At 38.0% G+C, this 144,179-nt stretch overlaps 1 protein-coding gene across 3 annotated transcripts; it reads left to right on the top strand.

Moving 5' to 3' along the window:
• Positions 1-31,245: 31,245 nt before the first annotated feature.
• Positions 31,246-138,078, top strand: PTPN4 (protein tyrosine phosphatase non-receptor type 4). 3 transcript variants are annotated; one of them, XM_032190172.1, is made up of 28 exons: positions 31,246-31,296; positions 70,597-70,751; positions 77,293-77,400; positions 82,080-82,122; positions 82,219-82,297; positions 85,852-85,896; positions 86,140-86,192; positions 88,436-88,556; positions 89,608-89,695; positions 90,670-90,711; positions 91,096-91,184; positions 95,709-95,772; positions 101,802-101,974; positions 106,013-106,081; positions 113,458-113,592; positions 114,853-115,011; positions 120,154-120,313; positions 123,291-123,374; positions 123,457-123,513; positions 124,835-124,991; positions 126,410-126,576; positions 128,312-128,402; positions 128,485-128,546; positions 128,974-129,120; positions 131,063-131,191; positions 132,676-132,824; positions 135,537-135,672; positions 137,354-138,078. In XM_032190172.1, exons 2-28 carry the CDS (start codon positions 70,614-70,616, stop codon positions 137,438-137,440), a joined length of 2,832 nt encoding a protein of 943 aa, XP_032046063.1. In that variant the 5' UTR covers positions 31,246-31,296; positions 70,597-70,613; the 3' UTR covers positions 137,441-138,078. The 3 variants fall into 3 exon arrangements, with proteins under 3 accessions (XP_032046063.1, XP_032046066.1, XP_032046064.1); XM_032190173.1 differs by lacking the exon at positions 31,246-31,296 and adding an exon at positions 59,196-59,216; XM_032190175.1 differs by lacking the exon at positions 90,670-90,711.
• Positions 138,079-144,179: the final 6,101 nt, after the last annotated feature.

Genomic DNA, 144,179 nt, shown 5'->3' with positions numbered 1-144,179 from the left:
TTTCTGCTCTTGTTCGTTAAAAGCTTCATGTAGCAGGTGTGATTGCATTAATATAAAAATGATTGCAGACAACCTGCCATCCCTGCATGCACCAGCTCCTCCTTGATTTCATTCATCTCAGCTGGAAATGTATCTGAGAAAGGCAGAATGCACTGGAAAGTAGAGGAACGCTAATGTAGGAAGACATAATTAAGCTTTCAGAATAAAGATAACACAGGGAGAGGGAGAAGCTGAATTTGGTTGTAATCAAAACTATATTTAAGAACAGAAAAACAATGCACTAATTCTCTAGGAACTGACGTGTTAGACAAATTAAATCTGAAGGACATGAAAAATGGATGTTTATGGATGTTTTGCTGGACTTCTTTTTCATTGAGAATATATCAGTTTGTTTAGCTAAAGTGAATATATTCAAGCTGCTCAGTCTGCCAGATCTGAAAATTGGAAAATGATTAAAGTTTGGCTAGAAATTAGTCTCTGTTTCCCATCTGGGAAGAAAAAAAAAAAAAAAAAAAAAAAAAACATGAAAAAAAAAAAAAAACACGATTTTTTTGGACAAGGTAGAATCTAAGTTTCATAGCCAGAAATCGAAATAGTCCAACACTTTAACCATCCCTGCAGCTGGGTGCTCTCAATTCCCCTAGTCAGATAGTTTGCTGTGATGTATACTGATCTCCAATACTGGGAGAAAGAACGCTCTTTAAAACTCATTTTGTGTCCAAAAATGCTCTTTAAAAAACAACCATCTCAGCTGTATCTTTATTTCCCTCTGCTTTAGTCTGCATGCTTCTTCCTGCAGGAACTGTTTATGATGCGTTTATGATGCCATGTGCTGGTGCAGGACTTGCCCCTTCTAAGGCCTAACAGAATAGCCACGTGTTTTCTACATACCACAATAAATACACGGGGGGACATAAGTTTTGAAAAGAGAATCATTCCCCAAATCATGCTTCTAGTGAACAAGGCCATTGCATCTTCTGGAAGCTGGGCCCCTCTCCAGGCCAGACCTGGTTGCTCAGTCACCGGCCGCTTTGGCCTTCAGGAACATCACTGCTCTCACAGTGTCAAGGTGTTAACAACGTCTTTGAATGTAATCAGGTGAAATCGTGTCCTCCCCCATGTGTGGCCAAGCTGCTTCAGCTGGGTAGGTGTTCTGCATAACCTCAGGTATCAGCTAGTTCTGTTCTTGGCTGCTATAGGCCAAGTCTCACCAGCAGGACAAGGGATGTGATCCTTCCCCTCAGCTCAGCCTTGGTGAGGCCACACCTGGAGTGCTGTGTCCAGTGCAAGAGGGACATGGGCACACCAGAGTCCAACAAAGGGCCACCGAGTTGACCAAGGAGAGCACCTCTCCTGTGAGGAGAGGCTGAGAGAGCCGGGATTTTCAGCATGGAAAAGGGGAGACTCAGAGCGATCTGGTCAGTGTCTCCAAACACCTGAAGGGAGGGTGCACAGAGGATGGAGCCAGGCTCTTTTCAGTGGTGCCCAGTGCCAGGACAAGAGGCAAGGGGTACAAACTGGCACACAGGAGGCTCCATCTGAACACCAGGAGGCACTTCTGTGCTGTGTGGGTGGCTGAGCACTGGCACAGGCTGCCCAGAGAGGTGGTGGAGTCTCCTCCTTGGAGAGCTCCAGAAGGTGCCTGGCCGTGGTGCTGGGCACCCTGCTCGGGGTGGCCCTGCAGGAGCGCAGTCCCAGGTTCACAGCTGCAGCAGGTGTTACAGAGGGAGCAATAGAAGAGGCCCTGCAGCAGGCAATCAGCTTCTCCCTAGTAACTGTCTGGTGGCATGGGGCAGACCGGCTGTCTTCTGGTAGGTTTGCTTCTGTCATTTGCTGAAATAATTTTCCGGTGGGAATGTTGTTTCTTTATTCCCCGTTCTTTTGCGTTTCCCCTTGCTCTGCTACTCTAATTACTTCTGCCTGCTGACTCATCTTGAAAGCTGCTGAAGCTCATTCAAAGGAAATTTGGGAACATTTTAAGCTCACTTGCTACTTGCATTTTGAAGTGTGCTACCTACTTGCTCCTACAGTGCTTACTAGCTGAAGACCACAGCAGCTTGAACTTATCTTTTGTTTTATTGGGTTTAAACTACATGGTTTTTGCAATGAAAAAAGCCTTCAACTAACTGAAAAATAAGCACCGTGATTAGAAAACATGTTTTAGCCATGAAAAAAGATACATTGCTTTTGAATTTTCCATTTAGCATTACTTTTTGAAATATGCATTTCTTACTTGCAGTTTCTGGCACCTACTATGCTTTTGATCTTAATGCCATTTGCCTCTGCAAATTTTAAGTTGCTGCTGTCCCCTCAGAGCCCTTAGAAAATGCTTCCTGTTCCCAAGAACTGCAGGGAACTTCATGTACCTTTTGTGGTTGGGTGATGTATTGTGACTTGAGAAATAATAACTAGTGTTCTACCATTATGTGCTCGTACTGATGTTGACCTTGCTCAGGTGTGTTAGTGTTGCACTTGAGTGCAGGCGTTGAGTTTACAAATGTTTTAATTACCTGCCACTGAGCAGAAGCAGAGGGATCTGTTGATTTTGGTCTAAAGAAAAAGAATGCTTACTTGCTTTTGACAAAATAAATAAATAAATAAAAAGTGACTTTGAATGACACTTGCAGTGGCAAGGAGTTTAGAATGCAGACGATATGCCTAGGCAAAAACAAGGAAAATAATCCCATGTTCCTTAAATTTCCTGGTAAGAATTGCAGTAGACTTCTGTTGCCCGATTTCCCTTTATTAAGTTGTCTTTGCAGCCGTGGCAGCAAGCACAGATACTTAGCTGCTCTTGAGCAGTTTCTTCATGACCATCAAATACAGTAACACTCCCTCTGCTCAGTACACCCTCAGGTAGCCCACCTTTTCCATCATTTCCCAGTTCTGTGCATGCAGCAGCTTTTTGGGTGCTCTAGGTAATAGGCATGCACCTCCAGCTTTAGTTCTCCTGCCCTCACTGACCCCTTGTCCAGGCTCTGTCAGGCTGGAGGCAGACGTTGCATAGCCACCAGAGGCAGCTGTGGAGGAGCCTCTGATTTAGAGGAATGAAGAATTCAACCTGATGGTTCCCTCTTCCACTAGACTTCCACTAAACAACATGTGACAGTTCAATACCATGCTGTCTTTACTAGGTCTGCCGATCTAAAAACCCATGCTGCTACGTACTTCAGCCTGAGAAAAATGGAGTTTTGCCAGGTTCTTTTGCCACAAATAAAATTTTCAGTATCACACTGTATATCATCTGAGACCAAAGCCATAATTTGTGATATAAAAACTAGAACTGGATGATGTTCCCAGAAGTGAAAACTAGTAAATGACTCCACTTCTAAAGAAATTTAATGAATATGGAACTAAAGATAAAGCTATGATCCATTTTACTATTGTAAAGCTGTATTCATTCTTAAATAACAAATAAATTACAATGAAACACTGGTTTTGTTTTTCAGGGGATATTGAAAATTAAGATCAAGCTATGTTGTAAATACTGATGCCAGTTTTGAAACTTTCTTTTTCTCTTCCGTTTTCTGACTAGACCAGAGTCACATATAAATATTTTAGAAAACAGAGCAGGGGAAGAGTTACTCTGCAGAAAGTTATCCTTGTAAGATCTTTTCTCAGATGGGGTGAGTTCCACTGCCTCAGTGACTGTGTTATAAAAGCATGTTATATAATTCTCTGTAGATACCAATAGGCAGATGTATTTGTGGTTTTAGGAAACTTCATGTAATTTAGGCATAAATCTTGAAGTGTGTTTTATAGTTCCTCATTAATAATAGTTGAGAATTATGCTCATCTAAGGCAGCACACATAAATTCTTAATGTTCAGACATTCATTATATGCCTGTGATGGTTAGAAGTCACCATAGGAAAATAAAAGCCAGTGCTCCCCAAAGTTTATATATATATATATATATATATATTCTTTTTAGCAATTTGGAAAACTGCTAAATCCCCTAACACTTCTTTACCCTCCAGTTCCACATTTTTCCACTTAATTTAAAGATACAGTAGCAAATGTTGAAAAAAATCAAATAAGGAATGAGAAAAACTTTTTATCAATAAAGTTTTCAGTGAGCATGCCAACACCTTATACTAGGAAATGCTGAAGCCATCATTTTATGGAGGCTATAAATCCAGATAATTTTTTGCAATATCAATTTGTTGATCCTAACAGTGAACACACTTGCATCATATGTGAAGATGGCTGTGGCATAGTTGCAGGTGGCTCGTTGAACACACAGTGTTTGCATGTGGACTTTAAACCTTTGAAGCAGGTGAAAAGGTAAAAGGTTTTTTTTTTTTTTTTCTTGCCTTCCTGTACAGAACATCATTTGTGTTGCAAATTAAAGTCATGCTTTCAAAATAGCAAGTTGAAGTATAAAAACATTGTTACAGATTTTTTCCTAAATTTCCAGCAGCTTAACTGGATATGTAGAGCCATAAAAATGCAAGAACTTCAGTACAAGAATAGAACTCAATAAAAATGAGAGTAATATTTTATGGGATTTTCTGTGGATCTGGGATTTCTTTAAGTGAGTATTAAAGGAAAAAATCTGGGCTAAAACTTCAGAAGAGATGGATCAGGAAAGGCAAAATTTTCTTCTAGAGTCATGGGATGATCAGGGCTTTTTTTCTGCTTATGCAGTGAGTGGGAAACAAAAGCACAAATGTGGTGCCACATTTGGAAAAGCACTTCAGTGGCACGCGTACTTACTGCTTTCTTGACCCAGATACAAAAGTGCTTGTGCTGTAGAAGTGGTACATGGTGAACACAGACCTAAGTTTTCCTGAAGCGTGAATTTCCCAAGTTACATCATGGCTGTCTCTGAAATCTCTTTTATTCTGAGACTGGAAACGGGGCCAATGCAGTTTTGAACTCTGCAGGATGCTCTGTGCGTGTGTGTGTTGCGGGAATAGATGTGTCAAAGTTCTTTCCCCTTTCACTCAGCGTTTTCATCCTGATTTTTCAAAGCTGACATCTGGTATGAAAGAATTGGCTCTTACCTGGCCTTTCATCATGGGTATCAGATGTAGGTTGGCTTCAGTTAAAACTAGGGGAGTGAAAAGCCTCTGAGGAAAAACCAGACCTACAGCACTCTGGTTTTGTTTCATGGTGTCTCTCTGGTTCTGATCTTGCAGAGCTTTGCCTCAGATGGCATAAATAGAGCTGATATTGATGGCCAAATCCAACAAAGGTGCTTGCCTAAAACCGGCAGCAGGCGTAACTATGTAGTAACACAAATTTGTAACTACAAATCAGTACGCATCACCCAAACCCGAGCACCTCTGTTACCTGCTGGTCAGACCTCAGCAAGGGTCTGGGTGGCTGTGACCCTGCTGATGGATCCCAGGAGGGGATCGGTCGGTTGGTCTGCTCTGAGCAGCCCAAAGCTGCACAGCTAGAATCAAAGGCACCCCACAGGGCAGCTGTGATGTCCTTCTAACACACGGCTGGAGGAGGCCACACCGTGCTCACTGTGCTGCATAACATGCTTGTGTGTTGAGGAGGCTGAAGACCTATGTTAAATGATCTCTTCAGGTTTATGATTTGTAGGTTTAAGCCACAATCTCTTTGAGATTAGTGTAAGGATGGTGTTGTAGGCAAGGATGCATGAGGGGAATCCCCACATCTGCGGAGTTGTGTCATGGTGTCAAAGGAAATGCAGGAATCGTGGGGCCAGAAGGGGAAGGTGCAAGGAGTATACCAGTGAATTACTAAACAGGAGGGAGCCTCAGCTGGCTATGTCACACAATCCAAGGAACATTTATATCATATTCTCATTATATCTAATGTGGAAAATGTTTAAGTCCTTGAGAAGTAAGAGACTGAAACCAAGTAATCCCCCAAAGTAGACGACAACCACAAAGCAGTAACTGCCTTCTCTTTGGATGGATTGTTTTCTCAGTGTGGAATTGCCCCCTCTGCCTACTTCTCAAGTCTTATTTCATCTTTGATTGTTATTATTATTTTAATATTGGTTTCCTAGAAAAGAAAAAAAGACACTTTTATTCTTGGAAGAGTTTAACACTACAAGAGGTTAAGGAGAGCAAAGAGACTGCTGCACCTTTCATTACGATCCAAAAAAAACTTTCCAAGGACTATAGCAAAGACGTATTATCACCTCATCTGTCTTTTACAATTTTCCATCTTTACAAGTTGATTTATTAGCACTTTGTAACTTCCTTTAAGTTAGGCTCTATCCAGGCTACCAAAGAGCATGCAATACAAATTTCCTACTGCAAAAGTAGGTTTCTTGAAAACTCATGTGTAAAATAAAGATTGTGTTGTAGCTGTTTTATCTGCTGTCATTTAATGTGTGCATCCATCATGCCATCATAAACTCATCTGAGTTTTCTAACTCAGCTGTTAAAAGGTCTCCTTTCCTGCAGCTGGTGAATGGGTTCACAGGCTGTCGGCTATAAAGTGGAGATTCCCCAGTTTAAAACCCAGCCTGTTCTGTTCAATGTCCCTGTAAGTAATTTAAGGAAAATCACACATGCTGAGGTTTCTCCTTGCCCCTTTTCTGCTGCTAATAAATGATTTTACGGGCCAAAGAGCAGCGATCTGTCAGGCAGAGAACATCCTAGATAAGAGTGAGCGTCAGATGTGAACTTGGTGTGCCTCTTGGCAGGCAGTCACTCACATGAGCTTTGGCAGCGAGTCAGTGAGCATATGTGCTTGAGAAACTCCTGCCCAGTGGGGATACCACTTGACATTATCTCTGAAAGATAACTTTTTTTTTTCAGGAATTCAGCAAAGCACATAGATTTGGATGGCATGATTGCTTTTTGTGGAATTAGTGGGCTGTGTTGAGTTGCAGTCTGAGATTCTTTGGTTCAGCTGATGTTACATCGCTGTTCGTAATCCTTTCTGGCTTTTTGAGTGCCAAGACCGTGCTGGAAGGAAAACCAGTGGCTAGCCGAAGGGCTTGATTAATGGGAGCCTAACCAACTGAGGAAAGGGGAGACTGGCCCAAGATTGCTGACAGCTCTTAATAAGACCAGAATGAGTCTCCACGCTGCGGCAACTATGAATTATTTAGTTACCACAGATGGACAGCATACCATTTGAGTCAATGGGATTTGGCCAGATCAGAGACCTGGCTTTGCTTACAGCCTGGTGTAAGGCATATGCAGCAGGTGTCTTACCAACTGAGATGTTTTCTTTTGCCCAGTGAGCTTTGGCCCTTGAGCAGCATTTCAATTCTGGAAAGAATTGAACGACACTTTGGTGATAAGCAAGATTTTTATTTGTGCCAAGTTTGCCACTCAAGGAAGTAGTGGCAGAAAGCTGACCATAGATCCAAGGTTTCTACCATGGTCTGTCCCTGGCTGAGACAAAAATCATGAAAAATGCTGTGATTTGTGCCACATGGCATCCATTCCCAGAGAATCCTCTCTGATCTAAGTACAGTTTCTTCACAGCATCCCTTCATCCTTCTGCATGGCTCCAACTGCATGGCTGAGGCCGACCAGGGTACAAGGAGCCAGCTCCGACAGCTTTGCACTATTGGAGACATAGGGCTAGGATCCTGTTGGTGCAGCAGGAGTTTATAAAGGAGAGGCTGGGATGAGAAGTACCCTTTGAACTGAGTCTAAAATTTGTATTTGGTCGATAATGAAAATAACCGATCAGCCTCGTATTGCTGTTGCTTTGCGGTATCTGTTGGCCAAACAATGGTATTGTAGGCTTGATGATTGTATTATTGTCAGGTAGCTCTGAGTTTGCGCTTACTCTGTATCATTTTGGAAAAATACGGTTTTATCACTTGTCATAGGAATGACCTCCATGTAACACAGGAAATTTCAGTGGCTTATGGCTTTGATGAGAATGATGTAAGGAACAGATGGGAGCACGGGAGCAACCTGACATCCCAGCCAGCGTGGTCATTTTTGGGCTAACCCAGCCCCGTGGGCCAGGCCATGGGTGCGACTGCAGGTCCCGGAGAGCAGGACTGCGGCCTGGGCTGGTGCCTGCCCCACTGGCTTCCCCAGCACAGGGCCCTGCTTGGCTCAGGGGGCTGACTCAATGCTACAATATAAAATTCAGTCCCTCAAACTCCAGAGTCTCCTTCACTTCAGGTCTTCCTTATTCCCCTTCAGCCTTCTATATACAGGGACAGAATAAACGCCATGATTGTAACTTGCATGGATGTGGCCCTGGGACCTCACAGGCACAACATGGCTCACTGATTTCAGTGCTTAATAAAAGCTCTGTGATAGCTTTTCATATTTTGTTAGAGGTGCCAGGAAGAGGCTTAAATCGTTAGAGAAAATAAGACATGATCTGAAAAGTTTTCAACTACTGTTGAAACAGATCTGTTATGTCATTGCTGAAGGTGTTGTCTGCAGAAGTTAAAAGTGTTTGTAACTTCTTTGCCCTTTCAGCATCACTTTGGGTGATTCTTGTCTGGACTCCTCTTTTTAATCTAAATAGGCATGGTCTCTCCTGGTATTCTCAGCTGGAGATGCTATTTGTCACTTCTTCGGCTCGCCTGTTATGAAGTGGCCATTAGGAATTGCCTGATGTTGCTATAGAGGTATCTCATTTTTAAGGATAACAAAGTGACTTCTGTCCTTTGCAGGGCGTAGGCTCCTGTCCTTGTCACTGATAGAATAATGAGAGGTTAGCAAACGAAGGGGACCAGACTGACTGGTTTTGTCAAGTGTAACTGCTACTGAAGTTACACAAGAGATGACATATATTTTGCCAGAACTCCTTTTGAGCCGTGTGTTTACCAGAGAATCCTCATTATATTTAGGATGATTTTTTTTTCCATGTGTTGGGTATTTCCTCCCTCAGCCCATCCTAATACTCAGAGGGATGAAGTTTAAAATCTGTCATTATTCATTGATGTAAAGTTCTGTAATTTTTCACTTTCTTTCTGCTGTTGGATGGAGATCGGAGGTAGTTACATGACAGCTGCCCATGCGTTTTGGGAGGTTGTCCATCAACAGAGAATACCCAAAAACATGCATGTGATTTGGGACCTCTCTGTCAAGAGGGATGATGAGAACTTGGAAGGGTCCAGCAGGAACTGGATCCAGTTAAGGATTCGGGGTTGGATCCCACTTAGGACAATTATGTCAGACCAAGAATAATTGTCAAATTATACTGTTCATAATCAAAATTGGATGACATAAAAGCAATCCTATAGTAATTTCTAAATCTATTATCGTGGATGAATTCCACCTTTCAATTCTGCAGTGTATTTTCATATATTTCTTTATGGCGATTCTCATCAGCAGACCTGCCCTCTAGTTTTGTTGAATTCCTCTAAGGTGTTTTTTCTGTTACACTGGCCGTCCCAGCTACAGAACTTTGCCTTTCACTTCTCTCTGATTACTCATTCATGAATTAATTTAGCAAAGCAGATTGGTCTCAGTATGATATATAGGGGTGTTACACAATCAACATCAGGTGAAGTTGAAAAATGACCGAAAATATTTCTATTTGTTGTTTTCTGTCTCTGAGCCAGCTTCTCATTGATTGGTATTCCCTGACCACTTACACCTCAAAAGCAGCTTTTTGCCAGGAGAATATCAATTTCCATTACAATCATGTTGTTCATTTTCTGTTCACTGTTTTGTTGTTGCAACTCAAGGAATCATGGAAGAGTACGCAAACATCGTCTTCTTGTCATGTAATCCCAGCCATAAACTTAATCTTTTTCATATCTTTACGTAATGAAAACTAGCATAACTGCCCTATTTTTGGTGGGATAATGCTGACTTGTGTCCAGTGAGAATCTGATTTTTTATTGGCAATGACCATAAATGGGTAAAAGGAATCCAAGAGGTGAGACGGGCATCAGAAAGGACAAGTGGATCAAGTACCTAATTCTTGTCCTGTTTTGTGCCACTTAAAGAAAAGATGCATGTACTTTTTCTGAAAGTTTTTCTTATTCTAACATGTTCTGTTTCTTATTGATGTTCTGAGAACACCATCTTTGCACTGGGAAAATAAAATGTGCTCATGGCTTCCCACAGCCAATTAATTATTCAATATTTGAGAACTTTGAGATTTCTTAAGTAAAAGTGATAGGAATGAAGAAAAGTCACAATATGTGGTAACACAACTCATGTAAACACAGGCATGAGGAGAAAAAAATATTTATTTGAGAACACAATATTCATCCTTTTATTTTATGTTTTGCACATTTATTGGGATGTAGGATTATCTGTAACTTTTATTTTCTATTAAAATACAGAAATTACAACCATGTTTCTGCTTTTGTGTGTGTTAGAAACAAGTCATGGATTTTAAACATGGACTAGAAACTCTATTGATATCTGTGAAATCAGCAAAGTTAAATGAATTTATACCATCCCAAGTTTTGGACATGTGTATTTTAACAGATCACAAAGTGGTAGTCAGTTTGACTGTCCTGAAATCAAAAGTAATCTAAACAGAATGGTCTACAAGCTGACAAGGAACAAATAATGAATATTTTATACGTATATCACTGTTTCTTGGGCATGTTCAAGTCATTACACAAGGTGGCTGGCAGGTTTATATTCAATACAATAACACTTCCAGTAGATGTCCTTTTTTTCTTTCCAGAGCAGCAGAACAGAGGCGGTGGCTGTCACTGCAGGATAGCACAGGGAGCAGTTACCGCATCCTGATCTTGGCTGCTGCCTGAGGAATTTCGGAGTGCTGTACATGGCTGCCTCGCATGGGATGGGCAGAATGACAGTCACCAGTATTGCCCCTGACCTCAGGGCACCGTAGTTTTTGTTTATCATCAGCCTAAAGATAGCACATTTGATCCGTTTTGTTTGGTGATTTGTGTTAACAAAAATAAATCTTACAGGAAAAGCATTTTGCCTAGTTAAGAGAAGTGTTCATCACCAAGCAGGCTGCCACCAGTTTCAATGTATAACTTCACTTCTGCATGAGGATGAGGATGTCTTCTGTGTGGGAATGCGTCTCTAATGGCTGCCCAGCTTCTTTCATCTTTATAATTTCACAGAGGGCTATTAACAAGGTGTAGTTTTGTAGATGGACATAGTCCACTTTCTTTATGTAAGTCTTTTTTTTCTGAGTCACTTTAAAAAGAAGCAGAATGGTTGTGCTGGGAAAGGGTTAGCTCGAGAGCTTGCTTACAGAAGGTTTTTGCTGCAGAACAGTGAGAGAGCTTGAGACTGTCTAAAACTATAATCTTTTAATGTGCTAAATCTCTGTTCCCTAAATTCACAGTCTTTTTATATTATGGTAAGGTTGTCATAACTTGCTGATGTAGGCTGGTAAATAGTGCATCTTATGTTAGTAAATAGGAAAAAAAATAAAAAATTAAATCTTCCCTGTAGAATTTTTCCAGTATGGTACTTAAATTTGCTGGAAAAATCCAAGATGGCATAAAGTATGAAGTGCCAACACACAGCTAATGCAGTGCAGGTTTTTCCCGTGGATGAACATTCAAGGACATTCTAGCCTTTTTGCTGAAATTCTGAAAAAGATGTAGACAAAGTAAATATCAGGGCTGTGCTCTGTTCTTTTCTTTGCACATCAGGTATCGAGGCCGCTGCCAGTTTTTATTTTGGCAAGCCTGATTACCAGGTTCGCTTGCCAAGGCTGTAGAGAAACATCCTTTGTTGGCAAGATGGTCTAGATGACCTAATGCAGCTAGTTGTTCCGTTCTACAGCTTTGCTGGTTCTACCAAAGATTGCAGCATTGTGGCACTCTAGTTTTGACTTACTAAAATCCTGTCGTTGCTCTTACTTGATTACTAAAGCTCAGTATATATGCCCATAACCATGTATGTTGTATTTGAAGGATACAAGGCATGATTCAGTGGCTATCAAAGCTCTGTCGCAGGGTTTTAGTGCCTGTTGGCCAGATTTTCAGAGGTATCTAAGGGTGTAATGAACACCTACTGAAACTTGTGCAGTGTCCGAGAAGCTACATGATAGGCTGCTCCTTGAACACAATCTCACAGTAATGAGCACTTCTCTGTTGAGCGAAAGGACTCGGAGGGACAGATTTCCCCTTCTATTTTACTAGGTGAGAAAAATCTATTAGTCTCTCTTTCCTCTGCAGGAGAGCTATAAACGCAGCAAACTGTGAAGTTAAATGTTTTTTGTACCTTGTAATGACAAATTGTCCATGTCACAGTCCTTCCTTTAAAAGCAGGAACTATGTAAGGCACTTCTTCAAGAAATTGGCTTTCTCCTCATTAAGCTAATCTCTTTCCCCAGAACACAGAATGTTCCACACGTCCACGATTGCTGAAACATGCTCACCATCAAGTCATTAATGAAGGCGGCTAAGTAAGAGATACCATTTGACTCATTACCTAGTGACAAGACATAAAATTATTCTGACATCTTATCTTGTAGGCTCAATTCTGTTCTCATTTGGTATTTCATTATCAAGATAAGAATTAAAATAATAAAGCCAGGGCTTAGAAAATTTGTTTCTGATTATGAAGCCATGCAGTCCCACTGCATGATGATAACTGTTGCAGTCTTCACGTGAGTAAGGCAAATAGCAGAAGAATGGCAGTAAATAAAAATGTGAGCGAATTCTTATGGTTATTACCCTAGGCTAGAAGGCAAGTAGGTGAATGCAAAATTGCTCAAACTAGAAGTGGATGAGCATCATCTGCCTTGGGCGTCACTGGGCCACAGTATCATCCTGAATCCACTCTCTCTGTGACAACAGCCATGGGGAACAGACCAGGCCAGGAGCTCTGCTGTCATTATCTTTTCCTTCTCAATGTACTAAAATTTTCTCTTAAAAGTAGTTACAAATTAGATTTTTATATGTACAAAAATGGCAAAGTCATAAATATCTGACTTTGTATCTGATCAGAGACCAAGACAGAGACACTTTATGTAGCTGGCAGAGTAGACAGATCCTGTTTTATGACTTTGGTTTCTTGTTACTTTTTACTTTCAGGACAAAGGAGAGGTATGCAATGGGTTATAATCTGCATTATTTTTTAAGCAATGTGTGCATGTGTTTGATGTGTTTATTTTGTCTTACTTCAGCATCAGTAACCAGCAAACACAAGTGCAAAGCGAATTGAAAATCTGCAGAGACAGGTATGTTGTAACATTAGTAAAGGGTTTGCTGAAGCCTCATCACTTGGATCGAGCTATAATGCCAGTTTTCAGCTAGAATCACTTTTACAAACAGCATTTCATTCTAGCAGGAGGGAGCTGGATATGCTGCAGGAGAGTAATGCTGAGGGTGCCTCTGCACCAGCATTTTGGTTTGGTTCGGTTTACAAGTGCACTTTTGGAATGAATCTCCCAACTCTGCCACCGTCCCCCATTTTAGGATGCATTGCAGTGAGGTCTCCGACCACACCAGCTGCTTTCCTGTAGGATGTGCTGTGAGAGGCAGGTTTGGCTCCTGTTACCTGCTTGTCCCATGCCACCTACAGAGTCCCCACGTACCCACACACCACGCGCCAGCCCAACAGCGAATTCATGGTGTAAAGCTGCTCTGGGGAGCTGCAGCACAGCCATCCTGTCATTTCACACAATTAATTGGAAAAACAAAAAAAAAACAAAAAAAAACAAACAAACAAACAAAAAAAGGTTCTTAATATGTTGTTATTATTACCATTATATATAATAGTATCTCACCACAACAGAAGTCATCATGCAGTGTAGACCTGTCTAACAAGGAGCTAGCCCGATCATTAGGAGCACAAGCCAGCCTGTGCCTCCAAGAGCTGGGAAGCACTTTCTGGCTACATTTTATTTCACAACATATGCACCTATTCTGTAATTTGGAAGAGGATATACTTTCTTTGAAATTTATAAATTGTAAGCTATCCATAAGGTCAGGCACCACAAAATACCGTGATGGTCTTGTTTGGACTGTGGGTGATAAAGGTGAATTTTGTTCAGAGTGGCTGTGTGTTGATACTTGAAAATTAAAGGAAGTAAGACAAAAGCAACACGTGCAGCCTTTAAGTTTGGGTCTTGAAGAATATTTGCATGGCTGTAGATTTACTTGTGCATTTAGAGTCCTGCAAGCATAACATTTGTTCAGAAATTGAAGACTAATTGCAAGCAAATATAAGTTATTCAATGTTTAACAAATAGACTGGGAAAATAATGAGGGTGAATGCTTTCAGGAATTAAAAGAAGAAAAGGGCACAGAAAGATCAAAAACCATGTAAAGAATGGCAGTCAATGGAATAAGGGCATACTAGCTAATATATAATGCTATTTCATATTTGTTATTCTTGACTATTTTTTTTATTCCTTTTTCCTATGTTGTCTCCATTTTAATCCCAGAAGTACTGTGGTAGCATAGAAATCCACTTGCATGCAGGAGCTTACATGTCTGAAGCTAAGATTATGGAAATCTGGGAGCTAACACTGTATCTTTTTATTAGCCTAGACAGAATCTAGCTCAGTAAATAAACACCAATGGCTTATCCTAGAGAAATTGATGTGGAAATAATTATTCAGTGGAGGAAAGTACCAACATTTCAGTGCAATATTTGCATGAAATATTATTTTCAGAGTATTACTCAAAAAGCTTTTGAGGTACTGCATAAGGAGAATATTTATCTGTAATAAGTGTTTAATAAAAAAATATTTCCCAGCTTTGCAATGAATAATTCAGTCCGCATTAGTATCATGGGCATGACTGCGCACATTATACGTATCTTTATAGATGTTATGGTAAATTGCTACAGGTTAATACATACTTAAATCCTTTTCTGTGTAGAATGCTACCAGGTACAATTTTTCAGAGGAGCTGAGCCACCCAGAAGTTTAAATATGGTAATGAGTTGCAGAGACTAAGTGTGTCTGGAAATCAGGCCACAGAAGTGCTGGTAACAGGGAGCCTATTTGGAGCTGGCATGAAGGGATAAGGTAGTGAGCTGAACTTGGAGCATATTCTTTAGGTCTGTGGGTACAAAATTCACCCTAAAAACTCTTTCTTCCTCCATACAAAATACATATTTAAAATGGATACAACCAAGTGTTTAGAAGCTGATTAGAAACAGAACAGATTGCTGATGGAAATAGCAAAAGATGGATTAAGACTGATTGCAGGACACTGTGATGAAAGATGACAAACCCATGGAAAAAAACAAGACGTGGCAATCTAGAAAGCTCACTGCATAAAGATCTCTCTGCCATGTTTCTACTTCTGTCTCATTATAATTGACATTTAGGCAGGCAGTGGGAGTCAACTAATGTAAATAGCTATGAATCTGGCATCCCGTTGTTAAGCTCTGGACAGGCATTGAAAAAAACCATGCTCCAAGCCACAGAGATGTGTATGAGGCGTGTGCAAGAGGAAGAGAGAAAAACAGAGTATGAACCAGTAATAACATTTTCTTTAGATTTAACTTTTTGCACTGATCCAAAAAGCTCGTCATTCTAAAGCAAACTGGAGCTGTTTGATACCATAAAATGTGTGGTTTCTGAGAGGATTTAAAGCTAAGCTGGTTCAATTATTCACCCTTTGACTTCAAAAAGCTCTCTAGACTGTATCAGCCCATATGTCTGCTTAAAACTTCGCATATGTTGTAAAGCAATTTTGATAACACAGCAGTAATATTGCCATAAACAACAGATATTAATAACAGGTATTACCAAAGCATTATATCTATTTATATCACTCCCTCTGTCTCTGTTTTATCTGTGTATACATCCTACTAGACCATTATTTCTGTACAGCAAACTGGCCAATGGCCCTAGGACAGGGATGTATGCATGGCTAGATTGTGCCAATAAAATGTTAACCACATCCTGAAGTCTGCTGAAGAAAAGCAGGGGATGTAGCACAGGCACCAAGAGTACAAGCAGAAGATGACAGCAGAGGCCTTGAAGGGACAGGCAAAGGACATTATTGGAAGCCTCAAGCACAAATCACAAGTAGTAAATTACTGATCAGAGGAGAAATGCAGTCTTGAGAGCTGGGTAGAACCAGTTTTAGGGCCTAACTGGGACATGTGTTGTGTAACCACCTGCAATAGCCAACTGGCAGCACAGGTGGAGACACCTTTAGATTGTACGCAAGATTGCAACAAAACCGACTAGTTGCACAGGAACCTTATTTCAGAATTGGGTACGTGAATTGATCACTCTGATATCCTGTATTGATACATAATATAAATACTATGTCATCATTGTATTTGCTCTATCCTGTATAGCTTGTACTTGGTTTGAGGCTTTGGTTGCAATTTGGATGCAACATGAAGAAAAGGACTTCTGGTTTTCTTGTAAAAGAAACATCAACACTAACTGCTGCGTTTCTTAAAACACTATTATTTAACTCTTATACAAAGCTTGTGGACCTTCATCATGCCATATGATGCCATTCTGTGTGTTCAATTCTAGCATGATCTGACATTGTATATCTGGAAAAAAATTCAAGTAGCAGATCCGTTTAGATAGAAAATATGGGCTTAGAGCCTATACTGTCTTTGCAGAAAGAAGATTATGATCTTGAAGTTAAAGAAAACTGATTTGCCATATAGGTCTGCTATTGTTTTGTGCTGACGTAGGCTGGTAGAGCAAATAAATAAATTATGTTTACACAGAGCTGTACTAGAATCATGTAGGTTTTATAACATGGTCACACCTGAACAGATTGGCAACATACATTATGTAAATCAAAGACGTTCCTGGCACACAAAAAGAGGCTGTATGCTGTAAGTGACAAAGCTGAATTAGCTGTATGATCCTGCGAGTTTGTTAAACAGCATCCCTACAGAAAACAGTGGTAAATGTCAATCATCAGCCACAAATGACACTTAGTGGATATACTGTAAGAATAGACTTTGGGCACAGGTATTTTTTTTTATATGCAGATAATTCTGAAAAACAGGACCCGTGAAAAGATTCCTTAGCGCAGGCATTTGGTACAGGGCTGGTATGGCAGCTTTTGGATTTGAAAGTTTGAGTAGGAAGGAATGTGAGTGGCGTCCTCACGCACCATATACAGATGACATATGACATCCAGGGGGTCTCAGGCAGCCAGCCACGCCTGGGGTCATGCAGAGCTCTGGAGATTACGATAAATGTGCTCTCCTCCACCTCCTCTTCCTCAGGGACAGAAATTTCAACCAACATAACTTCATTCTTAATCTCTCATTCACACCTCTCTGCTAGAGGCATTACTCTTTCCTTTTCAAACTTTCCTACTGCTTTTCCAGATTTGACCTGCTTTCCTTTTTTTTTTTTTTTTTTTTTTTTCTTCTCCCAATACACTCACGAAGAGAGGACTTCTCAGGTTGTTCTTTTCCTGTGTTATGCCTGGTGTTGTCCACAAGCGCTCTGCATTTTTGGAAAGCCGTTGATTGTTGCTGTATCAAATCCTAGCATCTCACTTAAGGGCCAAGAGTTTCAAGCAGACAGAATCCTCTCCGCTTTCCTGTTTTCTTTGATATCCTTGCTATGTGGCCTCAGGCTAATGTGTTTTGGCTCCCTGTGCTGCCTCCCTTTCCTCAACACACTTCATTCTGGAAAGCTTTACTTCAGCAGTACATGGCTTCCTCTCAGGAACGGCAGCGCTTTGCCTTTCCTCTCACTCTAGGAAAAAGTGAGGTGCAATTGGCAGCTCTCAGGAATAAATAGCTGCAGCTTTCGTGTGGAGGCAGGGGGACAGAGTGCCTTTAGGCCAAGGTTTGTGGTAGCTCACGCTGTGGGTCTGAGCAGGTTGAACTCTGACGTGGGATTGTGGGGTTACCTGGGCCAAGTCACGTTTCTGCATGTGGTTTTACAATTAACACTTCAGTAAGTGATGGTTTAGTTGGCTTAGTCAGAAGTTAGTAACTTCAGATGTAGCAGCTGTAGGTTGCACGATGTAAATCCACAAATGCATCTATTTTGCCGAATGTCTGAGTGGTTGTATTTTATATATATATATTCCATTTATATTTTCTTTTGAGGTGATATTCATGCAAAAATTACCTGGATCAGTTAGTGCTGGAAAGACCTAACTTAGTGCCCTTTTTCATCTTCAGAAAATATGTTTAAACTTTATTCTAGCAGGATCTAATTCTTTCTTTCACTAAAGCAAACCCACAATGTTCAGGCTGTTAAAAACAAAAAGAGCCTGGCAGTTTCAGCAAAAACAGTATTGAATGATATGTTAGCCAAGACTTCATTACTTTTAACAGATACAGCATAGTGCATTTTAAGTGTTATCCAGACTGACCTTCAGCTGTCTAATTAGTTAATAGATTTTTTGAGACATTTGGCCAAAACTTTGTCTGTCAGGGCAGACCCTGGGCTGCCGTGGTAGAGCTCAGCCCAGAGCGGGGAGAGCACATCCTGCTCCCAAGAAGGATTGGGGGAGCTAGAGAAGATAACGAGGTAAGTTGTAACAAAGGCAGTGCAGTGTTTCTTTAATGTGCTATATAGTAAAGGAAAGATAGTGAAAGCCTGTTGAGTTTTTGTATCATGGGGTCAGGCTTTATGAGAGCATGCATTTTCCCTTTGCTCGTTACCTGAAAGTGATATCCCTTATCCAGACTTCTCTGGGATTAGTTTTACTCTAAGATGACAGGCAGGCATTCTGCGGTTGGGATTTGAGGGTTAGTGAGATTTCTTCAGTGTCAGCAGGATACTGCTGTGTGACCGGGGGCAGCACGACCCATCGCCTGCAAGAATGTCCTGCAGGAACGGTGACTGATTTCATAGGATTCTAGAACGTGCTAAAGGGATTAGCTCCCAAAAGATGATTTCCTTGCTTTCAGTAATTCCTACTGATATTTTTTCCAGTGAAGCACATTTTTTAATGTGAGGTGTAATTTTTTAATGTGCTTCACTGGAAAATGTGACACGTTTTTGTTGCAGTTTCTTGTTTAGCACTTCTACCTGCTGGTTAAGTGGTGATAACGTTTGGCATTTCTCCTGACAAGTGACAGGAATGAGCTCCAACCCAGAGACCTGGGAAAGCTAACTGCTTCCTCCCTGCTTTTCCTTAGCGAGCAAAATTTCTCCACCCACAAATGCTCAGATGCTGTCCAAAGAAGGAAGTTGTCTGTAGAGGAAAGGTAACATGGAAATATTGTTTTGTTTCCCTGTACATGCAGACAAAGAGCAGTACTTTTCTGCACCCTCAAGCTTCTTTTAACGTTTGCAGTACTCCATCCAACCCTTACTCCTCCCACCTCCACCACTGGTAGGAGCGTGCCACAAAAAAGTTTCAGCAGCACAGGCCTGCTGCTGGCCACCTCTCACTGTGGAGAGCTCTGCTGGAGCTGCCCGCTTGCTGGGACTCATGTCTCACAGGGAGACCCCAGAGCAGTTTCCATACTTGCAAACGTCACTGCTCCACCAGCATCCAGAGGGCTGAAGCTCTCTGTCTGACCACAGAGCATGTGTATTTTGAAAAGCAGTACTGCAAACCACCTGCCGTGCTGCCACGTTCTCCTTTCCCTGTTTTCTGTGCCCACAGTAAACCCCCGGCTTGGCCTGGATGTGTCCTGGTCCTTACGGTTACTTCTTGGCCTGACCTCTCTGTTGGAAGTCTGCCGGCAAAAATTAATTTGAGGTGTAATGGTGTTTTCATGAGATGCAGCTGCTTGTTGTCTGGGAACGTGATTCGATCCCCAGCTTCAGTCACACAAGAGCAGTTTTCAGTCAATACCGAGCTGCACTGGAGATGAGGAGCAGTCGCGCAGAGATGAGGAGCTCGGCAGAGCTCCTGTATGCGGTTCCCTTTGGTGTGCAGGATCCCTACCAGTGACAGATCCCTGATTTCCGAGGATCGGTATGAAGCAAGCTCCATTTCATGCAGGTCGCAACCCCTTGTTTGATTGCTCGGAGAATTGTGACCTACTTCATGACTGGGCTTTTTGTTTGCTTTTAGCTCCTTGGATGGAGAAACCAGTAAGTAAGCTAAGTGAGTACCAGAGGACAAATGTTTACTTTTCATGCTAGCCTCCCAGCTTAACCAACCATAAAATATTTAGGGTTCTTTTTTTTTACAAGTTTAACTGTTATTAATTCTGAATCTTCATCTTTTTCTCCCGATCCTGATGAAGTCTCTATATTTCACTGTAAAGTTTTAAGTGAACTGCTGCCAGAATTAAATCTCTGGCCTGAAACACAGGAAAAAGTCCATTGCTTAGAATAACATTGTGTCTTCTCACTGGCTAAACTGATTTAAGCTTTACCATATCTACCAGGAAGAAAAGAGAAAAAAAAAAAAAAAAAAAAAGAGATATCCTCTCCCCTGCCTCCTTAATCCACCTTTCTCTGTACTAATCTGAAGATGAGCTTCAGATCAATAAGAAGGCCAGGGCTCAGTGACAGTCTGCTGAGCATCTGGTCTAGATCCCCAGCTGATGTATATCACATATATTTTGAAGCTCATCACAGCAGCAGCAGGTTGGGTTCCCAAACAGTAAATATTTACTTCAATAAGGCCCTGTGTAGTGTTAACAAAGCATCATTTTCTGTTCCAGCTCTTGTCCCAGAGTAAGCCCAGAGAGGCAAATTTAAACATGTTACAGCAAGACAGGCAGACAGAGCAGTGTTTTGAAGCCATATTTTGCTGTTTGTTTGCTTGTTTTTGGAAAGGAAGCATAGCACTGATGTTGTACCTTAACCAGATCACATTGAAGTTTCCCCAGATTTTACTCTTCCTAAAATAATAATAATGCTAGTAATTGTGCTGTAGCACACATTGTGTTTCCAAAAACTGCAGCTCATGGCAAGGTAAGTCTTACATAGTAAGCAGACCTTGAGGAATGTGGGGCAAACCAGGACCTGATAGAAACACAGCCCTGATACCTTATTTCACTAAAGCAGTGTCTGAACCTCAGTTTGCTTCATCTAAGTAACTCCTCCAAGACAGGCCCTAACGCATTTGTCCGATAAACTTGTCACACAAGCAGGGCTGTGCAGAAGTGCCTGGTCTGTCCCGCCTGCACTGAAAGGTAAGAGGATGGCAGTTTGTTTACTAGCAGGTATTGCACAACTCACAACACGGGTTAGGAAACAGGCTGGCAGGCTCTGTGGGAGCCACGCTGCTCAGTACTTCCCCAGCTGGCTGGGTCAAAGACTTGCATAACGTCAGGAGAAACAATATTTATCTGCGATATTATTTGAACTGTAAATGTCATTAAAAATATCATCTACTGTGATTTTTTTCCAGTTAAGTATACAGTTTTTGATTCCTAAGATAAAGCATCAAGGGGTGAAAAAAAAAGACTATCTAATTGCACTGGCATACATTGTTCACTAAATTTGAGATTTTGTGGCATGCTCTTGGTATACCATTTCATACCTTAGGTAATTCCCTGGTACAGGTGCACATGAGTAATAACAGCAGTTGGAGCAGACTTGCCTTATCCCTCTGCCACGCAGCTCCAAGTAAGATGCTGGATGAAGCCAGTGCAGTTACTCCAGTGGGAGACACATTAGTCTCATCTTCACACCATGCAGATACACAGAGCAATGCTATCACTGCTTTGTTTTAAACACTTTATTCTGTGCCGAGTCGTCAAATTTATGTTATTTGACTCAATAAATGTTTGATGGTCTCAGTGTAGCATCTAGTGGAGAAAGGGTAAATAACAGAAAAAACGAAAGCAGACACATGCTGTTAACCCTTGCACAGTGCAGGGAGGAAAATGTGAACCACTGCTGAGCAAGGAGCAAACAGTCACTGCCCGAAATCACCCAGAAAAACACCTCAAGGGTTACTCTGAAGTGGCTGCAGTTCATGGGGTAAAATGAGGGGCTTGTACTCCAGCGGAGCAGGATGGTACCCTGGCGGGGATTCAGCACGAGAGGGTCTCTGTGTGTGAATGAAGCAGGGCTTGCTTGGTCTCGCTGCCTTTCCAGAGGATTGGATTTTTTTCCCAATAGGCTTTTGAGACATACCAAATCTCATCAGGTGCTGAAAATTGGGGTCCTACATGTAATTATTCACACAAAGTTTATAGCTCAGAGATATTCTTCTAACATTTTACTTTATTATTATTATTATTATTATGAATATCATGATTGTATCCTGTTTACAAACAAATTAAGAGTAGAAGGTTTGTGGCAAAGAAAAGAAGAAAGATTCATTTTCAATAGCTGGGAACTTAGAGTAAATAAGAGGAGGTTTGTTTTTAATTATTTTCTTCAGATTTTATTGGGACTTTTTCATGTGCATAATGTCTGTGCTGTTGCATGGGGAGGTGAACAAAGGGAGCACAAATCCATACACCAGGATCTGCCTCTAGGCACAGCTGATGGTGGAGAGTCCTCCAGAAGCACCACTGCTGCAGAAGGGATACGGCTCTGAAATTAATGACGGGGTTGCGGAGCCAGTTCCTTACGATATGGCATGGAAATATGCTGCCTTGGGCAGAAATACAAAGTGGATGGTAAATATGTGCCTCATTAAGGGTAGCTCCAGAGTATGCTGTGATTATTCCAAAATGATCAGAGATGCAATTTCCTTGCAGTTCACCAGGACTCGGTATGCTGCCACTGAGTCACAGAAGCATCTGTACCAGCCTGGTGGCACCACCTATATGTAGCAGGAGGTTTGAGGGTTACCCATTCTGTATTTCCCTTGCTAAATCTTCTACGCAAGATGGTGAAGATGATGGGAGGACTCTCATTGACCTGTCTTGGTGCAAAGAGTGTGGCTGCGGCTGCTGCCCTTGCTTGAGCCAGGCTCATCTCTCAAAGTGCCTTTCAGCTCGATCCCAGTCACATATCAGCCCCTATTTACTTGATATTTTCTGCTTTCTCTGAACTGCTATGGTATCCCTGTTCCTGTTTTCTGAGAGCATAGGAAAGAGCAGCAGACACCACCATGCAAAATTTATCCACAGTCCAGCCAGTGATGGTGGCTGGATATGGAGAAACAAGCCCCAGATTTTTACTTTGTGTATGGAGACAAATTTCTTGTGTGCTTTCAGCTATCCTAAAGGCGGCTTGGGAGGACCAGCCAAAGCCAAGCATTCAAAGAGGAGTTTGTTCCCAAATTTTCAAGTACAAAATATATTTGCATTTTAATCTGCATTCTGTTTTTTTTTTCTGAGTTTTTCAACTTTCTTATTTCCAAGTCCTCACTACTATTATGACTAGAAATGTCATAATTATTCTTATCATCTCTACTATGACTGCTCAAAACAATAACACATGAAAGCTAAGATTCGTAGATAATAAGCAAATTTCATGAGCTGTGGGCAACATTAGAGAGCTGCTGTAAGAATGGAGAGTTCAGATCAGATAAAAGCCACATTAAAATTGGAACTAATTGGAAGCCTCAATGCTGGTGTCACTGAAGAGATGAAGGAATGAGCCACCGTGTCCTCAGTGTGTGGTCCCTTTGTGGTTGAGCGAGATAGGTGCAGGTAGAATAGCAGTGTAAATGCGCTGCAGTGCTGTTATCATTTTTAATTTGGCTATAGTCAACAGGGCTGACATGTCACTGCTGGCTCCTCCATGCCTCTGCTTCCCAACTAAGAAGCCGTCACTGTGCCTGTGCTGAAGCATCTTTTCGTGGCTTTACCCAGTTAACAGCAGTCAAATTGTTTGAAAATTTCCATCGGCTCTCTGGTCCCATCATGTTTGCTGGCTGTTTCTGAGGGGCGATGTCATCTGTGCTATTTTTAGTTTACACGTATTTTTAAATCAAAAGGAACACACACAACCTTTTTGCAGTCTTGATCTGAAAATAATTTTTTTCACTCAATTAGAAAATGCAGAAAGCTGAATTTTGTGTAAGTGATGATGCTTTTTATTATAATTAGCCTGGCTAATTCCTATACCATCAGTCCAAGCCTTCTAATAATTTTTGCTATTTATAATGTGAACTTTGGGACTACTTCAGTAAGCCAGAAAGTGAATGTTCTATGAATCGAGAATTCAGAACGAGCTGTACAGTTCCTGGAAGAACTTAACCGGTCAAAATCTCTCTTGACAATTTTAATTACTTTGTAGTGGGGCCAGAATGTGGGTGTACCAGGAAGCAGTTTGCACATACGCTTTGTTTAGCTGAATTGCTGCTGTGCTGTCTTTTGTGTCTTAGGAAAGGTCAAATTTGGCTGTTTTCTGTACTGTACATGGAAGTAGATCATTAATGCAAGGTAAAAGCAAACCACAACCGTCAATAAACACTCTTTTATTTTTCTCTTTAGAGACATTAACTTGTAGAAAACATTTACTTTTGAAATATGTCACGTTACACTGCAGCAAAGAAAAACGCTTTTAGGACTGGAGTTGCATTTCTGGCTATGGTTTACCATCAGCCTTTCACTGGTGCTCGCTGTTGGCAGACAATGTAGACCTCAAAACCTCAACTGTGAAACTGCCGAGCAGCGAGAGGTGACATATGGTCTCCTCTGTGCTTCAGATGAGTGAGTACTTCTGTGCAAACTTTCGTAAAGGCGCCTGCAAAAGGCCAAAGAAACCGAACACTGCAGTGTTTTTTCTAACAATAAAACGTGAAGGGATGACCCAGAAGCCATTTTCCCTGCCCCTCTTTTAGATGTATTTCTGTTTTTCAAGAGATTTCCCGATGTCTTACTTGCGACTGAGCTGAAATGTGAAAACTGCCCATCTGGAAGCCTGAGCTCATTCCAGTGCTTTCCTTTCAGAGTAAGGACATAAAACCAACAAAAGCAGCTTCTTTACAAAGGTACAATGTGTATTCCTTATCTACCCGGGCTGCATCAACTTACAGGGTAAAATCCTGTGGCCTTTGCTCGGAAGTGGAAATCTTAGCGACAGAAATGCAAATAGCATTGAGCACCCAGTGCAGCACCCTGGGCTTGCACACCATCCTTACAGGAGTCGCTGCCCTGTAATGTTTAGTTCTGAAAGAAAACCATCTCAAATTCCTGAAAGTTACCTAGAGTTCAGCCAGATCCAGGTCTGGAATTTCTCAATAAAGAACTCAGAGAAAGAAAAAGGAAAAAACTAAAACCTGTGGACCTGGAATCAGCATGTCTGAGTTGCTCATTTCAGAATACTCTTTTTTTTTTTTTTTTTTTTTTTTTTTGGTCACTATGCAAAGAAATCAATAGCAGAATTGAGCTAATTCCTTACAAATTGAGCCCATAATCCTTTGCTTTCTGAACGTTTCTTTCTCTCCTCTCCAATATTCCAGAAATTTTCTGACAAGTTGCAAAGCCGGGAGGCTTTGGTGGCAATCTGCAGCTAGATGGTTTACTGATGGACCTAGAAAAGGCAAAAGCTATTTTAAAACACAGCATAGCTCAAACCAAAGTTATAGGCTTGCTGCTGAAATTACTGGGTGAGGTTCTTTGGGCTAAATCAAACTGGTGGTCTAACAAAATGGTCATTTTTGGCTTTAACTCTGTTAAAGTAGTTTGCCTAAAATAAGATTGTTATGGATCTCATCTCAAAACTTTGATCAAATGCCTTTGAAGGTTCTAAAAGTGTTCATTAGACGTTTCTTTCACTACAATGTTTTATCAGGCTTTCTCATGTTCAATACCCACATTCAGGGATATGCTAGGAAGCAAAAGGTCTGAGACAGATGTCGTTCTGTCCCAGCTGTAATACGAGAAAGGCTGAACTGAGTCACTTCAAAGAACCAGATGACCTGGCACCCTGTATTTGGTAAAGAGCACGAGCATACACCTTGCAGCAGAAATATAAGGACACAGCAGTTACAGCTTCATTTTTCTTCCTATTTATCATCTCAATTTCTGGTGATCTAAGAACAGTATTGAAGGCTAAGTCCACCTCTCTGCAAAGCAGCCTTTTCTCCCATTAATTTGTCTAGTTACTTCTCGCAGCCCTTAATATTTTTGGCACCTTAAATATCTCATTGCAATGCATTAGCAAAATTAAGCAGATGTTGTTTAAATAGTACTTCGTTCTGTTTGTTTTACACCTCCATCTGAAAAAAAGTATTATGAGATTAATCTGAATTCTTGTAAGAAAAGAGTAATTGTTCCCTGTTCACCTCTCCTGTGTCAGTCACGATTTCCGATATCTGTGTTATATCTCCCAGTTGTCATCTATTTTCTAGGTAATCCTGTGGTACCTGATCTGCCTTACTCAGGAGGTGCTCAGTCTTTCTGATAACCCGGTCACTCTTTTATCTGTCTTTTCTTATGTTTTTCTAATGCTTAAGAGGCTTCTGCATGTTGAGGTGCAGAACTTTGAGTAGTATGTAAGGGAAGAATGTACTTCCTGAGGGTTTATGGAGTAGCATTATGTTTTATGTTTGCTTTTTAATTCTCTTCTTTCTCTATCAGTCTGAACTGCCTCTTTGACCACCACTGAGATAACATTTTCAGAAAACTAACCACAGTGACTCCAAAATACCTTGCTAACTGATGCAAACTAATTTAGTGACTGCCGTGTTGCAGTCTTGGTTTTAGTTATCCTGAATAATCGTGAATCACCAGAAAATGTTATCTCACTGTTCAATCCTATTACATTTACCCTTTGTGAACATGTTTTAAAGCATGGGTCCCCTGGGAATCACACTGGTTGCTCCCCTTTGTGATCATTTACCCTTCTCTTTCAACACAGTTACTAATCACAAAAGGAGTTCCTCTCTTACGCTTTATAAAAATGCTTTGGGCAACCTATATACATTATTGCTTAATCTGGGCTGCATGTTAAATGTTCTTCATGTCATGTGTAGAGTCCCCTTATTGCTTGGGCAGGGAAGATCCCTGGAACACACTGTGCCTCCCCTCTGTCCCATACATTTGGATTTCCTTTCTGTGGAAATCAGACTGAGGGCAAAGGCAATCTGGGAAGAGAAGGAGCGGAGGCAGGAGACGACAGAGGATGATATGTACTTGGTCCTCTTCCAACCGGGAGTTGGACTGTGGCTGAGAAGGACTCCGAGGTCCCAATGTTTATACAAAGCCTGTATAAACCAGCCCCCTTTATCAAAGTTTGCTGACGTTTTCAAAGCACTCTAACAAAGCCGCAGTTTCCAGCTCTTCCCATTATATGGTAATGAACCATGTGTTAGCCTGACTGGTCTGTCGTTTCTAGCTTTTCCCTAAAGCCTTTCCCAAAAGCTGGTATGGGTATGTCAGTGCTCCTTTCCTCCAGCACAGACTTCACTCTGAACTGCCAATTACAAAACACAACTAATAATACAGTGTGCTGGGGGTGGCTCTGAAATCTCTTACGAGGATACCAGAGTTTGGGAACTTTTTTTCTGACTTCACCCTTTCAAAAGTTTTGTTGTAGTAATTACCTCAGACTCCACCATAACGAACAATGGCAGAAAAATCCTACTTTGATTTTATCCTGTGGGTTTCTTGAATGCTCCTGTTATACCTGATGCTTGCTGGTTCCTCATGTTCCCTGGCAGTTCTCCTGTTCTTGATGTATTTGGAAAAGTTTTTATGCTTCAAAATATTTTTTGGCCTGCTTTATTATGGTTTTATATTTAACTCGCCAGAGTGTATGCTATTCGTCTTTTGGACAGAAGCAGAAATACAGAAAACAGTATTCCACAAGCGAGTGCACAGACGACATTCACAAAAGGCTCAGGTATTTGCAGTGGGTATCTAAAAATGCAGTCTTGGGGTACTTCAATGCATGGTGAAGGCAGGGGAGTTTGGTGAGGGCTGGAAGGAGGAAAAAGGACTTGGCAAAATGTGGCCCAGGGACTGTATCTATTTACATTTCCTCCAGCTTTCATTCTCAGTCTGCGTATTCCTAGAGGGTTATCTTTTAAATATATTTTAAGGAGAAATTCAGACAGCTCCCAAACTGCACAACAGCTGTAGCAAGCTTATTAGCACAAATTATTATTACGCAGTATTGTAGCAGCTCACGTTGTGGAGCCGTATTGCGCCAGGTATTGCACAAATGTGAAGTGAAAGTTGGTCCCTGCCCCAAACAACGAACGGGTTCTGTCCCCACAGCTTACATAGCACATTGCTGAACAAGCACTCTCAGTATTTATGACCCTACCACATTTTAAGAGTGATCCCAAGGCCATGTTCAAGCACCAGCTTGCCTGCTGTTCACACGTCAATGGCACGCTCCACGTGCGATTTGGCCAATCTGGATTTAGGGCTGTGCCCGCGCCCCTTAAGTTCCAGTAAGCAAGGCACCTAAGTGTTTTGCTGAATCAGGATCCCTCCTTGTAGAAAATGTATCTGCTATTAAACATACATTATGCTTGCTCTTAGTGTTAAGTGCCTTGTGTCCTGCCCCTTTCCCCGCTAACCTCCACCTGTGGTGAGAGCCATTCATCTTGAATTGCTTTAATGCAGTGTTTAAGTATGTCAGCTTGGCAACAAAGCAGTTTGCACGGTATTTCAGTGAGAGGTTTAAAATCCCATTCACATTTTTAATATATGTTTCTCTCACATAAATTATCCCAGCTTGGTTGGCAGGTCCTGCATGAGTAATAAGGTTGTTGGCACAAACACATATCACAGATCTATTAGGAAAACAGAATCTTTTGTTTGTTCCTACACTTATACCAGAGCTGTGAGATTTAACTTCTACAAAACAGTTTAGATACTAGTTTAAAACACAGATACTTGTGTTTTCCTAGCAGTACATTACTACTCATGAAGATAACATATCCCCTCCGAAAGGTATCAGCGACAATAGAGATAAATCCCCATGCACAAGTGTGAATATTAAGCTCATGCTATGTGACCTAGCTATGCAAAAGGCAGCTTTCATGGCTTCTGCAGGCAGGCAGACTGTAGCCGAAAACTTGCTCTTACATAAAAGAGCTGCTACTGAAAGAGAAGTGAGCTGAATGCAGTTTTTACATATGAAAGGAACGTGTTCCCTTTCTGGTAAATAATGACAGAGTCACATTTCAGTTTGCTTTCTCTCTTTCATTCATAATTCTGAGAGGTGGTCGCTCTGTGTTTAACCTACAAAAAATCACAACTCTGCAAAGTTAAGTTCTCTGCTGCTTATGCTGAAGTCCACGATATAAGGCCAGAGCAATGTCTGTACACAAGTATCCTGCAGTGCAATTTTGCTCCATTTGTGTTGTAAGATCACGAGCTGGAGAACTTTGTCTCAATATCTATTTTTAAAGCATTCAGAACTCTTGCAATGTAGGCCTGACCTGAGCACACAGTGGGAATCTTCCACTGTGTGGTATTTAGGGCTTTGAATCAAGCCTTCTGTAAACAATGAATTATGGGGCTAATAAGGTATTGTGAGGAAACAGCTTTGAAGTGTCTAGCCTTTAATATCTGTATGTCTCACCAATTTTGTGTCAGATTAGGAAAACATATCCTTTCATAACAGCTTACGGTTACAGTTGCTAAATAAACGTTGTGAGGTTCTACAGTCACATTGAGTGGTTTGGATTGTTTCTTTATTACACTGTATAAAATATTAATTGTTGTTATTTTCAAACTGAAGGTAACAGTATGTTTGACATAATCCAGGCACAAGTAAAGAAAATTATGCGAAAACGTGAGAGGCACACTTTGAAGCTTATGTGCAAACGGATTAAAATGTATCTATGCAACTTGTGAATAAATTCATCATGATCTGAAAGTGAATTATCAGGAAACCAAGGCAACTCTGCAGCTACGGCTCTCTGTAATGCACAGAAGAACGTATTTCATCCACTGCTGGAGAGGCTGGCAGCATTTCAGAAATGCAGAACTCAGTTATTGGATGTCTCTGGATACAAGCACAATGAGTTTGTCAATATAACTACGGAAATGTTCAAGCGGAGCTGGAGCAAGACACAATAAGGAATGGCATTACTGATGCTGTGTGTGTCATTCCACGGCCTTTATGACGTCTGCCTGGGAATTCGTTCAGTCCAGGACAACTGTTTACACTTCAAACTTGGTAATTTTATTTATGGACTTTCATTAACAAAGTTTAAACAAGAGCAATTTCTAAGTGTTTTCCAGTAACAGTTTGAAAAGTCTGTCAGTTAAACGTACTTCGCAGATTGTGCATTGTCTAGCATTCCTGCTTGACTGCCTTTCCCAAACTCTCTTCCACCCTGATTCATTCAACGTGGTCCTGAGAGAGGAGCTCAGCGAGGCGATGCTGTGAGGTGATGCTGTGTGCCCCGACACTCACACAGATGGAGGAGGCCAAGAGGCTGGGTGGGTTATTCAGCCTAGCAGAACGAAGCTGTATGGCCTGTGAAAGCAAACCGGGGGTAACCACCACCCAGAGGCTATTTAAGCAGAGGAGCAAGGCTGGCACAAATGGCTGTCATATGGCCGTGAACAAATTTAGGCTGGAAGCAGGTTTCCAAACATCAGCGGAGTGACACTTCAGAAAGCCTCCGAGTAAGGAGCTGTGCGAGCTGCCTCAGCGTCATCCTGCATCTGCTGCATGGGGGGTTGTGAGAGCCCAGAACTCCTTCCCGGCCGCGTTATTCTGCGTGTCGAGGGCTGATTATGAACGGCTGTACTTTAATAATTCGGGATTCCGAATAATAACTCGGGATTATGTAAGGGCAGCGGCTGTCACCCGCCGCCGCGCAGCCAACCCTCCCCTCACAGCCCCTGCCACAGCCGCCCCGAGCCCGCTGAGCGCTGCGGCCCGACCCGCTCCGCTCGGCGTGACTGACAGCTCGGTCAGCCAATCCACCGCCCCCATCCTTTGATTGACAGCACACCCACCCAATCAGGCTACGAGCCGCACTCCCTGCCTCCCACCTCAACGGGGGGGCGGTGCCAAGCGTCCCTCTCGCGACGTTTTCCGCGCTCCCCCCCGCCCCTCCAGCCCGCCGCCGGGTGCCGGCGCGGCCGCCATGTTGGTTGCTAGGCTGCTGCTGCCGCCCGCGTGAGGCGGGCGCAGGCGGGGAGGCGGCGCCGTTCCTCCCCCTGCTCCCCCCCGGGCCGCCGGGCGTCAGGCGGCGCCGTGCCCCGTGTGAGGGCTGCGAGGGGGCAGCCGCGGCCCCGCCGGCTGCTCAGCTGTGAGGAGAACGGGGAGGGAGGGGCGGGAGAGGAGCCGGAGGGGGCTCCGCCGCCTTCCTCCCCCCTCCTCCTCCTCCTCTTCCAGCCCTTTTCCCCTCGGCCCAGCCGCCGCAGTACGATGCGGGCCCCGCTGCCGCCGAGGCCGCGGCCGGGCCGGGCGCTGCGGGGGGACTGAGGGGCGGTGTCGAGGGGGAAAAAAAAGGGGGGGGGGGGAGGCGGGCGCGGCGAGGAGAGGAGAGGCGAGGCGAGGAGGGGCGGGGCCGGCCCCGAGCGCGGCCCCGGGCGCGCCCCCGCCTGCTGCGCGCGCGGGCACGGGCACGGGCGCGCGCGCGCGCGGGGGGTCGCGGGGCGGCAGCGGCGAGCGCAGCCCCCGCGCCTCTCCCCTCCGCGCTCCCGCGGCCGCCCCCCCCCCCCGCCCCCCCACCGCGTCTTCCCCCGCTCCATCGGCAAGGACGTGGCTGTTATATGAAGGTAAGGGGGCGGGGAGGGGTTGGGGGGGCCGTCACCCCCCTCGGAGGGGGGTTTTGGGGCGAAACCCGGCTGTGGGGGGGGTCCCGGGGGGGCGTAGGGTTGGTTTGCGGCAGGTCGGAGGGGAAAGTTGGCGGCCGTGCGCTTCTCCCCAGGCACCCGCACGTTGCCCTGGCTGTGGCCGGGGAGAAGGGGCTGGAGCGGCGCTGGGCAGGCGGCGGGTGCCCCCCCGGGGGGCTCTCGGTGCTCTCCTGCCCGCTTGTGTAACCGCCTGGGGCTCCCCGGCCACCGCGCACCTGGGGCTGGTGCCTCGCCTCGGCTGCTGCCGTGCGAGGTTTGGGGAGGGAGAGCCGGCCCCTTCCCAAAAAAAGAAAAACCCTCCCGGAGCTCAGCTCAGCTCAGCTCGCTCTGCCGGCGTGGGTGAAGCGCGCCCACCGGCGCCGAGAGCGTGCGGATCGGATGGGGAGAGCACATGCGGGTGAACTTTGTGCTGAGCCTCCCCGATTCCAGCGTGCGATTTATTTATTTATTTATTTTTATTTAAACCGTGACACGGAAAATATTCGTGTCGCTGGTGTATTACAGAAGTGCTAATGGCTCGCAGCTGAACCGTCGTTTGTTAGCCGGTAGCCTGCACATGCATTTTCCCAGCTGCGGGTATCGCTCGCCCCTGAGCTCAACTCGGCTGGATGGCACCGGGGGCTTGTGGCCGCCCGGCTGCTGCCGGCATCGCTGGGAGCCCCCCGGGTGTGCTCGCACACATGCAGGCATTTATGAGCTCGTTACGTTATAAATATGGGCTGCAGGAGCACACCGGGGAGATTAAAACCGGTAAAAACGTCATCTTAATAGACGGCTATATCGAGGGAGAGCTTTCCAGTTCGTTGCCTAAATATAAAATATTCAGTATCGTAATCTTATGGATGCCATTTTCTTGACAATGGATTTCTTGCTTCGCTGACCTAAAAAGTTATTTTTACATATTGGCATATAACTCAGGTTTGCACCATGTTGATAAAATATTATTCTGAGTGATAAGCTTACAAATACCTACGTGTGTTTCTACACATTTCCCAGGCACGTTTTTGCTTTATAAGCTCAGAAATGTAACTGTGGGTCTGATTTTTTGAAGATAACTTTGTTGTCATTACAGCGTCTATGTATTTTTAGATTTTTGTTCCTTTTTTTTTAAACTAAAGCAAACATTGAAATATGAACATGTTTCCATCAAAAGCAGAAATGTTGTAATATTTTACCTTTTAGTGCGTTTTCTTTTTGTCTGCTGTTAAGTTTGTTTGAAATCAGATTCACCTCCTTAGGGTTTAGTTTGGTGTTGTTTTTTTTTTCTTGTTAATTACAGTTCTCCATGAAATGTCTTATTTGCTGCCATGCTTTATAATTCTGTTGTCCTGCTGAAGCCCTGTTGAGGTTGTACATAGCAGTATTGATTGAACACCCTTGCTAAAAATACTGTCAGGGTTGGGTGTGCTTACAGTGTCGTCGCAGGAAAGTTAAGTCTGCCCTGTTTTTCTGCGAGCAGAACGAGTGGCTGATTATTAGCAGCTACGTTTGTCAAAGCCCCGAATAAAAGCAAAATCCTGTGATCTTAGGAGTAATGCTAGTTGCTCCGTTGAGTGGCCGAACTCTCTATTAGCGGACAGAGTTCATTAAGTGCTATTTACATGTCAGTGCCATTAGCATATTTTGAATATATGGTAAGCCAATACCCAGGGCACATCGTTTTGGCTCTGTTCCTGCAGTGCCCCCTGTTTGGGCAGAAGGATCCACCTACCCCCAGCTCGCGGCAGGAACTGAAGCTTAACCAGTGGCTCTGGAGGCACGAGGCCGATGTTTATCGAGAACATTTGCTGCGTGTGAATGTTTTGTGTGTTTTGTTGTTAACCTCCGTGTTTGTGTGGCACGTCGTACAGGCTTCAGTGCTTGCAAAGAGCTACATGGTTGGCACCCCGAATAACAGCTGAATGTGAGTGCGTGGCAGGGTGATTTTGTGAAAATGAAATATTTTCCTTGAACTTGCTTGCCTGTTTTATCTGATCAGGAAGATCCTGATCAGTATTTGGGGGCTGTGTCCCTCTGGGGCCTTGTTATCCTTGGCGGGTTGTTTTATGAAAGTGTTGCTGAATGTACGTGGAAATTTTTTGTGCATCGTTTTGTGCTTACGTGTAAAAAGTGGACGGTTTGTTGTACAAGCATGTTCTGGAAAACTGAGTGGAGGTTGCAACTTTGAAAATAGTGGAAGGGAGGATACCAGGATGGTGTGCTTGGTCCTGAAAGCTAACCTGTGCCTAGGAAAGAAAGCTAGAATGGCTTGCTGGTGGCATTTCAGACGGTTGGATGAGGTAAAGGGATTGCGTTAAGGGTCTTTTGACAATTATGATGGACTAAAAATTCTGTGCTAACTCTTTAGTTTATCTAAGCAATCAAAACAAATAGTCACATGCCACGTTTCGTTTGGCACTGAAGTCACCATTAGATTATTTTTTTGAAACTGCTAAACAGTGAGTTTCTGTGGCCTGTTTTCCTAGGTCTTTATACTGCCATTAGCTAGATCCTCTGGTACATCGGGATTCTGCCTTGTCCCTCCTCTGCTCCCCCGCCCCCTGGCCAGTCTGGGTTTAAATTTGGTACGAGATCACATGAATCCCATGCCTTCACATCCTGTTTTTGTGTCACCTCACTTCCATTCTCACCAATTATAAAAATGGTCAAACAAGAGAATCTTTCAGCAGATGGTTGACTGTGCGTCTTTTTTTTTTTTTTTTTTTTTTTTTTAATACCTCGCTTTCACTCTGGTGCTGTCACTTTCCATAAAATGGCCAGGCAAAATTCTCGTGAGTTTCATTGTGATCCAGCCTAAACAACTGTAAACATGGTTTGCGTGCATGTATACTGCGGGCCTGTTTGTAGTGGGAAGAAGGAACTGTGAAGGTAGGAGAAAAAGGGAAGGGGAGGATGGTTTGGGCAGAAGGCAGACCCAGGAGGAGAGCGGCGTGGTAACGTAACAGCAGCTCTTGCTGTCTGGGCCAGCTGTTCATATATGCTCATTTGGGAACAGAAGCTGTTTTTCCTCGAGGACTTGTAATCCATTGAAATAGCACAAAATAGTTCTGTGTAGGCTTCTGAAAGCCTTTTTAATTTCCAAGATTTTAAAATTTTCTGGAAGTAATCTCTGCTATGTTTTGTCACAGAATTACATAGCAGAATCTCCTTTCCCAGTTTGGAGAATTTCACAATTATTAGGAAACTCTTGCTGCTTATCAATTATACCATGATTTCTTCAGGCACATGGTAGTTACTGTACTCACAGAAGTCTCACTGACGTGTCGCCATACAAGGCTGAGATGCCCAGATGCAGCTCACAGGAACGTGGCCGTTTTGCAGTGGTCTGCGTTACTCAGCTCAAGTCTGTGCTGATTGTGTGTGCTGTGGCCCAGCGTGTCCTACAGAGCATTACAGCTTGTAGGCAAATAGTTACTCAGGTAAATCAGACAGGCATAACTAAATGGATTTTTGTTTGAAATGTGGGAGTTCAACCAGCTTTTACTTTCCTCAGCTTTTGCACCTTGGAAGAAGAAATAGGTGATGCAATTAGACCTCTGTTTGCACGCTCCTTTGTCTTGCACTGCAATTATTTTTTGGACAAGTTAAAGGCAACTGTTGAATGATAAATGCAAGTCTCTGTGAGTGGCTTATGAGATACAGCCATCTCTGCAGTTCCACGAGGAAGGGAGAAATAGCTAATATCCATTTATAAATAAACTGTCACTTAATTATAAGTACTTACGCTCTTTAATGAAGAGTGCTTTAGGAAATATTTTCACCAATTGGAGATTGAAATGCAGTTGCTGGTTAAGAGTTCTCAGGCCATCCGTGAGAGATAAGAGATAAATAAAATTGATAACACCCTTAGAGCATGTGTGTTCTCACGTTTCCTTTCAGGCTTCCCTTAACTTCCCTGGGGTTAACTGCCCGAGAGAACGACTGAATTACTCTGCGTGACCAAAGCCCAGACCTTCACATGAAAACAAAATGTGTTGCTACCAGGGATTCATGTTTTCATACATATAGTTTTGAAATTTAGAATTGTGTTTATTAGAATGAAGGAGGATATTCCAGTATCTTCAGTATCTTAACTTTTTTATTTTTTATTTTTTTGGATACCAAATACTTAGTGATTTTGATTTTAATGCGGAAATCTTTCTTCTAATGTGCTGCTTTTGGGATGTTGCTCCAGTCTGGAGGCCTTACTTACATGTAATTTTGCTATTTTGTGGTAGTTTTCATAAGCTATTTTAAAATTCATTTAAAAGTAAGCTCTTAGCATTACTTTTGTGGAGAAAAATTTATTAGGAGTAACAATGTCAATTGATTCGGGTTTTTGTCCATTAACTGTGTATGGGTTAAACATACGTTCCTTACTTACTTGGCTCTAAAGGAATATTAACATCTAAGGAAGCTGAATGACATTTAAGCACTTTGAGTGCTTTGGCCATTTCATTGCACTTGCGTACCACCATCTCCCTGCCCTACAAGCAAAACAGTAACTAATCCCCCAAACAATGTTGTGTTTCTCTTGCAAAGGACAGGCGTGGAAAAAGGCCTCTGTCAGTGCAGCCCTGAAACTGAGTAATGAAAGTTACAATTTTTTTCTCAGATCAGAAAAATATTCTCAGATAAGTCTTATCTTTTTTTTTTTTTTTTTTTTTTTTTTTTTTTTCAGTTTGTGGTTGTGTTGCTGTTATTATTTTTAAAATGGCATCAGTCATTAAAACCAGAAATTGAAACTGTATCTGCAGCAGATAGCTCTCCATGTAAACCAAAGCAGCAGCTGGTAAAAGATAAGGGCCTGCTGGGGCTTCTTTTTCTGGGAGAGATGTGCTAACATACTTGGTCTTAGAAGAAGGTTAACAAGCAAGATTCCTCTGTTTTCTTTTTGCAGCAGAAGGTGGTATTTGCAAAACAGTTAAGCAAAGTCAATAGTCAGGATTTGATGCACTGGAAAGATGCTTCCCAGATCTCACACCAGTGACTTGATGCTTTTGCTTTAAGAAACAGAATGATGTCACTTCTGAGGAAAATCCCCATAGCAAAACTGATTTTTTCACTAACCTTGTAGTGAATTCATATTTTTTTTTTTGTGGGTGGGGAGGGTTGAGGGGTAGGTAGAGGGGGACCTGCAGTTTTTCCTTGACAGCTTGGCTTTGAAGAGAGTTAAAGTGAACATCTGTCACTTTGTGCTTGTCTGCGGTGATGCTTGCAACAAGCTCTTAGTGCCATCTGAAATAGTACCATGACATTTTTCATCTTCCAAAGCAGGAGTGGGGGCAGATGACCGGTGCTGCTGGTGGCCCACAGCCTTGCCTTCGAGGTCATTTTCTACCATGCAGGTTGTGCATTGGCCACTTCTGTGTCGTGTCTGTAAGCTGCGTGCAGCCTCAGTGCTGTTCTTAATATGTGTTACTGAGTTTGTGTGGTGCTCTTATTTAGAGAAGATGTTCTTCAGGAAAAGGGAAGTTTATTATTTAGTTTGACTTCTCAAAAATTAAGTTTTAACACTTGGCATATGAATTTCAAATCACTGTGGCCTGTAACTTCCAAGCTGTGAGCTTCTATTAAAGCTTTCCTTGGAAGAGGTTTTCAGGTTTTTGGGGGAGGCAGGTTGCTGTTATGATTGATGCCGCAGTCTGTTTTACTACTTGTGTGCAAATGAGAGTGTAGGTTAGTCTCGGGAATCCTAATCTGCAAATAATTCCCCACTTAGTACGATTTAGGTTTGTGGGTTGGCTCTGCAGGAAGATATTGCAGGCATCCTGCTAGCTCGTCTGGATGCATGTGCTTTAGGTGGAGTGCATCTCTTCTAATCTAATGTTTCGAAGGACCTTCCAGATGTAATGTGTGTTAAGAAGAGCTGCTTGGAAGCTGAAACTGTGGCTGCGTCCTTAAAGCTGAAGAGAGGTATCACCTTGTCTGAGCCTGGATGAAGAACAGGGGAGAGGAGAAACTGGGAAGGACGGCTTTCCTGCAGCGCTTATGGAAGCTATAAGGTTTAGGAAAACACAATTAAAAAGGAAAAGGGAATATATTTTTTGTTTAATATCAACAAATCTCATTACCTCATGGGAGGCTTCTGCTGAAGTAACTGCGGTTTGCACAACCACAGGAGGTGGAAACTGAAACCCAGAAGTGGTATTACAGTGGAACAGATCAATCTGCTGCACGATTGGCTCCTACTTCCAAAATTTTTTTGAGCATTTTGTTGCTTCTTTTGTTCCTGTGATCTTGGTTAGACGTCAGTGATTTGGGTGTTTCTGTGTACGGCAAATACAATGACTTCTGGTTGTGCTGCTAGAGTTTCTTCTCAAGTTCGCAATATGCAACTGGGTAAGGAGGGATAGAGCATTAATGGTGGTAAGAGTAAAAATAACCTTTCACTATTAATCTTTTACTCTTATTTTTCATTATATGAATTGAAATATACCGTACTAGCTATACAAACCATCCACTTAGGAAGTAGCTTGAACTTTTTAAACTTCCTGTCTTCCTATCAAGAAATAATTTAATATTGGTGATTTTCTCAGAAAAACTTACCTGGCTTTTGCTGTGCTTTTCTGCATGTCCTGACCTGCTTACAATGTTTCTGGCATTTTCCCTTAACAGATCTACTCTTACCTTAGAGATGTAAGGCACTGGTGATACTGTCATCTGTTCCCCCGGCACCTACTATGGATTTGAGTCATTTATTCGCCAGCTCTTAGATCAGCTGGGGGGAGCACGTTTGGTGACTGTGTGAGAGGCAGGAGGCTGCGGATGCTCACTGTGGTCGTTTTTCAAACAGTTTCTGGCTTCTTGCAGTCCCTGTGCTTGCACGGGCTGGATTCTCTTCTAATTTCTCAACAGCTACGTAAAACTTACTGGATTGAATAATAGATGCATTAAATACATTAATTAAAATATCTCTGCTTTTCAAAACCATGCCACACTAAAGGCTAAAATAGATACAATAAGAAAACGAGGCCTGGGTAACCACTGCGGTATATACAGTTACACTTGGAACAGGGTTCCTCTGGAGAAGACTAAAAAAAATAGGCTGAAAATTAACATCTGACAAAAAACCCTCTAAGAGGAAATTCCTACAGGAGAACTTCATTCTTGAGATTAATTAAATGAAAGATTAGAAATTCTCTAGATGGCTGTAAGCTATTTAATAAAACCGAAGCAAGCAATTAAAATACTCAGTTTTAGTTACCAGCAGAGGCATTGCTCCTTTTTATGATCCTGGTGTTGTGTCGCTGTCCCCCCATTGCATATGTTCTGCCTTTTACAGGAAAGCTATATGTGCAGCTCATTAATGCTAGACATTTTCCGCAGAAGGATTTTCATTAAGAAAAAACACAAAACATGATGTAGGAAAAAAAAAAGGTGATCTAGATAATAACTTCTTTGGCTTTGAGAACACACACGCGGCCTTGAGAAAACAGAAATAAAAGTGCTTTGTAGGAATTATACTAATGAAATGTATGTGAGACTAGCTTGAAAGAGAAACTTGATTAGCTGAAGTTTCAGATGTTAACATTTAGCCACCTCTTGGTAGCACTTCCACTGCCAATAAAACTGCTCCTGCTTTCTCAAACCTCTGGTTTCTTCCATTTCTAAATTATAACAATTCAAGCATCTTTCAGTTCACCTCTTTACAATATTTTTTCCTATGTCTTCCAGACAAACTGATTATTTCTAACTGTTCTGATTGTAGTTCCCCTAGTATCTGCAGAAGTCATTTTCCACTTCAGCCTTTCATATTCGCTCAGAATACATTCTGCATTCTGCTGCACCTGGCGTGCCCTGACAACTGCGTGTGCTCCAGCAGTTGTCTGTAACAAACTGCAGGTCGGGGCTGTGCTGTATCACCACAGATCCATCCCTCGTCTGAGGGCACTGTGTGACAGCAAATCGCATCGTCATGGGAGGGAGAAAATGCCTAACTGCAAGTTGCCAATGGATTCTGGAAAATTGAAGTAGTTGCCATAGTTCAGCAGAGTTACGATGCCACAAGGAAAATGGGAAAGACAGAAAAACTGCATCTCTTGTATGCCAAGTAGTGCTATTATACTAAGTTGCTCCAAATTAAGTTCCTGGCTGTATAAGTTGTTAGAGTGTTCTGTGATGAGATTTCTTCAGAAGTCCTTACTACTTTCTGCTGGCAGTTCATGAGCAAACAGATGTGATCTTCGGTGAAAATAATGATAGATTAGTACAGAAGTTTCTGAAGATGACCTTCTTAGCGCTATTGTATTTTTCAGTTGGAAACAGAAAACCACGTTCTAAAAATCTGCTTTCCAAACTTAAATGACTATAATTAGTGTTCCAAAGAAGCAACAGTCAACCTTTTTCTTTTGGCAATGCATAAATATATTCATTTTTATAACATTTAACATAAAACACATAATCCATTGTCAGACTTTAATGCGGAATGTTAAAAAGGAAGAGCATGGCTGTTTATTCTATTAATAATGATTGTGTGTCTAAGTTAAAATGAAAAAAGTGTTGACTAACTATTCCTGAAACGAATCAGCTTTATTTTTATTGTAGCTCCCAAAGTATGGAAGTGGGTTTGAAGCCCACTTTGCTGTGTACAATTAATAGAAAACAAATTATGCTTTGAAGGCCTAACGTTTCTGTAGATGGGGTTTCTTTTCAAATAACCCATGTCCTTCCAGTTGCCGGCATACCCAGCTGCCCTGAAAATGCTTCAAGGTGTCTTAAGAATGACATAGAAGTAATGAGTGCTTATGAATGAAGGCATTAGGGATGCCAGGCCCAAGCCTTTGGTGCATTTCCAGTACTTGCAGATAATATCATTGTTATGAACACATATTATAAAACATTAACTAATGTGTCCTAAAATCAGTAGGGGATTATAGTTAAGAAGTGTATTGGTTCAGGGTCTATGACCTAACTAATGCATATTGTATACTTCAGATACATCTGTACACGTGCTAAATAAAATACCTTCATGTTGGTGCATAGCGGACAGCAGGCTGGAGTGATAATGCTTGAAAATTCCTTAATAACAAATACACGTTTTACTGCAGAATATATTTCAAGAGTATGCCGAGAATTTTTGAAATAATAGTTGAGAAGCAAATCCTGACATTCGTGCTTCCCCTTCAGGAGTGACGGAAATATATTTCATATATTGTTTTTGTGTTAGACTTAATCATTTCCGCCAAAGCGTCTTACATGCACTTCAAAAAAAAAAAGTTGAAATGTTCTGTTGACTTTTTGAAACTTTTTTTGGCAATGTTAGGCTCTCCATTTATTTTGTCCCTTGTTTAACAGTTTTTTGTGTGTGTTTTCAAAAGCACTTCCATTCACCATTCAAGGAATTCAATAGAATTCTAATAGGAACCGCACATAAATAACTACAGAAATCAATGCTCCAATTCAGCCAAGAGTTTTTTGTGACTTCAAAAGCCACAAGAGCATTTACTATTAGAAATATACAATTGACTTTTCTTGTATTATCATTTTGCATAGTGATTTGGTTTTTACCACCACAACAAGATGTTTGACAGTTTCATTTGAAAATGATGTATTTACATCCTGTGTTCCACAACAGTTTAATTTTTATCAATTCTGTGAAACCACATCCATGGCAATTTGCATGTTCAGCGCTGGGCAAAGGTTCGGTGAAATACTCACTCGGAAATTTTTCCTCAAAGGTCAACCGAATACTAAGCCCAGTCTCTCGTTCCCGTATTGTAATGAAAATATAAAAAATCTTTTGATGTGTAGGGTTATTGGATTAATTTTCATATATACAAAACTCAAAGTGAAGCATCTCCCGTCCCTTGGAAATGTTTCTGAGGTGTCCTGGCTGCAGAGGTGAGCTGCTATAGCCCAGGGCTGTCCTGCATGTCCCTGCAGCGTGCAGTGGTCTCACTGCCCCCTGGCCGCATCTCCACTAGGAATCCTGGTCCCCAAGCTCTTGGCCGGGCTGGAGTGAGGGAGCTGGTCTCCAAGGAAGTAGCATCAGCACTCTACGAGCCTTGGCAAGTCGGTGCTTTTTTTTGGTAGAAAGAACCAGAACTTGATAACAGGATGGTATGACCTGAAATCCAGCACCCTGACTGCCTTAGTAATGGGCTGCTGGAGGCTTTGGGGCAGCTCTTGTGTGCACTTTCGGGTAGCTTTTAGTGTAGCCTTACCACATAGGGTGGAAAGCACACCCAGGAGGAAACAGAGGTTTGACAGGAGAGCATTTAAACACGTGTCCATTTTTTTGTGTTTATGTTTTGCTTTTCACAGTTCAATTTATTTTCCAAACCATCTGCAAGTTACTGGCAGGGGCTTCTAGGTGACAATAGCCTTCCCCCAGCCTCCTAATTCCTGCTCACTAGGCAGTCTGATGCTGCTGCTCTGAGGAACTGCCTCCTGGCATTTCATTCTGGGAGAGACCTGGTGCTGAGACTTCCCTGCATGGCCACCCAGTTCCCTCCAGATGCAGACCAGCCGTGCCATCCTCCTGCACCTCGCTGCGTGAGCAGGTGCTGCAGTGCTGCATGCCTCTCTTGGTGCTCGGGAGCATTTCTGTCAGCGGGGTGGAGAGGAGAAGAAGCAAAGCCTGTCTCTAGTCCTCTCTCCTAACAGTTGTTGGAGTGGAAAGGATACGCAGGTGAAACTTCTACTGCACCTTGAGAAAGGTTTTGATTGTGATCAGGGGGAAGAGAAGCAAGAGTGGAGCATGATGAAGAGCAAGACTCCTAACACAGTGTGGTAACTGCAGCTACGTTAATGTTCAGTGGTTCCGCTATCCCTTGGAGTTACGTGAATTTAAGATTAAGTGTTAAGATTAAGTGTTGTCATGGTGTTATCTTAAATAACAAAGGAAGTGAAGTCAGACCTTCTTTTGGTTCTTCAAAGTTCTTCCCCATTTCCTTTGACCACTTCTGTCTAATTCTGGTTGTATTTGAGTCAGCTGCTTTCAGCTTGACACTTAGGTCCCTTAGGCATCCGCGAAGTTAGTATATGCTAATGTCTGCGTTTCTGCTGACTGACAGGTACATGAAAACCTACCTTACTTCTGTCACTGGAACACAAAGCTTCTTTTAATTTACCTGGCCATTCAGCATTTACAGAAACAAGATACTAGAATGTCACTGGCCTAATTTGTTCACTAATTCGTTAGCTTAATGTCTGAGATCCGCTAAGCAGGGTTTACTTCCTGAAACATTCTCTGACCATTCCTGGGTTCTCATAGATAGGTGGTGTTTAACTGGTATCTGAGCTGGGGTAGAGAAAATAAAAATGGGATACTAAAAATATAACAAAAAAAATAACGATATTTATATATTTAGGGGCGCTTGGTTCTATTAAGGGGCAAAAGAGGCTCTTTAGATTTATCTGAAATCAAGCATTCCTTTTTTTTAATGTTTGTGTGGATCTGCTTTTTTGTGAAACCCAATTTTATGACAGTAAGCGAGACACAAACCATGCAATTCATGCTGTTCTTGAAGCAATTCTGAGTGTTACCCATCCCCTCTTGCATTGCTTCTCTTCTCTAGCTAGTCCCAAATGTATGGAGGAAAGGCAAAAAACCAGCTGGAATTTGTTTTGAATGCAAGAGAAATGGAAGAGAAAAAGAAACAGATAAAACATGAGGAACACTGGGAAAGAAACAGTATTCCCAGCCCTTGTAGGTAATTCCCAGAAAACCTGAAGCGGAGTTATTAAAATGTTATTTGTATGAAGCAACAAAGACTTTATTGCTTGATGCCAGACACTGCTCCATAGCTCCACTCTATCGTGTAATCCATTTTATTGAACATCGTTTCAAACTGACTGAGGTTCCTTAACCAGCCTGTTTATAGAACAGGTGGTTAGAAATTTACTTCAGAGACAAAAATATAGTCCTAAATTTAGACTAAATTCTTCCCTGACCACTTCATTTACTCTATTTTGTACTTACCATTCCTATTCCAGAAGTGCTTTCCTCTGCCTGCACAGTTTGTCTGAGTGCTGCTGTCCCCTGTATCGTTTATAAAAATTGGTGTTATGTTTTGAGCTTCTTAATAGGCATTCCACCAGCTAAATGTGGAGAAAAAAATAAATTATGTTTCAAAATAATTACAAACTATTACAGCTTCACTCCCAATTTTACAATGTCAGATAAAGCAGTCTGTTTTTTTTTTTTTTTTTCTGTATTTCATCATTATTGGGCTTTTTTCATTTTGGTACTGCTTGGTGCTGGAACACATCTGTGTATTTTTTGAGGCTCTAATAGCTAATCCACGTGAGCTTTTGCAATACTGAGCAGCATCAGAGGGGACCTTCATCTATGCCCGACTAAGCATCTTCTTATGAGGAATTCCCTCTTACAACAGCATGACATAGCTGGCTTGTTTGCATCTTATGGTCTGCTAAAAATATTTTCTTTCCTTCCCACTTACCTTCTACAATCCTCCTCAGCAGAAATGGTGTCTGACCAGTTTGTGTGCTGGTCGGTGTTTTTGTAGTTGGTTATGCCTGCTTGGCAAAGTACAGATGTTGTCCGAACTTAGTCTAAATTTCAGTAAATCACTGAATTAGGTGCCTATAAGGGGTTATTTAAAAGTGCAAGCTATTGGGATTAGTAGAGAAAACAAATTGGATCAGCAGCTGACCATATAGGTGACTGCAAATGGCTATACTGTAAGAGCAGCTAACAGGATGGAGGGAGATTATTAGTCATGCTCTTCAAAAATCAGTCTTGAAATTAATTCTGTCTCATTACATTTGTTAATAACCTTGGTGCAAGAATTATGTCTCTTCTTATTAAAAGCTGTAGATAACAAACTTCAGAAAATAGAGTATTTCAGACAACGGGATTATTCTGTAAGGAAAATAAGGAACTCATAGATCTGAGCACTAAAAAACTAATATGATTTAATAATACAAAATCAAGTCTTTAAGGCATCAGAGCTTTTCTTTGCTTTTAGGAAAAGCACTGGTAGCAATTTCAGTAACCGTTCTCAATATGAAGAACGAGCAAGGCTAATCTAGCACCAGGTATCAGTGGCTCGATGTGAGGGCAGAGTGTGCCTGTTACTTCTCTGCCCTGCCAGGGCTGCCCAGTAGTTTTGGTGGTGACTTGGTGACAGAAGAGAACTGGGGACACGCATCCAAAGTTTCACCAGCAGCACCGAGTTGGGATAACTGCAAGTATGTTGGGGACCATTTCAACATAGAATTTGTACGTGTTGTTTTTCAAACTTGTCAAGATAAGTTAGGGTGGAATTCGTTAGCGCTTGCAGAAGATAGAATTAGGGTATTTTTTTAATGCACTCAGAAAATTATCTTCTAAAAAATACACTATTTCTTTTTTAAAAGTTTAGAGAGGTTCTCTTGAACGGTTGTTTTCCAGACTTTGTTTAGTTTTGTATGAGAACACACCTGGAAACAAATATCATTCTTTGAGAGTTCTGAAATACTAGTTTCTAAGGGGAATTATATAAATGGGACTCCAATTTATTAGACACGTTTACAAGTTAAATATGAATATTAGAAACTTCCATTAGCAGCAATGCATGCACTATAAGCAGATCGACTGGTTTACTGAGATTATGCCAACGAGCTGAAATAATGGCCTCTTACTTCAGGAGATTTGTGCTGAAATCAGCTGAGGTCATAAGAGAAATTCTGGTTCTGTCCCCGTTTCTCGCAGAAAGAATGCTGCCAGTCAGCGCCGCAGCGGGCCAGACAAAAGGCTGATCAGCGGGAACATCTGGATCTCGCTGTCAAATGGCCCAGTGTAGTAACACAGCTAATTGCAGCTTGCTCTTAACCTTTATGTCCTAATTCACGTTTGCAGTGCTTGCAATAGCATTATCAGACTGATAGTTTTTTTTTTTTTTCAATGTTTGTTTAAAAAAAGGAAAATTTTACTTACTTTTGAGCAATTGATGTGATTTTAGTGATTGTGAGACAAGCTATGTCCTTTAGAGACTTAATGCATCTACTTTGTGGACTGGTCTGGCTGTTCTGAAACACTTTTTTCAGTGCTGACAGTGCGGCAAGGTGGGCTGGCCATGTGTTTCAAACCCTAAGGAAGTGCCGAATGCTTTTCATGCTTTGTATGTCTTATGAATGTTGTGTACACCAACAGGATCTCTCACAGATACTGCACGTTTTAGTTCAATGCTGAACTGTCTTTTCTGTACAATCTCTGTTCCTGCTTGTTTTTCATCTCATCAGAGCTTACTTGGGTCAAAAAAAAAAAAAAAAAGCTAAGAATAAACAGTACAGGATTTGTCTACATAGAAAATAGTTGTAAAACAAAATTCTGCTAACAAGCAAAATCATTATTTCAAACTTATTTTACTCATGGGCTTTCTTATTCAGTATTGAGTGTCCAATTGACCTTTGGTTGAATCCTTTCCTGTAGAGTAATAAAGGCAGCCTTACTGTTCAATAAATGGGTTATGTTAGGGAGAGATACAAAGGGAGAGAGAAAAAAAAAAAGAGAAAGATGTGCTGGATTTTCAGTGAACTGGACTGAAATCTGAGCATCTGAAGCTTGAGCTTTTGGGGAAGGCTCCTTTTATTTGTCATTCCCCCAGGAAAAAGGTTTTGTGGAATGTTTCCTGGATCTTAAACATCTTAATGATCAAAATATATTTTGACCATTAAATTAGAATGGACATGAAGTTCATATTTCATGCGATTGTTCAAAATTTTTTCTTGATGAGCTCCGAAGCACTTACAGCAGCTCGGGAAAGTAAGCCCCAAAACATTACTTGAATCTTTGAATTCAGAGATTACATAGATTTAGGATGAATCTAAAAAATACTTGTCTTAATAGTATCCCCAGTTACACACTGGCTGTGACGTACACGTTTTTGTGCTGTAGCATTTATTGTTCCAGTACCTATACCGATGCCTTGTGTAGACGTTTTCCCAAATGTTTTAACAGCCAGAGGGAATTAAGCCTCTGTCCCCTCCACACTTGCCTTGAGCGTAGCAGTAATACATCCCTCCCTTGAGCACAGTAAACCCTCTGTAGCACATTTCTCTGTGGTTATACAGATTTCTAAACATAAATTATAAAGGAATTGGTCTAAACTGTATTAACATGCTGCCTTTCCAGAGGAGCGTATGGATTTGTGGGCATTGTAGGTTCTGATGGATTAGCAGAACTCTTTTCTCAACAAGAATATCAACATGTGAAGGCTTTCACTTACAAAAGTCTGCCCCTTACTGTTGAGATGCTTATGGCTGATGCAGCTCCCCAAACCTGCACAGAGCCTGCCATAGTTTCTAGAAGCAGGTTTTCATGCCCTTGAATTGCCTTTTCCCTTCTGATTGCAGTGCCCCATCTCAGCACCGCAGTGATCTCGCGGTGGGCGGGCAGTGTTGGTGTCGGGCAGCAACTTGCTGAGTAGCGTGGTGCAAGAGAAGGGGCTGCGTGGAGGGGTCGAGATCTGGGATGTTACGTTCAGGTAGTTGTAAGCAGCAGCTGCTCCTTGTATAACAGGAGTTTGGAGGGGAAGGAGCAGATCCCGCTTCCTTCTGCTGTTTCCTCTTTTCTCTTGCAACTGGGCTTTGGTGCATGTCTTTAGAGTCCATCTCTCTTCGCCCATGTGGGATTTTCAGGTAGGTGAAGATGTTTCTGTATCTGCTTGATGGGGCAGCGTGGCCTTGCCTACCTCAGCCCGCTGCTGCTTGAGTTGAAAGTTTTGTTGCAATCATATTCCATGCGCTGATGTGAAACTTCTCAGTGGAACATCTTTCATCTTTCCTGTATCATCATACAGCAGAATGCCATGTTTTGTCTTTTCTTGGCAAAAGTGCTGTTGATCATTTCCAATACGCATTGATTTATTAGGGCTTGGGCATCTGGAGGATAAGAAGAGTACTTGTGGACTTCAGAAATACTCTCACAAATAGTAAAGCTGAACACACTGTAAGAAAGCAAAGAGAAGGTTTCTGCTAGAGGCTAACTGCAGGCACACTTACAGGCTCTGGTTACAGCAGGAAGGTCTTTGTGGGAAGGTCTGCCAAAGTCATTGATGAAGATAAAATCCAGTCTTTCCCAGGGTGTGTTGTGTGATTGTGTGCCAAAGATGATATGCTAAAGGGATCATTATGCCAAGTTCTGTGGGATTTAAGGAGTGCTTGTTAACTAAAGGAAATTTTTTTTGAGTTGCATAAATTAACCTTTCTTCTAACAATTTATCTTTTGTTTATATATTACTGTTCCTTGTTCATTTGTACTGTCATCATCGTTTTTTTCTTTTTCCTCTCATGTACTAGTCCGTTTTCATACCATGGAGAAAAAAAATTCTGCATCAGAGCGACTGGCACAACATGCCCTGCAGATAAAGAAGTCCAGTGTCGTGTTGGATCAGGTTAAAGGTTCAGAGCTCAGTGATGCTGACAGTGGTTAACAGCACGGAAAGTATTAAGAAGCAGGCCCTGGATGATGTGAGCCTTCCCTGATGTAGCTACATAATAACCAGTTATAAATCAGTTTCCTGGTTTTGTTTGGTTTTGACATTGTAGCTACTGTTGCCCATAACTTTTATTTTGTATAGTACACAGTTGTTTCTCAACATTCATGGGAAACCTGATGCATTATCTCTGTCTTTGAAACAGTGATGTGCTGGACTGAAAAAGGAGGCAGCCAGTATGTTAAATAGCGCGTTGTATAAACTCCAGCAGTCATTATCACAGCAAAAGTAAGAACGAGCATAAATTTGAAATTGTGTGAGGATTCTGTTGTTAATACATATGGCATGTAACTATTCTAAAAGCCCTTATTCTAATGGCAGTACCTGATAAGAACAGCGAGATGTATGACCAGTGTGGGCTGCTGCCACTGACTCACTGTGTAATGACAGGCAAATTACTCAGTTTTCAGCATCTCATTCTCCTCCTTTATAAATGAGAAATATTGTTTCCCAGTAAAACTCTTTGAGATCCTTGGATAAAAGATTTTCTTTTTGTACGCCTACTGAGGATATAAATTTGAAGTGAGAAAGTGCAGCAAATACCAGGTTCTGTGCAAGAAGTCTCTTACCAATACAGACACAAAACAGTGGAGTCTTGTTGATTGTAATGGATTGTACTAAAGCACCTCATGCTTAAGAAATCTTGGTGTAGAGCACAAGCAAAGAGGTGTTTAGGTCCAGCTTATTACTCGAGTCGGTGTTCTGCTCAAGCCTTTTTATTATCTGCATAGCTCAGAACAGCTTCACTAAAACTTGTGATGTGTGCATTGGTATCTACTGTCCAGTTTTCTTTGATATGCCAGGCACTGTGCCACCTTCAGATGAAATGGTGCAGGGAATTAAATTAGAGAAGTTTTCTGACAGTCTCCATCATCTCTTTCATGTTGTCTTTGGCTGTGTTTTATCACTAAATTTAGATGATATTTTGGGAAACTTGACCTTTCCAGAATGATCTACATTAGCACTATAGTCTTAATCTTTCCCCTGGCACCTCCTGAAACAAAATACAAATTAATGATTCAGACACCACAAAGCAAATCACATGCCACTTGTTTCTTCCCAACTATTCTTCATTGTCATTGTTTGCTGTATTGTATGCATGTCCTTGTGTATTCTGTGGTGAAAGGGACCTAAATGTTGCAGGGGCTTTTAAGGGGGTTGGTAGCAGATGAGTAAAGAAATGATGCAACCGTTTCAGGTATATACAGAAGAAGGTTTAGTTAAGCATAAAAAGAACACCGTTATTTCAGCACTGACAAGCGGATGTTAATTTTGGCTTTGATGTATGGTTTGGCTTTTAATGAATTCAGACTTATTTTGTGATAGTCCATAAATAGCTGTGGAAGTGGTGGAGGATACATGAAATGTCTGGTCTCTGGTGCTGCAGGGAAGAATATGCTGTTCTCTCTCTCTGTAGATGATTGCCCCTCTGTTTCTGCATCTTTATCTCCTCCAATTCCATTTATCATCATTCTTCATCCCATTTAAATTTGCTGACGTTCTTAGACTTCCTTTGCAAGAAGCATTTCTCTTACTTCATAATTAAAAATAAATAAATAGAGATAATCCCATCGATTACTCTGGTTATAACCCTATTTTATCCAGCTGTGTTCTGTCCCAAATTCAGTTAATGCACAATCTAAAATTTCTATTGTAGATTTTTGTCCTTTTACATTTTTCCGCAGCTTGTCACCGTTGTCTGCTCTTTTATTTTTCTTTTGAAATTGCTTTTACCAAAAGGACTCGGCTGTGTGCAATACGTTCTTTGCTCTGTTTTACTTTTCTGACTGTGGCTCTGCCCGAAGCAGCTCCACCTTCCCTTCGTGGCCTCCTCCTGCCTTCCTGTTGCTGCCATGGTGCTTATGCAGCCCCAGAGAGAACCATGTTGCAAAGTGGTGTGAGCGAGGAATAATTTTGCCAAAATGTTGTTGTTACTTAATTCTCCACTCTGGTTTACCATATGGCTGTACAAATGGCTATGTCAGCAGCGGGGAGAGGATGATGCAAGGCTGGAAACAAGAGGCCAGACACAGGAGTAGGTCAGGAATGCTGCTTTAGCAGTGCTGGGCTATGGCAAAATAACGAGTTCATCAGAGTAAAGCCTAACAGTTGCTGTCATGATCACGTCTTCTTGAAATCCTAATCTCTGTTGCCTATTTCCCTAACCTTCTTCCCTCTTCCTCACATTTAGTGCATTTTCCACAGTTGCTTGTTCATCTCTTCTCATTAAAAGTGATCAATAAGGACATCAGCAGAAGCCTGTATTTCTCAGCATGCACAGGTGGAGCATCCTCAGGGCAGGGTTGAAACAAACACGGTTAAATCTTTTGGGTGCGCATCGTAAGTCAAACCTGTACCATCATTTGGAAATACGTGTTAAATAATTAAGATAAGGTTTAGACTGATAAGCTGTTGGGAATGGATAAAGTTAAGTTGCAAAAGAATATTTAAATCAGTAGTTTTCCAAAGCAGCACAGTGTGATGCTCATTTAGTATGAAATTTTAAAGACCTAAGCCATTTTGATTGGCAACAAAAGATATCCTATAACCTCATCTGCTTTCAGTGTCTTTCCAGCAGGGACCAGGTACCTTCCCAAGCAATAATTTTGTTTTTCGTGTCCCTGAAATCACAAGATGTCTGTAAACAAGTACACTAAAATTCCACCCCTTTCCTTGGTCTGCAGAGTTGCTTTTACATTCGTCTACAGTTATTAATAACTAAGTTATTCATAGCAGCATAAAAGTGTTTCTTTTTGTGGGGTTGGGGTGTGCTCTACAAAAAATGATTCTGAAATGTTGAAATACACATTTGAATTTAAATTAATTAACAAAGCTGGACATTTTCAAATCTGAGCCTAGGTCGAGGCACACAAACAACATGAAATTACATCTAAGTCTAGCTCTGCACGGGCAGTGTCAGGTAAATGTTCTGGCTGGATCTAAGACCACATGTAATAGTGCATCTGCATGTGTTTAAGTATTAAAATGTTTCAGCTAAAATAAAAATATCTTTTGTTCTTCAAAATTCATAAGTTGCATTTCTTCTGTGTCTTTATTTACTTTTAACCTGGCAAAACAAACCAGGAAAGTCAGTGTTCTTCAACAGTGCGATATGCTCCAGTAATACAGAATTTCTGCAGCTTGGCTTTGGTATTCAGCTGTGTACACTCTTTCAGGAAGAGATGATATTAATTACCCTCTGGTCAATCATATGAGCTATAGTTTATCATGGTGTCCTTGCCTTCTTTCTGGCAATCATAATCCTGTTTATTGACCTTCAGAATTTCCTTTTGTTCTAGGACAGAAGCATCAATCTGCTTCTTTCAAAGATCAAACGCTGAAGTAAAACAGAAATCTAAGCTTAACACAGAATGCTCACTCAGACCATAGGCTTCAGTATTATTTTTTTTCAGTAAATAGGTAATTTTCCAAACTTTAATACCAGCATTTGATGCACTGCCTTGATGAAAATGAATTGCTTTGTACTGATCTCTTTACGTATATCCCCAAAACAGAAATGGAAAACTCTTCTGTGGGAGGTAAAATATAAATAAAGATGACTTTTTTGTGGCTTTATGTCCTATCGTCTCTACACCTTCTCCCAAAAGATTTCTCCACACCTTCTTTACACCTTCTGCTGTGCTGCTGGTACCTCCCAATAATGTGGATCCTACTGTGAGATCTTTTCCATGAGCCCCTGAACACTGTTGTCTTTCCCCTGCTGAAAAGAAGCCATGGTCTTCATTCAGGAGCTGCTCTCTGCTGGTTCCTGAGGTAATATTTTTCTTGACTAGAGATGGTCATTGTGTTTTCTTCACGTAAACATTACTGTCAAATAGTTGTATGGTTCTTCCTTCCTGCCCTGTCTAGATTTTGTGTACTTTCCACAGATGTCACGTTTTTATCTGCAGCTATTCTGAAAATTGGCATTTAAGTAAAGGCTCTCTATCCCCCTTAAATCCGATCCCTAAACCTGATATAGGTATATCGGAGAGCATTTTTGTATTCTCTTAAATTTCCTGACCATATTCAATAGCAAACTGAAAGGAACTTCTTAGAGAAGCCAAAAAAAATGAAAAAAAACGGAGTACAAAAGTGAATTTCAGATAAATGTTCGAACAAGTATAATTTTAAGACCTTTCTCATCACTTGTGGCTCCGATTAAAAATTCAACATGCTGTGGAATTTCAAGATGAGATGTAAAACACAGATTTGTGATATTATTGAAACTTGCAATGTAAGGATGGCATGGCTACTCCTACTCCATCTTCCCATACCATGTTTCAGAGGAGAGTTACAGCAAGCTTACAAAATGGCTTATGTGGTGTAAAGTGGCAAAATCATTTCTGGCTGTTCACAGATGCCAGTTACTTTGCTGGAGTGACCACCGTGTGCCAGAGATGCGCATGGAGCATAACCTACATATTTGTTAAAAAACAAAGCCTACCACAAAGAATGTGTAAACTGTGGGCTTGGATGTCTGTGCTCTTCAGTTACTTATTTTGGGTTTCTTGAGAGCTAGATGAGATTTTTCTGCACTTCCATGAGCTCTGTCAGCACTTGTTCAGTCTAGTTGGCACCTCTTCATTTCTCTCTGTTTTTTCAGCAGATTTTCTTAGGGAAAGGCAGATGATCTAACACTGTGAAGAAATTCTAATTTGTGCTTCTCTTTATATACTTTCATAGGACAGATGGACATGTCTGTTATTTAATAATGTTAATGTTACTTTCTTCTTAAAGAACCAGAATAGCTTCTAGCAGTCTGCCTGCCTGTCACTAGCAGACACGAGCTTCTTGCTGGTCTTGCACTAAATAACAGGGATTTTTGCTCTCTGGGTTCCAGCTTCCAGAGTTTGAGAACAGTGCATTTTTGGTTGGGTATTGCCAATTCCTCATACTCCTGGCTGGTGAGAAATTCTTTCTCTGAGCTTCTGGTAGATAAATGTCCTGTGCTGGCCCTTGAAGAGTGGGAGCTACTTTTCAAAGGAATAAGGCGGTGGTGGTGTTAAACTTCTTACCATTACCGTTGTCTCTGACTGAGACACTTAACAACATGCTTGTTATTAAGAAATTGCCAGAGCTTCCTGACATCATCGACTGAATTTGGAAAGGACAAGCTTTTTCATTTCTTTCCTCTCAGTTACCAAAATTGAAGAACACTCAAAGATTCCTCTCCTCCCTTCTGGGCTGCCCCACTGCTATCAAAGGAGCGGCACTGCCTGACCGTGTTTCACTTGGGGTGGGTGGATAGTGCCCACGGCAGCCCCTTCACTGTGCTCAGAGGCTGAGAGATCTCTGGAGTCACATCTCTTCTGTTCTCTGCCTTCCCAGACTCCAGTTTATGGACCTGCAGAGGATCCTTTCTGGCCCTGGACAAATTGGGACTTCTCAAACGTTTCCTGGGCTGTGAGAGGACCCACGGATCTGTGTGGTTTTGCTCTTCTTGTTGTTTCTGGAGCCACAAAACCCCTTCTAGTAATGGGATGCCTTCCCTGTTGTGGTACAGGGAATCTACATGCTGTTGTCACACATTTCCACAGAAAACATCAACAATTTCACAGCGGGCCAGGACATTATCAGTATTTACTCAGTTTCTTGACAGTTCGGAGGCTGTGGGAGAGCTCTGTGATGTTGGCAGCCCATTCCAACCACCTTTCTGAGTAGTCTTGTCTAGATGACTAGTCAGTGTTTAGCACACCACAGCCAGAGAGACTTGCCAGAGTGTACTTGCCCCATGGACAGTGCGGCTGGTGCCAGGACAGTGCTGCGTTTCACAAGGGACAATCTGGACATCGTCAGCTCGAGTGCTCCCCAGAGTCTTAGCACACACAGTTTGTATTCAGCTCTCCTTTGTGTGCTATTAATCCTATTTCTATATCTGCTGGCAGGTTTACTCCTCTGTAATGGGAAAATGACCCTCCCTAGCTCGTGGGTTGAAGCTATTTGCCTCTGTGATACACTAAGCTCGTTCATCCCTACCAGGGATCCTCTAATTGTGTCAGGAAGGACTTCACTGGGCTAACAGAACTGAGGGCTAGTGGTTTGGTTTTGGCTTAGCTCTCTTTGAATCTTTGTGACTTGAATTTTGGGCTGCCTCCTACATCTTTGGTAAGGTGGAACTTGCTGCTAACTCAGGTTACCAGCATATTTTTGGAAATGCCGACATTTTTAAGGGTAAAAATAAAGCACTTAAAGCACTTCTTGTAGTTAGAGAATTGATGCCCCAGTAGAGCTGAGTCTGATCGGTGATACTCTTGCTATTTAGAAGGAGAGTAATTGCATCTTGTCAGCAAAGCTGGTCATTGCTTGTGTGATGCTTGTGTCTCTGTTCTGAGAAAATGCTGCTTCTGAACATCTGCAGCACAATGTGCATGTGAATAGAGACGGGGGAGCAGAAGAACCCAGTTACTTGATTCCTTTCTCAATATGCGCATTCCATATCCTGCCATATGGCCCTTTTTTAGCCTTTTAATTCTGGGATGATAGAGTTGATGCCTTCAAGAGTGCTTCAGCAGTGTTAGACTGCATGCATATTGTAATACTCAATTATAGCAAAGACCAAATTTGTAGAGCTGAGGTACTGGTACAGGATGTACATAGGAAGGCGCAACTTAAGGAATTCAAATAACTCCTATGTTCAAAATTCAGAAATATATTTTGGGTTAATGTTGGTATTAATTCAGCATGGAAAATTTAATTAAAATTGACCAAAATCAATAAGACATTTTGGTTTTATACCCTATGGCGGTATTAGATAAGAAAAATTCAGTTTTATTTAAAGCCTGAGAACCTATTTTTACAGCAGCTGGGAGAAATAATATTTTCCATAGGTAGTATAAACAAACTGTGCTTCTGAGATAATACAGCTTAGCTATTAGTGAAAAAGCTTTTATTTTATTTTTTTAAGGATATGAATTCCAGATAATGAAAAAAACTTTGTAATAAGCAGCCTGAGATGATTACTGATGCGTTAAAATAAAAAGTCACATAATAGCTTTTTTTTTTTTTTTCATGTTGTGTCTTTGCCTTTAAGTGCAAAAAATAGTGGTTCTCTGTAAGAAGCAGAAGTTTCACTTTCTGTCACGTAATGCAGAAGGTGGCAAATAGATTGGGGAAGCTGAGAGGATTGTTAGTTTAATTATAAGAGTGCCCAGAGAAGGGGGTGTAAGACAAATTGGACCTGACTGTAGAGGCACATGAATGAAGAGCATTTTTAAACGTAGTGCCCGACCGGAGTGGTGGCAGAGTGCCGGCTCAGAGCTCGTGTCCTCTCAGTGCCATATTCCTAGATGCATCTGTATGTGGTTACGCTGGTCCTTCTCAATGTGCTTTGTGCAGTAGGCCCACTTTAAAATAAAAACGAATGTTATCTTTTATCTTCTGAGTTGATATTGTACTAGTATGTTCTTGATGCTGGTACAGGCTGTAAGTTTCTTTTTTTTTAGGTATCAGAAAATTGTAGCTGCTGGAAAGCTACTGGAATCTCTCCGTACCTCAGCTTTAAATTCTGTGAAACAAAAGGCATTTAAAGATTTTATAATGCTGTGTAGGCAAAGGTGTTGTATCTATCCTTACCATTTGTGATCACGTGGAAAGCATTTCAGTAGTGTCCATCAGGCAGTGTTACTCTAAATCTAGGTGAATGTGGCAGTACCCTTGGATGTTTGGAGCAGATTTGGGCATGGTTTTTGTCTGGCTACAGTTTCCCTTCTTGCCTCCAGGTGGTATGCTTGTTTTTCTGTGGTCCTGGGGGATGTTCTGATAATTTCTGTGGCTATTCCATCTTCCGTGCCCACCCCAAAGGAGTAGGGAGTGGTAAAGACAAAGATGGAGTAGGCCAGAGAAGAAAAGTTGAGAGGTGATTGGAGAAATGGGTATGAGGTAGAGAAGGATTTGAGTTGTGAAGGGAATATAACAATCTAAAAGGGGTTCATTACAGCCTTGAGAAGTAAAGGAAGGACATGGAGAAGATCTGGAATACTTGAAGGAAGAAAAGAAATGGTACAGAGCTGATGGTTTCAATAATAATTATCCTTGTCGTTCTAGCATGACTGCTGCATCAGCTTGTGAATCTGTAACCTATAGGACCTGTATTTGTACCTGCCTTTCTGGGTAAACAACACTGAGCAATAGACAGGGTACTTTAGGATCACTTATTTAGTATATTATTTAAATTGCCTAATGATGCCATAACAACTTTTAAAGTGTGATTAGTAGCCACATTTAAATATCTGAAAACCAGAATATATAAACTTATGTGTGCGGTCCACTGTTGGTTATTATTTCTCTCATATGATAACATGCATTTGTCCAGATAAAAATTTTGCGCTTGCTGTCAAATATTCACAGAACGGTACTCTCAGGAGACACCATATCTGTACTTATAGAATGAGAGGTATATCAAGAAATTATTCATTATATTATCAACCTGACAGGATTTTTGTCATCTGCAATAGCATTCATAAAGTAATTTAAGTATTTGTTGTTGTAATTTATCTTCGTTCTCTGCAAGCCTGTTCTGATATGTTTGACTATAAGAGCCATAGCCTTTTTCTGGTGACTTTATAAAACAGAAGTAAGAATTTTAGTGTGAAATTTTAGAACTGTGTTTTCCTTTAAATAAAACAAAATATCTAAAAGAACTTACTCTAGGCATTTGGAAAACTAAACAAGGTTCTTAACAAAATTTGCTTCATTTTCATTGCTTTTGAGTTTTGCTTATTGAGTTGATCTCACAGGTAGAGTTTGTTGTTCGTTAGGGTGTTACTTGTGTCAACGCTTTCTTCTATTGGTCTTTTACCTGTTGTAGTAGTTGATTGACTTCCTTGTTTGTTTATTTTGTTAATCTTTTTATGTACTGTAGTTTTTGGTTGACACAGTTGGTCACCTCCATGTCATGCTATGGAAACTTCATACGGGAGGAGGACTTCTGCCAGTGACTATCAGCGTGCTCAGAGAATTTCTTAGAACACCCCACACATTAGAGAAGGGATTAATTACTGAGAAAGTGCAACTTAATGTGTTTTTTTTCTGTGTAATTGCTGTGTAAGTTAATACTGCTGGATCTAATTGAATCACACCTGATCTGGCGGTGAATTTTTCTCTAAGGACTGCCTGTGATTTTGGGATGGCCAACACCAGGACAAGTTCTGGATGCACCGTTCCCCTACCATCAACAGTCTGTTGCACATGGCATTATTCAGAGGCACGAACTCTAATTTGTGCTTTGTGTTTTGAGAGTTTGTTTTTTCACGGTAGCTTCTGTTCCCTTTTAGAAAAAGGAAATGAATCTGTCCCAAAATGTTGACTGTTTGGCCCTTGAGCAGAAAGAAAATACTTGCTGGTAGCCTCAAAGGAAAGGTATTTAAGGAAGTGATGACTTCACTTGCTGGCAGCTTCCCTTCTACTAGTTCTGTAGAAAATAGCGAAGACTTTCATTCTCACCTTTACAAAAGGGACAAGATGCCGAGAAACTTGGGTTCATTCTGCCCATTTTTCTTCATTAGGGACACTTGCATTTATTGTTTCTGTCAAAGACTCAAATTATTTTGCTCCACACTGTTGGAGAAATTTCAGTTTGTCAGAGATTAGCATCTCCCTGTACCAATGCATGCTGAAAGTATGGTCATTTAGTAAATTTAGTCATCAACACCTAAAACATTTACTGTAGTCCTACTAACACTGGCATCCTACTCTGAAAAGAGAGCATTATGTTTGTCCAGGGTGCTGAGGAGGATTTTTTTTATTTAAAAATGTTTGTCAATTGTTGTACCAATGCAAGTACTTGTGCAACTTAAAAGTTAACTGTTCTCCTCTCTAAAATAATCTGAACTGCCAGTCAGAAAGCCTGCTGTCCTTTACTGGTTTGGCAAGGACCACAGGTGTGCCTGAGGGTGTATTTATCTCCTGGGTGTAAACACAGCAGCATCATTTTCTTCCTTCATTTGTGTGGTGCAGAGTTATCTCCTTGCCTTTGACTGGGGCTTTAGCTAAATGTCAGCTCTCTACGTACTGGTTTGTACTGAATTTCCATATATTAAAGGTTTGGGATCATATTTGTTGTCCTGTGGAGAAGCTCATCAGATGGCTTCAGAGGTGGAATTTCTCCACTTGCGCATGAGCAGTGAGTCCAGTGGCAGGGAGGTTTTACACAGGCCATGTTACAGTTTAGCAGGGTGAAAAGTGAGTTCATTATAAGTATTTGGAAATAGTTTGTGTTATGAATAAGTATTGATTTATTTATTCCCTTGCAGATCTGTGTTACCCTTTTAATTTTGACTATGAATTCCCTTTCTGGCATTAGTAGCACAGCCACCATGCTGTAAGCACACTCACTGAGGCTGGCGCTGGGGCTCTGCTCTCAGTTTTTCATAGCCTGCCACGCGCTTCACGTGCTTGGCACTTCTGCTATGGGCTTGGAACACAGGTAGGCATTTGGGGAGCCTGGCTAAGGGTAGGGCTGTGCTTTGTGGAGGAGATCTGGCCACAGCAGAGCTGCAGCAGCCCTCCAAGTGCCTGTTCTCCAGCAGCCCGGGCACTGCACAGCATCTGTTGGCTGTGGTGCGCTGGAAGGGGCCGTCCAAATGGTTTTATTGCTGAGCGTTTTGTGAGGCTTCTGTATGTTGGAAGGCGAATTAGTTGGGACTGAAGGCTCCTAAACCAGGCTGCTGCTTCAGTCCTTTGGCTTCAAAGAGGAATGCAATGCTACATCCTTATTCTTTAAAACAGTGGAAAAAAAATAAGGAAAGGCTACGATGTCACATTCTCAGATGAACATTAAAATAGCATATATTCATTCTTTAACAGCAAATTTTTGGACATGAGTAGAGTGAACTTCACTGCGGCACATAAAGCTAAATTAATCACTTAAGACTTCTTCTGAGGTAAACTTATGGTTAGGTTATTTTATTATCTGTGTTTCACTTAATGGAAATGTAGTGACTAGGTATCTAACTACCTCTGACAACGTGGTTTTCTTAGAGTTAGGCTTGGTTTAAAAAATAAAAACAACAACAAAAATTTGGTCTGTTCTTTCCTACCACGAATTTGAACAAGTTTGCTGTCTTGATGTGTGGGCTTACCTCCTGGGCTGTGGCCATGATCCGGCTGGCATTGCTGGTGCTGGTCAGGGAAATGACAGAAAACCTCGCCCCTGCCTCAGGGCTGAGCAGCACGGGGAAGGGACTCGGGTTGGGATTTGAACCACCGTATGGTTTTAGAGGGAGAGGATAGGTTTTAGCAGTGGAGTTGCAGACTGCTGGCTGTTTTATGAAGAAGATTAAGAGGTAATTTAATTACAGTCAAGGTATCGTCAGAGGTGATGAGCTCTTCCCTTGCTGGTTTGTTGCAGGAGTTGTCTGCTACCTTTTATCAGGAAATCGATTTGGCCAGATGAAACTTCCCAGGCGCAGTGTAGAAGTAAGTAAATGAAATTGAAGACCCTGTGTTATGCAGGCGATTAAACTGCATTCAGGGTGGTGTTCTTGCTTAAAAGCGGTAAATACATGAGAGAAACCATAAATAGTGGTGTGATAAATAGTAGTGGGGCATAAGGCTTATAATAGCCTTTTATAATTTTGTAGAACTTTCTCCTTTTAATAGCCTATTGCTTTTTAGCTTCATCACATGCTCACTCTGCATGTGTGTTCACTTGCCCTTCTCGACTGTTTTATTCCAGTTGGAGCTGTGATCAGTTTCTTTTATTGCTTAATTTTAAGGTTAACTGGCTTGTAACTTTGTTCTGTTCCTGCTTCTTTTCAGCGGGCATGAAACTTCATACTGAACAGAGCCAATGTGACAAGCATTAAAGTCTGTTGTGTTGCTGAATGTGAGCGCTTCTGAGGAGCAGCTGTTTTCCTACTGGAAATTCTGTAAATCATAGAATAGCTGAATTATTTCATCTCAAACCAACAGTATCTTGCTCGCTGGTTTTGTGCCGATTTTAGAACTTTTCCGTTCCAAGCAGAATGTTTAGATAATTTTTCTCAATCAGATGTTTTATGAAATGCAATGGTAATAAATATTTCTACATAGAAAACATGTGCCCCTCATCTGGGAACTAATTCACTGTTATATTTAGTTGGAGGTCAGATACTTTTTATTAATGTCTGAGATTTAATTGTCTGGGCTGAGATGAATAGTATGTAAGTACAGATTTTATCACTGAATTTTATTTTCACTTGGGTAACATGGCGTGACTTCATTTGGTGGGTTTGTATTAAAAATTCTTTCTAGGTTTTGTGGCTGTTTGTTGTATGCATGCAACTTTGGCCTTTACTTTTAGGATGTGGGATTCTAGTGTTGTTTTTTTTTTGTGTTTTTTTTTTTTTTGGTTTTGTTTTGTTTTTGTTTTGTTGTTTTCAGTGTCTTCAGAGTTAGCCTTGACAGTGTGCTGTTGCTTTCCACTCCATTAGTAACTACAGTAGTTTTTGTTAATTTTGCGGAAACTTCAAACTAATACTATGCAATTCTGTAAAGAACGAAGTTATAAGGTACAAAACAGTGATATTCAGAAACAAACAAACAAAACCAACTTGATTTTTTTCCAGAAGCCTACTTTGATAAAGCCTAGCAAGAATTATTTAAGTTTTACATAAATTTGGGTCTTTGCCATCCTCTTGTGTTATCTTTTCTTCTAGTACCCTTTTTTTTTTTTTTTTTTTTTTTTTTTTCCTAACAGAAGCTTTTCATGCTTCTGTAAATTTGTCTGTTTGAGGTGGATTTCCATCTTTTGAAGTTAATGTAAAAGCATTTTTAGATAACTGTTAGAAATGCTTGTGAGTGTAGTTTTTCTTCATGCTCATTAAATCACAATCAATTTTGTACATAAATAATGTATGAAACTTCAAATGTATGAGGAAGAATATATGGAGCCCACAGTCTGAGTCTAGCTTTTAATAATGTCATAATCCCTGGCAGCACGCTGTGGCTGAGGTCTGTATGCCACAGCTTTGGGACATTGTTGGTTTGTACTTCATAACTGCAACTGTTGGTTATACTTCGTAAGAAATACAGATGCAATTGTGCTTTTTTCTGGATGAGATCTATAAAATTATCCTTTTACAGAGTAGGCTTGTAATCCTTACAAATTTGGGGAGCGTAGACCTCTTTGAGATACTTTGCTTATGAAACAAAGCCACCCCAAATTGTGATTTTTTTTTTTCCCCATTTCATTTCAGGTGAATGATTTTTCAGATTTAGCTGCTTAGTCACTTGAACTTGAGTGATATTTTCATTGCCAGATTCACTCAAATCATTGTGAACTTGTAGTCCTTTTGAGCTGGCTTGAAAATGGAAATTGTTTCCTATAAAGAAAATCTTTGAGAGGAGGCAGAGGTGAGTCAGAAAAATACTTATCTAAGACTGGGTTGAAGTTGAAGTAGCAAAAATGTGAAAGGGGCGGGAGGGAGTAAAAGGAAAACTTCAGATTTGGGATGCTATGAATAGTATGATTCTTTTGCTACTGGGCAGGTCTGTCAGCAAACCTGCTGTCCCCCTGGGCAGGGAGCTTTTTAGCTCTGGTTCAGAGCTCGGGCTCTGCCAAGAGCAGCCAAAGGGGGAACTGCTGCAGTCTTGCACCCCGGGGCCCACAGCTGGGGAGCGGCTGAGTGTCCGGTGCTCCGGGCAGGAGCGCGAGACGGAGCTGAGAGCCAGGGGCATGGATGGAGTGAGGTCACTTCTCTGGGCAGCGCTGCTCGAAGACTTTCCTTGGCGTGTTGCTTGTTGGAGGAAGAAGTGAAGTTGACAAGAGTTTTCCAGGCAGGTAGCCAGACAGCCATTATTTTAATGTTCCCAGCGGAAAATCGGTGTTTTTTGGCAAAACTGAAATTTTCCATGTGAAAATTTCTATTTTGTGGAAGCGGCATTTCTGATTAAAAACTAATTTTGATGGAGAGTGTCCAATTAGTTATATTCAGCCTTAGAATTAGCATCTGCTATGTTTAAGTCTATTGAAGATAATTTGGCTTAGGTTTAGTTACTCCGAACAGAATATACACAGACAACTTTCCTCCCTCTGTCTAATACTTCAGTTCCAGTGCCAGCCAAAATTCAACTTGAAGTTGGCTATGAGTAGAATAAAAGCTTTTTCTGAATTTTGCCAGTTTGTTTTCAATTCAGACTGCCTTAGGCTTCAAAGACTTCACAAGACACATGCCATGGCTAGAACTAGAGCTGCTCTGGACTTGCAGATCCTACTGCATGCAGCAGTATTGATCCATGGATGGTTAATAACCAGCCCACAGTTTTTTCCCATTCGTTTGTTTTCTGTTAATGTTACCTTCAAATAATTGTGGGTGAGGCTTGTAGGGTATATGGAATGTGTGATTTGTGTTGCTTTACGGTCACATGCATAACACATACAAATTATAACATGCAACTGTACTGCATTTGGTGTTTTTCCTCTGTTTTATCTACTTAGCTGTATTCTGCTGTTGAAAATGAACAGTTTTTATTTTATTTCTCTTGGCTTCTTAATGTTAAAAATGCAGCTTCTTGTTTTAGTCTATCTGAACTTCCACTGATTTCAGCCCTCTCTCTTTTGGTTAGTAAAGAGTTTAGGCTTCCTGATTTTAGAGTTGCATGGGAACCAAAACTTCTTTTTAATGACAAAAACTATTTAAAACTATTTAACCTAGTTTAGGGAACACATTTAAAAAATTACTGCAAGTTTATTTTGAGAAGTTTCTATCGGAAGGTATTTTGGTAACGTTTCGTTATAATCTCCATGTATTAAATCTTATTATAGGATTGAGTCATGAAACCAAAATAAGAGGTCCAGCTCCAGGAATGGGAAGAGTTGCATTAGTAATCATCTGTGTTAGGATCATGGATTTCCATTTTTAAGGCTATTTTCAAATAAGGGCAGGTTCTGATCTAATCTACTTTAAATCATTGGAGAGGGAAGTCACTTTTGAAAGTTCTTCTGTTCATTCCTGATAAAATTATGCAAATGATAAAAGCCTTCAAGTATCATGAGCTGACAGATGCATAGTAGGAAACAAGTTCCAATCAACGATCAATGCATTAAAGTATTTATTTTGTAATATTTTTACAACAGAGGGGTAGTTAAATACAATACTCCTCTTCCTAGTTCTCTGTGCAGGCAGCTTTATCCTCTTCTGCCCTTACACAAGGTTTGGTCTGCTATGGGGTTTCTTGTTTTGTTTTTTTACATAGGTAGTTTCATTTATTTTTCCCTACTAGATTTGCCGTTTTCCATCCTAAATTGCTTTTTCCAGCAGAAGTGTGGGCTGCTGCTCACTCCACGTGTGCTTCTTTGTTAGTTTAAGTGGCCGTGGAGCTGTGCAGTGACCGCAGCCAAGCGCTGCCCCCTCCGTGTGGCTCCAGCTGGCTCCCAGGCTGGGCATAGCTGTAGCTGGTGCTTGCCGTGAGCTTACAGCAGGAACATTGTATGGGAAGGTGGGGTGGGCAGGGCCTCTCCCTGCTCTGAAATTGGCTTTTGTCAGCTGTGAAATATGGTCATTTTAGTATTCTGGCCTCCCTGATGTCTCTAATGTCCACAGGGGGCCCATCCAATAACATCTGGTAATGATCTGTTACTTATTCTGACCTTTTGTCTTCCCTCCCCTGACTTCCTGCAAATTCACAGCAGCTGTTTTCATATTACAGGCTTTAAACTACACCAATATGCTTAAAGGTGGTTCTAGCTTCAGCAGCGTGCTCTCTTCCCTCTCACCATGTTATGTCTTTCCAAAACTGTTCTGTAAAGCTGTTGCACTGTGATCCAAGTGACTCCCGGAGATAATTATAGGTGCTGGTTGTTTACAGAAAGCTGTGAATGCAAAATGCCTTAATACAGGGAAAAGTGGTCTTTTCTGGTTTGTTAGGGTACCTATGGGTATATTGTGTTTAGCAGGTTGTCAGTTGTAATATGGTGTGGACAAAATAAATTTAAAAGTAAAAATGGGTTTAAAATGAACCACGTTGAGCTATTCAGTGTAAATAATAGTATTCTGTTTACTTACAAATAGTATTCTATTTGTACATCTATTTGTATTTTTTTCTACACAGACTTCTAATGTCTCCTAAGGCCAAGACTGATCTTGAGTCCTGGATAGCAAGGGTGGAAGAGTTGCTTTCTTCATGTGAATAAATGGCATAGAATGTGAGGACATAATGTTTTAGTTCCAAAATAATTGATGGGGTTGATGGCACAGTTTCTAAGAAGTACTGTTTTATTAGTATTACTTATACACTGTGCCAATAAGTATTGTAAGCTCAGCTTAATGAAGGTTATCTTCCTGTCTTTGTGTTTCCTGAAATGTTACTTGTAGGAGTGAAGATAAAGCAGCTTCCAGACTTCCCCTACTGTCGTATTTCAGACCCAAAGCAGAGAAAGTGAGCAATTGAACTTGAGAGGACTTTTTCATTGGGTATACAGCAGTTCCAGCATAATGAGTATTGACATTTAATTAGTCAGAAGCATCATTTATAATAGGCTTTTCTGTTAGCTGCGCTCTTGTTCTTCGGGGAAGGGAGGAGAAAGGAAGGGAATGGTCAGATTGTAGAAATGGTTTATTTTTCAGATGAAATAGTAGATGGCTGCAGTACTACTGAATTGATTTGTGTTCTGGTAAGTGTCCTCCAGCTTTATCTAACAGATTGACTGTATAGGATGACCAAATACTAGTTTATATAAAATTGACATATATGTATAAATACCTAAATAAGTATATATATTGGAAGGAATACAGTTTGTGTAGTAATGGAGCAAGATGCTGTGCATTTAATCTTTTGTCAGTATTAGTAATTATGTGATTACAACTGTGAAAATGCTGCTTGATATCTCACAGCAGTTGCTCAAGATTTGAAACCTCTGTCCAAAGGAGACTAAATCATTATCCACATGCTCATAAAAAGGTGAACTAACAATTTTAGAAACTTACCTGAATAAATGGGTGGTAAAATACTAATTGTCTGTTAGCTCACGTATAGGAGAATGAGCTCTCTTGGAAGCTGATGGTGGAGGAGAGCAGCGAAATTCAGTTTTCTCTCGGGTGTTAAACTTTGGGCCCAAAGCTGTCAGAAACTGTTAGATGAATTTTAAGGATTAATGCTTTCTGTGTTAGATCTGGCTGTGTGTGTGTGAGGCTCAAGGATGTGGAAGAGGTAAATATAAGAGGAGCTTTCTTGTTGAGATGCAGGTGGGGCTATGGACATTTTGGGGCCATGTAGGTCAGTTGTTCTTTATTGCTCTCAAGAGTGGAAGACTTGCAGCTCTTTGGGAATGTTGAAACACTGAGTGAAGCATGCTTGGGCTTCATTTACCTAGTCACTGCAACTGTCAGAGTTCATTGGAAAATGACCTCTCTCTTTTCCAGTGTATGTTTTAGGAAGTTTTTTTTATCAGTGGCCATATGATATACTCATGTAAAGCTACCATTATCCTTAAGCAGAATGGATTTGATTGATGTATCTGTTTTACAGATAATTAATTAATTTACAAAATAAACAGAAGATTTTTATAGAGCTCAGAATCATTATTGATGCTGGTGACTGACCAGAAGTCTAGATTGGACCTCGTGACACCAAAGTGAAATAAACCAAAGATTAAGTATCAGCTTTCAAAATCTGGAATACTTTCCATTGTTTGGTCAGCAGAATGCAGGAATAAATGAATAAAATATTAAAAAGTTAGGAGGAGTTCAGGACTGTAGTATATGGCTTGGTTCATTTGAATTGAAAATGCATTTCTGCTCCAATTTTGCTTACAAGGACTGCCCTGTAGCTGTATGCTACATCAGAATTGTTGATAGCTTTCAAAGTGAATTTTTGAAAGATAAATTTGAACTTTTACTCCTTGGGCTAATGTGGACTTTCTTCAAAATAATGGTCTATCAACTAATGTTTTGTGTTTTCAAACCATTTTTGTCTAAAACATTTTAATATAGTTCACTAACCATATTCTTGGTAAATGTATATGAAAGGGAGTACAAAAGAGTTACAGATACAGCCTGGTGTTTGAAATGCCACGTGTTATAATACGTTTTAGAAACCTTCAAGATTTTCTTTGTGCTTTTAATATTTTTTTTCTGTTAATTGGATTATCTGGGTGATGCTAGTAGCCACAGGGTCTGCAGTCTATTTAATACAATCGAACTACATCATATTATGAAGATATGGGCCTAGTCTTCCAACTATTGTAGCCGATTCATGTAATGTGTTGGACCCAAATCAACAGGTGGGCTATAGAGTGGGAATAGGTGTCTTCTAGGTTGCTAAAATACCGGCTTCTAAACAATCTGGAAAACATTCCAAAAGCTGTGTTCTTAATCTGTCAATGTAATAGGTTCTTTAGATTAGCCATGAAAATTTCTCATGTCCTTGCAAGCTCACATGCCTACTGTACCTGACTAGGGTAGCTCTTTGTGTACAGTACATGATGTTAAGTCTCATTAAAATAACTTTTTACTTTGAGTCAGCAAATAGTTGTACTTTTGGGTAGACTGAATTTCAGTTAATTATCATCTTAACCAACTGTTTAATTGTTAAGCTGCTTAGAATTGGTTAGTTTATTGTAAGCCCAAGCAAATAGTCATTTTACATTATTATATATTTTATATAAAAGAATAGAGGATGCTGAAAATTCACTTTTGAAGCTTCTGTATGTTCTTTAATGCCCTAACCAAGCAAGTATCGCAGGAATGTTCTGCCCTTTGATAGGGAACACTCCCTAGAATTGCTTCATCGCTTGAAACCTGAGCTCAGGCAGGAAATGTGCAACTTACTCCCTCCATAGACCTGAGAGGTAAGAGGAGTTTCATTGCACAAGTTCTGTCCTTCTCCAGTTGCTGTAGCAGCACATGCTTTGGATTATTAATTCAAGTGTCTAAATGCTACGTGCTTAGCAGAAGGCTGAGAAACTCTAACCAGAAACCTTTTTCATATGCAAAGATTAACCCAATTGAAATCCAATTTAATGAATCCACTTGCATATATATAAAAAAGATTTTACTTAGTGTGAGAGGCCATGATAGTGACCATGACGTGCACGTGCATACGCAGTAGTACCTTGCTCAGGTTAGGCTGCTGTGTAAACCAGATATTCTGAGACTGTTCCGGGTTGACTCTGACCTTTTGCCTGAACTCTTCTCTTAGGTCTGTGGATTTCACTTTGCAGCTTCTTTACCTGTTGCATGCTAACTTCGGCTGTAATGTATCTTTGCTTCAGAAGGCTACAACCAGTGCAGTTGAGCTTTTAACCAGTTTTCTCATTTTATATATCATTTTTTGCTGGGAAATCAGATAGTTATGATGTCTAGCCTCATAAGTGATTGAGTAATTGCCAGTCATCTTACTGTTTTTCTAGTGTGCTTTCAAAATGTGTAGCAAGAATGATGCTCAGGAAAAATATTAGTGTTTCTGGTGTATATTTCTGGAAGAAAAGAGAAGTAAAGATGATATGGAAAAGGTTAGGAGCAAGCTATGTTGTAAAACAAGTGTCACAGTAAGACTGGTAGGTGCAAGGTCTGCCCGTGCTTAGCAGCTGCATCATTTTTGTATGTACATATGCTGGCAGAGGTTTAAACAAGGTTTGTGTTCACGTGATGGGCCACAAAGCAGTTGCGTGATAGCCCTGACAGAAATTAGAAGGAAGAATATTTCCAAGTGCATGTGATAGTGAAGGCATTTTAAAGTAATTCCTGCACATTTGCATAGTTTCTTTGCTGACATGTGGAGAAAGAGTACATTTGAATGTCATTTGCAGAAAATAGTCTGTATTTTGTCACCTTCCTCTCTATTACTTTCATGGCTGTTATATTTCCCTTTTGTCGAAGTATTTCAGGATTTCTGTTCTTATACTTAGCCTTAAAACTGTGTCCTGTAGCTGTAGAAGCCTCTGAGTTTGATGGCAGAAATCTGTAATGCAAGATGGGTGGCTCTTTAGGCTGCTATGTGTTGTGCATTGGACTTGCTTCACTGCTTAACTTTGAAAGCTCAATACCAAGATGAAAATGTTTGCAAATAACTGGTGTCCGCTATGGTGTGAGCATGAGCTCCACACCAGGAAGATGTTAAACTCCAGGCTGTTGAGGAGCAATACGTGTGTCCTGTACTTTTCTTCCTTCCTTAGAGAGAATGAGGAGGCCCTGCCATCTAGGTCTTCAAGCCAGGTGAACTTTCCTGATCCAGTTTCTGTTTCCCTAGAGAACTCAATGGAGTTCTTCAACCATTTCATTTCTGTACATTGGAGGAAGGCTTGAGTCACCGTCTGCAACTGGTCGATGGTTTTGGTTGGTTGGAGTGAAAATCATCAGTGTTACAGCAACATCCGTGCTGGGTCGGTGGGTTGTGTCCATTGAAGGACACAATGTTTGCTTGGTCTTAAAGGGTTTTGAGGGCAGATTTTCTGCTTGTTCGCTGTGGTGAATTGCTGCTTTCTGGCTGGTTTAAGGCAGTAATGAGGAAGGAAGAAACTGTTGATGTTGATCAGCAAAGAGAACAAAAAGAGGGAGAGACTAGCAGGCTTCATAGGAACAGCTCTTTGTTCCTGTAAATCGTGGTGGTTTCTGGTGCTAAACTGTGGGTTGTTGAGTTCAGAGTCTCCTAACACACTATTAAATCATTTCTTGTGGACTGGAATACATATTTGTAAGCTGAACAGTCTTATTTTGTGCACTGGTGTTGGTATCCTTAGGAAAGGAGTCTGCTAACCTTCACTGTGTCTTGTTTGATTTATGGTTTGTTGAAATCCTGGTAAAAGTAAGTGTGTCAAAGTGTTATTTCTGTGGTGTAGATAAACTGTATAAAAAAAATAATTCAGCTCACAAGTGAATAACCACTGTAAAGTCTCAGCTGGAGTTACTGGTTTTGTAGCTGCACTGTTAAAGATTTCTTAGATGCTGATTTTCACATTGTTGCAGCTACTAAGGTGATGGACTTTTAGATGGTGTCAACAGGGCATAACATATTATTCATGAAATATTATGTTGTTGGTTCAGATCACTGATACGGAGGCTCAGCTACCTGGTCGCATCTGTTCAGGGTTTCTTCTGCCTTTTAGATATGAGAAGTTAGATGGTAGAGTGGAAGCAGCTTCTTCATGAGTTGTCAGACATGTATGTTCTTGCTGGGCTTTTTGCTTTGGAGTTCGAATGCTTGCAACACCATTTTTCATGATTTTATCATTGCAAGTCATGAGTTCAGCTTGTAGCTGGTGTGTTTACCTAGTGTCTCTATCCATCCTTGGTTTGTTGAATTGGTTTATCAAAACTAAGAGAAGTTTGCTGTAATTAAGCATGAAAATGACATTGTTGCAGTTGTGAAGTCATAGTAACTGGAATTAAGTCAAAATGGATACTTTTTGCAAGGACGGATTTCATCAAAAAAAAATAAAATATATTTTTGTCTGAGATATGTGGCCTTTTTGAAAGAGATATAGACCTACTCTAGAAAAGCAAAATATCCCAGTAAGTTTCGGGGCAGTCACTCAGGATTGTTGACTGCAGGCAGTGGGAAGAAGGCTGAACGACAAATTCCCAGCCCTTCCCAATTCACTGGCTTGAATCTTGGTCTTCCACTTCCCCACAAGAGCCTAAGTAACTAAGCTGTTAACTTTAGGAAGGGATTTATCATTTATTTGTGACACCTTTTCATTTGTGTATACAGGGCCACAGATTCTGTTGTGACCCAGGCAAGTTCTCTACTCTATTTGCAGATGGGATAATTGTCCTCTCCTAAATTCTCCTTTATTCATTGGTAAACACCTACACGTGTCACCAAAATTAGGAAGCAAACCCGTGAACATTTTTGAAGTTATTTTAGTAATCAGTTTTGAGAATATTTTACTAACTTTTAAGGTATTATAATTTATTGTTTCTTTATATTTTCTACTTCAGTTATGAAACTTTGCTTACACCTTTATCAAAGGATGTAGAAATAGTTGTCTGAGTGTGTAATTAAGTGAATTGCAGGCAGTGATTCTGCAAAGTTTTAAGAATATAACTGCTACTGTTGGAGAGGACTAACAGCATACTGAAAGCATGCACATAAGCTCTTTGCTGGACAACAGTTGCAGGGCAGCAATGAGAATCTCGGTTTTGAAAAGTGACAGTAGCATCTCAACTCACGCATTTTGTTTATCAGTACTTAGTCCAAGATACAGACTTGTGTTGATCCCAATTCTTTACTTGGAAAATAAGAACTGTTTGTCTCTTCAAACTAAATACATAAATACAATTAAATGGACCTAGATGGAAGGTTCAGTATTTCGACAAACCTTTACCTATTCATACTGTAATACAAAGCAATGCTAGTATTTTTATCACTGCATTCTCTTGTCTAATACTTATACACTGAACACACATGCCTTGCAGAATAATGTTTCAAAGTCTTTGTGTGTTTGCTGTTTTTGTGTTTGTCTACATTTTTGGAGTAAGTTTTTTTTTTTTTGCTGTTTTGCACTGAAATTAATTACGTAATTACCTCTGATATTGGGAGTGTAGTAGCTATGATGCACATCAATTATAATACTTCTTGAAGTGAAAATGCTGTTCTGAGTCTCTTTTAAAAAGAGAAAAACAATAAAAAGGAGACAACTTAGGGAGTGGACAATGGACAATAAGTAAAGGACTGACTTTCTTGGGATAAGGTGGTGTTGTAATTTGTAAGGCAGTATTGGATTCCATGAATTTAGTGCCTTTTTTTTCTATGTAACGGAAATGTTAACAATGAATTCATTGTGTGTTGACTTTCTTCAGAGTACTGTTCTTGCCTTTGATTTTTTTGATTTTTTTTTTAATTGTGTGTGTGTGGTTTTTTTTTGTTTTTCCTAAAGACTCTGTGTGGACAGTAATGACCGCACGTTTCCGATTGCCTGCTGGCAGAACCTACAATGTACGAGCATCTGAGCTGGCACGAGACAGGCAGCATACGGAGGTGGTCTGCAACATTCTTCTCCTGGATAACACTGTACAAGCTTTCAGAGTTAATGTAAGTAATTTGATTATTGCAATGTCACTGAGCTGGCTTCCCTTTGCTCCACTTGTGTTGCTAGAGTTTGACTTCCAAAGCAGCGTTAAGCGTGGAATAGAAGTGGAAGCTATGTTCAGGTGGGCATGCTTGTACTTGTACATACTGAGTCACTGTGGACTTAGTCATTCTGGCATCCTCTGTGGTACTAACATCTTAATTTCAAAATTCAATATATAAAGAATAGTTTATTTCTAGTAATTTTCTTCACGGACCGAGTGCTGTGTAGTGAAAATGGAGGGCAACTTTGCCAATCAGTTGAATGAGAAGCAAGCTTTCCTTTTAGCCGGTTCTGTTTTTTCATTTTGGGCATGAGTATAAAAGTAACTCTTGTTTTGACTATGTAACTAAATATGTTCAATCATGTGGATGGTTATTATTGGGTTACAGTTACCATGTTAAAGTATCCCTTTGCTTTTTGCTTTTCTGGCATTGTGTTCTCTCTTGTTCTGTGATTTCCCTTGCTTAAACACACTACCTCGTAATGGCAGGAAGGAAAATAGGGAAATTCATGTTGAGGGCTGTTACTAGGAAAAGTTACTTCTATAAATGAGCCTGGAATTTCACAGGAAAGCATTAGAGCATTTAAAATGATCATTTTCTGAGAAGAATCAGAACTCAACAGGAAAGAAGCAGTGGGGTCTCCTGGGGGTAAAAGCACAACCCAGCTTTTACTTTATAGCTGTAGAACTGATAACTTCTGTGGAGAAAAATGGTAAACAACACTGTGGTAAAAGTTACAGGTGGCATGATTCAGTGAATGAAGTGACGGAGTAGCATGATACAGATAAGGCTGTGGGACTTCATCAACAAGGTGAGGGAGAAACTGAAGCAGTTTTCAAATCTATGTGAGCAAGTTTAATTTGGACCATCTGAAAAAGTTCCAATGCTCAATAATTCTATTGAATTTTGATGTCCACTCTTCAGGTAGGATGATAAATTTGCATGTTTTGGGGAAGATTTGTGAGAGTGATTGCATTCCTTTGTAATCAGGTTATTTGAGCTTGTGCAGCCTCCAGGTCTCTGAGTAACAGAATCTGTTACCTAGCAGAAATGCCCAAGGATCCAGTGCCTAGTGGATTAAGATTTAGAATGTAGACTTGGTGGTTATTTTGCATAGTAGTGTAGAGGATCCTTCCAACTATAATAGTAAATTGTTCAATCGGAATAAAAGGTTTTGGGATGTTCTCTTAAGATATTTTTATAGTTGATTTGGGAGCTATTTCAGAAGAGTTACTTCATTTCATTTCATTTTCAGAAGAGCTATTTCATTATTCTGAACTCCTGAAAAGTTAAAGGTGGGAATCTTACATGATGGGGTAGGCAGAGGTATGACTGATGAAGGTTTTAATGTATCATTCTCAAGCCTCATCTCCTTTCTGGGGTAACCTCTCCTATATCCTTTTTTCCTACAATATTTCATTGCTCTTCTGTATCTCTCACCTTCTCATTCTTGCTAGTGGTTTCCTGGTCTATACTGCCTGCTGAAAAATAGCATGCTCAGGATGTGGTTGAAGAGAAAGCAATAAAGGTGCATGAGAAATTGTAAATATGTTCTTTGCTTTCGGGTGTTTTTTCGGGTGTCTTTTGCAAGATTAGTGTCTGAATGGAAGTTTGTTGTTTTTTTTTTTTTTTTTTTTTTTTTTTAAATAGAAGTTTGTTAAAATAAGGAATAATTATTGTACAACAGTTATGGGCAGCGATGATTCATTTTAATGCAGATATACAAAAACTTTGTCTCTTAAGAGAATGCTAGTGCCTTTGTAGAGGAGAACAAGCAGTCATGAATCCCCAAATATCTATTCTGGCTCTGCTGAGAAGTGTGTAATATATTCTTCCTACCACCCTAGTGTACTAAATATTTTAGTTGCCCAGATCACTATTTATTGCTTATACAGAACAGCCTGAAAGTTTTGTCTATTAAAACTGAGATTAGGGAATAAAAAGTTCCTTGGTGCTCAACCTTTTGACCCAATGTTTTAGCCTTAATCTGTTTTTTTTTTTTTTTTATTATTTTGTTTTGTTTTGTTTTGTTTTGTTTTTTTTTCCCCCTGTTTTTCAAATATGTGGAGTTATGACAATTCTTAAGTAACCTATCATAGGAAATGTATGCAAACCAACATGGTATACAGGTTTTCAGGGTTTATAGCTGTGTTTTACTTTATTGTGGTTGACACAATACTTGGCAATAAATATTAATGGAATTATTTTCAGAATAGGAAGAACAAAGATAACATCAAGTAAATTAGCAAGGTTTCTTTCTCCTGGGGATTGCCATAGGTATTCTGTATGCTAATGGTTGTAAAGCTTAATCATCTGAAGTGAGCAGTGTTGTATTAATAAAAATGTATTCAAATGATATTTCTCCTCCAACAGCAAAATACTGATCACAGGCAATGTCTCCTGATAATTTATACGACATGTTTTATGTTCACGTTTCAACCAGCCTCTTCCACTGATCTGCAAAATTTCTTTGTGTTCAACATTATGTTGTATAGAGCATAACAAATCAAATAAAATAATCCCTGCGGCCTGTAGCTAGCCATAGGTTATTTTGGTTGCAGGCAAAATAATCAGTTGGAACTAACCTGTACATATGTCTGAGGAGCAGAAATTTTCTGTGTAAAATGCTCTGCTTACCAAATGCAGAAGTCCTGCTTCCACATTGGAAAGCATGTCGTGTAAAAGGCAGAGCAGGAAGAATTGAGAATAACTTGAGTTAATGATTTGCATAAACCTGCTTCAAGATCAAATTATTTTGACTTATGTAATTGTTTAAATACCTTGTTGTCTCTTTTCTGTGCAAGCTGACTTTGCAGTATTTCCTGAAAGCCAGTACAAAGAGATCACCTTAGAAAACTAAGGCAATATAGATGGGATGAGTTGTTCTGTGAGCAAGGCTAGTGGGTTAGCTGTCACCAACAAATGCTTTGCTTCGTCTCAGAGTCCTTTTCATGCAAGTAAAAACTCCAATAACCTATTGGAGAGGTGACATACTCTAATAAGTTAATATTTGCAATTGTCTTCTTTTGAAAGAAAGAAAAAGGAAAAAGTAAATCTCCCACTGGGAAACATTTATTTTTTTAAAATGCTTTAAAAGTTCATTTAAGCTATAGAATAAAAGGAGGCAGCAGTGCAGTTCTGGCTCTTCGTCGAATGGGTTTGCTTGTTGGAACAGAATTACACCAGTGCGCTGAGAGGAAGGGTTTCAGTGCTGTCCTTAGCAAAGTAAGAGCACGAGCACTCTCAATCTGTGTGCAGCAGGACTTGTCTGACCCCCTCATGGTTCTGCTGCAGTCCTGGGAAGGCCAAGTACCTGCCATTCAAGCCTGTGCCACGAGAAATCCAAATCTGGCATTGCAGTGATAGTATCTCCTGGCGTTTGTTGTAAATGCATCCTGGTGTGTTGGCCAGCTACAAAACCAGAATGTCGGTTACATAAATTGGGAAGGTGGTGATTATAATTGGTAAGGAGGCATTAAAGCTAGGTAAGTGTAGATGTTTTGATAATTTTTCAAAGAAGGGTGTTTGTAACCAGGTAACAATCCTTTTGTGATCAAAATTGTCATGTCGGTATCGTGTACTGGATGTTAGCCACTGGGTGGTAAATTGCAGTTTATACACTGATGTCTAGTGTTGATTTTTTCTGAAATGCCAAAATACAAGACGTTTGACTTTAATGATTATTAATATGATTATTAATAATGTGTATGCATAAAATTCTAATATTCTTAGCAAAAATGTTGCTATGTTTTGTATCCATCTACGAAGTAATGAAGTTCTTTCTAGCTGACTTCACCACTCAGTTGAGAAATAGCTAATTGCAGTGGGTAGTTTTATATTAGATGGTTTTTATTGTCTGCTTATTTTTCCATTATTCTCTCTTTTAAGAAGAAATAATAATGTTTACCTTTAGGAATAAACCACATTTCTTTTTATGCTAGATCACATACATTGGTTTTGATTTTTTTTTATTAAAAAAAGACAAAAATAGATACTTGTCATGCCTTTTTTTTTTTTTTTTTAATTTATAGCAGCTATTCAGTGACTGTGGTAGTATTACAAATATTTTGGACCTTACACAACAAACAGGATTGTGACCTTCACCTGCTCTGGCAGGCTGCAACATCATTATATAAATATCGAAGATGGGTTAAACTGAGGTCTGGTTTTACTAGATGCTTATCTTTATTTTGCACTGAGAGTAAAACATTGTGATCAAAACAAATGCTTCATGTTGAAACTCGTCTCCTCTTACCAAACTTGCTGCTCTGTTTCAGGAGAAATACCTTTCATTCATTCTGCCTTCTAGCAGGACCTCTAGTAATGGTCCAGCTTCCTTGCTGTCATGAAATGACATTTCATACTTGTAAATTAAAGTTGATCAGCACGTTCTAAGCTTACAGTATTTTTTGTACATTCATTTATTTATATATTTAAGAAACTATAAATTCTTGGTTTTAAATGTTAAATAAAAAAAAAGTACAGAACTGATAACCTGCATGCTAGCTGTACTAAATGTAAGTCTGAACTGGGGTTCCAAACCTCTCCCTTGTTTTGATCATTACTCTCATAACTTAGTTTGAGTTCTGATTTAAATCTACATAGGGAAAAATGCCAAGAAGCAATTAGTGTTGCTATGTAATTTTAAAATTAGTTTAATTTGTTGAAAAAATTATACTGATTACTGGTTTATTTCAAAATATATCAGAAACTCCTAATTTAGTAAAATGGAAGTAACTATTTTTGGAATTGTACATTAAAAATGCCTTATACACTTACGCTGTCATGTACTTATTATGTTAACATCTGTGGGTTTTCGCTTGTTCTTGTTTATTGGAGATGAATTTTCTTTAGTAGTGAACCTTTTAATAACGTTGAAACCTACTCACTGTTAGATTTTCTTAAACATTAAGAAATCTCTTTTCCCTGATTGTGTTTTAAAATAAGATCATTTCTCATAGTAAATATAGCAACTCACAGGTCACTTTTACTTAGCCAGATAAATGAATATATGTGTCTTATACGTGAATATATGTGAATACATATCTTATGTAACTGCAACTTAAATAGGCAGAGCTACAGTTACGATTATCCTGCTGGCAAAATTTCAGACATAATTGGTCGATAACTATTCTCTGTTTTTTTTTATAATTATTCTGAAATAAATTATCAGATTTCTTGGAACTTTTAGCCCCCAAATAAAAGATTTAGACTGATTTTACTCAGCTTCAGCATAACTTCAGCTGAACAACAACAAAAAATAATTGATAGTATTCTGTTTGATGTAAACAAATTGTCAGAATATGATTTGTAGAGTTTCTCTTGTTTATAGATATTAAGTAAAACCTTCTGACCTTTTAGCTATATATTTCAGATATAGCTGCTGTGAAAGTAACCTATTTTATAATATCTTATGAGGAGCAAGGTCATTTGCGAGCAGGAGTCTTCTATTTCTGTTATTCTTTCAAAATATCGCCTACAGTAAACAAGGCAAGATGTATCTGAAATCCACTGCAGCATCAATAATACTTGGCACCTAGAACATCATTAGAAGCTTGCTTGGTGCCAAAGAAGTAGAAAATCTGTGTGGAAAATGTATTAATCATATCTTTCAGCATGTTTCTCGTTTGACAGCTTTGCTTGCAGAATTTTTCGTCATCTTTTGTGCTTCAAGAAGCTACTGATACTTCATAACTTCTTTGGGAAAATCCTTCAGATTTCACCAAATGTATTTATGGAGTCTAGTCAGAATGTCACACTTTGCCTTTAAATTATGTGTTGGCAATGTTTTCAGGTTAGGCAAAAAATTGCTAGGTACCCGCAACCACACAGATTCTTTTTATATCGTGTTGTGGGTAAGAGTTGCCTCTGCATTAAAAATCAAGTTTGTCCACTTGTCTATGGAAAGAAATGTTACTGTTCAGTTTATTTGAATTAGTTAAAGTATCTTTAAGAGAACATACTTAAATGACACTGCTTCTCAGCTGTGTATTTGTCTGCTTCAGCTGTCTGTGCCATTTAACTGTGGAAGCATTTTCAATATGCTGGTTCATTTAGATTCAGGAGAAGATTTTCAGATCAAGAAGTAAGAATATCCTGTGCAGGCCTGAAAAACTTTCTATATTCAGTGACCCAAATGACACTAGAAAGTCCTTTGTCAAATCCTAGCCCTCTTTTCTCCTTTCTTTTTGCTTTCCAGTAATCCTTTTAAATATCAAATTTGGTTAATGAACAGCTTTCAGAAATAATCATGTAGCTAGCTGAGAAGTGAGAAGTTCTTACTGTCAGAACATGACAGAGGAAAAATAATTCCTTACATATGTTTCAGAAGAGAGATAGAGCTTGTTTAAAAATAGTGCTGCTAGGATGGTCTTTGTGACGTTTATAATTTAGACTGCTAGATCACATCTGAAAGTATGTGCTTTACCTGCATGAACTTTATGTGTCCAATTATATATTTGTTCATTAAACAGTGTATACGTGTATTTGTTCTCTGCAGAAACATGATCAGGGACAAGTTCTATTGGATATAGTCTTCAAGCATCTCGATTTGACAGAGAGAGATTACTTTGGTTTACAGTTGGCTGATGAATCCACTGATAACCCTGTAAGTTGGATCTGTTTTATAAATCATAGTTTTAATTCATTTAATATATATATATATATATAAGGATCATGTTTTATTGTTTAGAGGATACTTAATTGTTAAAATTTTAATTTGTTTCTTTTGGTAGATCAGATTTTCTACAGGAATGCTGTAGGTTTTTGATTTGATAGATTTAATGCACATTGCAGTGCATTGAAAAGTACTACATGTCTTTTCTTTCTATTTTTCTCCAGGGAAAAAAAAAATGTTTCTTAGCTTTTTGAAATACAGTTTTGATTTGCTCACCTGGACAACTGTATTCTAATATGTGGAACAAAATTAAAATCTTGAGAGTGGAGAAAGGATTATATATTATTTCTCACCTGCTTGAACCAGGAATTGAAGTTCTTCTTTTACAACATTGCAATAATGATAGCAAAATATTTAACATTAATATTTATTTAAATAATATAACATTTTAATAGTTTTACTTTTTTTCTATTGCTGAATTTACCTGTACAAGAACACAAATGATACCATGAAGTGTGCTGTCTTCTCACATGGGAGATGCTCTTCAATCTTGTTGGTTGGGCTTGTTTTCAGAATGTTCTCAAAAGAGTGATTTCATGAATAAAGAACACATGAATATTTTATTTGCTCCTTAAGCCATTTTTTTTAATGCACCAATTTGAATACATGGTTATTTGATGTACTTGAGAATGGTATTTTCATTGATCAATTTGGTAGATGAGAGGCATAGAATTAGAATAGCATTTCTACTAGAAGGTGGAGCAGAATTAAGAAACAGAATTAGGGAGAAACACTGGTAGGGGAGAACAATGACAGAAGTAGGGAAATAGTAATATATGTGTGGTAGAAACACTGGAGGCTGGCATAATGAACAAATCAGATCAAGTGAATTAATTAAATGGCAGTTGAGAAAACTATCCAAGTTAATTATATGGTAATAATCAGCATTCAGGCAGCATGTTAAAGTAGATGAAGGTTGAAACGGGAAGAAAGATGGGTGATGTTTGGGTCGTGAGAAATGGAGAGCTTAATCAGTGTTTAAGCAAAAGTAATGCATTTGGTGGTGCTCTTCGAGTATTGCATCTTTTTGCAGGGTTAGATGAAGTTACCTGAGTCTAACTCAACCGTGAATTTTTGTCATTGCTACAGTGGGAGATGTTTTTGTTTTTTAAACTGGTCTGTTTCAATCTCTGCCGTGAGAAAAAAAAAATTAACCTATGCATCCATGGGAAATGCTGCTTGTAGACCTTTTGAGCAGCGCTCCATGAAGAGTTACTAGCTGTTTTTAAACAAGTAGAAGTACAAAGTGTACTACTTAGATTTATTTGTGAGAAAGGAATATTTGGAATTAAGTCTGTTTTTAAGTGGTTAAACCTTCCAGAGATTTGCATTCAGCCCCCTGCACTCATCCAAACCACAGGGTCTTCTGTTTTAAACATCAGTCTTCTGCTGTTAGAATCCTTTCTTTGTACTTTGTAGACATACCTGTTATTCTGAATTCAAGAGGCATTTCTGTAGCTTATGATGTATTGCTTGTGTAGATTTAGTAAGGTATTAAATAGGATTTGAGGAGTTTACTTTGATCAAAGTGATTGCATGATTGAAATGGAAATGTAGCTCTTGAAGTACAGCTCTGCTTCAGCTCGCATTATTTCAGTTAAATTTGAATTGGCTATTACATTTCCATGCCCTATAACCAGTATTATGCGTGGCTGCAAAACTTAAATAAATAAATACAACTGATCCCAGGTATCAGTAGCATTGTATTCCCTCCCCCCAAACGGGGGGTTCTAATGAATGTTCTCTCTTGAAGTGGAAATAGGGGACTCCAGAAGTGATGGAGTTTAGATGAGCATCACTGTGATCTAGGGCACTGTAAAGAGTCAGTATCGCCTTGTAGTTACAAGTGAAATGATGAGACTTGTGCTCATGAAATCATACGTTAAAGGGACATTGTCTGTTTTGTTTTATCTAGTTATTGGGTGGCATGATCATCATCAGCTGGGATAACAAGTAACATTTTGGGTGTGTTTTCATTATCTTGTAAGGTGATTTCTTTTCTAGCCAAGGCACTTGCAGGGCTTTAAGTCACATTTCGTGTTGTTCACGATGTAAAAGCAGCTGTTGACTCATGACCATAAGAGATAAAGAAAGGGACTCTTCTGAAACTAAGTTTTGTTAGTAGTTGATGTGCTTTAATTGAAAGGAAATTCCATAGCATTGAAACTTTAAAAATCAGCAACGTAACACGCTGCAGATATTTAATGGAGTTTTCTTTTGTAACTTCATATATGGTTCTATTATGACATTGGCAGGATGGCCATAATCTAATTTTATAAATCTAAACTTTGTTCCAAGGCTGAAAAGCCAAAGTCACGCTGTAGAAAAACCTAAATTATTTTTCAGCTTTGATTAAAATACCTTTAATTTAACACCATTGAATATTTTATTCAACATTTAGAAACTTAGTGTTTCTTATTCACACTTACCTGGCATTACAAGGCTTAGAACTCTAAACATTTTTTTTAGTTTATCTGTCTGGAAGTAGTTGAACACAACACTAATAGATACTAATAGTTATTCCAAAAGAAGAGTGACTTCACAGATAGTTGATACAAGCACATGCTTTAACAACTTAATATTCCTTCTAAAATATTTGGCTTTTCAGCAACTATCTACTTACCATCAAAATATGTCAGAGCTAAATAAAATTTTTACAACTACTAGTAGTCTAAGCTGAAGATTTATGGGTTTGATTAATTCTGGGTTTTGATATCAGCTTACTTTTACACTTTGCTCATTTGTGCAAAGGAAACAGATTGGATTGTCAAATACTGCGGTTACATGTGTAATAACACACTGGAATATTACTAGGATACTGAAATGCTGCAGGACGCAAAACTGACGGGGAAAAAAGAGAATTCTGCCAATTGAGTGTGAAACCTCTATCACTGTGTCTAAATGCGAATTGCATAAACTGCCCAAGCTTTATGTATTTGTATAAAGCTCATGTCCTAGCACAAATCAACACAGGAAGCATTGATGCTTCCTACAGCGGAGTGCTGTGACTGGTTGTGGGGGCCTGGAGCAGCCTGGGGAAGAGGGAATCCCAGATATTCCTACCCCTCAGACGTGCTAGCAAGTCTGAACCACATCGGATAACGCTTCTTGCTACCAGCACCTTGACTCATAAACTTCTGTTAGTTTTGCCTGAACCATGTCAGCTTCAGCTTCTTATCCTGTTAAGCGATTTAATGCTCTGCAGTCTCTCACGTTTTATGTTTGGATCCAGTTATATCATGTGAAGCATGGATATTGCTTGTTAAATACAGTTTAAAAAAAAAAAAAAAGTTCTGTGGTTTAAGCTATATTAGTACATTCCAAATTGATTTTTGCAACCAGAAGGAAGTGAACGCAAGCTTTTCTGCTAAGCATTTAAATTCCAGGTTTTCTGGATTAACTATAATCTCAAGCAGTATTTCTTGGAGAAAAAAAAAAGTCAGAGGATTATCAGTCAGATCTATGTATTTATCTATGTATATTGAATCAAAACCCCTGTTTAAAGATACTCAAGTGTTTTTAATCATGTTCTTCTCAAGCCATCTGCTAGAAGGATACCACATTTGGATCTGGTCAGCATTATTTTGTATTCCCAACAAATGAAATGACTGAACTAACTTTAGATCTGTAGTGTGTATCAAATATTTCAAGTCTGTTTGCTTCCTCCAAAGGGGGGTGGTAAGTTTGAGGTAGTTGTGTGCCATACATGACTTGGACTCTATGGTTCACATGAGGGATCTGTGGCCATGCAGCTGGTTCCTGGGGCTTGTGGGCTTGCATTCCAAGGCAGGATGAAGAACGAAATGGTATTTATCAGAAGTGAAGGTATAAGTTAGCTAAAGTACGTTGGTACAGGGTCTGCTGGGGTGGTAGAGGGAGCTGTTTAAATATCTTGTAGGGCTTTCCTAAGAACCACACTTCTTTCTGAAAGTTGCAGCGTTGATTTTATAAAGATCTGCATATACTATGGGTGAATATACCAAAGCAATATGCTCCCATAGAGACGATCAAGGTTGGTAAAAATGTTCTGTAGTCCTTAATCCAGTAGTCCAGTAGGCTGAGTCTTTGATTTACAAGATCATAATTAGGGATGTAGCAGAGTTGACTGACAATTGGAGGAGAATCTGTGAGCCAGTGGGATCACTCTGGATGTGTCAGACCTGCGAACTGCAGAGTTAGAAGGAACCTGAACTGGTTTAAGCAAATTAACTTCCGAGGACAGTAAATTAGCCTTTGCTTTTCACTGCCACAGTTAGTTTACCTGAGATAATCAGTTTAAAGAATTGCTAAAGATGGTTAAACACACCCTGAGTTCTAACCTCTGTCAGGTACAGGTGACAATAACCATGTTGTAGTTGTCCTAATACTATAACAGACAGATACCTGGACAGCAGAGATCAATCTCAGGTAGAGAAGACCAGCAACTGCTCGTGATAATGTTGGTGTCCTTCCAGAGTCTATGGTAATACTTTGTATGCCAATAGGATGTTTTGGTAAAGGATCAAATAAAAAGTAACAAAATTACAATGGTTCTTGATATACATGTACACGGCTATAATTCGTGCTTTTTTGTTTCTCTAAAATTAGTGTTATAATTTATCTCTTTCCAGAGGTGGTTGGATCCAAACAAACCTATCAGGAAACAATTAAAAAGTGAGTACGTATATGTATTTGGACAATTCATACATCATTATAATGATGTTTTTCCAAGGTGCCTTGATTAATTAGAAATACTTTCCTTGACCATAGGAGGATCTCCTCACAGTTTGAACTTGAGAGTTAAGTTTTTTGTAAGTGATCCAAACAAGCTCCAAGAAGAATATACAAGGTAGGTCTAGTTAATTCATCAATGACATATTTTTCTAGAAGGTTTATGTCTAAGGGGAAAACTTTTTTTTTTAAAGGTATAACACGTAAATTTTCTTGTAGCATTTTTTGTGTGTAGTATATGCAGGCTTCTATTTTTTGCCTGATAATTACAGGCAGGAACTATGCAGTTGCACCAAATCAACATAACAAAAAACCTCTATGAATAAATTTACAAATATATATGCAAAATTAAGTAACTGCATAAAGAAAATACTATAAAGTAGGAACAGGAAAGAGAAAATAAAAGAAGGGAAAAACTTAATCCTGCAATTTATCAGTGAGCAAAATTTAATTTTATCCTTAATTATGTTCTCCTTTATGATTAAAAAAATCCTGAGCTTTCTGCATTTTTTTTTCCAGTTTTCTGCCTGGCACTAATAAGTTCATCTGTGTTCATATATTTGTAGTCTTAGCTTGAATGATGTGAGCTCATTTTGCTAGCAATGTGTTGAAGTTTGCTGAAGAAAATGCTCAGTGTGAATCCAGTTAGGAGGTTTTTGAGTTGCAGATAGCTCCTGAAGAAATGCCTCATGTTTTCAGTATTAGTTCTACTCTTCTACATAAGTGGTGTGATTTGACAGATTGCAATTTTTGGATGTCAGCCATTCTGAAAACAGGTCAGCCCTGTTCAATATCTAAATTATTAAAGATAGCTTTAGAAACCTAAGCACTGAAACTGTGAAAATTTGGCTCCATATTTGTTTATAACGTTGGATTTGTCAAATTTTTAACAAAAATTTGTACACATCTATGTAGTCAGAATTTACAAAAATGAGCCCCAGATTAGTCTTCGTTTTACTGAAATATTTACTCAGAGAATTTTGCAATATACTATATTAGAGTAATGAAAAATATGTAATTTGGATTGAAGGGCAATATAAAATATTACTAAGGAAATGAAAAAACAGCAAATGCTTATCTATATCAAGCAAACAGTAAAGAAAAAACACAACTGTTTACATAAATGTTATGCTGTAAATACAGTGCTGCTATAAATACAGCAGCCATTTAGGTAAGAAGTAATGTAGGATTGCCGTATCTGGGTCAGCTCTGCCTTTTTAGCTAATAGGCCTAATTGCCCCTGAGAAAACTCATTTATATTTGGAATTATTATAAAGAGAATGCCATTATCCATGGGGTTTTTGTAGTGAAATTAGGATGCCTTGTCACTGACATGTGGTCCTTTCATGTAATCAGCATTTCCCCTCTTAAAACAAAACCAACCAACAAAAACAAAACAAATGAAAAAAAGCCACCAGAAAAGGAAAGAAACAAAGTGTGTGCTTTTGAGTTTCCATTCACGATGAGACTTTTCAAAAAGTACTCAGTTTTTATAAATTTCATGGAAAAAAATAAGAAGAAGAATGAGCTAACGTGAGGCAATACAAATAGATTGGAAAGGTTCAGTGCAGGCTCATATCTTTAAATTAGACCTCTGAGAATTTGTGAGGGGGAGGCAGGTTATGAATGCCTCAGGTCAGAAAAGGGTCAGTGGGAGCTCAGCTTGTGTTGGAGGGTTTAGCTTTAAGAACTTACATTGGTAGGAGATGAAGCTTCGTTAGTTCTGCTCATCACAGGACAGCCTCTTTATTAACAATGACTCCAGTTAACAATAATTCTGTCTTATCCTTTTCCCTATATTTAAGGAAGATGAAAACATTGTAATGCAATCAAAGCCTTCTTAATTGGTTTAGCTGAATTTGTTGTACAGATTTTCAGATCTACATTAATACAGCTTCTATTGATTTCCCATTTTGCTTAATACTATGCAAGACACCAGTGTTTGAACTGGGGTGGTTAGCTAACAAGCAATTAATTTCACTGTTCACTGAAAACAGTGGATGGAAAATGAACTCTGATTAGTATTCGTTAATCATCAGGTCCATTAAGTACCATGGCATATTTCTAATAATGCCTTTTACAAAAAGTAAAGAATAAAAAATACATCTGCACGTGCAGAATTTTTCCATGTTTTTACAGCCATGAATGTTAACAGTGGGAAGTATTGATTTACATTTCTTTAATAGGTGAATAAATTTGCTTCATCTGTTTCTTTTTTTTTTTTTTTTTAATCAATGTGCATTCTAAGATGCAAAGTGAGAAAGTATTTTGAGTTCTCTAAAGCCTGTTTAGTGTCTCAGTTTTAACTTCTTAGGATTAATACCAGAAACAAAGCTTGTTGCCATTCCTTGAGGTCCAGGATCCTCTAGAAGGTTTTGTAGGAGTTGAGCATACAGGAGCTAACATCTTTGCTTATCAGTTTGCAAGTATTTTCCTGATACTATTTCAAATGTGAAATGTTTTACCTTTCACTAAATTTAGCTTGTAAATGACTTGATTTCTGTATGTATTTGTAAATGTTTGTGAAAGTTTTCGAAGTGGTAACCAGTTTCTGAAGACTACGCTGAATCTTAGTCTAAACAATTATGAGAAATCATATGATATATAATAGTTATATATATTGTTTTGAACTTCTTAGTGCAAGTTAATATTGGAAAATATTTAATGTTTGGTTTTAGTCAGACTTAAAGCGAGTATTTTTGATACATAATTGTTGAATGTTTATGATGAACAAGTGTGGCTGACAGTACTTCCAAAGCAGAACTACAAAAGGAAAATGGCTAGTTTATGTAATAATGATGTAGGATGTTCCAAAACTTAACAAATTTATAAGAAGACAGGAACGATGTTAAAATTTTCCACTCACTGGGAAGGTTCAGGTTTCTTATTTTTTTGTTTTGTTTTTATGTTACAGAGTTTCTGCTGCTAACATTTGGTTGAAAGTAGTCCTTAGTTTAAAGTGTTAGTCTGCTCCTTTTGCTGTTCCCATCTCCTTCCTTACTTGAAAGAGTGTGCATGTGAAGAGTAGAACAACTTCTAAAACGAGCTTTTCTCACATCATAATTAAAAAACAAAAAAAACCTTCAGAACAGAAGTTCAAGGGAAGTCAAAAGACTTTTAGAAGGCTTTTAACATAATAAAATCCACAACTGTTATTTAAGAATGTGATGCCAAAATACTGAGACTAATTAGTTTAGTCTAAATGAAAACCAAGTAATGTCAAATATTTGATGAGAATAAGCTAACTCTTTTTATCCACCTGGAGTATAAATCATTCTTATTAAGTTAGCAGTGTATATAGATGCCATCTTTGACTTTTGGCTTGCATGCTGAATTGTTCTATTGTTACACTTAGTCATCATGAAGGCTCTTTTTTCTTTTTTTTATTTTAAACTGAACCGAGGTACCATCAAATAAAATGGGTAAAACGTGAATTTGTCAATATACTGGTGAAATACACGTAATATCATTATACAGTAACTACTAGCCTGTAAAGAGTTTAATTTACAAAGTTGTAGTATATTACTAATCACAGTTTAATTTCTTTCCTGTAAGAGTTTAAGAAATAGCCTGCAAAGTGTAAAGGTTTAGCTTTGTGGTAACTGGAAACAAAATGCACTAAACTAATGAAAAACTAAATGATTTTTAATTTCTGTTCTGTTTTTTAATAAGGTACCAGTATTTTTTGCAAATTAAACAGGACATTCTTACTGGAAGGTAAGACATTTTTGTTATGTTAAATATAGCATGAAACTTTGACAAAACATTGTTAAGTTAATCATAAATTATATAGGCAAAAATAAAAAATGTTTAAAAATAACATTTATGCAAATAGAAGCATTTATGATAGTTACCTGTCCAGCTTGTGCATTGATAGATTATGAAAGATTAGGCTTTTCAAAATAACTGTTTCATATGAAGTACGTAATTTCATTTGGTTTTCTTCTAAAAACAAAACAGATTGCCCTGTCCATATAATACTGCTGCTCTTCTGGCTTCCTATGCTGTTCAATGTAAGTATAATGAAGTATTCGTATATATGTAAGTACTGAGATATGTAAAAAAAAATGTAGCACTGGATAGTTTAGTTTCTAAAGAATGTAGTTTGTATATCATCATATTTGTGGACATAACATAATGTTTCTCATTATTAAAGAAATCTATCTCGTTGATTTTTCTCCCCCAGAAGATTCTGCTGCATTAGAGAGAAATACTAATAGCTCTCTGTTTTCCTTCTTTAAACCCATGCAGTTAAAAACAAACAAACAAACAAAAAACAAATCCATTGCATTTGTCTGCATTCTGAAGTGTGATTTGATATACATGTATATGTTTTTGAGTCATACTAAAGCAGTATTTAGACACTTGCACGTTTTATGCTGTAAAGTGAACCTCCAAATGAGGTTGAAGTAAGTTCTGCTTATATCTGGCCAAATAGTTCAACACCTGTGTTACCAGTTTTAACTACCCATCAGTGGGTAATTATGTCTAGAAGACTGAGATTGTCGTTTTCCTTCCATAAAACCTAAACTGTTCAATGGAAGGAATCTAAGATATTCAACCCTTAGTTCTTGGAAATTGTGATTGTCAGAATCTGTTTTATATGCAGGCCTCATATATCCATGTGTATTCCTGTGTTATATTTACATTTTGTACTTCTTACATATCAGAGAAATAGTCCATGGTGATCTTTTCAGGGAAAAAAATACATGGTAATGTTAATGTAAAATATTATGCGTAGTTTTGATAAGTGGTGAAAAGTTGCTTGCCTTTTTCCAGATCAATCAGCAGAGCAATTTCTCTTTCACGAAACACCAAACTGCAGCTGCTAGAAAAAATACGTAGTGTAAATGCTATCAGAAAAACAGAAGTCACACCTTAGCATTTTGCCTTAGAAAAGATTTTGATAATGAAGCAGACACTATGAAAAGTTTATAATGTTTTAATCTTCTAAGAAAAAAATGTTTCTTTTTAAAATAATGTAGTAGTAGCGGGTATGCATTGTAGTTAACATTTACATGGCAAGATCTTGCTGTCCTTAAGCTTTGCAGTGTTCAGATCTCTGTCTAATGGTTTTCTGTGCATGTCTGTTACTAAACTCTCTTTGGGTTTAGGTCTTAGAATTCTTTATTTGTAAACAGCAGCCATAGACCTTAGCCGCCCTTGCAAAATATATATTATTATATAAAATACACTTGTAGTGTATTTTAGTAAGAATTGCACTTGGTTACAAAGCCTGGTCACATTTTCCAGTTTTGAAATCATTTTTAATAGGATCAGTCTCTGGTAATGCAAATGCCCCAGACTACTTTCCTGCCTTTGCTTCCCTTGCTTATCCTCTCGCTCATCTCCTTCATCCCTCCCATCGTCAGTTTTTCCATACCCCACAAATCATCAGTAGGCCTTCCCAGGACCCCACACCATGCTAGGTTGCTGTGAACTTTCCAGTTTTCACATGTTATGTTACTTATTACTGTAAATCTGTTAGATGGATTGCAGACACTTACAGCTGGATTTATTTTTGGTTTACAGTTAAAAAAAAAAAAAAAAAAAAAAAAAAAAAACAAACCTCGAAGTCTGTAGTTTTAGCAAGTTGTGTGTTGTGTGTTTTTTTTTTTAATTTATTCTGACAGTAAATGTGATTTTGATTTACTTATGCTTTTAAGGAAGTGTTAGAAATTATGTAAATACACTTTTTAGTAGTTTCCAATAAACACTGTAGGTGTATGTATGCATACTTTTTCTGTACACATACAATTGTACAAAAAATTTTTTTCTAATGCTTCTGAATATATCTTGGTGTAGTTGTTTTAGCAGAGCTTCCAAAGTGAAGAAATTGCAGTTGCAATGTTTAAAAAACAAAACAAAACACAATCATATCAAAATAAGCAAAGGTTAAAAAAAGGAAAAAAAAAAAAAAAAAAAAAAAAAAGCTAGTACCTGCGATACCTTGAAGTGTATTATTTGATACTCATCGTTATGAGAGCATTTATGAATTTAATTTGTGCATTAGAAATTAAACACTGCATAAACTTCCTGCGTAAACACCCACTCAGAGCTCTTTTTGAATGATTTCCACAGCACTCAATGAGAATGTGACTCTATTCAAAGGGAAAAGGGGAGCTAAAATGTCTAATATATTTTAATTTGCTGTAGAACATAAAGTATGTGGGAGCAGACTTGTGTGAATTTGGGGGCATTGCACAATGCCAAGTACATCACTGATAAACAATAACCTCTCTTTTTAATATTTTAGCCGAGCTGGGAGACTACAACCATTCAGAAAACTTGCCAGGCTACCTCTCAGACTATTCTTTCATCCCTAGCCAGCCTCAAGACTTTGAAAAAGAAATAGCAAAATTACATCAGCAGCACATGTAAGGATTTACAGCAGAAGATATTGACTGACTTGGTCAAATCCTGACTGCTGGTGCTGTGCTATTACATAAAAACTGAGTATTTTGTCTTAAAGGTTTCTGTTAAAAAAATCTCTATGTGAATGTGATATTTTTTGTAGAATGTCTGTATAATAAGTACCATTGATGCTCTGCAGAGATGGAACGCATCTGTTAGAATAAGAGGGAATATTAGTGAGTAAATGAACATGGTAAAGGTGCACTGAAAATTGTGTGTGTATTACATAAGATATTAACTTAGCAGGATACAGTTACTTTAAAAGTGTTGTTCAGTTCTTGAGAATGCATAAAGGCCTTGTTTTCATGGTGCTCTTACCAGTACATTAGAGTCACTTCAGAAGTAAAAAACAAGTCCTTTTCTCCAATGTCTGGTCTTTCCTGTTCGCAATTCCTTGACTTTTTCCTAAAGAGGAAAAGGCAATGAAGCAATGGAAAATACATTTTTCTCAATGTGTAATGTTCAACAGTATTTCTTTCATTGATAGCTCCTTGGCATTTTAGAACTGAGACACTTTGTTCTTACAGTAAAATTTAACAAAAGATAAGCTATAGTTTAAAAACTACTGAATGTTGTTTTACATTTCAGTTAATGGCTTAGCAAATCCAGTTAAGTAGAGTAAATAAAATTCAAGTGGGTTGATGATAATTTAAAGTTTGAAGGTGAGTGTTACAGAGAGATTGCTATTATCAATGCAAAATACGGAATTGCAAAAGTAATTTCCAGATTCCAGAGCTTCACAGACATTTAAACAATACAATGCATTAGAAATAAAATAAAATTAAAAAAAAAAAAAGTGCATTTGCAGACAGTGTGTTGCAGTCTCTTTTCAAGACACTGGAAGCACCAGTTAAAATTCTTGGATTGCAGTCTGCTTATGGTGAGAAAGGAAATTGAGAATTCAGGGTGGGGGAAGAACTAGTAAAGCTGATGCATATTTTGTATTTGAGCTCAATAAAGAGCCTGATGTGGGGGGTATATTTGAATGTTTCTTATTTAGCTTCTTTCTTTCAGAGGGCTGTCTCCTGCAGAAGCAGAGTTCAATTATCTCAATACAGCGCGTACCTTAGAACTTTATGGAGTTGAATTGCACTATGCAAGGGTAAGTTTGGATCAGCTAGTGTTGTAATGTAAAAGTGGATTCCTTGGATATTTATGTGGAAATATGTGTATTTTAGTGAGTCTTCCTGGCTTCTGTTTTCAGGAGAAAAAAATGAAATTATATTATAATCTGCTTAAATGCAATTTAGCAATTTCAGCAGCCACTATGATCTTAAAAGTGTTTTCCAACCTAAACTATTCAGTGATTACTTGTTTGCTTTAATTTGGGCTTAGTTTGTGTGTGTTATTGAGGTTCAACCTGAATGCCAGTTTGGTTGGTTACTGGTGAAAAAGAAAAATGTACTTGTTGAAACGTGCTTTTGATATTTAAGGATCTGTCATCTTTTAAGTATATTTTATTTGGTTCAGATTAGAACTGAGCTACGGATCATTATCTGTATATAATGTGATCTATTACGTAAGGTGAATGTACTATAATTTGATGTGATATGTAGTGCGTAACGTATATAATGTGAAGTGTAATGTGAAAACAAATCGCTACCTATCCTTCCGCTGTAAATTCAAAAATGAAATAGAGGTTAAAATTATGAAGGATATACATTTGAAACCAAGGCTTTTAAATGAAAAGTCTGGTCATGAAGAATAATTGAGTGTATGTGGAAACCTAGTAGCTTACTTCTTCGTAATAAGTACAGTGAAATAGTTTTATCTGGTAAAGCAGGTAGCTTGAGGTCTTGAAAGAACCTGCCATTACAGTGCTACCATTTCTCCAAAGACTGAATGTAATCGTTTTTAGTAAATAAGACAGCTCTTTTTTAAATATTCTTGTCTCACTCTCTCTAATGTTAGAGAAGTATGCAGCAGAATGTGATAAGTACTGCACTTCACTACTGTCTCTATCTTCCTATTTTTGCACCTGTGTTGAGAGACCTGTAGCAGGCATTTGATTAGAGTGCATAAATATTTGAGGGAAAATGTGCTGTTTAAATATGCTTACAATATTATTTGTTTTAGAATCTCTCCTCTCTGTGTTCTGAGATTGCAATTTCCTTTCAGGTAGGAATTTAAGTCGCTGGTTGCTTTTAGTATAGCAAACGCCAAGCCAGTCTATTAGCGCTCTTATTCATAATAAGCTGCTAAAATACTCTATATTGTTGTTTCTTCAACGTTGGAGGAAGATGGAAGATCTAACTTAGAAAATTAAAATTCTGTGGTAGTTTATAAAGGGCTTAGAGCAAACAAACGGGCTTGTTCGAATTAGGAGGGAATAATGTAATTCCTACTCATCTTACTAAAACACGTTTCCTTCCATGTAAATCAAGTTCTATTTTGCTATTGTGTTTTTTGTGTTTAGAGGGAGAGAGATGAGAATGAATATATATGAGATTTCAAAGATGTTTATATTGTTTTTCAAACCATTGTCTCTTTTCTCTTTTGAAGGATCAGAGCAACAATGAAATAATGATTGGAGTGATGTCAGGTGGAATACTAATTTTTAAGAACAGAGTACGAATTAACACCTTTCCATGGTAAGGATAACTGTTTAAACTAGTGCTTTTGTTTGGTATTTCAAAACATATTTTTACCACTGTCAGTGTCACATGCTCTAAAGAAGACTGAAACTTAATTATAATATCTCAAGGTGAAATGATTTACCTCATGCTGTGCAATGGGTAATTTATGATGGGTTTTTGTCCTGTTCTGCATGCTGTGCTGTTAAGTGATTGTGGTGCTAAATATAATTAATTTTAATACTTGTTTATGAGTTTGTAAGCATACTTTGTTTAATCAACTGTATAGCCAGTGTTATGGTAATGTCAACTTTATTCTAGGTTATTCTTTCAAGGGAACACTAAATTTACAAATCTTAACCTGAAAAGTGATTGCTGTGATCTGTTTCATCACATATAATTTAATTATGCTTCATGTATTAAATTTAGCTTAGATATATTATTTGAGGATAACTGAAGAGTAGCATTCAGAGATACTGTTTTCCCTTCATCCACAGATAGCCATTTTCACAATAAAGTTCAAAAAAGTGCATTTATTGAAGAAAAGGCTGTCACTTCTCTGAAGTAAAATAGATTGTAAAGCTGTTCTGTTATGTAAGCATGGAATTACCCTCAGTAAACAAGTTAACATGGTGAGATCATCAGTCTCTTGAATTGGGATCTTGTTTTTACTTATTCATCTCAGAAGGGGAAAGATCGAAGCGAAATCCTATTTTGTTACATCACACTAGTGCTTCACCCAAGTTTGTCAGCTTCCCCAAAGCCTTTTTTTGCATCCCTAAGAAGTAACTTCCCCTTAGCTTCCTTTGCCTGCTTTAATTTGCTCTTACAGTCCTTCTCACTACATACTTCCCTGTATATACTATAATCAAGATCTGAGTGGGCTGTCAGCCATATAAAATCATTGTAATAGACATGAGTTTACCAGGCACAAGTGCTTTTCGTATTAGAAAACATTTCACATTTTCATTTGCTGGTGATCTGTGTTCTTAGGCAATATAGCATTGGAATTTTCTGAAGTTCATCTTCATATAAACAGATTAAATTGATTACCCCAGCTGAAACTGGAAAAGCTTTTCTCTGAATTCCAGCTGATATGGGCACCTGAAATTCTTGTTTGATTGTTGTTTCCTCTTAGTGTATGGTAAGATCCATTACCTGCAGTCAGTGACTTATTTTCACTTAGTAAGCTTTCTTGCAGACATTCAAAATGATAATGACATCTTTTCTTCAACCCACTGAACTTCTGAGACACTTGGGTTTTCAGTGTTAAGCTTAATCTCAAGTTTTGTTGTAGGATGTTATTTAATTTGGGGTTTACTGTGTTCAGAAGCAGTGTGAATGATCAAATTTTAGCAGATAAACACAACGAGCTATGGACAAAAGTATTCTCCACAGACAGATATAATTGAACACAGTAAACATGTTGCCTCTAAGCATTTAAAGAAAAGTAAGCCTGAGGCAAACACAGCGTTTACATTTTCAGTCTCCATGGTTAGTCTGGTAAATGAAAACTGGATCTTGCAATGTTAAGTCTGGAACTACTGTGATAGTCAGACCTACCTTTATAATAGCAACTTGTTCTAAGAAAGAAACCCTTCATTTCCAAGAGCTCTGAAGTGTTAGGGGTATTTCTGGGTTAAGGCTGCTTTATAAATGCAGTGTTGTAATAATCAGGATGTTTTTAATCCAGGCTGCTTTTACTGCTGTTTTTTGGGGAGGGAAACAGTAACAGTAGAAATAGGTTCTATACAGCATGCTAGTAAATTACTGAGTATGTACAATGTAAATCATAATTAAGCTGCAAGTCCCTACTGGAAGCTAGAGGTTTCTGTGAACTGTTTCATATCGTTTGCATGCTGGGGATGCTGATCTAAATTCTTAGTGTGGTTTGTGTGTGTGTAATTACCTAAACAGTTCTTCTTTGTATTCAGCCATATCAGCTGACATCAGGGTTATTAATTTCTTCCTGGGAAGGCTGTAGTACCAACATAATTGGTCTTTACAAAAGAAAAATAAATTGGGGAAAAAAAATACACCCTGCCCCCCACTTGTGTGCACATACACGGTTTCATCCTACCATAGGCTTTCTTTTGCTATGAGTAAAGGTCTGCAATGTCAGTTCTTACAGTATGGCTCAGTAATATGCCTCTTACCTTTCCAAAGGTCCACTCAATTTAATACTGTGTCTAAATTACGTAATACAATCTTTATAAGCAGGGATTGTGGGGAGAAGAGAGGAGGGAGACTAGGCAAGTATAAGACAAAATCAAGGAGACTGCCTTTTATTTAGTCTATCCTAAGTTGATTTTCTTGTATTGTGGGTAGTTCCTCTTTTTCCCAAACCATGCTACCAGGTACAGAGAGCTGGGAATCCAGGGAGCAGATCTCCTTGAAGACCAAAGGAGGAAAGTGTTCAGTACCTGCCTTAGCCTGTCATTTGTTACTAGATACCTGCTGTACAGTGGAGATGCACTTCCCTTTGTCTCTCTCTTACTGAATGCTTCCCTGGAAAGCTTTCCCTTTTGAACATTGCCACTTTCAACTCCAGTTGAGCTTTGGCCTTCCTTGTTATATCCCTGAATGCCTAGGGAACACTTCTGTGTTCTTCCTTGGTAGTCTGAACCTGCTGCCACCTTCTGTATACTTCCCTTTTGTGTTTGAAGTTCCTCATCCAGCCAAGCTGGCCTCCTCCCGTGCCTGCTTGTACTCTAGCACATCAGAGTTGTTCTGCATCGAGATTGTCCGTGAAGGGTGACCTCCTTCCTCAGTTCCCATTCACTGCAAGACAACCTCCAAGGGATTTTGCCTACTGGAGTTCTGAGTTCAGGTGTCTCTTAGGGATTGAGTTAGACCTTATCGGTAAATGTTACAATTCTGAGTCTCTTCCTAGTGGTTTCAGGCTTAACAGCCAGCTGAGCTCACTCTGTTTGAATTATGGAGTAGGGTAAAAAAAAAAAAAAAAAAAGGGGGGGGGGGGGGAGAGGGGGAGGAGTGTAGCTTTCACCTTTTCATTTTCTGTGAGTGATCAGAGGAAGTCATTTTCTTAGCAGAAGAGGAAAAAAGAGTAAATGATGGTAGAATAATTTGCATTTCTTTTCAGTCTGTTAGCATGCTAAGCAAATCTGATCTGCTGTAAAGCATGCACAGTTCAGTTTTTGAAAAAGATGTGTATTAAAATGTTCCTGAAATTGTATCGTACCCCAAAATTTTAGAAAATTGATCGTAACATGCTTTTGGTTATATTAGACTATTTAGGTAGTAGTTAACGTCTTTATGTATTTTCACAGTTGGAATGCTATGACTAGTGGCTATCCCATTCAGCAAATTTAGGACCTGTACCAAATTTAGGATCTTGTTTGTCATAGTTGCTAAGAAAATTGCTGCATTGCCAATGAAATTGTTTGATTTCAATAGATAAGTGGTAGCCCCTTTTACAGATCATGACAAGTTCCAATAGCAATGTTCTATTAATAATTAAAAAACAGCAACAACCACTCTGCCAAGAAAAAAAAAATCACAGGACAAAGTTATAACTTTTTTTCCTAATAGCACAATTAGGAAAGAAAAAAACAGATGCAAGCATAATTTAAAGGCGAATAACCATATACCTCCTTTATATTATTGTTGAGAGAGTTTCTCTCTACAGATTAGGACATCCACATTTGGTTCCTGCTGTGAATAATGTGCTGGAGAAAAATGTCTCCATTTGGCTATGTTAAGAAAATTTATATTTTTTATATATATATAATGTGCAATATATCTGCACAATCCACGTATTGTTTTTTTTTAAAGTATATAATTAGGTTATGGTGGAAATATGACTTGCCTTTTACCATTTAGCATAATTAGCTCTATACTGACCATCCAAAATTGTCTGGAATTATTGTCAGCATCTCACATGTTTATAGACAATCTACAAGATGAAAATATCTGTAGGCTGATTTTTCCTGTGATGCGATATTTTAAATGGCTTTTCCTGTTTACGGTGTGGTGGGCTTTTTTGCTGTTTTTGTTTCCCTTTTTGTTTGCCTTTTTTCCTTATCTTCATGCTTATATCTTGTCCCAAATATTTTACTGTTTAACAATTTCTGGTTATATCTTGAGATGAGGAAGAACATAGAGAAATAATGTCTTTCAGGAATCAGATGGAGTTGATAGGTTGTGTGTATGATTTTTGTTTTTAATTCTAAAGTATAACAAAAGAGGTCTCAAAAAAGAGGATTTCAGATTGGGATGACTTGAGGATAGAATAGCTCTTTGGGTTTAGGAGCTGGGAAAATACAAAATTGGGCAACTGCCTTACATTTAGGATAGAAATAAGTAAATTTGATAGGTAATTCAGATATATGGCTTACTAATTTCAAATAATACAAGTTATTTTATATAATCTTTAATCTCTTATTTCTGTCTATAGAAATTTCATGGTAATGAAATGAAATCTGTCCTCTAGAAAGTATATTTTCAGTAGGTATTTTTAAGCCTTTAACCATGATGCAGTACATTAAGTGTTTAAACATTCTGGTTTTATTTTTCATTTAGGTTGAAGATTGTAAAAATTTCTTTCAAGTGCAAGCAGTTTTTTATTCAACTTAGGAAGGAATTGGTGAGTACTGTTTTAAATTTGGTCTCGAAAATGAGCAATGAAATTTCTCAATACTGTCTGTATTTGATACTGTGTTGGTTCTTGCCTTTAACTACAATTAGAACTCCATTTTCATCCAATTCCTGGTTATTTTAGTTGTCAAATGGGCCATTACGATGTTTTATAAGACTTGTTTCATTTGGTTTGCCCAAATACTTAGTTTTACATTTGTATGCAGGGAATAATGATTGCTTATATAATGCAAAGGTTGAAAGTAAATCAATACTATATTTAAATTTCAGAAGAAAGCAAGTTAGAATTAAAGGCAATACTTAATGCTGCTTCACTTGTATATCTGCTTGTAAGTGTTTGATTAAAACATGCTGATTTGTATTATTCTGATTCAGTAATACAAGTCGGCTTTATTACTTACATTTAAATGCAAGAGAAGAATGTCTTTGCAGTTTAAAATTACATATGGTAATTGTTTTCTGCATAATTCTCTATTTGTTAGAAGAAAATTGAAGCTTTATATGAAAAATATGTATGTTTTTCTACTTGTGGAGTTTGTTTGCTACCATATGAAGCACCACAGGACCATTGAGCATTTAATTTGGCAAGAAATGGATTGGTGCATGCCTCCAAGAGATAAGAATCTAAAGCCTTACAGACATATCACTGGGGGAAAAATTAATTAAAAATATGGCTATGTGATTAACTCATCAGATTAGTTAGAAGGTTTTGTACAGTTCTTACTTACAGCTGAAAAGATTTGAAGACCTAAAGTGCAGAGTTGCTAACTGGATAAAAAAAGAGGTTCTAGGGAGAAATGCATCCCTCAATGTTATAGGACTGTTCCAGATTCAGAGGCAATATGGTTAAACAACGAAAAGGGAAGGAGGAAACAGCTGTTACATCAGAACAGGCCAATGGCTTGTGACCAGCAAGAGCATTGAAACCAGGAGTTGAACTGAGTAAAAGGAGATCCTTTAGAAGGAGTCCTGGGAGTTTGAAGTTCTTCACAGATGGAACTGCCTAAATACAGACACGCCGTACATTAGCTGCCAGGAAAAGTTTGACACTTGTGCTTGGAGCAGCAGGAGTAGCTATCAGCCCAGAAGTATGGGAACAGGAGTTAGAGGGAATTAAACAAGCGTTTTGGAGAAATTGTGTGGAAAGAAGTGAACTTTGGCTATTACATTAAATAAATGGAAGTATCTCTTGATATAGGCAGAAAAATGGTAATGATGCAGAAAGGGGAAGGGGAGTATTTCATCATGGTGACACAGGATTTTTTTAATACCAGAGAGGAGCTACAGGCAAGTTCCCAAAGGCAAACTGATTTCTGGCAGCCCAATGATCAAATCATGTTTTGATATATAACTTTAATATGTAAAAAATTCTGCATATAATTGGAAGCAATATAAAGATAACTTCCATATCTTGTACTTTCTGTTGCTTTTTAATACCCTGCATATTGCTACTTGCACCAGAATGGGGTTGGTATATGCAACTAATGTCATTTCTCTTCTGAGATATCTTATCTAAGGCAACAAATTAAAAAGTCTCATACTGTTCTTCTTTATGTATCAGATGAAAATTGATGGCAAGAACTTCATTTTCATTCATTCCAAGTCATGAATATCTTAAGATCAAAGCTCAAATTTGGCTTCCAAAGAAGGCATACTTAAACTTTTTAATCACATCTAATATTAAAATTGTTATTTCCAGAGTTAGTTTCCCTGAGTAGACTCTTAGGATAAGATTCATCTCACCTACATTCAGCTTCAGTTAGGTTAAAAGGAACATACTTTCATAATATTTAGCGTACCAAAACTAATCATTAAACTTCCTCTGTAGTAACCAAGATACAGGCAAAGGGTGAAACTTGTTGCATGAATTGGAAGCATGTTTTAGGATGGGTTAAGTTGTTCTCTGGTGGTGTATAGTTGTTTTCCCTTTCACTTCGTTTTTAACAATAAAGGGAGCCTAAATGGCTCCTTTCTGGTAGCAGAAACAAGGTGAAATAAGTCCGATTACACATTTTGTAAGTAAGATATTTCTGGTCTAGTACTTAGAGTGTTTATTTAAAAGCACGGGTTTACAGTATGGCAGTGAAAACACATTTGTGTCATGTTGATGGTATATTTCAAAGTTGTGTGTAAATATAAGATTTTACATCTAAACCATATTTATTCTAATGAAAAGCTGAGATGCTATATAGGATATTAAAATGCAGAACTTGGGAGAAAAAAATTCCAGTGTTTTTTCTACACTGTATGGTTTTTGAGTAGTCTAAAATAGGTATTTTTCAAATACTGCTAATGAGTGTTCAGAGCTTTTAATTGCAATTGTCCTTGAAAGTGCAAGTGCCTTATCTTTTAATCACTTATTACGTTTATTCCCTGACTTGGCATTGCTTACAGGCATCAACATAAGTAAAGAATTATTTGACTACTTCTTAGTAGATTATATCTGTGTTCTAAATAAATCATTTACAGGAAGTGAGATGAAGCAGTTTGATGTCAAAGTGATTTTCCAGTGGTAGTATAATACATTCTTGAATGAAAGGTGGTTGTGTAGTCTGTCAAGTATATAACTGAAGCACGCACACACTGGAGTAGATTTTCTTTTCCATTTTGTTTAGGATTGGGGCAGGATGGGGTGGGGGTGGGAAGTGTTACACGTACAATTTCTTCACCCAGCAGTGGAAGCCCTCTAAGCCGTAACTGCAGTTGCTGTTTTCTACCCTGGGCTTTGCATCACTATATTTTTGCTTATTCAGCCTGTTCCTTACGCTGCTTCTCTTGCACACTTTGAAGCTGTTCAAGAATTATTCAGTATATATTAATTTCTTTAGATGTTTCCTGAAGTTTCTTCAGTGTTAGGTGATTGCACCCTTAGCTGCAGTAATGGCAACAGTCAGCATCAAATTTCTGATGCTGTCCAGCATACTTTAGTAGACTTTATTCTTGACAGCCAAATAAGCTGTTCAGCGTGTTCCTTTGTTCTTTTAGAGCCCAGATATCCACTGATAAATTACTTGAGTCTGTAACAAAACAGCATCATGGGTTTTGTCCCTGACAGAGACCTGGCTTCAGTGTATGAACAAAAATTTCCTTATTATACATCATGTTTGTGAAATTTGTGCCCCACCTGACTTTTAGAAAGAACTTGGGCGAGATTCACAAAGCGATATATGGGTTTATCTGCCAAAAGACATATTTGAACCGAAGTAACACCGGCTTTTGTTAGATGCCGAGCCGATTGTTTCCTAATCCTATCTAAGTTTTTGCCATTGGGTTGAATGAATAGCTGATACTACTGGCACAATCTGTGTTACATTTTAAGCTTTCACAGGACTTTTGTCTACTCTTTGTGGAGGAAGGAATATCTCAACTCTCTGGGGCATCTGCTTATAAAGTGCTAGTCTTTGTTCTCTCGGAGATGGGGGTGGGGAGTTACTGCTTTGTCCTGGGGTATTTCTTTGTTTAGGAAAAGGGAAGGAGACCCACTGGAGAATATTTTTTTTTTCTAATTCACTTTCTCTCCTGAGCAGTAAGAGATCTGCTTTTAAGTCCATACCTCAAATCAAGCAAAGGTGGGTTTGAATGAATGTTGCTACCCAAAGCAAATGTTCAGGGACTAAGCTGCTGTATGCAAGAGGGACAGCAACATCCATGCTGCTTTTATTTATTTATTTATTTTTTTGTCTTCTAATAAAAGGCCTCACAAACATGGTTTAGACTTCACTTTGTGCTTTTCTTTCCAGTGTTTCTTCTTAGATAGTATAGGTAACCTGACACACAGTGTGCATTTTAAAGGTTATGATTTAAATTAATTTACATGGTATTTGCCTCCCCTATGGTTTCACCTGCAGGCCCTGAGCCTCTGATCACCTGTATTGCATCCCAACTGCTTCCCTGTTCCCCCCCTGAGCAAGGTAACTGGTTTCCTCTCTCTAATAGGAACCACGGGCACAATTAGTGAGGTAGTTATTTCAGATGAGAATCCAACTGTGACTCCCTGAGGTAGTCTTCTAACACTGTCTCAACAGACCTACAACCCTGAAATATCTCTGACATCTCACAGAGCAGTCGGCATCTTCCCTGAGCCTCGCACTATAATGCAGCCCCTAAGAATGTTTTTATAACCCGTGTGTTATTTTAATGCTTTTGGCTGAATTACCAACATTAACAAACGTGGTCCTGGGACCTTGTTCTGAGCCCAAATTGATCCAGGCCTATTGTTCTTCAGGGAAAACCAGGGTAATCTGCTCTAAGCCCTGCTACCAGTCAGCAGAAGAACTGGGGCCTGCACCCTAGCAGCATCAGCAAAGATAAGTTTCAAGTGCCCAACTTACAGAGAACCTGCAAGGGCAGAGAGGAACAGCATTGGTGCGCTTAGAGACCCGTATCTTATATTCTTCTGTACCCTAAAGATTGATTCCTGGCTGTAGCTGAAATAAAGGGCAGGGTCTCAGAATCCTTTCTCTCTGCACTGCAATGAAAGCTTTAGAAGCTATGAATAGAACTATTGTTAAGGTACCTTTAAAGCTCTAACACGCCAAGTTCCTGTGAAAGTGCTGTTTCGCATTACAATTAAGCTGATCTAGCTGCAGCTCCTTCTCATCATGCTTACCAGTTCCTCCTTCATGCTTCATGTCTGATGTGGTGATCAGATGGTGACATGAGAACTAGATCAGCTCATTCTCTGGAATATAAACTAGGGAGAACAGCAGGATTTTTTTTCCCCAACCCATAATTATAGTGCTTTAAGAGTGACATGAAAAATGCACGGTCATCAGTTCACATAACTTGTCAAACTCTCTTTTCCAAGAATGTAAAAAGCTGACAGAGCACTAGAATTTGCTATGTCATGAGAACTTTCTGTTGGGATCTGAAATCTTAGCTGGTTCATCCTTTGGATCTTGACGATGCAAGCCATAATTTATATAAAGATACTGTCTTGTAGGATAGAAATGTATTTTGCTTATAATGTTGGTATATATTTTGATTTTGGGGAAAGCCTTTTTTAACTGTACAGATCATGGACTTAATCTCTGCTATTTTGTTCATGACTTAATTTTGAAATACTTCTGTTAGCATGCCTAGAAAATACGGGGGATGGTGATATGTGGAAATTAGGAAGAACTGTAGATAATTCTTGTGAACTGATGTACATGATCAGTTTTTAGTTTATTGCCTATAATTTATTGAATTTCATCAGTAGATATTTAGAATTTGCTGTTTACTTTTAAAATCCGGTTTATTCTTTACACTAAATTCATTGTGTGACAGAAAGCACAGTGTATTTCTTAGCCATTAGTCCTGCTGACTTCCCAGATACAACACTGCTTGAACAGTGTTGGGTCTGTGCCCCAGTATCTCTGCAAATCTGAAAGTGAGCAGTCCAGCAAAAATTAAAGTTAGCAAAGGGGTTTACTGCAAACTAAAAGCAATGAAAGTATGCTAAATATTGCAGAAGATTTAGTAATGTGAAAAGAAAGCAGTGTGCTGATGTTTTCTGGCCTATAAAGTTTGTAATCAAGCTCCCTCAACAGGCAGAATGGCTGAGCTTGCTTTGCAACTTTGCTTGTCTTTTCTTTAGTAGGAACCCAATTTACTAATTTATTAATTGTTCTTGAGAATTAAATTCTTAATCTCAACTGTAGAAATCTTGAAGTGTTGCCTTTGAGTTCTCTGGTCACAGGAATTTATTGATGCAGTTTGGGTCCTGCCTTTTGAAACTGTTTCATCCCATCTAGACTTGTTTCAATACTAAACAGTATGTTAATCTTCGGACAGGCTCATTTAAAAAAAAAAAAAAGAAAATAAAATGGCTACAGACTTAAAAATGCCTTTAAAGAAAACTCTTAAGAGCCTTCCCCCCCTCCTTTTTTTAAAAAAAGAGCTTATAATATATAAAGTTAATGTAAAATTAGAGAACCTCTTCAAAAATAATATATTTTTAAATGCAAATTGTGTTTATTTCAAATGTAACTGTGAATAATTATCTGAAACCCTTTTTTTTTTTTTTCCCACTTCTAGCATGAATCTAGAGAAACATTACTGGGTTTCAATATGGTGAACTACCGAGCGTGTAAGAATTTATGGAAAGCTTGTGTTGAACATCACACGTTCTTCCGTTTGGACAGACCGCTCCCCCCTCAGAAGAACTTTTTTGCACATTATTTCACTTTGGGTTCAAAGTTCCGGTACTGGTAAGTGCTGGTTTGTTTGAAATATATGGGAAAACATAAAAGAACAGGTGACTCATAAATAAACATAGGGAATTACCTAGAATTTAGGTTAAACAGTGTCATCATTCAAATGGCTTTTGAATCCTGCAACTGTTCCTCTCACTTCTTGGCATGAGTCAGTAATTTTCTGAAATAATTTGAAAATACAATAATTATATTAGCAGTTGTTATCAAGCTAATACTTTGTAGCTGTCTCACAGGCTGCATTTCTTTGCCTGCCTACCTGCTGGGTTATGTTTATCTTTTTTTTTTTCTTTCTAAAAAAATGTTGTTTCAGAACTTCAAAGTGTTTGGCCTGGTGTTTTTGAAAGCTGATGGATCTCAGATCCTGCATGCAGCAACAGCAACAAAACAGACCTAAATAAAGATCAAATAAAAATCAGTGAAGTGAAGCTTGTACAAGTAAAGCCCACTTAAGCAAGATGCATACAAATAAGCAACTAGATGAAGACAAAAGACATGTATGCTCTGCACCAAAAGCAGAAGTTTAGAAAATAAGGGTGGAATGAAATCCGTAATTTTTAAGGATGAAATTGATATAATAGGCAAAAAGCATGGAGGTACGAAGAATGACAGAGGCATAACTATAATTCCCAAATATGATTTGTATTGTAATGCCAGTGAATGGTATGGTTTTTCAAAATGTTTTATATTTTAAAAGAAAAAAAACAAGCTAAGTAAAGTAACTGGGTTAACTGTCTCTGCAAGTAAGGCAGAATGCCTATGGTTTAAATTGTGCCTAAACTAGGGAATAATGGAGCTACTACTAATCAGCTGTCTAGAATGGCAACAGTGTCTGTGACGTACAAAGGGAGATGATGAAAAGCTAGGAAGCACAATAATGGGCTATTTCTGTTACACTTGTGAATTGCATAAATGTATAAAAAGGAAAGTAATTGAGAGGCTAAATTTTATACCATCTGTTTCTTTGACCAGCGTTCACAGCATCCATTTGAGAAACAGCATTCTGTGATCCTGAACTGTATTTGAGACTTGTTTCAGTGTTACTGTCATGAATCTGGGGGAGCTTTTTCATTTCTGTAAAGATTCTGAATTTGAATCATCATGGTTGCTGCAGCAGAATAGCTCTTTGATGATGACATTCAACTTATGTTAATGTAAGATGAAAAGGGAAACTGTATAAAAATGAGGAAGGTCATTAAAGTTAATGAAGCAGCCAAAAGGCTAGAATTTCTGCACGTAGTTTGAGAGCTTGTTTAGAGACGGCATAATAGTAGTAACATTGCACACAAGGAGAGGTTAAGGGCACGGGGCTTGTTTAATCTGTTGAAGAGGAAGCTAAGGGAGGCTTTAGTAATAAGCCTAGAGCTAATTCAAGGTCAGTTTCAGAAATGATGGAACCAAACCTGTGCTGGTGATACAACAAGGACGTTACACATTTGCCTTGAAGATTCAAATTGGACGCATTTGTTTGTTTGTTATATTTTTTTTTTTTTTTTATTTTTGCTGGTTGAGTAGTTCATTACTGGAACAAGTTACCCAGAGAGGTTGTGGAAACTCTGTTTTTGGAAACTTTCAAAACTCGGCTAGACAAAAACCATGGCCAGACAAGATTTAGTGTTAGCAGGAGGTTAGACTAGAGCCTCCTAGCCAGCATTTCTGTAATTAAAATGAACTAATAAAATTCTGAACTGCCAGGGCTAGACAGAGTTATCTCCACTTCTGAAAGAAATCAGGGGTATGAAATTGTTGAACTATTAAATATTTTATGTAATTAGTTATTGGACTAAAAGGTTCTAACGCAGCAAATTTTAAAGCAAGTTCTAAAAAACAACAAAAACCCAACAAACTTCCAGGAGGGATCAAAAAGACTACTGATGAGAAAATCTGACTCCTGTACACTGTCCTTGTATTGTCACAGTGGCACTCACTGTGTTCCTTACCAACACCTAGTTGATGAAGTTAAGCTGCCAAACAGAGCATGGAGCTTTCTTGTATATTAGCAACTGATTTAAAGAGGTGGGAAACAACAATTAGGTCCAATTTTCATAACGAAGGGAAGTTCCCAGTCATACGTGGTTTTGTAGTAAAAAGCTAAGATGACTAGAGAAAGATTCTTTGGTATGTCACAGTGAAGAATGAGTAGGCAATAAAACGGCAGCTAAAGTTGAACGTCCAAAAAATGCAAAATAACGTATATAGGGAGAGAGAGGAGGAACGTCAATTATATAAATAAGCTATTTCTGTCTTGAAGCTTTGTGTGTAGTTCTCTGAAAACATTGAATGAATTATTAGTAGGAGGCAGTGCAAATACAGTGTTAGATTTCTTGGAAAGGAAAAAAAAAGCTACAGCAAAAAAGGTTTGTGTTTTGTTACTGTTGTATTTTGTTTTGTAATTCTGTTTAAGTAGAATTTCCCATGCTTCAGTTGTTCCCACTACCTCTTGTCCTGAAAAGAGTGTGTTTGTTGTCTTTACTCCCCCAGTACTCGTTTATTTACACAAGTTGATTTGATTCTTCTGAGCTTTCTCTTCTTGAGGTTGAACAGCCTGTTCTCTTAGCCTCACCATGCATCAGATGCTCCAGACCTTTAAATGCCTTCGTGACCCCATTGCTTGACTCACTCCAGTATGTCTGTGTGTCTCTTGTCCCGGGGAGCCCAGAAGCGGACACATCTCTCCAGATGTGGTCTCACCAGTGTGGAGTAAACCCGCTTTCCAGCCAGTTGGCCCCTGGTCTGTTGCAGGGGTCGTTCCTTGCCAGGTGCAGGTCATTGCATTTCTCTCTACTGAATTTCATGAGGTTCCTGTTGGCCCATTTCTCCATCCTTTACACGTTCATTAGGTGGATTCTGAAATTCTTTCCAAAGTATGTTGTGGAGCCTAGAAAACTAAATGAATTCCAAAAAGCACATAGAAAACAGATGGAAGGTCTTGCTCCCAATCACAACACAGACCAACCAGTATCAGACTTGGAAGGTCCCCTGTCTGGACTGGAGTATATATGGAGAGATATATGAAGCTGGAGTATATATGGGGAGAGAAATCTTTTGTTTGACTCGTTCTTTACACTCTTTCCCTAAAAACAGCTGCTACTGGGCATTGCCTTGGGTAGAGGGATATTTCTACCTAGCTCCGGTTTCTAATTCTGGCTTTTATATCTGGTGTACAAGATTCAAACCTAAAGTGCTTACCATCTGATTTCCTAATTATATTGTATTTAATGCTGTATTGGGTCTGTAATGTGGATATGAAAAAGACTAATTATTCTTTGATGTCATATCAATGTAAATGTCCCTTTAACGGACAGAGAAGAGCAGCGATGTAATTTTGCTATCCTTTTAGGTTGTGTATATGCATTCTCTGGCTGTGTCATGATATGAAGTAATAAAGGAGAAAGTGGTTACAAGGAGAGTTTTTGCTGGACCCTAGACACCAATGCTTAACTTCTGATAGACGCTAACACTGCATTGTTTTCCAGAACAAATTACGAAATATGAGGGATTTGACACAGAACATCTGGTCTTAAATGAAGAGTCAGCAAGTTCCAAGTTCTTAGTTTGTATTTGATAAATTGTGTAGCAGAATAGAATCCTGATGTGCTTATCTAATTTCTTAATGATATTTTGCTAAACTAAGTAGCAACTAAGTTTTTGACAATTCAGGGAAGAGTTTAGGAGAAGTACAGAGGAGATGCCATTACTTTTCATTGTGGCTATGACAGGAAAGATTATAGTCTGGAGTGTTATCCAAAAGATATAAGCAGAACTTGCTTGTTGCCTTGGATAGAAGAAGGATGAAAAGAGAAGGCTTTGTTATGCCTAATGTTAATTGGTCTTTGTTACAGCTACACTCTAATGTGAAAGAAGACTTATACTTACCCAACTGTTGTCTAAACTGGGACTGTATTGATGTTAGTGTGATTGCTTGAGCATGACTGGAAGTAGAATTTAGGACTTTTTGTTGAGATGGTTCAGTTTTAAGCAGGAAAATGTTATCCTAACTTGGTGGCATGTAATATTTCTTGTTTTGTTTTCTAGTGGGAGAACAGAGGTCCAGTCTGTACAGTATGGTAAAGAAAGAGCAAACAAAGACAGAGTATTCGCAAGGTAAGCAATTAACATTGGATCAGTACTGGATCAGTAAATCTTCTGTTTATACCTTCTAAGATGTTATGGTGTCATTGTTTGCTGGTTTAAAACACGTAAAATAGAGTAACCTTTATTCACTGTTGCTGGTGGCAAGACTTAACGATCAAAGAGGTTAACGTTGATGTGGGAGGATGTCTTTGGGACAGACAAGTGGAAGGGAATCTCGTGTCAAGACAATCAGTAAGAGTATTCTTTAATATTTCCTAATTTTATGTATTTTCAGAGAAAATGAGAATGGCCTTCCATCTGAGTAGTTTGTAGTTATGTCTATTAGCCCTTTTTATACTGTCTTTATTGCAAAGAATGATTTTAACTGTTCTATTAAAACATTGAGTTAGTGGGTATGTTTCATCCCTGGTATTTCAACCTCTAACACAGTACTTGCATACTTCCTTTAGAAGAAGTTGTGGTGGATGTCTGTCTCGATGAGAACAGTTTTATCACTGTAGTCCCAATAAGGTACTTTAGGATGAAAATTTAGACTGAGTGCACTGCTTCTGAAGCTGTCACAGAGTAGCTGGCTAACCACAGAAGCTGTTGTTTGTGTGTTTCAGGTTCCAGAGGGGATTAGGAGAAAGCAGTTGAGACATAGATTTAGTTATTCATTCAAAAATTAGGATGCAGTGTTCAAAGACAGAAGTGTTGCTGCATCTGTTTGGCAATAGACTCTGATCATTAATATAAAGAATCCTTATGAGCAGGGAGCATCCTCTGTGTGTGCTTTTTATCTGCTTACGCTTTTACTGAGCGGGGGAATGTCTTTTAACATAGTTACCCTCTAAGGAACTCAAGTTTATGCTCACAGACTTTAAGTATCAAGCTCAGCAGTCTTTCTGAAGTATTTGCAAATACTGTTTTTCAGAGCATTGATAGATTCTGCCTCAACCCTCCACCCCGTCCCTCCCAAAGAAGCAACAAATCACCCTCCTCTATCAGAATTCCTCCCCCCCCCCCCCCCCATTTGAGGGACCATTTCTGCCCTATTTCAAATGTTCTCCGCATGATGATAGTGGAATTGTGAAACAACATCAGTAAAATTTATTTTCTTGTGGTTATTCTTGGAAATGATTAAGTAGTTATTAGATAACTAAAATTGAATCTTTAGCTTGCTTGAATATACTTTTGCTGATGCCCTGCCCCCAGCATTTTTTATTTTCCACTTTTTTGTGGTATTTCTTAAATCTACTTCTTTTTTTTTTTTCTGTTTTCCTCCTTCTCTCTTCCTTCCTCCATCCCCTCCCTCACTCCTTTCTCCCTTTGCAATATAACCTGGGTTTTTAGCTGGACACAATACAGATGCCCAGCTCCATATTAGAAGGATTTTTGTGCAGAAGTACTGTGACATGGTCATTCAACAGGTCAATTTTCTAAGACCAATTTGTTCTGTGTGCTCTAGACTTTTTTTAAAATCTAATTTACTCAGGGGGTCTGGTTAGATTTTTGATTGGGGTGACTTTATTACTCAGAAGACACAACATGGTATCAGTTAAGCTTTCTCATATTTATTTAAAAGATGGTTATGAATCAGCTAAAAGCTATGTATTTCACGTTTCACTCTGAACTTGGCAATTTCCCACAAATAAGTGAGAGGGAGGAGGGCCGGTACTTGGTTTTGAGGAACATATGCTTCATTTTAGAAACTCTATTTCAGTAGATGGCACTCTTCCCTTTGAGTCTAACCAGAGCAAGTGTTGTTGGGGTCATTTGTCTTTTGTAATATATGCTCTGGATAAAATTGAAACCCGTGGCTAGAATTGCTTTGATGTTTCCTTAAGTCTTTTCTGCTTTTTTTAGTTAATAAAATACTTGACTCTTCTGTCCTCTGTAATTGCATTTTCTTCTGTTTCTGTTAGACAGAGCAATACAGCATTCATCTTCAATTACCTTTCAAGTTATTTAGTAATGTTGATGACTGATAAACATCTGATTCACACATACATATGTCACAGAGTAGACTGAATTTAATGGTGTATTGTAACAAATACACCTTGAAAAGCTTTTAATAGATCATCTGCTTCTCCTCTTGTCCTCTCCAGCACAGTGTGCAATTCATGCATTTGCAATTTTAAAGATTTGTTGTATTTTAAAGGGTGAAAAAAACATGAAATGGATGTCATTTGTCAAACAACGTGTGCTTCAAGGAGCTTAATCTAAAAACATTGTCTTTAATTCCTTGTCTATTAAACATCTGCATTTCAAGATGAAATACTGAACAGATATTAGCCCTTTTTGTATTCATGCAGAAGCTAAATTTTGCTTTTTAAGGTTTTCCAAGTATGGCGTGGGTTTTGTTCCTGGAACCTTCCTTTCTCTTTCTGAGTGTGTTTTTCTCAGACAAAGTAATTATGTCCTTGAACAGCTTTTTAACCTTTCAAGCGACAGTCTTGTTTCAGTTGGCTCATCTTTTGAAAGTTGTTATAGGTGTCATTTGCTTTTTGTTATGAAAGTACAAGTATGCTAACTTTGTACTCAGGACTTTCAGGATGGAAGTGGCCTCTTAAAAAATTGAATATTTACTGTTGCTTTTATTAGTACCACATCAGAAGATTTATTCAAGATCAGTTACAATCTGCAGGAAAACTACTTATTTTCAGTGACAGTTTTAAAAGAAAAAAAAAATAGGATTTTTTTTTTAAAGCTGTACAGATTTACCCTTTATTTTCCCATTCACATTTAAATAGAAGTTGCTTTATTTGAGCTAATACTGAGCTAATAAGGAAACTTTTAAATCCTTTCATCGTAGGAAAATGATACTTTTAGTTAAATTGAGATCTTATTTGAATTATCAATTTATTCTGATATGGGAAATGGATACTGCCACAAGTGATGTTCACCCAGCTTTCACATGTCAAATAGAACATAGATACAGAACACAAGGCATGGAAAAAATTACAGTAACATACAATAAAATAACATCCATTTTAATAAAGCAGGTGGCTTAAACCCACAGTTGTCAGGCCTAGCTCTTTGTCCTCAGGATTTTAATATAAAATTAGCTGAAGTTGTATTCATGACTTTTTTTTTTAAATCATAAAAATGTTTTAAAATTAATTTTAAAAATGGGCCTATTACTGTAAAGGAAGTAGTCTAATAAATTTGATGAATACCTTTTGTGGATGCTGCTTTGTAATTTCATGCAGCACTAACTGCAGCATTTAGAAGACTGTTGTTGCGGTTGTTTAGATTTTTTTTCATCTTCGTTATAGCTATTCTCTTGGCCTCATTTGTTGCAGGATATTTACAAACCATAAAAATCTGTGAGAATTCCCTGGAGCATAATAAGGGACTGAACTTTTTCACTTCTATTATCTTTCAAGTCATGAATTGTGAGATTTCTTAAAGAACATTGCTTTCTCTTGCAAAATATTCTAATTCTGTTCAGTTCTGATGGTATATACTGGATCTGAGAGAAGGTTGTTTATACATATCATATGATAGTGTGTGGTTATTTCAGTCATTTGTATTTCTAAGCTGTCTATCATGAGGTTACAATCTCTGTTTCCAGAAATCCAGTCTATTTGTTTCAACCATACATTTACTCAGGTCATTTAAATTCTTCTGCTCTAAACTGTACATGTCATTTTGTGGTATATCTGCAGACTCGTGTATAATTTCAGTTTCTTTGTTTGAATCAGTAGTCACCAGTTTTGCTAAATTCATTCCCTTTGCTCCTTGTCAACATACAAAGTAAGGCTGTGGCTTCAGGTTATATTTCTTTTGGGGACAGAAACGATTTAAAAGATTTCCTCCTGTATCCCCAAACAATTTTGTCTCTGCCAACTTGTGAGGATTTAGCATTTTAGCTGTGGGACCTCAAAACAAATTCTTTGAAACCTTTTATGTACTATAGCTGAGTCAATACCACTGGTGTTACGCTTTTTTTGGTTGTTATATAATTTTATCCCTGCTTCTAGTTTTTTATATTTGGTATGGCATCACAGCTGCTAAGACTGTTCTTGGTTTTTGGGAGCATGTAAAGTTTTTTGTCTCTGGCCCTACTCAGATGTGATTTCTTCCAATTTTTTTTTTAGGAATGTTTCTGCAGATAAGCCAAAAATAACATTAAATTTGAAAACAGTTTACTCAGCAGTGCCGTGTGGTGGGGTGCAGTAGAAGTATCCAGAACAAGCAGACAAATGCAGAATTCAGAATTTCAAAGTTTACCAAAGCATTTCAAAATTTTTTTGTGCTTACTCTCCTCCTCCCATCTGAAATACGTCACGTGAAAGTTAAGAGTATTGTCAGAAATTAATAGCAGAGAATAAGTGTGCAGGAATATTTCATGATGCATCTTAAATTTTAATTAAACATCAAAACTTATTGTTAGATTTCTATGTGTTGGAAAGAGAACCAGTATCAAAAAGCCACAGCACTGAGAAGTTCAGCGCTGCGTGTGGTTATTTTTTCTTTGAAATTTCTGCAAAGACAGGAAATGGAGGCAACAAACATGAGTGGGTGGGACTCTGAGGTTAGAGCTGTTAATAAAATAATTGAAACGAACCTTTGCTGATAAACTCTGCAGTTGTTTATCATGGTAGTGGTATAATTTCTGAAAGATCAGACCATATCCACAGTAAAAGGTGAGTTTTCCTAACATTGGATTATTTAAATAAGGAAGGAGGTGCTGCTTTTCTTATTTTTAAGGTTGTACTAATTTGTTGCATAGTTTGAGGAAGTTTCTCAAAATGTAGTTAAACTGATTCAAGATACGATGGGGTGAGTTGGTTTTGAAGCACTCATAAATGATATTTTTTGAAGAAAAAAAAATGTTTTTTTTCCCTGTGCCCATATTTTTGTGTCTCTTCATAATTTATTTTCTGTTTATACAGGCAAGAAAATTCCCCTTTTGCTGCTACTGTGCATTTAAAACAAAACAAAACTTTCCTGTATCCACCTGTTGATTTATTTAATTATTTTTCACTGAAGGTGAAGATAGTTCAGTAGGTGTCTTTACATGTCTGTCAGTACTGTATCGTCACTCCCGTGTTCACCTAATTTACCCCTGGTTATACTGTGTTCATCTGCATTTCCCCCCCAGCTAGTTTTCTAGTCAGTAGAATTTACCTCATGGCAGAGCTGGCTTCTGGTGCTGATCTGCTGGCTGCAAACTTAGTGTCAGCAAAGTCTAGCTAATGATTGCCTTTGGTTAATAAAAGAATAATGAGCCGGTAACATTAGATATGTATTTCAGTTCTGCTGGTTTCTTTTTATTGTACCCGTTCAGAACTGTTTGAATTTGCTACGTGAATAAAAATCTCTAAAGAGGTCTGAGTTGCTCATATTTGAAGCAAATTATGTAAATGAGAATAGTGGTTTAATTGACTTGATATCAAGCTAATTATTTCTGAATCAAATTAATACTACTTAAATACAGTGATCCATTCAAAGAAGCTGGATGTCTTATTTCTCAGGAAATAAACAGCTGCTATATTGTCTGCTTTCAGTTATCGATACACTGCTAGATTTTTTTCAGGTGGATTAAGACCTGAAGGAATAGGATTTAGAACAGCCCATCTTGCTCAACTCTCTGAATTTTTTCAGCTGCTATTTAGTAAATCTTTAGAACAGCAAAACAGCATGCAACGCATGTTCAGAACTTCATCAGGACATAGGGAGGGAATAAATACAACAAAAAAAGTTAAAAACCCCTCACACCCAGATCACCACTGCTTTAGTACCAAGCAATAAGACATGCATGTTCCTGTATGTGCAGATAGATTACTCAACATGACGTTTGCTTTTTGTTTTCTAATAAAACTAATACTGAGGATGGTCTACTTAAGGTGGTGGCTTGTATTTAATTGAATTTCTGTGAGAAGCAAAAATGTATTTGTAGCTGAAGTTCTCGTTTTCAGAAGGATGTAATTTGTGTGTCAGTAGTTCCTTATTTTCTCAAAGTTCCTTCTTTCTGGGTTTGCACTTTCAGTAAATCTGTAAGGTGATAATGATAAGATGAAAATAAAGAACAGTTACCAGGAGTTTAGGGCACAGCAAAGGCAGAAGTTTTGTGATGTGGTTGTATGGAGCTGGGGAAGGAAATGGAGGAGAGCATTATGCTGGTACAGTAATATGTTGTCACCTTTTTCTCCAAAGTTGGAGAATAAAGAAGAGTGTAGTGATAAAATATAATGTCAAATGGGAACTAAATGATTGTGACTGAAATTGAGGTATCATGGGGGACACCAATATCACTGGAGTTGGCTAATAATAGGGGAGAAATTGAACTATGTAGCATCATCAGAGTAGTAGAGGTGAAGTAAAAACTCATTAACACAAAATACAAGGACATGTATTTAAGGGTGATTAGAAAGAATTTTTGTTGTTGGCTGAAAAATCTTCGGTTAAAAACAATAAAAAGCTGAAGTCTGGATATGTTTAGGTGCAGGATGGATGAACAAGCCCATGTGATGCCACTTAGAGAAAGGCAACCACAAGCCTTGGATGATTCATTTGACACTGTCCATTATTAGAGGGAAAAATAGTAGTTCATTAGATATTTAAAGGATGGTTTCATCTGTGCTTGAGAAATATGAGAAAGAAACAGCAGAAGAGTTGAGTATGTATCCTGGTATGACTGGAGGATGAAAAGAAAAAATTTCCTCAATATCAAGAAATGGCAACAAATAAGAAGTGATTCCTTTCTTACAAGAAACGATGGGGATAATGACCTCAACCTGAAGGATGTTTCTGGCACAAAACTGAATGGAACCCGAAAGTAGCCCACTACGAAGATTAAATAAGATGATTGCATCTCGTTTATTGGTGTCAAGACAAGTTCTGAAAGAAAGCGTGTGTCACCTTGAAGGAAAAACCCTCATGAGCAGACAAAGCCCAGCAGTTTGGTTGCCGTGTTCCTTATTGCCCTGCTTTCAGTTCTTCAAAGTCTTTGGGAGTTTTTTTGGACAGATGTTCCCACAGTTTTATTTTCCTGAGACGGCTGAACAGTTCTGTTACTTAGCGTTTTTTTCTTTTTTTTTTTTTTAGTTTGTACCTCTTGAATATTCTGTTTTAGTCAGATTCTCTCTGAGGCATTAGAAATGCCTGGTGAAGTTTTTAATAGGTTCTTTTTCTACCGTGTCTGCCTTTGTACCAGCCAACAGTATTTCACGACTGTATTTCACTGATGTTCTCATACAAAGTACAGAAAATGGAGTACAGTATATTGAGAAGATGCAACACAGCACGTCACTACAGTTTTGCATTATTACATTTCTGTTTCCATATGATTTGGTTTCCTTTGATAGAATATCTAGAGTTTTGTTGTAGTTAATTTTATGTAATATTGTTCTGACCTCTTATACTTTCTGGTCAATTATTTTACTTTCTTCTTCTAGATCCCCCAGTAAACCCTTAGCACGGAAATTGATGAGTGGGATGGACTGGGAAGTAGTGAGTAGGAACTCACTGTCTGATGATAGGTTAGAAACCCAGAGCCTACCATCAAGGTCTCCACCTGGAACCCCAAATCAGTAAGTAGCATTGAATCTCTCCCTATAAGTGACTGCTTCTAATGACAGGGACCTACTTGTGTAATAAAAGGACTAGTGGTTTATATATACAAATTATACAAATAACTTGACAAAATTATGTGCTGATTAGGTCTCTGGAACATTTAACTCCACATGAGAACCTGTTCAGGGGTGAATTATAGATACTTTTCACTCAACCTCTTTTCAACTCAAAGATGTAGCATGCTACCCTAAATTTGAGCTTGATTTCTCTCAAACACGGTTAAAATTAAATTATTCAATTGGCTAAGAAAAAATAATGATATCTGTGTGATATTTCAGAAATAATTAGTTCTGGATACTTTTGCTTATTAAAACTTTGAGGAAAATTACTTGATCAGAAATCCTTGCAGATTTATTTCCCTCAGTGTTTCTGCATTTATTCCCTTCAAAGCTTGCTTTTCACGTGTTAGAGCTGTGTTTTATGTTAGTTATACTAGTTAGGGGAAAACAATTTCTGATTTCTTTTGGAAAATAACCACCTTTCTCTTTCAGTGTGCTGAAACTGGCTTAAGAATCTGCATTATCCAATTTTGTATTACTTAAGCAAGATTTTAAGATTCATTGGCATTGCAGTAGATTATTCAAAAGAAGGTTGTTACAAATATCTGCAGCAATTTTAAAATTACTTTTAAAATTATATAATAAAGATGCTTATAGTATAACATACCTTAATCATTCATGGTTCAAGGCATTTTAAGAATACATGCATATGTCACAATTCTAGTTTTCAGATGGGAAAATGTTGGGTCACAGAAAGGAAATGACTCTCAGTATAATGCTTATGATTCTTCTAGGAGAAGATGTTGGGGATAAAATGTTCATCTTAATGGACGTTAAGGTTCTTCCATGAACAAACAGGATTTTTATTCTTAGGGATTCATTTTACTTCTCATTGAGTGGACTGTCAGTTTAGTAGCCTTTTCATTGAAAGCATTATCTTTCAGGCTTCTCTAAAAATACAAAAAATAGCCATTTAGTGTTTTTGGAAGTGTGCAAAAAATATTTTCGTAAAGAAAGTTATGAAACATAGCACGTCTATCTGACAATTGTTTCAGTGATTTTTTGAAACCTGAAATTATTTCATAGAACTATGTATGTGAACATATGCTTTCACTGAGAGGAAAAAGTGTTTTTCTAGCATTCTTTCGTAGTGGTGTAAGAAACGTAGGTTAATAATGAAATTCTTTTCACATTGCATTGCTATGCTTTCCCTTTTAGTCGAAACTCTGCCTTCACTCAAGAAGGAGCCCGGTTACGACCCTCATCAGTTGGACATTTAGTGGACCATGTGGTTCACACTTCGCCAAGTGAAGTATTTGTGAACCACCGATCTCCATCTTCCACCCAGGCTAACAGCATAATACTGGAATCATCACCGTAAGTTTTGTTGATTTGTTACTGTGTGGTAGCATACAGGGCTACTGAGGATAACAAGTCAGAAATCTGTGCCACAGAGAATATAGTTTTAAATGTTTGGGTTGGGGAGAGCTAGAAAATCTAATAAAAAGGTAGCCATTGCTCAGGGGCTATTAGTGTAAGACTTAGTAAAAATTAAGTTATACAGGAGTGAAGACCTACATGTATATCTGAGGTGTTCCTAGTACAGGATTGCCATGCCTTTCCCCTTGCCCAATGTAAATGTGGGTTTGTTGTATTGTGACCATCAGTGTCTGGATGTGAATGTAAAAGTTGGTTTTGGTAGAACTGGAGTGTATTGATTTCATTTAAAGTTTTAAAAGTAAAGTTTGTTTTAAGTTTTAAAATCCCATGACTTTGGAAATTTTGCTTTTTGTCAAAACACAGAAGTGTGAGACATACAAATTACTCAGCCAAAATACCTTGTTAGTACCCCAGCATTCCGAGGTTCTTAGTATACTTTGTACATTGTTGTAGAGTATATTTTTATTTTGTTTAAGACTGCACTGTTTTGTTTTTCCTAGCAATCTGAATATTATTGATGCTGTAAGAGTACTATGCAATGGTGATGAAAATGTAGTATTGCATATTAAGTTCAAAAGGATGACATAGCCTTTGTAGATATGAATTATAAAGATCCTTCTTTTTCATGCAAGGATTTTCTTGCTTGACATAGTTGTCATCTAAAAGATTATATATTCATTTGTAATCAAAATTATTATAGCAGGTTGCAAACTAAAGCTTTTCTTTGTAAAGATTCTATACGTGAATTGAAGGAATTCTATGGGAAAAGTATTTATTTTCAAACAAACAAAAAACCTGAGTTATTGAAAGATCTGAAATGCTTGGAATAAACTGGAGGCCAGACTACGGATGAATTGGGGGAAAAATGGTGCACAATATAAATGATATTAACACTGCTGCTGTATCTTTTTATATGTAGATACACATATAATTCTAAATTTACCCTCATAGTTTTGTGTAATCTCTATAAGCAAGGAAATTATGCAAATGGTTTCAAAACCATTTGAGAACTATAAAACAACATGTGCATAATTACATTTTTATAAACAGCTGGTATGTCTCAGGAAAAAAATACACTGGGAATGTATTTAAGGTTTTAAAACATCGCTTGGACTGTATTTCACTAACTTTGCATAACTTTGGGGAGGGAAATAGAATAGAAAACTGTTAAGGTTTTTGTAAAATAACACAAGTTACTTTATTAGCTATAATTTTACAGTCAATTGTTTAGATTTCAGAAATGAAAAAGCAGTGCTTTAGCCTAATAATAGAAAGTTCCCTTTTTTTGATGGTCTTTTTAATCTATTTGTGTGGCAAGGGAATCTCAAAACTGGAACACTTGTGAATCTGTTTTTCATACTTAAGTTTTACTGTACTGTGGGCACTCAGGTTCCTTCAGTTCCAAGATAAATGAAGTCAGTTATGAGAAACTCATCTTGAATGGTAGAGTGATACAGTGGAGTAAGCAAAATTCTAAAAAGCTCTTTTATTCATATGCCTCTAGTCTAAATTTAAGTTGTAAAATATGTTCCTGAAGGTTCTTTGGATTTGTTTATTTAATATCTGATTTGTGTAAGTTACCATAGAAATGAACCTTAAAAGTAGAGAGGAAGTGGTTGTGCAAGTTACTTATGCAACTATGGGTGTTCTTCATGATTTTGCACTTTTCATGCCCTAATAGGAAAAATATTGCTCTTCCATCACTATTTTTTTTTCCTTTGTTGGAAGTTCAGAAGTGGAATTTAATCTCCCTCTATAGACACTTAGTATAAGGTACTTTTAAGAGTGAAGATAAGGATATTACTGTCAAAAATGTGAACCGTGAGGGTTTCAGAGTCTTCTGAAAGGCTCAGGTGATGTTATTGATTCAAGCTTTGATATTTATGAATGAAAGTAGTAGAGTCACAAAGTTTACATTGACCGTATAATTAAAAAGTGTACTGTTTTACACTCAAAAAAAAAAACAAAACAAAACAAGACAACCCAAAGCTATATGTTAAATATTTAGATTATTCCAAGTTGGGAGATTAGAGTAGTCCATCTGCTAATTTATTGGAAATTCCTAGTTACGGATCAAATTTGTGTGTGCAAGACAGTAAGAGGGGCTAACCTGACAGTCTGTATAGTGCTCTCTTGAAGTTTGGAGTCAATATAGCAAAATAAATTAGATTTTCAGCGCAGTTTAGAAGGGCATTATAGGTTAGGTAGCACAGTCTTTCAATCTGCTTTTTTTTGTCTTCATCCGCATGTGCTATTCAGAACAGCTTGTAGTTTATGGAGGTAATTATAACCTTAAATTCCAAAAGCACATGATATATATTTAGTTTAATGAACTTATGGGTATGTGTATGAAATGTTTGCTTAATATATTATGAAAGGTCAGACCGGATATCTGTAACAAAAATACACAAAGGTAGTCAGTGTGAGGTTTTGTGTGTTATTTTATTATGATGTAAATTGCTGAAAGCAGAAACAGAGAGCTGCTTTGCCTGCAAAACAGGCTGCTTTCACTGCCATTGTCTAAGCATTCATAAGGAAATTCAAAGCTGACTGGGCAAATATAAAGCAATGAAGTTTTTGCCCAAGGCTTGATTGTTAGTTCTCACAATTCGTTATGCTAATGTATTACAGTGCTTGCCTTGCTGTGACTAAAATGCTCATTTAAGTAACTTTTCCAATCTTTTCTATACGTTTGTATGTTCTGTAGGAATTTGTGTTTGTAGACATGTATGGACCAACATCTAGTCAAACCTAAGTTCCAACATTTACTTCTATCGGAATCCTTTTGTGTCTTTATGAAGGTTTCCCATTCCTTTTTTATTCAGTTTAAAATTCTCAGGAGTAATTGTTTGCAGGAAAATATATAACCGTGTTGCCCTTCACTTGAAAGGATGAATAACCTGTGCTGGTCAGAGCTGAATGTATAAATACACAGGTACATAAAAAGCTCTGTGTGACCTTCGTAAGTCAATGTCTAAATAATTTAGAGTTGCCTTGAAAATTCATTCGGCAAATGTTGGCAACCATCATATTTTTCCCTCTCCACAAAACTTTATTCTGAAAAGGTACTTATCAATAATAATAAAAAGGCTTTTTACTTTTAGTTGCACTGAAAAGTGTCACAAGATATTATTTCTATTATTTTCTAAAAGTTGACATTAAGCAAAAGTATCTCTCAAAATACTGTTACGATCTTTTCAAATGTGCTGTTTCCCTAAATTGACCAAAAAAAAAAAAATAATAATATTTGTGTTCTAGAAAAATGGCTACATTTTTAAAAACTGAAGTGGAAAATGTGCACTTTTTTTAGTGAAATGTTCCATTTTCTACTCCATTATCTCACTTTTTGAAAGATGTTCATCCCTGGTTTTAAATCACCGGGTCACCGGCAATACGGATCTTATTTTTTCATTTTTGTTTTTTTTTTGAAAATGTGCACCTGGGCCCTGTTCCCCTTTAGTTACACAGAACCAAATTCTGCGGGATGGAATTTGATGTACAGCTGCCTTTAGGTTTTCAGACTTGCAGCAACCTGAAATGCTGTTCTGTCTCATAACGAGAGTCTTACCCAGCTAACAGTTTACTGCAGCTAGCCACGCGAGTACCTGTGTTTTTTAGAGGGATGTTATAGTATGAGTCAGTGCTACAGCTTGCTGATAACGAAAGGGACATTGTCCTATTTCTGGCTTCTGGGAGTGTACTTCCCTCCCCTCACAGTGCTCGACCTAGGGATGAGACGATTCATCTTGTTGAAGCAGCAGAGAGCTACCCAGGCTTGTGCAAAAGTCGCTGTATTTCGCTGGTTTGGTAAGCTGGGCTGGCCAAGGGAGGAGCACTGGTGTCATTCAAGGACAGGGGCATGGGTGTGAGTGAGAGAATGGCAGCACCCGGTTTTGGTGGTGGTGTTCTCTTCAGGTTTAGCTGTAACCTGTAACTTCATTCTTCACGGGTTTGGGATTTGCTGCTAGTATCAGTGGGCTGTTGCCATAAGTAGTTAAATTACTTAATAATACCTTTTAATGTGGTTTGTGAGGAGGAAGGCATGTATCCTTGCTGGTATTTAGAAACTGACATTCAAACTAAGCTAATAGGAACTAATGCTAACTGCCCTTTCGAGCCTCTAAAAATGTTCTCCTTAATTCTTAAGTATAAAGCCATATAATGAAAGATGAATCATCTATATAATACAAGCTATATGGTTAAGCTTTTATTCCAAAAGGACTAATAAAGGAAATGATCTATATTGCACATAAACACAGAGAGCATTTTTATTAATCTACAGTACAGTGCTTGAAGATCTAAAACAGAAAGAGAAGTTTCTGCTATTCTATCTTCTGTAATGATGTTAAAACTCAACTCAAAAATGCATGCTATGAATGCCATTTTTACAAATGTTTCAATGCTGCACATATTTCAAAGGGGAATAAAACCAAAGTTCTTTTGAAATATGCCTTTGTGTGTGTGTATATATATACTTTTAAATTGAAAATTTTAACTCTATCACCTCCACTGAGCTTTTCAAATAAATGTGGGTGGACAGCTGAATTGACTTGAGTTTGCACTCCTATTTCTAGATCAAAAGGCAAAAAATAGCGTGGGAGCACTTCATTAGAATGCTTTTGTCTGTTTTTAAGATAATTTTTTTTTTAAGATTAATTTCAGGCATTGACTTGTGATCTAATTAGTTTTCTTATTGCAGGAAACATTTTAAGTGACATTACTTTTGCTAAAAATGAATATCTGAAGTACAACTGTGTAAATACAGTGAATTTTATAGTTTGTAAACACAGAATGGGTTAAGAGTGCTATAACCTTTGGGGGAAAAAAAAGGAAAAAGTAATGTATAAAACTTGAACTCACTTGTTCTATGTGCTATTGCTTTTCAAGAATAAGGCCGTAACATGGCTAAGCATATACTTCCAATGTATTCCACCACAGTAAATCTTTGAGATTCTCAAAATATATGCATATGTTCAGGTCTTAAACCCTGAGTTTCTTCAAGCAGTTTATTTAGTTTACCTGAAATTGTTAAAGTATTGTCAATATCTAATGATTTTACTTTTTTTTTTTGGTACTTAGATCTCAAGAAACTCCTATAGATGGGCAGCCTCCTGCATTACCACCCAAACAATTTAAAAAGAACAGTTGGAACCAAATTCATCATTCACACTCACAGCAGGAACTGGATAACCATATTAATGAAACATTTGATGTTCCTGCATCACCTGAAAAGTCCACAGTAAGTTTTTAGGTCTAGTTCAATGATTTTGCTTTTTTCCGAAAGATCTACTTTTGTTTAGCTAAATTCTGATACATTTCAGGGAATTGCCACGCTTGTATGTTACATTGCAGCATTTCCATTATACATACCTTCTCTTTCCTCACTACTACTACTTTTTCTACCCGCTGGAGTACTCCTTTGTCTGCTGTCACCAAATGACTACACTATATAATAACTATGCAAAACATGTTAGATCTTTTTTATAATACTCAGCTTTTCATCACTTGCAGAAACTTTTAACCTCTTCAGAAGTCACTGTCGGTTTAAAAGACAACATTGTAGGTAACTACTGCTGGTATGAAAAATTGTGTTTAACCTAGCTTTTGTCAAAAAGCTGAACCTAAAAATTCCTACTAGCATCTGGAGTAGTTTTGTCAGGAGTGGATTTTTGAATCTGTGGTAACATTTCTGATTAGAATTTCCAAGAAAGAGCCACTACCCAGAGACTTGTGACAAGGAACGTAAACATCCAAGCCAGTTTTTGCTTTCTTGAGCATGTGCTAGATGAGTAATATAATCAGTTGATTATTTTCTGTCTGAGGTGAGAAGTCACTGACCATTTTTGTGATTTTTGTTCTTAGAAAAGTTTTCAAATGGTTTTTGGTTTTATACTGATGTGGGACAAGAAATGTTTTTCAGAATGGGAAAACTCCTTAACATCCAGATGTAACAAATACTGTATAAACAGTTTCACCAACCTCAGACATTCAAAATTATGAGTCAGCTCCCAAAATTGATATTTTAGAAATGCCTATGGTTTATTTTTATTTTCATTCTGAACCCTAAGCCTAGGGTGTTCTCTCAGGCCTTGTTATAAAGTTAAGATTCCCATAAAGCCCATATTTAATTTCATAGCTGGGGTTTTAATAAAACACAAAATTGAAACTTTTTAAATTTATGAGCATTTTGGGAATGTCAGAAAAAGTTTGCCTTAATTAAATCATGAAACAGTATTTTTAACAACTCGGTCTTCTGCTGGTGCTTACTCAAGCCATAGTGAAGTTCTGTTCTGAAAAATAACACAACTCATCAAGTCTTTCTGCATTCAGTTATCTGTACCGAATTGACAAAAATAACTTTCAGTTGTTTTTTTAAAACTCCTTTTAGTTCTCACACAGCTGTGTTGTTTTTTGCAGAATAAGATTCTTTTTCCTGTGTGCATTGTCAGTGTGATTGTTTGCTCTGGTCCAATGAATTACATTTACTCAGCCCTACTTACGGCAGCACACTGTTGTAATTGAAGATGTAATTTGGTCTGCTGATTGCTTTTTATTTGGGGTACTAGAAAAGAAACACAGGATGACTCCTACATTTTGTGAAATTAGAAATTTAGGATTTTGAAAGTAATTTTTCAAGATTGCTTTTCTGATCATAATGCACTTCAGGTTTCTGTACTGTTAAAGTCTCTTCTGTTGCTCCATCTCAAGGAGCAGAGTTTTTCCAGGAAAAACTCTGATCATTTTGCCTTCATTAAGCTGTCAAATTTCCTTTGTCTATTTACGTATGAAGAGTTCATTTAGAATGGTAGTAGGACAGGTATGGAAATGAGAGCTTTTTATGGCAGCCTTCCTTAAGCATCCAGTCAGAATGTCCAGAAGTATTTGAAAACAGGTGTGGCCAGGAGTTTTTGCAGTCAGGACAAGTTAATGATGATCTACAGTGCTCTCTTCGTGTTTTTCATTATAAACAGGCAATTCAAAATTGCTTGTTAGAGTAGGAAATAATTACCCCTCTTTTTTTATCTGGGGAAAGGAATTGCACAGAACTTGCCAAACTCTGCATGTGAGCCATTGCTTATTGTTCATCCTGCCCAGAAACATTCGCCTGGTCTCCTGTGCCAGTGAACGTTGGCAAAAAATTATATGCTCCCTTCCTTCTCATCAATATCTCTTATGCTTACTCTTATGTTTACTCTTCTCTCCTTCCCCGAAGTTTTCGTCTTTTCACTACGATGAATGCGGTTGGGATGGGGTGGGGGTGGTTTGGCTTTAATCAGGAGCTTAAAACACGTGACACTGAGTTGTCTTTTTAATATTTTTTTTTCCAGTTCTTATGAGCCAAGTTTAGCAACCTTTTTACCTAATTGAACCTGCAGGTTTTGAACTTTCATACCTAATAGGAACATTTGATTTCCTTTAATACGTGGATTTTTTTCTTCTTTTCTGAATATGACTCTTATGCTTTGGGTTGTATTTGGTAACAATAAAAACATTGTTGAAATAAATCTCTTTAATAGTACTTCACATCGTCACCATGTATGTACTAGGTGATATTCAGCCTGTGACATTAATGTAGAATAAACTAAAATTCATTTCCGTGGCAATAAGTGGATTTTGCCAGATTACAAAAGTATCTAGTATTCCCCAATTTGTTGGTGGTTCCTGTGACAATGTTGTTCTGATCAGAATAATAATAAATAAATAAAATGTTTGAATTGTCAGAGCTTGACAGAACTCATACTACATTAAGCACAAAATGGGATGGAATATGGAATCAAGGTTTGGTTGCCAAACTTGTCTCAGCTTACTGCTACCATACTGCAGTTAATAGGGGAGAAAAAGTGTGTATTAATTTACCTCATTTATTATCATGTTACATTCTTACTGTGGGCTCTTTGCTGCAGTCTAAACTAAAATAATTTAAAATGTTTCAGTTTGGTAATTTGTTTCTCTTAAGACTGCTTGAAGCCATTAGTGCCATTTCTTACTCTGAGCTTCCTTTGACAGAACACACTTTTAACTTAATTACATCCAAGACTTTAAGTGTATAATTGTTTTTCCTTCTATGTAAAACTCATGAGATAAGACATTTGCCTTATTGATGTTTTCATGAGTGTCCAGTATCAGTTTCTTAATGAGGAAAATTCAAAATTATTGCATACAATATCCACAAATGCTATAGTAACAAGTAATATATTATTTTTTCTTTTTACTAGCCCAATGGTGGTATCCCCCATGACAATCTTGTTATGATCAGAATGAAACCAGATGAAAATGGAAGGTTTGGCTTCAATGTCAAGGTACAGAAACTATTCCCTTTGTGTCTGTTAAGTTGTTTTTCTGATGTTTATGGTTTATGACTTCTGTAATTTATTTTTAAAGGGTGGATATGATCAGAAGATGCCCGTAATAGTGTCCAGGGTAGCTCCAGGAACACCTGTAAGTTATCAAAAATCAAACTGTTTGAAATATCTGTGTAGCTTTAAGTATGTGCTCAAAACTAGTAACTATTTCTTAGCTGCCTATGAAACAAGCCTGTGCTGACATTATCCTAAGAAAGCAAATGATTTGCAGAACGGATTTTGTGGGGCTATATAACACTGGGGAAGAAAAGTTCAATCCTCAAAAATATTTTTCTAATGAAATAAGATTTAGTTCCTGAAAATTACAGATCTGTGGATGTTCAGTATGCACTGTTTCTTGAGCTATCATCTTAACAATGCATTTACTTGATTATTTTTTAATATAGGAATTCATACAATTTAATCTAATTTATATGGCGTCTTCTATTCTCTTAAAAACAGCTAAAACGGCAAACACCTCTTACTTTAGTGACAGATGTAGCTGAATAAAGCCAAGACTTAGGTTAAAATCAGACATCATGAATCATTCATTAGGTCTGATTGTCTGTTGTTAATGGTGTGTAGTGACTATCAATAGTGTCTTCAAACCAGGCACAATATTTTGTCACTTGATTGCCAGAAATACTGACCTGGTATTCAGCTGACTGAAGTCAGCTCTGTTTACACCTTTTACAGTAGAGTGAACCATTTATTTGCTAACAGTTAGTTAAGAAATACAACATTTTTTCCCCATTTTTTTTTCCTGTTGAAATCTGTGCTAAGAACAATGTTCTTACCCATGTAAATTATTATCTCTAAAATATTTAATAATATAAATAATTTTGGGTAAAAGCTTTAAATAGCCAGTCTCCAAGGAAAAGATAATTGGTGGTGGAATGTGCTCTTTCCTTTTTTGCAACCATAGTTGAACTGTGGTATAATAATTATTTTTATTCTTCTTTTTGGGATTACTTAGACTTGTGCATTGTCTTTGGTAATTGTCTTACTCTTGTCGTTACAATTGTAATGTTTCATACCTGAAGTATTTAAGCCTCTGAAATTGATTTAGACAATTACTCCCATCTCTTCAAAGATAACATTCTTCTTGCCTGTGTAAAATGTGATTGAAAAAGAGAAGCTCAGCCAAGCTTTCTACTTCAACCAGAGGAGTGGAGTAACAGCTACTGAAAGACATGACAATGACAGTCACCTCCCAGTGACAAATTGATCTGTACATATGAATGGCACTGTCTCATATATTGAGCAACACTCAGATTTATCATTTGAATACAATGCAGCAACCATAGCAACTTGGCTGTTAGGATTCAAGTCCCAGAGTGTAGTTACTTTCAGTTGCTATTTTAAGGTGACAAGTTGGAAATGGCTCATTTTACAGATTTTATTTTTGTGTGTTGCAGGCTGATCTTTGTGTCCCTCGTCTGAATGAAGGAGACCAGGTTGTACTGATCAACGGCAGGGATATAGCAGAACATACCCATGATCAAGTTGTTATGTTTATTAAAGCTAGCTGTGAGAGACACTCAGGGGAACTTGTGCTCCTAGTTCGACCCAATGGTGAGTGATATGTACATAATGAAAAAAATATATATATAAATAAATCAAAAAACACCTTGGATTTATTTTCTAATCTTAATTTTTTGTATTCTGATGGAATGCTTATCTTTTAAGAAGTAACTCCCTTCCTTGAAAAGGACTTGCACCAATACAGCCTATTGTATAAATCTTAACTGATCCCATACTCTCAGGAACTGTTCAGAACTCTAGGTATTACGAATGAATAGCGAAGCCAGAGATCACGTATTTCTAACAGAGAGATTTCTAACAGAGAGAAGTAAACTGAGGTTACTGTAATTCCCTTGAAGAAAAAGAAAAACACAAAACAAGAACCCAGTGTTTGGAAGCCTTTGGAGTTCCATATATGCAAAATCCTCCTATATGTTTTAAAAACAATTCAGAATGACTGGTAACATTTCTACTTGATGCAGAAAGTGCTAAAAATGCAGTTGAAATAACAGTGTTTTCTATATACTCATGACGTAAACCGTTGAAGTATTGCCAGCAGATGGTCACTGGAGTTAATTCTGCTCTACATCCCAATTATAATACAGTTGCACAGGAAAGGAAAACGAAAAATCATGTTCAATCAGAATAATTGAAATTACTTCAGGAGAATGTCTAACACCTCATAAACAATATTTCCTGTATTCATGCTTCCTGCTTGTGCTCACGTTCTGTGTGCAAGCTTTCTTGCAGTTTTTATGTTTACTTTCTTTTTCATATAAAACTGTTTATAAGTTACTAAATTGGTGTCCCCTTATGTGTTGATTATCTTTGTGTTCTGGATAAAAACATTTGAGCTGTAGAAGTGAGGAGCTGCCAGTTTCCTCCTTCATGATCATGCAATTTCAACTAAAGAGAGGATTTCTAACAGCATGTTTGTTATGTACAGTAGATGATGCATATTATTTTTCAGTTTGTTTATAGGCAGGGCACACATACAGCATTGATAGTGTTATAATGGCATATATTAGTGCTAAATTCTCTGGTGGGCTGTATGTCTTGCCCTAATCACCAAAGCCTGAAAGAACAAATCAATACAAAATGAAATAAAAGTAAAAATGTAAATGTACCTGTAGTATCTTCAGAGGCATGATGTGGGAATTTGAGATTAGGGAGTACACCAGACAAGGTAGGGTCTAACATGAGGTTTGATCAAAATGTGAACAGTCAATGATGTGCTTTTGCTTAAAATGACTATTAAAGCCAAAAATAGCTTTGTCATGGGTGCTAGTAATCAGTAAAGGCTACTTCTCCTTGATGATGGAGATTAAAATCAATGTTTTTAATAAATGTGGGTTTTTCTACAGGAGAGAAGTGCCTTTTTAGTTGACTTAAATAAGTGACTTAAAGTTAACTTTACTTGCCAAACAGCATGTCTGGTTAGAGCCTTCATACTCATATTTTTTCTGTAGCTGTCTATGATGTTGTGGAAGAGAAGCTGGAGAGTGAGCCTGACTTCCAGTACATCCCTGAGAAATCTCCACTTGATGGTGTCCATCAAGATGATAATGCTCTGAGGGAATCCATGATTCAGCTAGCAGAGGGGCTTATCACTGGAACTGTTCTGGCTCAGTTTGATGTGAGTACTGTCACCTGCATTTGTGTGCAAGTTTCAAGTCTTTTGGGATAGTAATAATTTTAAACAGAGAAAACTTCACTTAAATTTCAGTACCATCAGCAATTTTGAGTAAAACAATTGACTCAACACTCAAAAGAAAGATTTTTTTTTTTAAAAAATAAAAAGGTCCTGTAGAGAAACAATACATGTCCAAAGTTATGGCGTAGAATAACCAATCCAAATACTACTTCTAAATGTTGTTTCAGTTTTAAATGGCCTTATTGATTGCTTGCAACTTTTTATGGTTATCAGGGGCCTATTTTAATAAACTTTTATAGTGGTGATGACAAAAATCCATACCAAAGATTTGTGTTCTGTACTCAGACCTTTATTACTAATCAAAGTTAATGTAGGAGCTGAATGACAGCTAAACTGTTGACATTTTATGGACAATTTCAATGAGGGAATATAAAATTAGCAATGGAAAATACAGCCCTATTAAGAATGTGTAACAAATTACTTTATAAATAGTTAATTTTTTGGCATATTTGAAAAGAACAGTGCATTTCTTTTGGTATCCATAGCTGCTGATAGCTATAGTCTTTCTTTAGCGCTAACCTGTGCTCTGGTGATACTCCATCTTCATTAATGCATGAGGTCAAGTGACTTAAAGCAAGAAGCAGTAATTTGTAAAACACGGCAAAGTGAATTCCTCACCAGAGACCTAAGGTTATGTATCACAATGTATTTTTATAAAACATGCTATTTGAGACTTCTGGTAAAATGTACTTATTTTATACATAGAATAGTACCCACATTTTGCAGCATATGTACCTTGTATGTTAAACTGCACAGGTTTACACTGGGAGCTCTTCCAGGGAAAGTTACGGTTTTGTAACACCTAATGTTACATAAATGGCTTTGGTGTGTGTGTTTGGGTCAAGAAATGTGTGGGTGTACTGACACACAACTCCCAGGTCTTCATTTAGCTGTTCCATTACCACAGGATGTCAAACTTGTGCATGGAATGTGTGTAGTCACCATGTTTTATGCTGGAAGGGAAAGTGAAAGGTTGTGTTCTCTGGTTGAAAAGTGATTTCAAAGCTCTACTTGCCACATCTCTTGCTCAGGTTTAGGGCCTCTTTTCTGTCAATTCACTTAGGAGTTCAATTTAAAACAAAGTATTTAAATGATTCAGATTTGAAGTTTTTAAAGTGCTTTTTATTGAACCTGGATGATATCACTGGTACTGTTTGCAGCATAATAGTTACGGCAGTGAATGACTAAGGCATGACAGGACAGAGACCTCTCAAAGGAGATACTGTGCAAGAAAAGCACAGGATTCACTGTATACCTAATGAAATGCAGGAAGATATCTGACAAAACAAAACAAAACAAAAGCTCTCAAACAACTTCATTGTAGGTAGAGAGCTGTACACAACACCATCTGCTTGCCCCAAACCACCATGTGGAATGTCAGTATCTGCCAATTCCCTTAACATTATATAATACTGACTTCACTGCATTAGTGTTCTTATGGAAGTCTGAAATTTAACAGTCAGTTTGTCTTCAACCAAATTGTGATGATGTCTCAATTATTTTAAATGATCCCATAGAATATTTCACAGGGTTTTCTTATGAAAAGTATTTCCATATTTGTTGAAACTATCTTTGTTCAGTAATTTATGTTATAAAAAGTACCTCTATGCATATACTAACAGGTATTTTATATCTTGACCATCTTTTTTGTCTTTAGCAATTGTATAGGAAAAAACCTGGAATGACAATGTCTTGTGCCAGATTACCTCAAAACATTTCCAAAAATAGATACAGAGACATTTCGCCTTGTAAGTATGTGTGTGTGTTTGTGTTCTAGAAGTATTTTACCCTGGTTAGTAAATAAGTAACAGCTTTCTAAATTTTTTTCAGATGATGCTACACGGGTTATTTTAAAAAGTAATGAAGATTACATCAATGCAAATTACATAAATGTGAGTACTGTTTTTAAAAATACTTTCTGACATTAAGTACTTTTGCAGTTTTGCAACAGAGAACTCAAGTGAAAAAAAAAATAAATTCATGTGAACCTAGTCGAGGCTAGAATGTCTGGGTAAGCCTGTAATCAGATGGTTTGAAATTTACCGTAGGTTTGCTTAATTGCTAATAGTTTGTGGCAGGTATTTTTATTTATGTATTTATTTTTTAAATAAAAAGGAGAAGGTAGCCCTTTACCAAAGGAACACATTATTCTTCTTGGATTACTAATGTGGCAGTAGTGACTAAGTTACAGTAAATAGGATTCATGTAATGATGCTTTTTAATCTGTTAGTCATTAAACATTGTCTGATGTGTAACTTACAGAAATTCATTCTCATGGTGAATGCAAGAATTAAAATAATGATTTTTATCTTTTCTTAGATGGAAATCCCTTCTTCCTCTATAATAAACCAGTACATTGCTTGTCAAGGTCCATTGCCAAACACTTGTCCTGATTTTTGGCAGATGACTTGGGAACAAGGCTCATCTATGGTTGTAATGTTAACAACTCAAGTTGAACGGGGTAGAGTAAGTACAAGATTCTCTTAAATATCACTTACTTAAAAAAATCTGTTGATGATTGCCATTTAAAAGATCCGAGGAAGATACTGTTATGACAGGTAGTGCAACTGTTTTCATAAGGGCAGTGCATTCTTAATATTCATCACTACAACAGTACTAAATTTTAAACCTTTTGATGTTCTTAGTGTAGCTAATATTAAAACTTGGTTCAGTGCTGAAATACTTTTAAGTCCTCACGTTTTTCTTAAAATATTTTGGCTTACTGGTTTGACTCTTGTCAAACTAGAATTTACTTTCATGAGACTCCTTTTCTCTAATCTTCAAATGAAGAAACTCCAAAAAAAAATGGAATCAGTTTTTGTAATTAGCTCTTTGATATGTAGAGATGAATTTTTAAGGCAGCCTAAAGTAGCTTTGTAGTGTTGAGATAACGTGCCTGGGTGTCTGTCTTTAAGAGAATCATTGATAAACTTGAAGTCTAAAATTCTTCATAAAATGTTCTTCTGAGGCTATGAACATTTGTGAAAAAATCATTGTCGTTTTTCAGCCTTTTTGGTACAAAAACCTGCAGAAGTAGAGACTTACGAATTGCTGAAAATAACTGCTCATGGTGCTATCAAAGGCTTTTTTTTTTTTTTTTTTTTTTTCAAAAAAAAAAAAAAAGCAATAGTTTATTAGCTTCATTTGTTGTCCTTTTGAAACAAGCAAAACAATAAAATCTAGTCATATGAATGGTTTAATTCCAGTGTTATCAGGTCTGGAGCATTCACAGTAGCACCGGATGATCAAGTGTGTGGACCGAAATGACATAGTAGAATAATAGTTCAGTGGAATTTCTCATAATTCAGGATTTCTTTTGAAGACGGATTTATGGAACATTGTGGGTGTTCTGATCAACTCAGACTATATTTCAGCTGTCTCTATCTATTGTAACCTAGTAATAACCATGTATTTGTTGGGAGGTCAGGCCTCTAAATGTAATTAAAATAATTGAAGGGGAGTTGCGGTGTTTTAAACCTTTTTTCAGTGACTCAACATTAGCATGATGCTGCCTGCTCCCAAATAAATATGATTAGAGGGAATTTCAGTACAAGTGCCCTTTTAATTTGAATTTTCTTTACAAATCTGCTACAAACAGACTTGCAATAGCAGTTCTGAGGTTCCCCCACCCTGCTCAATAATGATATTTGTGGAGCTCTTTGGAGAGCTGCTAAATAATTAAGTAAAAGGACTTATCTGTCTTATACCCATAGGCAGACTCCCTGCTCTAAAGCTGATCATGAGGCTACTGACATCACTATCCCACTGCATGCCGGGATGTCTCAGTGGAGCAGGAAGTCTGCAAATCTGGCTGCTCTTAAAGAATCGCCAGGTGGGTTGGAAAAACAAAAGTACACTTGAGCTGAAATGACCTCTATGATTAGGCCGTTAAGCAATATATCTAAAAATCTTAGTTTTTAGAGTTTTCATTTATCAAGAGTCTTTGAAGCCCACCATCTGCATTCCTCTAATTTCTGAATTGGTTCAGCAGCCTTTTTGTTGCTTATCTCCTTTCTCTTTTTCATATGTTCTTTTCCCATATACATGTGCTTTAAGAAGATTACATTAAGTTTTTAGAGGTCAGAAACATTTATAAAGCAGCATTTTTTGTCACTCAAGTGTAAAGATGAAATATTTTATAAATACAATTTTAAAACAAATTGTAGCGAAAGATAAAGGCATCCATCCTCAATTTACGCTAACACTGAGTTGGTGCTCTGTGGTACATTATATGATATGCAGTTGATTAAGTAGCACAGTCTATTTGGTAAGTAAACTAATAGTAATTACAAAGTGATCAAAATATTCTTTACTGAACAAAGGAATAAGCAACTAGAGAGATAATAATATAAAAAAAATAATATTCTGAATTGAAACACAAACGTCTTCAAAAATGTGTTGACTTCAGGTTAAATGCCATCAATACTGGCCGGAGCCATCAGGAAGCTCATCATATGGAAATTTCCAGATCACCTGCCATTCAGAAGAAGGAAATCCTGCCTATGTGTTTCGAGAAATGACATTGACTAATCTGGAGGTAAAATCATTTTTTATATATCATTTTTTACACACACACATATATATATATATATATATATATATATACACACACACACACACACACACACATATGCATATAAAGTATTAATCTGTGGGATCCTCACAGACTAGCTGAAACTACCTAATCAGTCTTTTTTAAATCTTGATGACATATCCGTGTGAATAGAACTGCTTGTTTCTAGAAACCTTTAGAAAACCAGTCTTACTGCAATGTTTTTACTTTTATAAATTCTGCTGTTAGTATGATAACCATTTGTAAGCAAAGTAACCAAATCACAAGGATTTGGTTTCAATAATAATATTAATTGGTTTAGAATCATATAAAAGATATATTATTTGTCTTAAAGACTTTTATTGGTGTCTTTCAAGTCCTGGAAAAGAGTAATTAAAAAGTTGAGAAACTTGTTCTTCCCTTAATGCTTTTAATGAAACATCAAACAGAAGCAGTGTTTGAGTATTGCTACTGAAAAACCTCCTTTTTGGTGGCAAACGGTTCTTAATAATTCCATCTTGGAGATAGTGTGCAAGTAGATGGAAGATAAATCCTGCTGAGAGAAGTATGAATTGGGATCAGCAATGAGATGTAAACCAGGACCTTCCAGACTGAACATGCGTAGCATGGAGTTTGAGGGAATGTGTAGTTTCTGGAGCTTTGCCAGTCAGCATTTCAGTTTCAGAAATGTTTGGAAATGGTTATCTGGAGTTCAGTTCATGTACTTGTCTCTCACTGCATGGATTTCCAGATGAGATGCCGGTTTTATAGAACTTCCTTTTAGTCAATTTGCAGTTAAAATTCCTTTCCTGTGTGCTGTTGAGACAATTGCTCATTTATTATCAGTAGTGGAAGCTCTGTAAACGATTCCATGCCAAAGGGTTATTTAACGTACTGTAACTTCTTCTGTTCTTTGAAATGCTGCTTTTACTCTGATTGTACGGCCTGCCCCTTCTGCTCACCAGAGGCATGTGATACGTTTGTGACATTTGAGCGAGGGGGTGGGAGTGGAAAACCAAGTCATTCTGCATCTCGTGAAGTAAGCTGGATAAAATTAGAGGTGCAGATAAGTCCAACACAATACTGGTGTTCACACAAAATCCGAAGGAAGGCTTTCATGCCTGGAAGTCCTGTCCAGTCCTCTCTCTACTCCTGTGCTGCCATTTGATCTAGCAAGACGGTACCTCTGTCTGCTAAATTTCTTTTGTTAAAGATTTGGCTACCTTTTTTTAAACACGAACATCTGATGTTTAGATAGACTGTTTGTATCTAACCTGCTGTTTTTGTTTTTAACAAAAAAATGTAATTGTAATATCAACAATGAGCAAAAATTAACTGAAAGTTTCCAGAAGCTACATCTATTATAGGCACAAGTTGATGTAAATGTATCATTGCTTTTTATTTATTTGTTTGTTTTCCGCGCCATGGAACTTGAGTTACCCTTCAATAAATCTTATGTTTCTGATTAGAAAGAGGAAAGCCGCCAACTGACCCAAATTCAGTACATAGCATGGCCTGATCATGGGGTTCCTGATGACTCCAGTGATTTCCTAGATTTTGTGTGTCTTGTGCGAAAGAAGCGGGCTGGCAGAGAAGAACCTGTTGTTGTTCATTGCAGGTATCCCTTTTTTTCCCCTCCAATTTTGCTAAATCACAAAACTGACCTTATTTGTTATCAAAGAGTATTTCTGTGCTTTGTTGTTCAAATAAACATTTAACTGTATCCACAGATTACAGGAGGACTCAACCTTTGAATTAAACAGTTCCTTTTTCTTAAAGTTGTAATCACTTTCAATAAGCAGAATTTCGGGTATCTACATCCATGAATCTAGGTGGGGATTGATTTGTTTAAGTTAAATTATTGTGCTAGTGGTTTATGTAATTCAAGGAGATGGTGAAAGATACCTATGAAGCTTGCTTAAGATGACTACTTTTTTATGACTTTGTCTATCAGAAATTGTATTTAATTGGTTTGGCTATCTTTTCTGCTTTGTGTTTGTCAGGGTAAATCTTCTGAGTTAGGGAAAACCGATCGGCACTGCTAGAATTCCAGTGTCTCAAAATGATATTTTTCTTCAATTTCATTATTGCTGTATTTTGGTTGATATGGTTCTGAACAAATAGTTTCATTAACACGGTACGAAGTGTGCAAGTCTACAGAGACGCTGGAGTTTAGGAACAATTTCATTCCTCTCAGTGAGGTATAAACTTGGCTCCACTCTGATAATTTCAGTACCAACATTTAAAACAATTTCATGTCTCTCAGGAAACAAAGGAGAGAATACCACAGTTTGGCATAATTTACTTAATTGACCTAACTTGATGGCTCTTGGGAAATATAACTGAATTTCACTAGGAAGGTCAAGCTGAAGGAGCCCAGGGTTTTTTTCTTCCTCATGGTGTTTGCATTCTATTTTTACTAGCTTGTGCTGCTCAGTATAAGGGGACTAGACATTACAGCACCAAAATGGTCAAGTTTGGTTTTAGACCTGAGGCATCAGTTTTAGTATGGGGAATCCAAGTACCTAATAGAGAAGACTCCTCTATCATACAAGAGTAGTTTAAAATGGAGTGAAGAAAAAAAAAAAAAGATTGTAAAGCAACAAAAATCTGAAGAATAGGGAAGGTTTTTTTACGTTGAGATACTTTAAAACACTCGTTTTCAAGTTGTGTTCATCGCTATTGCTTCTCTGATTACATTGAGTTCTCGGTTCTACTAACAAGTTTTCTGACTGAACTGAGAGTGGTTAAACAATTTATAATCCATATAGCCTGAACACAGTGCTGATGAAAGGATGCTCTGGTGTAACAATCCTTATTCCCTGTACAAATTGGTGACTTCCTTCTAAATTAGTGGGGTGTTTTTTTTTTTGAGATTTGCCATTGTAGAAGAGTACTGAGATGAGAAACTTTGGAAGTGAGTGAATCTTAACTGTAAGCATTATATTTTAAACAAAAATATGTTTCTATGGCACCTTTCTCAGTAGACTTTAAAGGGAAAAAAAGTGTAGCACAGAATGTACTTCAAGAAAGAAACGTTGTTCAAACTAAGGCTGAATGTACTCCGTTCTGTTTGGATCACTGATCATAAATAGATGCTTCAGGAAAATTAAGAACCTAACAAGGTTTTATGGTGCTTGTGCCATGTAACTTGCCCAGATTCCAGCACGTTTCAAGTTAAAGAAGTTACTGAACCTGTTACGTTTGTCTGCATAGCAGCTCCAGTGCCTTTCTTTTCCAAAGACATTTGTGTTCTTGTTTCTGAGCTCTTGAATTCCTGCATTCCTGTCCTTTGGCAAGTTCTGCAAAGTTGCATCTAAGCTTTTATTTTTGTTTTGTTTTTACTTTAACAAGGCTTCTAACAGTTTAGCTGAACAGTTTCTAATTCTTGTTCTGTAAGAGATGGTGGGCCACCCACCCTGTTCCTGCCATTCATGATTTTCTTGTCTTCTGTTAAATTTCAGTGTTCCACTCCATCAAGCATTGGTTTCTTTTCCTAAGCTGAAGAGTCTTAGCTTACCTGATATTTATCATATGGAAACTGTATCATACTTTCCATCCTTATTCTTGCCCTTATCTGGATCTTTTGACATTGCAAAATGAATTGTTAAAGATTCTTTGACAAATACCGTTCCTGCTTGCATTTCATGGTGTATTCTGCATACAAATTCTGTATGTGTAAATTCTAGAAGTGTAAAATGTTGTGGAGTAATTTTATATAACCAGTACATTTACATCTTGTCGTGAAATTTTCATGACATCACTGAAATATGCAGTAGCTTTGATGCCACCTTCTGGACAAAAACTTAAAGTAGTAGTTTGGCTGGATTTAATCTGAAATTATGCTTCAAAATTGGAACAATTAAGTTTCAAATACAATGTTTATATTAACTAATTAATTTAGAAGCAAACTTTCATTTACTGACAAATAATAATTGTATGACTTGAGATAATGGTGATGTCTGAAAAAACAGATTTGGTTTTATATTCAAGTATGCAGGAACATTAGGTTTCTATTTTAAAACTGCAAAACAATATTTTGAATGAATAAATAAATTTGTAGATTCTGTTAGTTAAAGGCTAGGTTAAGAACTGTTAATTCTCTGAAGAGGATTGACAGTTCTGCACTGCCTTTTGTTCTTTTCAGGCAGGATGGAAGCTTCCAGTGATACCCAGTCTGTCTAACCCCTGTTATTGTAAAGCTCAGTCATGAGAATCCTTGAGAAGGAAGGTCTTAAGTTCAGTGGGGTAGTTTATACAACAATTAGGAAAACGTGGCCTTTAAATGTGAACCGTCTTTCCAATAGTTTTTTTTTTGTTGTTTTTACAGTGCTGGGATTGGACGGACAGGAGTTCTCATCACTATGGAGACAGCAATGTGTCTCATTGAGTGCAATCAGCCTGTTTATCCATTAGATATTGTAAGAACTATGAGAGATCAAAGGGCCATGATGATCCAAACACCTGTGAGTATCATACTTGTTTTTCTGTGTTGTAGAAGAATAATTTCATATTATTTAGTTGTATCATTAAACATATTTTAATATACTTGTTGTTTATCATTTCTCAAAGAAGACGTCTTTACCCAGTGTAGCTGCAGCTGTGGCTTATCTGGAAATAAATTGCTCTAGTTATTGGAAAAGAGCAAGTCTTAAAATTTCTACAAAAACAACTTGGGAAAAAGCAGTGGCTTTTTCAGGGTTATCTGTCAGTTAATGTCAAAAAGGGCCAATTTTCAGTAGTTTTCAAATTGTTCCATAGAGAAAGCAGGAGCATAATTCTGAAAGTTAGAAGTGGAAATAATATAAAAGTCTAACGCAGAAAGACCTAAGACATGCAAGAAAAAACCTTCATTGGTGCAATTTGGTGATTTTATTACCCTAGTAATAATGAAAACAAAACTTCACACCATCCAGTAATGACTTGAGTAAGGGGGAAATAATAATAAAAAAAATTAATGAGTTTGTACATCTCTATAGCATACATAGAGAGGAAAAGACTTTTATTAGTAAAGGGGGGAGGTACAGGGTTCTAACTACAATTCCCCCCCTCCCTCCACCCCCGAAGGTGCTAAATATCTTTTTGTTTTGTTTTTCTACTCAAAAAAAATGAGCATGTTCTATCTGCAGTGTGTTCCACTACATCAGAATGGGGGGGGGGGGGGGTATAATAAACAATATCTATCATAATTTCTCCTTTTGATGTCTCTTCCCGATTTTGTATATCCTGAAAGATTCACTTAATGTCCGCAAGATGGCCCCATGCATGAATCCCCTGTATGCTTACTATAGGAAGAGAATTTGGAAAGGCTCCTTTAGGGAGCACTGGAGGCAGAATGCATATGCTCCACAAATAAGTATGAATTCAAATATATTAATACATATGCAACAATAAAATATAGTAATTCTATTACTAAATCTGTTACTGTGCCCATTTAAGACTAGATGTCAACAATTACTTGTTGACCACTAGTTGTGGTGCTTTACAAAACAGTGATTTTTATTTTCTTTTATTTTTATCCTATTTGAATTTGGTTGCTGTTGTTTTTTTTAAACTATTATTTGTATTATTTATATGTTTAAAACAAGGTATCAGTGGCCTCTGCGTATGCTGGTGCTCAACTTGAATGTGTGTGGAGTTAGACATTACATAATATTAAGAAATTGGGTTTTGTTTTTTTCAACATGAAACACTTTTTTAATCAAATTCTGAGAGATGCCAGTAACATGGCAGAATTAATGTAAGTATGAAGAAATGCTTTAGTAGTTGATAGTGCTAGCTACAGATGCTGCTATGGCTTCTAAATGCTAAGTGCACGGAAAGGCTAGGTCAGTGAAACTTCAGTAATGAAATGAAGGGCAGAAAATTACTGAAGAAGTGGTGTTATAAGAACAGGACTGGTGTTGTGGGTGTGACTTCAGTTACATATTTCAAAGTGCTATTCATTTCACTCTTCTGTCGAGAAAGAAGTTTCTCAAGTTCTAATACACTGTCTCTATTGTTTTGTGTTTTCTAAACTAACTTTGAAGCACAGTTCTCAGACCATCAAGGAAATAAGGTTGGAAATACTAGAGGCCTTTCCTGCTTCCAAAGGACATGTCTCAAGTCTGTTTCTTTTCAATTAATTGAATCTGCTTTCCTTTTCAGAGTCAATACAGATTTGTATGTGAAGCTATTTTGAAGGTGTACGAAGAAGGATTTATTAAACCTTTACAAGCATCACCACATAAATAAAGAGCAAAAACCCTAGGATATCAATTGAGGAATCCTGTCCTCTATATAATGAACTGGCAGCATTCTTTGTGCCATAATACTGCTTGCAGGAAATGATAGTGAAGTACGGCAAAGAATTGACAAAGGACTTTGAAAACTTCAGCACTGTTGCACTTTATGTTGAAACAAAATCAGTCTCTGAAACTCTTCTAACCTTCATCTGTTTGAAGACTTTATTTTCGTGCTTTGCTCCGAACAAACCACAAACTGAAAGAACTAATTGTGTTCAGGGTAATCTACGATATTTCATTGTAGTGCCATATACTGCGCTTCTGGTTGAATTGCTACAAACAAGGCTTGGAATTATTTCACTTTGTTTTACACCCATGTCTCTTAAAAATGGAAAACAAATGAAAAAATACACTAAGCCATGGTCTTTCTCCAGTGCTAGGTTTATTTACTATGTACAGACTCTCACTGTTTTGTTTTTTTTACAACATTAGCAATATTGCCGATACTAGATAGATACACACTGCCTACTGATGCAGCACACTGTCCTACACCCTAATTAGAGACCAGCTGGTTGTTAGAGGAAAGCTGGCATCTGTGTTAACCCAGCAGTAGCTGCATAATGCCCACTTACCAGCATCTTGTAAAAAAAAAAAAAAAAAAAAAAAAGGAAAAAAAAAAAAAGAAAACAGAAAAAAAAACAATAATAATAAAAATTAAAAAAAAAAATAAACAGCATTTCTTTGACACAGCTTGTGTGTCATACACTGGTGTATTCTGATTCATGTGACTTAAGATTACGTGATGGGAACTAGTGCATGCATTGTCTTAACCCCTTAAGTGCCTTGAGACTTACAGCGTACATCCAGTGAAAGGCACTCATGATTCTGTGGGGGGTGGTCTTGTCCTGTCATATTTATCTTAATGGGTTCAGATTTTAAAAACAGCCCTTGGTGCTTGGAATATGTTACTGCAAGGGGTCATGGAAATACCGTTCCCTCTTTCCTTATACATGTACCTGTGTGCTACACTCAGTAGCAAAAGCACCTCTGCCAACTTAATGAATGAGCATCGTTTGCTGCTGTGTTGTAATTATGTGAAAAATCTGACACATTCCTTTCAACTAGTAACTTACTAGCAGCTTACTATGAAATGCTAGTAGGTCATTAGAAGCTGATACTTTGTTTTATCCTTTTATTGAGAATAGCTGTCTTGCTCAATTAGAACATAACTCTTTAATAGCACTGATAATTAAGTTGAACTTACGATCAGATGTGATTTAATTCCATTATCTGCTAACCAGTTATACTTTAAGTCCTCATAGTTGATTTCAAGCCATGTTCGTACAGGTCTGCCTTTTATTTTTCTAATTGTTTGGGGGGTGGGGGGTGAGGAAAGAGAACACTATAATGCTGTCCCAAAAATTCCATAATGACCCCAGTCGCCCTCTGTTACGCTTGTGCAAAGTTGTTCCAGTTGATATGGGTTGCTTCTTATTTAAGTAGGTAGAAGATTTGTAATGAATATCTGTCTGATACAGTATCTGAGCTCACTCTAAGGATATTAAAAATTGGGACATTTTATATATATATATGTTTTTCCAGTATAGGAGAAACCAAGTCAGAAGCAAGGTGTCCGTTGTAATATACTGTAAGAAAAAAAAAAAATAATCAGTCACTTCTTTGACTGCCCTGCAACAACATAACTTTGTGCCCTCTATTTAAAAAAAAAATAATAATTTATTGTATTGGTTTCCTGAAAATGTTTATCCAGTAAATTTTGTTATAAGCTATATAGAGCATAGAATTAAAATGGAAAGTTCTACACTAAATAAGTTTTTAACTATTGAAGAATTATATTATATAATATACCGTGTTCTATGGACATTGAAAGAGATCAGCTATGAAATATTAAGTGAAAAGGGATTCAGGCAAAGTGAAATCCTGGCTTACGACTTAGTAATAAACATGAACCACAATGCCAAATGGAAAATATAGTTTTAAATATTTTTAGAAAACAATATAATATTAGATGGCCTGTGGCCTTGTTACTTATATTTCTAGATTTGATGCCTAAATCAATATTATTCCTCAGTGAAAAATGAATCTTACAAGAATCTCTGGATCTGACAAATTGAAAAAGAGTGATAAAGTAGCTTTAATCTCAGTTTTATTTTAAGCCATTTGCAACAACAACAACAAAAGTCTTCTTTAGTAAAGTTTAAGCTTTAACTTGCATACAATGATATTAGCTGAGATGCCAGCTAGCTGGAAGGTTATTTTGAACTCAGCACTTAATGTCTACAAATTTAAATAATTCATTCATATACTGAAGTAAATTTCCTTCGTAGTCAAATTGTAAATGAAAATAGCATTTGCCCTTTTTTCTCTGAGGGGAACAAGAAATTAAGTTTATAGCAACATTGCATAGTGTTGAGATGTCACATATTTAAAATGTGAAGTTGCCAAAGCAGTTTGAGTTCAAAAGACCCATTTATACCACAATTGTGTGGGATATTTATTGGTCGTCTGTCATTATTGTTTTGATTACAAATACAGGCAAGTATAACAGGTCTCTTCAGAATCTTCCTCTGCATTGACTTAAGCTGATGGGTTGGTGTGCATTAACTGGTTGCACTGGGAAAGAAGTTGGAGCAAAGCAACTCTTCTTTGATAACTGCTCATCAGCTGATCAGGGGCGTTTGGGCTTCTGGAAAGCAGAGTGGTAACCAAAAACCTATTTGGAAAGAGAAGTTGCACTGAAGCCTTCCTGCACCATACATCATTCATTCAAATGTTTCTACTGGTTGTGGTATAAATGGCCTTTCAAATATTTTTATATGGCCAAAAAAAAAAAAATCTAAACTGCTAAAGATTTTACTTTGGGTTATGAAGATCTGTATCATCCTTCAAACTTTTTAAAGAAGTTTTTGTATGTTTCATGCTGTACAAAACATGAATGTATCTTTCAGACAAATGACCTATACGTGATTGGTGTTATGACTGTTGGATTTTATGAATAATTATTTTCATACCATTTGATTAGGAAAAATGCTGGGTGGGTGGGAGAAAGAGTATGTTTGTAACACTTCCATGATACAAATCCAGTTTTAAAAAGAAATGAAGTTTTCATTGTAAATAAGAGCAATATTATGACAGTTTTCTGCCAATGTATAATGTCAAGGTTTTTGTTTTCCTTTTGGGTTTAAATTGAAAACGTCCACTACCATCTCATTTAAAGTGGATTTGAAGGTTTTTTTTTTTTTTTTTAGTATAAAAACATGGGGCTCTAGAGAAGGCTTTGTGTGGTTTTGGGGGCATTTTTTATTTTTGCTAAATATGAAATAAGATGCAGGTATCGTTTTATAAATCACCTGCAGATTGTCAGCCAATCCATTCTGAGAAGTACTGCATTAGGTGTAACAGACAACTGAGAGCTGCAGACTTAATTTGTCCTAAACTTAGAAGCATTTGGTATTTTAAATAATGTGCTTGTCTTAAGCAGTAACCCATTGCTTTTATGCATTTAATTTTTATATATTCTCTCCTAGTTATGAAAAAGAGCTTGATTGTATCAGACTACGTGTAATGCTAACTGAAGTTTATTTCTGCATTTTTTCTGTTCAATTTGGAAGCTTACAGATAAAACAACAGCGCTTCATCTAGTATAGCTGATTACACTCTGGCACACCATCTATGAGAGAGAAGGTGAGAAGGCAGTTGGGAGACTAAGGAACATGAGGTGTTTGATATGGAACCCGGCAACTTTCCATAGAGAGCTTCCCAAAAGCTTTGTGGTACCTGTGGAAGGGCCAGCGTGCAGCATTGCTGCTGCAGTTGCACTGCCCAGAGAGATGGGAAGAAGAGGAGGTCATGCATAGGGAGGCTGGAGCTCCAGGTGTGTCGTGGAGCTGAATTACGTGATATTTTTATGCTTGTGTAGGTGTGTGGGTGATTGATGGCTCAGGGAATTAGCATGAGCATGAAAAACTACAGATCCACCATCCGCAAATCTCCAAGCGAAACCACGTTGTCCAATACACACGCTTATTTGTGTAGTTGTGTAGTTGTGACTGTAGAGCCAATACTCAGGCAATCTGAAAGACCCTCAGCCCTGAGGGGAAAGGGAGGAATTGCAATATGGTCCATATTCAAATTCTGCTTATTTGGATTAGCACAAAGTACTGGAATGGTGCCCTCTAATGTCACTTATGTAAGTCTTTTTATAGCACATATGTCCCCAGGTGGTTGGGAGTATTTTCTTAAATACCCATCTTTTGTCTTGAGACTGGAAAAACTCTTTTCCGTTGCCACTTCTAGTGCTGGGATCAAATAGAAAAATCTGGTAAATATTTATATAGTCATTGATTAAATGTGGATCTTGCATGAAATTGCAGAGATTGGTTAGTGGTGATTGGGAAGCTGTAACAAGGGGAAAAGGATTGATTTGATTTAATACAACCATTTTGTCCAATCTCATTTAACTCACAGCAGTTATAAGACAAAAAAAATAGATTTTTTTTTTTTTTTTTTTAGTTTAGCAATCTGCAAAGGAGGCTGGTTTGTCATCACTGGACTTTACCTCTGTCCTAGTTGCTAGCACAGTTGTGCATCTTCACAGTTCATTGGGCTTCTCCAGCTGCAAGTTTAACTAGTGCACATGCTGCAAGCTCCAGCTGCTTACTTTGGCATGTTTTGCTCATTGAGAGCTCATTTGGCAAAACTTTGGGAGAAATTACTTTTTTAAAAAAATGGCATTTTGGGTAAAAAGTATGTAGTTTTTGGGTTGTTCTAGTATGCTGTAGGATGAACATTGGTTTCGCAGACTGGCTGACAGTTTGCTGGTTGTGTTATTTCATATTTAGCAAGCCTACGTGTTTTAAAGGGTGATTTTTTACAAAGTGTTTTGATGTTTGAATGGTAGCACTTTATCTCATGCTTACTACTGACTGAACTATTGGACAAAATAAATTGGGTTTGGAGAGAGATGCTTAATGGGTTTCTGTACAGAGATGATTTGGATTACACCCTGGTACGAATGATTTCTGTTGTTCCAACCATTTCTGGTTTATTGCTCATGTATTTGAGGGACTTTCGTAAAACAGATATTAATAATATGTCACCTCAATTTTCCTGTCATAACAATATAGAGCTTGTATTTAAAAAAAAAAAAAAAGCGAATGGAAACTACAGGGTACTCATAAATTTATCTCTGTGATCTCTCTCAGCTAGCTGCAGATTAGCTAAGTTTACTGTAAGTGGTTCTGCTAAGCATTATTTTTAACATTAGATCAATTACTTGGAAATCAGTATTTTTTTTTTTTTTTTACTTAACTTATTTGAATTTTGATAACTAAAGATAATGCACAACAGAGCTTAAAGAAGTTGTCATGCTTTTACTCCTAGGCCAGGGGCCTAAGACATGAGTGAAAGGGGTAAACAGTTTACATTAAGCTGTTGTTTTCTTTAACTAGGATGTATCCACAAAGACTAGGCTATAAACTACCCAGTGCAATTATCTCAGTACATTGGGGCACCACAGTAACAACCCATAATAATATTACAGGAAAATTAAGGTAAGAAAACTAAGGTTTTTGTTTTACCCTATTTACTCAGATTTTATTCTATTTGGTTTGGTTCGTTTACCAGTGATCCCATTTTAACCAGTCAATTTGGCAGGGCTGTTTGTGTAAGGTTTGGGGTTTTATTTTCTGTAACAGGTGCTATACTATCTGTAAATACAAAGGGAAGAATATTATCTAGATCATTATTAACAATCAGGAGGTGGCAATATTTTTTGCTAGTTACTTCTGGTAATTAATTTGCATTTCCAGCTGTGGCTTTCAGTTGTCAAATTTCATCTCCATTTCGTACTGCTCAATGATTGACAAGTGTGAAGTAAATCATCTCAGAGTTGAATAGCTTTTGTTGTTTAGACTAACTCTTGTGTATCTTTATTAATGTTGGGAGGGTGGGAAGCTTCTTCCCATAAGCAGACTTTTGCCTATAAATTTGTTTAAAAGCACATGGCGGGGTGGGGGGACACTTTAAAACACAACATCTTGGCTTAAATCGCCAGGGTAGCTGATTGAAAACGATGGAAACTTGAAATTGGTCAACACTGGACAATGTGAAAATGAATTCAGCTTTTGTCACTGCAGCTACTGTATGCTTTAAAGGGCCTTATGTATTTGTCCTCATTTTGATAAAATGAAATTTCTTGCCATTAAAACGATACACTAACATTCTACCGAAAACCAGCAGTTCCCAGAATAAATATGCTAATTAACATTTAACAAGTCTTGTTTTAGTCTTAAGTAAAATTTCATTCTATTATGTGAAAAAATGCTGTTATGCATATTTTGTGGATATATTTAATTTCAGTTGACAAATAGTTGTCTAGGTACAGACTTGAAAATATATATATAGTTTACTTGTGGATCTTAATTGTTTAATTGCAAAATAAAGATGTGCTTTAGTAATTTAAAGTTTAATTATTTTTTTCGATTTTCTTGCTGCTGTACACATGGTTTTACTCTGCTGCTTTTATACAGTTCTGATACCAGATAACGTTCATCTTATTTTATTTTTTTGTCATTGTATTCCATAAATGCAGTCTTGCTTTCCTTTAGAGAGGATTTGTATGTATGCACTGAGCACTAGTGGAGGATGTGAAATTAACAGAAGTGAAATTGCTTGATCATAGAAAATGCATGACAGTGTCAGTCCATGGTTTTTACCTGAAAATATAT

This window comes from Aythya fuligula, chromosome 6, assembly GCF_009819795.1.
Source record: "Aythya fuligula isolate bAytFul2 chromosome 6, bAytFul2.pri, whole genome shotgun sequence".
In the NCBI taxonomy this organism is placed as follows: Eukaryota; Metazoa; Chordata; class Aves; order Anseriformes; family Anatidae; genus Aythya; species Aythya fuligula.
Note: the sequence above shows the minus strand (reverse complement) of the source record. Positions and strands in the feature narration are given on the sequence as shown.

What these genes read in the sequence shown, in the direction of transcription:
- PTPN4 (XM_032190172.1), top strand. Translation starts at nt 70,614, where the DNA reads ATGACCGCACGTTTCCGATTGCCTGCTGGCAGAACCTACAATGTACGA. An exon ending in TTGAATTGCACTATGCAAGG is followed by an intron (nt 89,696 to 90,669) that starts GTAAGTTTGGAT and finishes TATTTGTTTTAG; the next exon opens with AATCTCTCCTCTCTGTGTTC. An exon ending in AAAGACAGAGTATTCGCAAG is followed by an intron (nt 106,082 to 113,457) that starts GTAAGCAATTAA and finishes TTCTTCTTCTAG; the next exon opens with ATCCCCCAGTAAACCCTTAG.